Source organism: Haliotis cracherodii, unplaced genomic scaffold, assembly GCF_022045235.1.
Source record: "Haliotis cracherodii isolate W230 unplaced genomic scaffold, xgHalCrac1.p SCAF_18, whole genome shotgun sequence".
NCBI lineage: Eukaryota > Metazoa > Mollusca > Gastropoda > Lepetellida > Haliotidae > Haliotis > Haliotis cracherodii.
In genome coordinates this window covers 15,129,074-15,250,969 of record NW_027266273.1, presented here as the reverse complement: position 1 = coordinate 15,250,969, position 121,896 = coordinate 15,129,074, and the positions used below count along the sequence as shown (strand labels likewise).

The 121,896-nt window shown below is 41.2% G+C and overlaps 4 protein-coding genes and 1 pseudogene across 7 annotated transcripts; 2 read left to right on the top strand and 3 right to left on the bottom strand.

Moving 5' to 3' along the window:
• Positions 1-659: 659 nt before the first annotated feature.
• Positions 660-24,646, bottom strand: LOC139465304 (leishmanolysin-like peptidase). Its single transcript, XM_071246989.1, has 17 exons — positions 24,126-24,646; positions 19,954-20,085; positions 18,847-18,926; positions 16,774-16,885; positions 15,444-15,619; positions 15,092-15,197; positions 12,203-12,303; positions 11,571-11,688; positions 9,942-10,049; positions 9,388-9,464; positions 8,642-8,752; positions 6,992-7,124; positions 4,244-4,333; positions 3,627-3,696; positions 2,818-2,948; positions 1,697-1,852; positions 660-871 (listed from the first exon to the last, which is right to left on the bottom strand). Exons 1-17 carry the CDS (start codon positions 24,261-24,263, stop codon positions 713-715), a joined length of 1,998 nt encoding a protein of 665 aa, XP_071103090.1. The 5' UTR covers positions 24,264-24,646; the 3' UTR covers positions 660-712.
• On the bottom strand, positions 16,955-18,713 carry LOC139465978 (uncharacterized; annotated as a pseudogene).
• Positions 24,647-29,097: 4,451 nt separating the features above from the next.
• Positions 29,098-60,439, top strand: LOC139465810 (sialin-like). 3 transcript variants are annotated; one of them, XM_071247744.1, is made up of 11 exons: positions 29,098-29,214; positions 45,709-46,091; positions 46,529-46,782; positions 47,653-47,886; positions 48,624-48,711; positions 49,320-49,415; positions 51,031-51,164; positions 51,905-52,048; positions 53,264-53,396; positions 54,162-54,403; positions 55,910-60,439. In XM_071247744.1, exons 2-11 carry the CDS (start codon positions 45,710-45,712, stop codon positions 56,156-56,158), a joined length of 1,956 nt encoding a protein of 651 aa, XP_071103845.1. In that variant the 5' UTR covers positions 29,098-29,214; position 45,709; the 3' UTR covers positions 56,159-60,439. The 3 variants fall into 3 exon arrangements, with proteins under 3 accessions (XP_071103845.1, XP_071103843.1, XP_071103844.1); XM_071247742.1 differs by lacking the exon at positions 29,098-29,214 and adding an exon at positions 31,872-32,121; XM_071247743.1 differs by lacking the exon at positions 29,098-29,214 and adding an exon at positions 32,953-33,202.
• Positions 60,440-64,022: 3,583 nt separating this feature from the next.
• LOC139465808 (uncharacterized transporter slc-17.2-like) lies at positions 64,023-86,646 on the bottom strand. The gene is made up of 11 exons (XM_071247739.1): positions 86,495-86,646; positions 76,399-76,524; positions 74,927-75,153; positions 73,575-73,808; positions 72,528-72,615; positions 71,262-71,357; positions 70,432-70,565; positions 68,606-68,755; positions 66,832-66,964; positions 66,044-66,285; positions 64,023-64,472 (listed from the first exon to the last, which is right to left on the bottom strand). The coding sequence occupies exons 2-11, from the start codon at positions 76,442-76,444 to the stop codon at positions 64,035-64,037; spliced, it is 1,788 nt and encodes a 595-aa protein (XP_071103840.1). The 5' UTR covers positions 76,445-76,524; positions 86,495-86,646; the 3' UTR covers positions 64,023-64,034.
• Positions 80,871-108,362, top strand: LOC139465809 (phospholipid phosphatase 1-like). 2 transcript variants are annotated; one of them, XM_071247741.1, is made up of 6 exons: positions 80,871-81,079; positions 97,656-97,810; positions 98,546-98,832; positions 99,774-99,831; positions 100,323-100,499; positions 101,637-108,362. In XM_071247741.1, exons 1-6 carry the CDS (start codon positions 81,019-81,021, stop codon positions 101,778-101,780), a joined length of 882 nt encoding a protein of 293 aa, XP_071103842.1. In that variant the 5' UTR covers positions 80,871-81,018; the 3' UTR covers positions 101,781-108,362. The 2 variants fall into 2 exon arrangements, with proteins under 2 accessions (XP_071103842.1, XP_071103841.1); XM_071247740.1 differs by lacking the exon at positions 80,871-81,079 and adding an exon at positions 85,972-87,181.
• Positions 108,363-121,896: the final 13,534 nt, after the last annotated feature.

Genomic DNA, 121,896 nt, shown 5'->3' with positions numbered 1-121,896 from the left:
TGGAAAGTTATTATCAAATAAAAACCATCCACATCCGATATGTGACCTTGAAAAAAAAAATTCATTTGTCAATCCATCAAGATATTCCCCCTATTGCACAACAGCGTTAGCTGTCCTGACCAACTGGCCTTATAAACACAAACACAGCCACGAGACAGCTTGTTTTCCTGACACACATAGACACAGTGAACACTTGTCTACGATGTGAGACACACAGAGACACAGTGAACACTTGTCTACGATGTGAGTCACACAGAGACACAGTGAACACTTGTCTATGATGCGAGACACACAAAGACACAGTGAACACTTGTCTACGATGTGAGACACACACAGACACAGTGAACACTTGTCTACGATGCGAGACACACAGAGACACAGTGAACACTTGTCTATGATGCGAGAAACACACAGAGACACAGTGAACACTTGTCTACGTTGTGAGACACACATAGACACAGTGAACAGTTGTCTACGATGTGAGACACACATAGACACAGTGAACACTTGTCTACGATGTGAGTCACACAGAGACACAGTGAACACTTGTCTACGATGTGAGACACACATAGACACAGTGAACACTTGTCTACGATGTGAGTCACACAGAGACACAGTGAACACTTGTCTATGATGTGAGACACACAGAGTCACTCAGGAGACAGAGCATCGACTCGTCTTTACTGTCACACACCCAGAGTCAAGGCTTGCCTCAGCTATGAGCCACAAGGAGACAAACAATGCTTGTGAGGAGTGAGGCAAGGAGCCATGTTGTGTCCAGTTTGTCAGCAGCACACGGCGCCTGGAGCGCATCCACTTGAACAGGAATTTGTGGCAGCTCTTCATCCGGTGGGCAAGTGATGCCACTCTCCTGGTAAAGACGGAAAATGAGTTTGAGATATGATTACTGAGAAACCACAGGAATATACCTAATGACCTTATATCTATTATTTACTGTAATGATATTGTAGATTTAATAATCTTTTGTCATGATTCTTTTCATACATTAGACAAGACCATTTTTGGGGGGGTCTATGGAGTGTTGGTTCAGAAATTCAAGTCAATAGATTAAAAAAATATAAAAATATAAAAACAATATTTAAATTTCAAATATTTCAAAATAAATTAAAAAATTGAATTGAGGGGAGGAGCAGTGTTTTGAATAAAAAATAATATGCCAGGTTGCTTTCAGGACCCACAGACTTTAGAAGCTGCACGCCTGACTAAACTCTTCACACTCATTTAAAAAAACAAGACAACAAGACAAATAATTTCACATTTAATTTACGGCAGGCCATAAAGACCCATACAAAAATAAAACTACGGGCATGACACAAGATCTATCTGCCACGGACACTTATTTCGAACACTGGGCAGGAGTATCTCAAATAGATTTTCAACAGGTTTTATTTATAGTTCTTTAAATAATTTACTCACATTGATAACGACAGTAAACCAATTTTTTTTTAACTTATTTTCTGTCGGCAGAATATGAAACCCCATGCTTTCCTTTTAATTTTTCAGTTTCATTTGTTTGGAGTCAGCAGATTTGCAAACCAAATTTGAAAATAATCTGGCCTTCCAAGAAGGAGTTAACTACTAAAACATCAGCCTTACTTGATTTCCAACTTCTGCTGATCCAGTACTATAGTGAGCATGATACAAAGTCAAAAAGAAGGATAAAAACGTCACTCACATCACAGACATGTTGGCAGGTAGGGCACACAATGCTGCCCTTGTGCAGGTAGTTATCGGAGACAAACTCCACATTCAGGACCTGCCCTTGGCGATAGCAGCGATATGACTTCTTGGCAACCTGTACTATCAGTCCCTTGTCACTGCTGCAGTGGAACTGAAACATCAACACAGTATTAGTCTCATGTCACCGCTGCGGTGGAACTGAAACATCAACACAGTATTAGTCTCATGTCACCGCTGCAGTGGAACTGAAACATCAACACAGTATTAGTCTCATGTCACCGCTGCGGTGGAACTGAAACATCAACACAGTATTAGTCTCATGTCACCGCTGCGGTGGAACTGAAACATCAACACAGTATTAGTCTCATGTCACCGCTGCGGTGGAACTGAAACATCAACACAGTATTAGTCTCATGTCACCGCTGCGGTGGAACTGAAACATCAACACAGTATTAGTCTCATGTCACCGCTGCGGTGGAACTGAAACATCAACACAGTATTAGTCTCATGTCACCGCTGCGGTGGAACTGAAACATCAACACAGTATTAGTCTCATGTCACCGCTGCGGTGGAACTGAAACATCAACACAGTATTAGTCTCATGTCACTGCTGCGGTGGAACTGAAACATCAACACAGTATTAGTCTCTTGTCACCGCTGCGGTGGAACTGAAACATCAACACAGTATTAGTCTCATGTCACCGCTGCGGTGGAACTGAAACATCAACACAGTATTAGTCTCATGTCACCGCTGCGGTGGAACTGAAACATCAACACAGTATTAATCTCATGTCACCGCTGCGGTGGAACTGAAACATCAACACAGTATTAGTCTCTTGTCACTGCTGCGGTGGAACTGAAACATCAACACAGTATTAGTCTCATGTCACCGCTGCGGTGGAACTGAAACATCAACACAGTATTAGTCTCATGTCACCGCTGCAGTGGAACTGAAACATCAACACAGTATTAGTCTCATGTCACTGCTGCGGTGGAACTGAAACATCAACATAGTATTAGTTTAACAACAAACAAAAAACTGTATACTTGTTATTCTAACATTTGACTGACAACAGAACTGTCCATATTCATGAGGTTTCACTGTACGCAGCCTACCTGGTAGCATCCGCTGCCGCTGTGCTGGGGGCTGTCCATGGAGTAGCACCGCTGCAGGTACCATCGGTCCGCATGGTTAAAACATTTAGAATCATTGCCATACTTTTCCCCGAAGAAGTTGGATTCAGGCCCTGAGGAGAAACAGTGGATCATGATCAAGTAGATTCATAACTCTCACTCCACATGTGATTTTCATAAGGTAAATCTTATATGTATTGAGATTGTCTAGTGAGTTTAACCCACATCCTAACAGTTTAACAATTTCAGTTGTATCAAATGACAGTTTCATGTTGGAGTAAAACCTGAAGTGACGCAGGTCCTAGACTACACTGCATCATGACGGACTCACTGACATTGGTATGGGCAGCTCTACAGCTGCATCGTGACGGACTCACTGACATTGGTATGGGCAGCTCTACAGCTGCATCGTGACGGACTCACTGACATTGTTCTGGGCAGCTCTACAGCTGCATCGTGACGTACTCACTGACATTGTTCTGGGAAGCTCTACAGCTGCATCGTGACGGACTCACTGACATTGGTCTGGGCAGCTCTACAGCTGCATCGTGACGGACTCACTGACATTGTTCTGGGCAACTCTACAGCTGCATCGTGACGTACTCACTGACATTGTTCTGGGAAGCTCTACAGCTGCATCGTGACGGACTCACTGACATTGGTCTGGGCAGCTCTACAGCTGCATCGTGACGTACTCACCGACATTGGTATGGGCAGCTCTACAGCTTCATCAAGAGGAACTCACCAACATTGTCATGTGTAGCTCTACAGCTGTATCGTGAAGTACTCACCGACATTGTTCTGGGAAGCTCTACAGCTGGACCCCCGTAGTGATCTATCGCTGCTGGTCCAGGAGAACTCCTGAAACGCATGACTGAGATATAATAAATCATAAACAAAACATCAGGGCCACAAAGCATTTCACAGATACAATATGGTATCAAGGATTTGGATAAAAAAAGCCATCGAACAAACATCTAATGTTTCTTGTTTGTCAAGGGTTGGATCTTGGTTGATGATTTTCAAACCCTTAGATTAACATGCAACTAAAACTGTCTACCTCGTCTAGTGGATAGAACATACAAAACAATGTGAAACATGGTACATGTTGTTACCCTGTCAGGGGGGAAAGCAAGGATGGATCTGCATGGAGTCAGTGTACTGTGTGTGGTATCCCTAGCACTATGAAACCAGCTTTAGTCCGGACACACACACACACATGTACATCGCTATATAAGTGCAATATTCATGAAAGCGATGTCACACCCCATTTCCGTTCAGCCTCTGCGTACCTATCTTAACCTGGAATACCAACAGGGTACATGCACAAGAAAGATTCTCAATACTGAGGTTATCACCAGTGGAGGCCACACATGCTTCTTTCTCATACTGTGAACCACACACTCACCTGCAGATACGGACAATAATCAGCAAGTTTAACTGAGCCTCCAAATCTTTTTACTTCCTGTGTTGCTACACCTTTGAGGTATGAGAAGTACTAAAAACAGAAACAATACAGAATCAATCACTTTTGAAATACCGACAGACCTGTTTCAATCAATTATATTCAACAAGGTATCACAGAGCCACCCAGTGTCTGTTGTCTGTCACATCATTATTTACCTGGTATCGAGGTTCTAGAGTAGCTTTATACTCCACAAGGTAACACAGAGCCACTGAGTGTCTGTCGTCTGTCACATCATTATTTACCTGGTATCGAGGTTCTAGAGTAGCTTTATACTCCACGAGGTAACACAGACCCACCGAGTGTGTAGTCTGTCATATCATTATTTACCTGGTATCAAGGTTCTAGAGCAGCTTTATACTCCACGAGGTAACACAGAGCCACTGAGTGTCTGTAGTCTGTCACATCATTATTAACCTGGTATCGAGGTTCTAGAGCAGCTTTATACTCCACGAGGTAACACAGAGCCACCAAGTGTCTGTCGTCTGTCACATCATTATTTACCTGGTATCGAGGTTCTAGAGCAGCTTTATACTCCATGAGGTTACACAGAGCCACCGAGTGTCTGTAGTCTGTCACATCAATATTAACCTGATATCGAGGTTCTAGAACAGCTTTATACTCCACAAGGTAACACAGAGCCACTGAGTGTCTGTAGTCTGTCACATCATTATTTACCTGGTATCGAGGTTCTAGAGCAGCTTTATACTCCACAAGGTATCACAGAGCCACTGAGTGTCTGTAGTCTGTCACATCATTATTTACCTGGTATCGAGGTTCTAGAGCAGCTTTATACTCCACAAGGTTACACAGAGCCACTGAGTGTCTGTAGTCTGTCACATCAATATTAACCTGGTATCGAGGTTCTAGAACAGCTTTATACTCCACGAGGTAACACAGAGCCACTGAGTGTCTGTAGTCTGTCACATCATTATTTACCTGGTATCGAGGTTCTAGAGCAGCTTTATACTCCACAAGGTAACACAGAGCCACCGAGTGTCTGTAGTCTGTCACATCATTATTTACCTGGTATCGAGGTTTTAGAGCAGCTTTATACTCCACAAGGTTACAAAGATCCATCGAGTGTCTGTAGTCTGTCACATCATTATTTACCTGGTATCGATATATATCGAGGTTCTAGAGCAGCTTTATACTCCACAAGGTAACACAGAGCCACCCAGTGTCTGTCGTCTGTCACATCATTATTTACCTGGTATCGAGGTTCTAGAGCAGCTTTATACTCCACAAGGTTACACAGAGCCACCAAGTGTCTGTAGTCTGTCAGATCATTATTTACCTGGTATCGAGGTTCTAGAGCAGCTTTATACTCCACAAGGTTACACAGAGCCACTGAGTGTCTGTCGTCTGTCACATCATTATTTACCTGGTATCGAGGTTCTAGAGAGCAGCTTTATACTCCACAAGGTTACACAGAGCCACTGAGTGTCTGTCGTCTGTCACATCATTATTTACCTGGTATCAAGGTTCTAGAGCAGCTTTATACTCCACAAGGTAACACAGAGACACCGAGTGTCTGCAGTCTGTCACATCATTATTTACCTGGTATCGAGGTTCTAGAGCAGCTTTATACTCCACAAGGTATCACCGGGCCACCGAGTGTCTGTCGTCTGTCACATCATTATTTACCTGGTATCGAGGTTCTAGAGCAGCTTTATACTCCACAAGGTATCACAGGGCCACCGAGTGTCTGTAGTCTGTCACATCATTATTTACCTGGTATCGAGGTTCTAGAGCAGCTTTATACTCCACAAGGTATCACCGGGCCACCGAGTGTCTGTCGTCTGTCACATCATTATTTACCTGGTATCGAGGTTCTAGAGCAGCTTTATACTCCACAAGGTATCACAGATCCATCGAGTGTCTGTAGTCTGTCACATCATTATTTACATGGTATCGAGGTTCTAGAGCTGCTTTATATTCCACAAGGTAACACAGAGCCACCCAGTGTCTGTCGTCTGTCACATCATTATTTACCTGGTATCGAGGTTCTAGAGCAGCTTTATACTCCACAAGGTAACACAGAGCCACCCAGTGTCTGTAGTCTGTCACATCATTATTTACCTGGTATCGAGGTTCTAGAGCAGCTTTATACTCCACGAGGTTACACAGAGCCACTGAGTGTCTGTCGTCTGTCACATCATTATTTACCTGGTATCGAGGTTCTAGAGCAGCTTTATACTCCACGAGGTAACACAGAGACACTGAGTGTCTGTCGTCTGTCACATCATTATTCACCTGGTATCGAGGTTCTAGAGCAGCTTTATACTCCACAAGGTAACACAGAGCCACCAAGTGTCTGTCGTCTGTCACATCATTATTTACCTGGTATCGAGGTTCTAGAGCAGCTTTATACTCCACGAGGTAACACAGAGCCACTGAGTGTCTGTAGTCTGTCACATCATTATTTACCTGGTATTGAGGTTTTAGAGCAGCTTTATACTCCACAAGGTATCACAGAGCCACCGAGTGTCTGTCGTCTGTCACATCATTATTTACCTGGTATCGAGGTTCTAAAACAGCTTTATACTCCACGAGGTTACAAAGAGCCACCCAGTGTCTGTAGTCTGACACATCATTATTTACCTGGTATCGAGGTTCTAGAGCAGCTTTATACTCCACGAGGTTACAAAGAGCCACCCAGTGTCTGTCGTCTGTCACATCATTATTTACCTGGTATCGAGGTTCTAGAGCAGCTTTATACTCCACAAGGTTACACAGAGCCACTGAGTGTCGGTTGTTGGAGCAGTCTGTCCACAGCTCCCCGCGGCGCACCTGCTCACAGTATGGGTAGATGCTTTCATGCCTAGAAACACAAGTCATGAGAGGAACCTATAGAACAGTTGTCACTGGAATCAATAAAATCAAAAACAAGTTTGTTTGTTTGTTTGTTTCATGTTGTTTAATACCACACTCAGCAATATTCCAGCTATATGATGGCGGTCTCTAAAATATTGAGTCTGGACCAGATTATCTACTTATTGACAAAATGAGCATCAATCCACGCAATTGGGATACAATGACATGCATCAACCAAGTCAGCGAGCCTGACCACTCGATCCCTTTAGTCGCCTCTTTCGACAAGCATAGTCGCCTTTTACGGCAAGCATGGGTTGCTGAAGATCTCTTCTACCCGGACCTTTGCGGGTCTCAAAACAAGTAATCAGTTCTATTTCTGAGCACTGATTAAACTCGGCGAGTTTCTTTCTTAATGTTACGTCAGCTACATGCATAAAATCAACCTAATATACATGTACAGTGGAATCCGTCACAACCAGACTCTGACTCTACTGAACTTCTGTCAATACTCGTCCACACTAATGGACCTGTGTATACCATGTATAGTCTGTTAAATAATAATATGCTTTGAGCCTTGTCATATTTCCAACTCTTCATCTCCTGATATAACCTCATTTATTTCATCTTCCCGGGTCAAGGGAGATAACTGACAATAAAAGACCAGTTTCCACCCTTGCCGAAAAAAGCTGGAGTTATGGAGTTTTATTTTGGCTGGACTAACAAGTCTATGCATAGTACAATCAAAATAGACATCCAGTTCGTAAACTGCTGTGTAGATTACAGTCAATTGCAAGATTTCCAAAGCATGTGTTCCGTCAATTTAGTACCAACACATATATATATATTCCAAATTGTTTAATGTTTTTAATCAAGGTGCTCAATGGATTTGACGAACTTCGCAAAAGTAAGACCCATTTTATTACAATAAAGATCTTGATTATCAATCAGATTTTCTTCACTGGACTCCACCATTTTGTTTAAAGCAAATGCATGTGATATGAGAGATGGAATCTGATTGATTGGTCAATAGGAAGGACATAGAAGGGACATAACTCTTAACTGCCACTGGCGGTGCTACCATTGAGCCCTGAAATTCCAGCCTAGTTCAGCAAGGATGGAAACTAGACTTTTACAGTCAGTTAATTCCCTTGCCTCAGGAAGATGCACCTATTCAGGCCTTTGTCTAAACTGGAATTAATTTAACTTTCAGTCCCACAGAAGTCTGTTTTAGATAGATTCCATTGTGTATTGTTTTCATGAAATTGCTACAAAGAAATTAAGAAATGCTGAATTCGACTGAAAATATGCTATATGATAGTCTTTATCTTGATTCATGAACCCGTCAATTAATCTGAATGATTTATGCTACTTTAAAAAGGTTAAGGGCCAACTAAGGATACCCAACTATCACAGATTAACTATATGAAAGAATGAGGTGGTCCTAAACTTTTTTTGAGTAGCATAACTTGGAACGGTACAGGTCTGGATAACGTGGGTTTCACTGGACTACCATCAAGTCTTTACCTTTGTTGTTTAATCTCTATCCACTCGTAACAACTTTTCTGTACAAAGTCACAGCCCAAGTTTTTCCCCCATTCGAAATTTCCAGCATTCTCATACTTGACTTGGTACCATCTGGAACAGAAGATTGGTTGGTTGGTTTGTTGTTTAACGCCGCACTCAGCAATATTCCAGCTATATGACAGCGGTCTGTAAATAATCGGGTCTGGACCAGACAATCCAGTGAATGACATTATGAGCATCGATCCACGCAATTGGGATCGATGACATATATCAACCAAGTCAGCGAGCCTGACCACCCGATCCCGTTAGTCCCTTTTTACGACAAGCATAGTCGCCTTTTACGGCAAGCATGGGTTGCTGAAGACCTATTCTATCCCGGATCTTCACGGATTGGAACAGAAGAAAATCAATGTGTTAAAACCATCACTGTCCTATTCACACTACTCTTGTCGGGTCTTACAGGGAGAATCTCACCGAGTGACGTTTAATATCAAGAATATAAACACGTATTGATAAACATTTAAAAATACAAGGCTTGGGGAGGTGCTATAAGCTTTTATCGACGAAAGTTGATATACATATGATATCAAAGGATACAAGGGTGAGTTTCTATTTATCTTCCAAAATAATTTTTCCAGAGTGCACAAACCATGCCTTGAATGAAGTTGATATGACATGTGTTTCTAAAATCAAAATAAAATATTTAAATGGTTGCACATGCACGTGAACCACGACAGCAGCCTCACCCAGTATCCTCCATCATCGCTAGGGTGATGCGGGAAATCACTGAGTTTTGTGTATATGCTCCGGTCATTGCCTCATTCTGAAACAAATCATCGTCAGGACCAATTCAAATTTTACGACTGTACTTGTTGTGTTATTTGATTTAAACATGTTAAAGGCATTTTCACAGATAAATCTTCAGGTCAACATCTCAAAAGGATCGGTAGAACTCATATTCATTTCAAACTTCTCATCCTGAAACCAACTAGACCAGTTTTTGGTCAATGTCATGCGACCTTTGACATTGTTTGAATTGGCTGATGGCTGGTTATTAAACTTGCCCTGTCTTGTATGAGAGACTATCTAAAATATGACTACAATCCACCAACTCTTGCTTTAAGTTATCACCCATTTTAATCATTTTTATTTGACTGTTATACTTGACTGGTTATCGAACACGACCTTACTTTCATTAGAGATTATCCATATACCAAGTTTGGTGAAAATCCACTGACAAAAGTTGAATATTATAGAAAGAAAACCTAGGCTGTGTAACGAGGCAGAATCGATCACTCACCTCAAACACTCTCTTTTCCCAATGTGTTAGCGCCGTCCCATCAATTCCCTGGTCTTCAAGTTCAGCTCCCTCTAGTGTGGAGCAGTTGAAATGGCGCCTTACCTCTTTCTAAATGACACAGGACATGTCACTGTTAGTATTCTACATGATCCAGTGAGGATACACAAGCCAAGATAACTGAGTGGAAAACTATTTTTTTGTTGCTGAATGCCGCACACAACAATATTCCTGCTTCATGTTGGCAGCCTGTAAATCATAGAGTCTGGACCAGTCAATCCAGTGACTGACATCATGAGCATCTATCTACTCGATTGGGATACGGCGTGCATTAGTCACCTCTTGCAATAAGCTAATTTTGCTGAAGACCAGTTCTACACAGATCTTCATGGGGAGACACGCATAGGTTGCTGAAGACCTGTTCTAACCCAGATCTTCACAGGGAGACAAGCATAGGTTGTCAAAGACCAGTCTTGACCCAGATCTTCATCGGGAGACAATCCAGTGATTGATATTATGACATACTCACATGCCTTGGGTTATGATGACAAGTAATGAACCAAGTAACTGAGCCTTACCACCCAAGCCATCCTAATGCAGGTCCCAGGGTTAATACTGCACTCTGTTATTTGTTTCACACTCATAAAGATCCAGGTTAGAACTGGTTTTCAGCAACCTATGCTTGTCTCCCTGTGAAGATCTGAGTTAGAACTGGTTTTCAGCAACCTATGCTTGTCTCCCTGTAAAGATCTGGGTTAGAACTGGTTTTCAGCAACCTATGCTTGTCTCCCTGTGAAGATCTGGGTTAGAACTGGTTTTCAGCAACCTATGCTTGTCTCCCTATGAAGATCTGGGTTAGAACTGGTTTTCAGCAACCTATGCTTGTCTCCCTGTGAAGATCTGGGTTAGAACTGGTTTTCAGCAACCCATGCTTGTCTCCCTGTAAAGATCTGGGTTAGAACTGGTTTTCAGCAACCTATGCTTGTCTCCCCATGAAGATCTTGTTTTCATTACTGGTTTTCAGCAACCTATGCTTGTCTCCCTGTGAAGATCTGGGTTAGAACTGGTTTTCAGCAACCTATGCTTGTCTCCCTGTGAAGATCTGGGTTAGAACTGGTTTTCAGCAACCTATGCTTGTCTCCCTGTGAAGATCTGGGTTAGAACTGGTTTTCAGCAACCTATGCTTGTCTCCCTGTGAAGATCTGGGTTAGAACTGGTTTTCAGCAACCCATGCTTGTCTCCCTGTAAAGATCTGGGTTAGAACTGGTTTTCAGCAACCTATGCTTGTCTCCCCGTGAAGATCTTGTTTTCATTACTGGTTGTCAGCAACCCATGCTTGTCGTAAGAGGTGACTAACGTGATCAGGTGGTCAGGCTCGCTGACTAAGTTGATATACGTCATATGCCAATCAAGTAGATTGATGCGCATGATGTCAGTCACAGGGATTGACCAGACTTAATTATTTACCGACCTCCGTGAAATAGCTGGAATATTGCTGAGAGAGGCATAAACAGCAAACAAACTAAATTGACATACTGTATCAAGATTTCTGCATCATCTCATTGTGGTGTGATATTGACATGTTGACATCGCAACAATGGTTTACCTTGTCACAGCTCCTACAACACTTACTGTCACTTTGGGCGTAACTATGAATATAGCATCTTTCTCAAAAGTCCCGGTTTTCAACTTCCAGTTTTTCCGTTTCACTTTTTTCACAACATTTGTGCTCCATACATACATGCCCAGCCTGTTGAACAAAATAAAACAATTAAATACTTCAAGGAAATTGGTATCCTGGAAGTTGGTGAGTAGGTAAGAAAACGTACAACTTTACGGATAACTTTTGGTTTATTGCATGTAGCGATATTTCGATGTAGATTCTTACACCGTTATCAGGGGGGAGTTTTGTTTAAAGCCGCTTTTAACAGTATTCCAGTTATATCACGGTGTGTCAGCCTAATGTGGGGGAAAGCCTGAAGTGATGCCGGTCTCAGATGTTTAACTACTTCGATGAAACCCATGAGCACGGGTATGGTGCTGACAAACCTTGAAACATAATCAGGGCAAACCGGGATTCGAATCATAGGTTTCTGGCGTGCCCAAGGGACACAGCGAAGTTGTGAAAGTTATCCATGCCATTTCTTACTTCAAGGATTCACAAAGTTAAGTTGCTTGGTGGTCATATTTAAACAAAACATTCACTATCTAAACAAGGTGAGCTGAAACTACAAAGATGAAGAAAACTGAAAATGGCTGCTTACTTTCTGTTGAAGCCAAAAGGTTTGAGTGACAAGGGGTTGCGGTCAGTGAGTGGGTCTCCGTTCTGGTCTCGGTAGAAGGCGTACAGGCCGGCTGTAAAACCCTGGCACAACAGAGTGAAAAACAAGTCATGTGTCTGCAAATGCAACATGCCAAGTAACATCAGATCTTCAAAAACTGTATTCAGTAAAACTCATCCCAATATTTCATAAGAGAGAAAGATGTCGAGATCATCAAGTCATGGGGATGGAGTAATATTCCTTTGTGCGTATATTTTCAATAAAGACCATCCAAAATGCAGGTGAAGCAAGGCATCACACATATCATAGATCTGCCTTCCAACACGAAGTGTCAATGTCTTGATGGTAACAGGCTTAATGTTGTCATGTTAATGTCACAACAGATTATTTTGACAAAAATTGCCATCATAACATTGTCAGTGTTGACGCATGTAGAATGTCATGTATGTGGAGCCTACTAGCCAGTGCATGCAGAATGTTGTGTGTGTGGAGCCTACTAACCAGTGCATGCAGAATGTCATGTATGTGGAGCCTACTAACCAGTGCATGCAGAATGTCATGTGTGTGGAGCCTACTAACCAGTGCATGCAGAATGTCATGTGTGTGGAGCCTACTAACCAGTGCATGCAGAATGTCATGTGTGTGGAGCCTACTAACCAGTGCATGCAGAATTTCATGTATGTGGAGCCTACTAACCAGTGCATGCAGAATGTCATGTATGTGGAGCCTACTAACCAGTGCATGTAGAATGTCATGTATGTGGAGCCTACTAACCAGTGCATGTAGAATGTCATGTGTGTGGAGCCTACTAACCAGTGCATGTAGAATGTCATGTATGTGGAGCCTACTAACCAGTGCATGCAGAATGTCATGTGTGTGGAGCCTACTAACCAGTGCATGCAGAATGTCATGTGTGTGGAGCCTACAAACCAGTGCATGCAGAATGTCATGTATGTGGAGCCTACTAACCAGTGCATGCAGAATGTCATTTATGTGGAGCCTACTAACCAGTCATGCAGAATGTCATGTATGTGGAGCCTACTAACCAGTGCATGTAGAATGTCATGTATGTGGAGCCTACTAACCAGTGCATGCAGAATGTCATTTATGTGGAGCCTACTAACCAGTCATGCAGAATGTCATGTATGTGGAGCCTACTAACCAGTGTATGCAGAATGTCATGTATGTGGAGCCTACTAACCAGTGCATGTAGAATGTTATGTATGTGGAGCCTACTAACCAGTGCATGTAGAATGTCATTATGTGGAGCCTACTAGCCAGTGCATGCAGAATGTCATGTGTGTGGAGCCTACTAACCAGTGCATGCAGAATGTCATGTATGTGGAGCCTACTAACCAGTGCATGCAGAATGTTATGTATGTGGAGCCTACTAACCAGTGCATGCAGAATGTTATGTATGTGGAGCCTACTAACCAGTGCATGCAGAATGTCATGTGTGTGCAGCCTACAAACCAGTGCATGCAGAATGTCATGTATGTGGAGCCTACTAACCAGAGCATGTAGAATGTCATGTATGTGGAGCCTACTAACCAGTGCATGCAGAATGTCATGTGTGTTGAGCGTACTAACCAGTGCATGCAGAATGTCATGTATGTGGAGCCTACTAACCAGTGCATGCAGAAAGTCATTTACGTGGAGCCTACTAACCAGTGCATGCAGAATGTCATTATGTGGAGCCTACTAACCAGTGCATGCAGAACGTTATGTATGTGGAGCCTACTAACCAGTGCATGCAGAATGTTATGTATGTGGAGCCTACTAACCAGTGCATGCAGAATGTCATTATGTGGAGCCTACTAGCCAGTGCATGCAGAATGTCATGTATGTGGAGCCTACTAACCAGTGCATGCAGAATGTTATGTATGTGGAGCCTACTAACCAGTGCATGCAGAATGTTATGTATGTGGAGCCTACTAACCAGTGCATGCAGAATGTCATGTGTGTGGAGCCTACAAACCAGTGCATGCAGAATGTTATGTATGTGGAGCCTACTAACCAGTGCATGCAGAATGTCATGTGTGTGGAGCCTACTAACCAGCGCATGCAGAATGTCATGTATGTGGAGCCTACTAACCAGTGCATGCAGAATGTCATGTGTGTGGAGCCTACTAACCAGTGCATGCAGAATGTTGTGTGTTGAGTGTACTAACCAGTGCATGCAGAATGTTATGTATGTGCAGCCTACTAACCAGTGCATGTAGAATGTCATGTATGTGGAGCCTACTAACCAGTGCATGTAGAATGTCATGTATGTGGAGCCTACTAACCAGTGCACGCAGAATGTTATGTATGTGGAGCCTACTAACCAGTGCATGCAGAATGTCATGTGTGTGGAGCCTACTAACCAGTGCATGCAGAATTTCATGTATGTGGAGCCTACTAACCAGTGCATGCAGAATGTCATGTGTGTTGAGCGTACTAACCAGTGCATGCAGAATGTCATGTGTGTTGAGCGTACTAACCAGTGAATGCAGAATATCATGTATGTGGAGCCTACTAACCAGTGCATGCAGAATGTTATGTGTGTGGAGCCTACTAACCAGTGCATGCAGAATGTCATGTATGTGGAGCCTACTAACCAGTGCATGCAGAATGTTGTGTGTTGAGTGTACTAACCAGTGCATGCAGAATGTCATGTACGTGGAGCCTACTAACCAGTGCATGCAGAATGTCATGTGTGTTGAGCGTACTAACCAGTGGATGCAGAATGTCATGTGTGTTGAGCGTACTAACCAGTGAATGCAGAATATCATGTATGTGGAGCCTACTAACCAGTGCATGCAGAATGTCATGTGTGTGGAGCCTACTAACCAATGCATGCAGAATATCATGTATGTGGAGCCTACTAACCAATGCATGCAGAATCTCATGCTTCATGGTAGACAGCAGCTGCATTTTCTCCTGAATCTCCAGAGACAGGGACTTGGGGCAGATGCTGAAGTAGCCAGCTACTGGTCTGAAAAACACAAAGTGGGATCACAGACCATGTGGAACGAAAACGTACAGCTCTTACTTTAGTTGGACACAAACAGTTAAGTATGAGAATCTGTACTTTACAAAGAAGGTGTTATCCTAAATACAACATTTGTCATACATAAATTTACAAAAATACACCCTATCTCAGGTTCATTGTACGTGTTCTCAATACCACAAACATTAGGGACACTTTCTGCAGCTTCCTGTTGGTGAGGCTGTAACCCACCTATCAAGGACTCGCTCCTGCTGGCAGTGCGCTGCGTATGCAATGGTGTTGCCCTGCTTGCACCGCTGGGAGTGCACCGCCGCCACGTACAGGATGAAGTCGGTGTTGTTGACGCCGGCGCCAGACACAGTCTGATGGTCATACAGGTAGGTGGACTGGTCCCAGGAATGGCAACCCTGGAAACAGACATCATGCCTTTGAAGAAAGCTAGTTGGCAAAAGTCTTTTGTATGTCTTCCTTCATGAACTGATATCAGTTGTGTTCAACATGATTATGTCCCTGGCTTCTCCAATTTACCATAATGGGTGACATGCGGACCAAACATGGAGTCACGGGGCCCCCCAAAAAGACATTTCTAATCCCATTTTGAGAATGGAACCAAGGACTTTCACATAGACACAACCATGATAACCAACCCATGCTTGTCGTAAAAGGCAACTATGCTTGTCGTAAAAGGCAACTAATGGGATCGTGTGGTCAGACTCGCTGACTTGGTTGATGCATGTCATCGTATCCCAATAGCGTAGATTGATGCTCACGATATCAATCACTGGATTTCCTGGCCCAGACTCGATTATTTACAGACCGCCGTCATATAGCTGGTATATTGCTGAGTGCGGTGTTAAACAACCAACCAACCAAGAAGAACCTTGTGAAGATTGGTCTTCAGCAAACCCATGCATGTCGTAAAAGGCAACTAACTGGATCGACTCGCTGACTTGGTTGATGCATGTCATCGTATACCAATTAGTGGTGGGAGGATACCCTGATGCATTGGAGGATCGCGATTTTGTACTTCTCGATACAAGCATCACTAAGTTAAAAATATCGATTCTGACCTTAAATGTTTGCTTTAATAACTGTTCCACTAAACACTGATCAGTAGGGCAAGTTAATAGTGAAAACATAAATATTTTCATTTGTTGTGCCATATTTGACACTGCCAACTGTAAATCATCAGTGTGCCAGGTATTTGGCCATCCTGGCTATGAAAAAGATGGTTTACGCACCACAGATAAGAGCACATGCAAGTATCGTGAGTAAGGTATTGTGATATGTATCGGATCTCACAGTTGGTGTATCATCCTAGCCCTAATACCAATTATGGAGATTGATGCTCACTTAAAAAACCCAAACTTTCAAAAGGCTCCAGTTCACCATTAGACCTATCTATGTGCAAAGTTTGATGTAGAAATATTTTACGGTTTACAAGATGTGCTCCAGAATGACATCTTGCATGGACGTACAGACGGTGTCCATTTAAATACCCCCCGCAAACTGCATTGCGGGGAATAATAAGCTAGACTGGATATTTGACAATGCAACCCACCTCAAGGTGTTCCTCTGGGATGATGATGTCCCCACACACCGTCTGACTGGCACAGCCCCCCACACAGTACACCCTCGTGTCATTGTACCGCACTCGCTGGCTGTGGCACTGCCTGGCAATAAATACAACACAATAATATCAATGACACTGCGATCTAACAGCCACTACAATGTAACAGCCACTACAATGTAACAGCAACTGCGATGTAACAGCCACTACAATGTAACAGCCACTACAATGTAACAGCCACTGCAATGTAACAGCCACTACAATGTAACAGCCACTGCAATGTAACAGCCACTGCCATGTAACAGCCACTGCCATGTAACAGCCACTGCGATGTAACAGCAACTGCGATGTAACAGCCACTACAATGTAACAGCCACTGCAATGTAACAGCCACTACAATGTAACAGCCACTGCAATGTAACAGCCACTGCAATGTAACAGCCACTGCGATGTAACAGCAACTGCCATGTAACAGCCACTACAATGTAACAGCCACTACAATGTAACAGCCACTACAATGTAACAGCCACTGCCATGTAACAGTCACTTCAATGTAACAGTCACTGCCATGTAACAGTCACTACAATGTAACAGCCACTGCCATGTAACAGCCACTACAATGTAACAGCCACTACAATGTAACAGCCACTACAATGTAACAGCCACTGCCATGTAACAGCCACTACAATGTAACAGTCACTACAATGTAACAGCCACTGCAATGTAACAGTCACTGCCATGTAACAGTCACTACAATGTAACAGCCACTGCCATGTAACAGTCACTACAATGTAACAGCCACTACAATGTAACAGCCACTACAATGTAACAGCCACTACAGTGTAACAGCCACTGCAATGTAACAGCCACTGCCATGTAACAGCCACTGCGATGTAACAGCCACTGCCATGTAACAGCCACTGCCATGTAACAGTCACTACAATGTAACAGCCACTGCAATGTAACAGCCACTACAATGTAACAGCAACTGCGATGTAACAGCCACTGCAATGTAACAGCCACTGCGATGTAACAGCCACTGCGATGTAACAGCCACTACGATGTAACAGCCACTACAATGTAACAGCCACTGCAATGTGACAGCCACTGTGATGTAACAGCCATTGCGATGTTGAAACTGAAAGTCCATGTGAATTAAGTCTAATATATCATGTATATCCATTGTACAGGTTGTGTGTATTGTACATATGATGTGCTATTGCCCTGGTGGCCACATATACAGCACAACCGACAACATATTGCTAATACTTCCACCATAGTCAGAGAGTAAGGCCAGATCATTCCATTTTTGTTTTATGGATGCATCAAGCCAGCAATGCTTAATATTCCCTATACCTTAGGCTCAAGTTTCAACAAATTACCAATATTACTGTACGTCATTCACGAAAGCAAAGCTTAAGTTTCAACAAATTACCATGCTTACTGTACGTCATTCACGAAAGCAAAGCTTAAGTTTCAACAAATTACAAGTCTTACTGTACGTCATTCACGAAAGCAAAGCTCAAGTTTCAACAAATTACCAATATTACTGTACGTCATTCACGAAAGCAAAGCTCAAGTTTCAACAAATTACCATGCTTACTGTACGTCATTCACGAAAGCAAAGCTCAAGTTTCAACAAATTACCAATCTTACTGTACGTCATTCACGAAAGCAAAGCTTAAGTTTCAACAAATTACAAGTCTTACTGTACGTCATTCACGAAAGCAAAGCTCAAGTTTCAACAAATTACCAATCTTACTGTACGTCATTCACGAAAGCAAAGCTTAAGTTTCAACAAATTACAAGTCTTACTGTACGTCATTCACGAAAGCAAAGCTCAAGTTTCAACAAATTACCAATCTTACTGTACGTCATTCACGAAAGCCAAGCTCAAGTTTCAACAAATTACCAATCTTACTGTACGTCATTCACGAAAGCAAAGCTTAAGTTTCAACAAATTACAAGTCTTACTGTACGTCATTCACGAAAGCAAAGCTCAAGTTTCAACAAATTACCAATCTTACTGTACGTCATTCATGGCATATACAAGAACCAGCTTACTTCCTCAAGCGTATCGGAGCACCAGTTCCCCTCACTTTCAGGGTGTCCTGCCAGAACTGAACTGCCTCAATGACGGTCTCCTGCAACAGAAGACGATCATTATCCATGTATACTAGATCACAGAAATCTGAAGTTGTGAATTAAATACAATTTGATGTCTTTTTGACTATCAAATACCCCCCTCTATACTTCTATTCAGAAATAAGGGTTTGTTTGATGTTAAATAAAGTAAATGAGACAATAATGTTTGTAATTTTAACATATTTATTCAGAAATTCAGATTCCTATGAATAGACATAGAGGTCTCGTATAGACGAATGTCTAAACTAAAGTAATCCATCCAATGAAATTGTTGAGATTAACGAATTTCCTTATTACAGACTCAAAGATACGGAGTTATGTCCCCTTGCATAAATGGAGTAAAGTTCCTTTTCTGCGCATGACACCTTCGTCACACTCTCGGTAACATCGCTGCTGTCAGTGAGGAAGCGGCCATTACAAGAATCTTGAAATTTGCCCTCTAATCAGTTGTTTATGTTTTTGTTCATATCTTTGGGAATGCCATCATATTGAATTTTGAAAAGGTTTACGCATTTGCAACCCAGATGAATTTACCTTTTTGTTTGCAAAATTTGCGAGAAAATCGCCAAACTTCTACCTTACATTCACACTATGCCATTACATATTCGTTGAAACGAAATAAAAATTAAAACTGACTAACAAAATTTAGCTAGGGTAAGAGTATTTGGTGTGATGGCAGTCATCACTTGATTGTACACATAACGGTCAGTCGGTTACGAGTTTAACTCCAAGCATGGTAGTAGTCACCTATCGCAGTAGGGAGCTAGGACTGGTGGCAGCAACAGTATAGAGCTCCACAAAAGGGCTATCACTGTTACTTGTTCAGTGTTGCTAGGAGCTTAAAAATTTGCAGTGTATAGTTTTAATAAGCACCCCTTTTGTCAATTATCTGAGCGCCCACAGTGCTTATCACGATCAATACTGTACTAATACATTTGATCTAGTTATCACGGAAGGTAAATTACGAAATATGATGCTTCACAGACATAGCCTTGGGTTGATGTGTAAAAAACACAATTTGCTTACCTGCACTAGTTTCCTGAGCTTGTCTGGCAGTTCCCGTAGGCTGTCATCGTAATGAAGGTGGATCCTAAGAGGCTGGTCCACGCTGCGCTTTCTCAACACATGGCCTGGTTCGATGTTCACGTCATAAAACACCTGGCAATGGAACACAATTCATGTATTGAGATGGAGAGCTTTCTAATCAGACAATTAGCAAGGCAGCTTCTAAATTCCTTGCCCAAGTGAGCAAAACATTTGGAGCAGCATATACAATTTCTGTTTTTAGAAAATGAACCTGAACTGACAGTTCCAAATATAAATAATAAAGGCACATTTCTAAAGCTGTGGATATTTTATACACCCTGTTGTTTTTGTTTGTTGTTGTTTAACGCCGCACTCAGCAATATTCCAGCTATATGACGGCGATCTGTTAATAATCAAGTCTGGACCAGACAATCCAGTGATTGACATCATGAGCATCGATCCACAAAATTGGGATACGATGACATGCATCCACCAAGTCAGTGAGCCTAACTACCCGATCCCGTAAGTCGCCTCTTACAACAAGCACAGTCACCTTTTACAGCAAGCATGGGTTGCTTGTTTTTGAGTGCCATGTCATCTACACCTAAAAGGAAGTACAATCAAAGGAATATCTGAGTTCTGTGTGGGTTTTCATTTGTTGAACATGTTAAAAGTAAAATGAAGTGGTGAAGAAATGAAGACAAATTGTTTTAGAAAATTGACATCCAATTGGCAGAAGAACCTGCTAATCCTTAACGTAGATTTGCTCAGGAATATGTTACATCCTTCTACACAGGGGTTATCAGACCTTCATGCAGAGTAAGTGAGTGAGTTGGGTTTTAACAGTATTCCAGTTATATCATGGCGTGTCAGCTTGATGTGGGAGGAAAGCCAGAAGTGATGCAGGTCTCAGACGTTTACCACTTCGGTGAAACCCATGAGCACGGGTATGGTGCTGACAAACCTAGAAACATCATGGGGGCGAACTGGGATTCGAACCCATAATCATAGGTTTCTGGCGTGCCCAAGGGACGCAACTCTGCGCAGCAAATCGTGGCTCCTTAGACGACTGGGCACCCGTGCCCCCCATGCAGAGAAAGTATATCAGAGTAAAAGATATGGTTTTCATGAGATTCGTAGTACTGTGAATCTCATCTCTTGAATCTGTACATGCACGTCGCTTTAGACATTCATGCCATTGAAAAATATATTTAATTGAATTCATTGAGTCCGTCAACATGGTCAAGAAGTTCACATTCCTTGAAGTTAATTGTATTTTCATGACAAGTTCACAAACTATGTGTAAACTGATGTAATGACATGTGTGAACATGGTCAATGTAGTGTGTTTATATAGTTTCATCCTCTGTTTATTGAATACTACCGTAATCGACATAATAAGCGCACAGGGCGCTCTCAAAATTAGAAATAGGGGGCTCTTATTAGAATATTATTTTGGTGAAAAAAACAGAGTTGAAAGATACATTTCGTGGTTTATGCTGACAGCCTGAAATGTTTATGTACGACAGATATATTTTTCTAGAATTTAATTGCCCATAATTAAGGGTGTATAAAACACACGAGTGCGTATTGTACGCGAATTAATAAGTCTTGTGAACATTGATCAATCGGAAGGGGTGCTCACTGGGATTGTTCACTAGCCAATAAATTAGCAAATACCGCCGTGGGCGCTTATTAGAGCGGGGCGCTTATTACGTCGAATACGGTATATTGTTTCCATTACATGTATCAATAAGCACTTTTATATGGCAGTGGAGATTGTTGTAAGTGTATATGTGGTAGGGCTGGGACGGGGAACTAGGACGGGTAACTAGGATGGGTAACTAGGACGGGTACCTAGGACGGGTAACTAAGATGGGTAACTAGGACAGGTAACAGTTATGTAAGGTCTTTAGTGATCTGGTCCAGCCACAGCTTGGCCAGTGATTGCCTATCCGCTTGTTTCTGTAGCATGTGTTTAGCTTTAAACACTTCAATATTTCTCTTCTCTGGTCACTGCTGCATTACAACTCCGCATGATTCACAGCACTGCACTGATTGGGGTAAGTTAATTTAGACTTCTTTAGTATTCATATTTATCACAAGGAGGTTAGGATTTGATAATTTAGTCTTGTTTAGTATGCTTTTATCATTTTAATTGCACATTTGTTATATCATGTAATTTGCAGTATGATCCACATGATACACAACGTTGTAAATATATTACTTATTCTTCATGATACATTAGTGTGTATTGTGATATTAAGTCATTGCTAGAGTAACCAATCAGAATATATTGTAATTAGTGTTAAGCTACCATATTGTTATAAGGCAGATAAGATGCTTTCAGTAATTTATACAGTTGGAGGCTTGTACATGATGTAGCTGTATCTGTTGATTGGTTTCCTGACTGAAAAGTCTGAATTCCTGCCTCTTTCCAACATTATTCCAGATTCAAGAACCGAGACAGACATTTCAAGACATTCGACAGTGATTATTTAAAAGCAATTAACAAAGCCACTGCTCGGGAAACAAGAGGAATACCAGTCAGTGCTCAGATCATAAAGTGGTCATCATTGGTAAGAACTGCACCAAGTTCATGCAAAGTACATTGGTTCATAACATGCTAAATGCTTGTATTTGTATGTTTGTTTATTGCTTAACACTGCACTCAGCAATATTCCAGCTATATGACAGCAGTCTGTAAATAATCGAATCTGGACCAGACAATCCAGTGATTAACATCATGAGCATCGATCCACGCAATTGGGATCGATTTAAATGCTTGTAATGTTTGTGTGCAAGTATAACATGAATAAACCCCCAAATACTTGCATTAGTTTTTTCTATTCTGATTTCTGAAAAAGCATGTTTGTTAACAAACAAGAGAAAAGTCCAGTCACATGATATGCAAATTAGACTGTGGCAGTGGTGTTTATGCTAAGTCACCACTGCGCAGGAGTGTAACCAAGTTCATGAAAAGTACATTGGTTCATAACATGCCAAATGCTTGTAATGTTTGTGTACAAGTATAACATGAATAACTTACTAATTCACCAGCAAATTCAATTTAAAACATGTTAACATTACCAAAGTAAATCATCAGTCAGGTTTCAGTCTATTTGAATGTTTGATTGAAAGTTTTCATGTGTCAGAGTAAGAAGAGTGAACATGTCAAAGTAAGTTTGAATGTTGTATTACTATTAGCCGAAACTGTTTTGGTATGTTTCATGCTTTTGTAATGATGACAGATATATTGATTTACTGATATAGCAATGTTTAGGTTCATTTTGTTTACACAGATTTTAGATGTGCTTGTCATATCTGGCTTTGCAGCTCTGATGACCTCTGCATCCCATAAACACGGTATGAATACTTTGTATATGTGGTCATGTCATACTGTGCAGCACCTGCATTGAATTGGACATGCATGTTGCATAAAGACGTTCTTGCCTGTGTACTTGATGTACTATATCTATTTGATTTGTATATACTTGGTCAATCAGGAGTTATTGCCCCTTGTAATTAACTGTATCATGGTGATTATAAGCTATCTAATTTGTGTACATCTAACTGTAATGACATGTTTTAAATCGCCATGTATATTGTATGGCCGTGTATCTAATGAATACTATTGTTTCATTTTCGCATTAAACATTTGCACCATATAACCAGTGTCCTGTACCAAGTTTATATCCACGTACCAACCCAGTTACATTACAGTAAGCAAGAAAATTAAAGATAATGATTGTTCCTGTCTCTGGATTCGTGTGGACATGATTATGTGAGGTGGGATGTTTGGTAGCAAGACAGGTGGGGAAGAGTATCTTACAATTAATTATTAATGCCTTGTCTTATGATATATAAAGAGCATATTTTTAACATGTGGGTCAGATATCAGCTGAATCAAAGACGTATATACAATCTATCTATATCTTGTATATACGTCTTTGCCTGAATATTGCATAGTGTTGTATCAATATATACATCTGTTTAAATCTGTATTTGTAACTGAACTTCCTGGTGTAGATTTTGTCTTATCTGCAGTAATGTGATGATTAACCTTATGTCATATGAAGTTATGACCATGTGTCCACTATTATTATACATATTTGTCATGATTGAGTGTGAATGTAGGAGTATACTGAAATCGAGACTGAATCTTGAACCAACCTCGTGCTGGTGATTAGATGAGGCTGAATGGCCACATGTCTGATGGTTCAAGGGTACGACATGACAGCAGTACCGAGCTGTCAAACACCACAACACTGTCAGTGTCAAATGCCACGATCTCTTCTGTAATTCATCCATTATAAATGACAGTTGTCCGACGTACACTATAGCTTCTCATGTCCATCAAAACCCAACGCCATACTAAATCACCAGGATTCAAGTACACGCTGTAAAACACTAACCATTCTCATACCACTAACAAATTCGATAAGATTTGGATACCAAATACAAACAGTATCAGGTTCCAATCCATCAACCAGTTAAAAGTTTCGTCTGTACTCTCGTATTCAGTGTGAATACGCGCTTCTTAACATGACGTTCAAAGTTAACACCTATGCATATGTTCAAACGCCTATTGTTGTCGCCTCTGTGGTTGGTTTTGCGGTGTTTCAATGGAATCATAACACATTATGAGCGACGATGATTCACTAGCTCAGATCCATCAACATTCCTGACAAAGGAAGTTCAGCCCCGGAAGTGCTCTTTAGTCAGCTGAGAGCACATTTATCACAAACCTGGAGTTACTTCCCCTTGACAACATCTTTGACAGAGTCAGCAATATTCTTAGAGAAGTAATACAAATTACGATACATATATTGCTTTTTCTATATAAATAATTTGTACATCATGAGAGTTTATTCAGCTGTTTTGAATAGAAGCGCCGTATAAAGGCTATAATTGCAGGGATGTAGGAGAAATGTGGTAAAATGTCCGGAAAACCAAAATACTTCCTTTTATTTATTCTTACAAAAGGTGAGATCTAGGGAAATGTTCTGCTTTGGGGAAAATGTCCATGTGGGGAAAATGTCCATGTGGGGAAAATGTCCATGTGGGGAATTGTCCATGTGGGGAATTGTCCGGACTCAAATACTGGAGGTGGAACCTGAAAGCGATCGTAAACATAGTCACATTGTGTTTGACGAGTGTATAACATATAATACGAATACAGTACATGTATACTATATTCCTTAATATGTGGACATTTTTATTTTTCAAGAAAGTGCGAATACATTCTTTTTCACATCTTACGGTTCCATTTAACCGCTTTTCATATTCTTGCTGTTTGGAAGCTGACATATTGGTAATAAAATTCCGAAAACTCACTGCTTGAAAAATTTTTTTCTTCTGTTTTTCTTTCTTCTTTTTCTCTATATACAGTATAAGCACGAAAACACGTACGCACGCAGGGACACACACACACGCGCACACCGATTCATTTTATGTAATTGCGTTGTGCACATTGAAATAGGTATTTTAAAGTAACAGGCTCTGTTCGACGTTTATCAATAATTCTACTTCATATTATTTACAAACCGGATGTAGACAGTTGAAGAATGTGCGAAGATAACCTAGCAAACTATGTGGCTTTTCCATAATCCCTTTCATTTTATCATGACAAGGTGTGTACTGGACACACAGCACATATTGTTTAAAGAGGGTTGTCATGTAACCTGCCTCTGCAGGGATTACATGTGCTAGAGCCTGGGGTGTACTTGCCAACCACCAAGACCACAGACAAGGTGGTGCAAGTATGCACAGCCCGAATTGGAGCCATGGTAAAAAAAAGTTAATTCTTGAGAAAAGGCGCTTCACAAAAGTATCGCACAAGATCACACAAGATTGCCTTTGAAAGTTGCAAAGCATAAGGGACTGATAACACATCGATATAAAGGACTCCTGTCGCCCTGTGTGATACAATTCTATCACCAGCTACCACACGAGGGGCGGGGGAACATATAGGGCAGCTAAAAAACAGATGAAGTTGTTTGCAATGACTATTTGGATTAAGCTGCCATGGAAAAGAAAATCCAATGAAGAGTAAGCGAGAAGTGACACATTATGCTATACAAAGCTGCAATAAGAGAGGAAAGAGCCACTTCGCGACGCTTTTCGACTAGGTTAAGTTGACACTGCATAGCTGACAGATGAGGTCTTTAAGGGTGTAGGAAATGTTTGACACGTGGATGCGTCTGATGACATATATTTACAATAGCTGTTACCCATATGAAAAATGGGCTGTTCACACTCATACCCTAGTTGTCAGATACTGTACTATACAAAAAAGACGACAGCGATGAATTTATACTGCATTTTAATGATTTTAACACACACAGAAAAAAGCACGGGTATAAATAAAACAAAGCACCCATCGACAGTCATAAAAACATAAGAATATAACTTCAATAGACTCACAAAGTTAGTGTCTAAAGTCAGCTGAGACTCACAAGCTAGCACTGTAAATCGGAATCAGTCCGGGATAGTACAAGCAGATCACACGTACACACGTACACACACACACACACACACACACTCACACTTACATGCACGTCGCTGCATAAGTGCAATAATCTTGGGCGCGACGTTAAACCCAATTTCACCTCATCTCACCACGAACGTCCTCCTTGCAGAGGGCAATCCTTCCATTATTGTGACAGTTTTAAAATTTGTGAAAATATGTTAAAACAGACACATTGGGATGAGACCTTAGTGTCATTATTTAAATCTCACAGGTATTCACGTCTCCACGTGGTAAGTTTATTCGTATCTGAGTAGATAAAGGTCCTTAGTTATTTGGTCTTTCCAACTCGGGGGAATGTCTAATAGGACTGATCCATTACCACAACAGGTAAGCCTCACATGTTCTTATAAGCCATCCCTAATAAGACTTTAGTTGTTAAAATATTTTTTGGGTGTACACATTACTTCCAGTGTTGTTCTTCCAAAACAATATTAATCTTTCCAAGCAATGTCAAATATGAAAAGAAACAATATATAGAATGAATAACATTGTTAATGTAAACCGGTCTGTAGTTAGCACATATTTCTTGTTTCTTGTTGACGGGAGTCATTCTTTTTTGTGAAATGCTGAAATTAAAGTGATCAATATTTACTTTTAACAAGCTAGTCAAAATTGGGGAATATGTAGTGAGTGAGTTGGGTTTAATGACACTTTTAACTGTATTCCAGGTATATAAGGGTGTGACAGCTCAATGTGGAAGAAAGCCCGAAGTGATGCGGGTATCAGACATTTACCAAAGTCTTTGTGAAACCAACGAGCACGGGAAACACCTACAAACATAATTGGAGCGAATCGGAATTCCAACGCACAAGCACAATCGTGAATTTCAGGCCTGCAAAAGGGACGCAACTCTGCACAGCGAATTGCAGCGCCTGAGACGAGGAGGCCACCCGTGCCCTCTAACATGTAGTGAAAACCAGGATGAAACAGATGATGGGAATAAAATCAAGGTCGTGTCCTGAGTTAGCCCTGTTGTTATAGGATGACACTTTCATTCATCCATTTATATTGTTCTCGGTTAAAAATAAAACTTTAACACAACCCGTGTGTTTTCCCTTCATTATGGAAGTGAGATATAAAAGTTGCAACGAAAATAAAATTGCATGGAAAATAACGAAATGGGAGAAAATTTCATTTCTGGCAAAACTACCCGCGTGCTGTTAGCCATGTTGTTATTCTAACCCTTTCTGTTGTAGATGACATCTTATGAATAAGTGTAAAATATGTGACTTAGTGTAAATATTCTTACAACCCACGGTGTACTGTGAAGGGGTATTGAGTGAGAGGTTAGAAGCAAATAAATCTTTTATATACCCCGTAAATAGAAATTATATCATTACCATCTCAGTCAATTAAAATTAGATTTAACCTAATAATTTGTTTAATGAAAATACCAGATTATAATGTTCTAAACCAATTATAGCAAAAACTGTTATATCCAATGAACAAAATACACACATTCTCGGAATTAAAGTGTAAAAATACTGACATGAACATTGTTAAAGGGAAATGTCATAAATTATGACCGAGTGTTTTTGCCAACAAAGTAAGTTCACTTCCTGATCAACAACTGAAAACTTGAAAGAACGTTTTTGATCCCTGACACAAATTAAGCAAAATACAGGGAACTTGAAAGTGAGAGTGCACACAAAACCGGCGAATTTAAAATAAAGCCTCGCATTTAGTATGGGTCCTACCACATTCACACAATGGAAGTCAGCTCGACTGACATAATTATTTCACTGCCGCAGGGACTGGATGCACCTGATGACGTCATAGCTAACATCATCATCAGCACCTCACTGCCTGTTAAATGTCGCAGGAAGATCCTGCTCAATTGAACCGCATCTGGTAAACATTATAAAATATAAGCGACAAAAACATTTCCAAAATCATAAAAAAAATATCTCCAAAAGCAGAATACATTGTGCGATTCCGACATCATCATAAGCCTGTGTTTATGAATCAAATAGAGGTGGTACCATGCAGGTGTTCGCGAAAAGTCCCCCCCCCCCCCCCGAGTGGCAGCCGTCACAAACACACACAAAGCCAAGTCAATATACGTTATATTGGATGCTTAGAAAGGATGTACTTGATACATTATGTCCAATTATGAAAAATAGCAATAAATTTAATATGAATTTAAATATCTTTATTATAGGCATATTTTCTACATCATTTAAAATAAACTTGTCCATGATTACCATATTACCCAATTCTCGTTTACAGTTATATCCGCATGTATCACTATGTATTTGACCCCTGAATAAAGGTAAAGGATAGGTCTTCAGTAACCCATGCTTGCCCTAAAAGGCGACTATGCTTGTCGCAAGAGGCGACTGACGGGATCAGTACATATTTATCGTATCCCAATGACGTGGATCGATTCACATGACGTCAATCAATGGATTGTCTGGTTGAGACTTGAATATTTACATACCGCCGTCATATAGCTAGAATACTACTGAGTGCGGCGTTAAACAACAAAGAAACAAACAAAACATTCTATGTTAAACACAACGAAGGACGGTTGTTGCCTAGCAATGATTAAAGAGCATGTGTACTTGTATAGAGGGTCGTCATTTGACCTGCTCTTCAGCAAGTGCGGCGTCTCCCCATTTGTCATCCACAGCCTTTTTGAAACATCTGACAACCACGTCGGTGATGGTGGATAACCATTGCAGTACCGGACCCTCATTAATAACACAACTGGTGACACCATACATAAAGGTAAATATTTCTTCAGATTAGATTATTTACAACTATTTAGCATAGATTACATATATCACATTGCAGATCTCCGACTGAAGTTTGTTTGTTTGTTGTTTAACGCAGCACTCAGCAATATTCTGTAAATAATCGAGTCCGGACCAGACAATCTAGTGATTGACATCATGGGCATCGATCCACGCAATTGGGATCGATGACATGCATCAACCAAGACAGCGAGCCTGACCACCAGATCTCGTTAGTCGCCTCTTACGACAAGCATAGTCGCTTTTTATGGCAACCATGGGTTGCTGAAGACCTATTCTACCCCGACTGAAGACACCCAAGGTATCGGATAACGTCCCAATGGTATACATTGTCAGTAGACGTGTACTGGAAGAGTCTGTTGTGGGTGAGGGGAGTACTCTGCTGTAGTTGACGAACACAACTTGCTGCACGACTATCAAGTGTGTCATATCTCCATTCTATTAGGACATATATCCCGGACCCATCGATCAACGAGTTTTCCCGTTCTGCACTGTTTCATCCATTGCACATGACTAAGCGCACTGCACACAGTATATACACATGAGAGGACGATGCGGTATACAAGTGGGAGCGAGCGAGTACGCCGCTTTTAGCAATATTCCAGCAATAGCAATAGCAATAGCAATAGCACGGCGGGGGACACCAGAAATGGTCTTCAAAAATTGTACCAATGTGGAGAATTGAACCCGGGCCTTCGGCGTGACGAGCGAACACTTTAACCACTAGGCTCCACCACCCCCTCTGAATACGAGTGAAATTAGGAGAAGTAGTATGAACCAATTCACGATGTTTTCTTCAGTTCAGCCACGGGATTGATGTGACCTTTGAGACAAAGGCCATCAGTATATAATGAACTCAACAACAACAACAGTAACATCTGAAGTCAGTCAAAAACTTTAAAAAAATGTTCTTATTATCTTAATTGACTCGGTGAAGATCAAAATACATTGTTATAATCAGTTTTTCTTAGGATCTCAGTCTACTCGGTTCCATATAAAAGTCAACCCCTTGACCTTGTGGTTGCAATCAGATTCTCCACAACCTGTTTGATCATCTGCCCGCTGTAGGCTCAGCCAGTCTATTCAATCCCCAGCGAATACCTCAGATATGAGCCTGCCAACCACAGGCCACAAGTATGGCGGGCTGTGCAAACCACAATTAGACAAAAATGTATGGTGAGATACAAGTGGCATAAATCATTGTAATTAGTAGCATATATAACTAGCGGCAATCCTACAAGAAAAGGTGTTTTTTCCTCACAATCTTGATTGAAGTTTTTTCCTACTAATTTGGATACTTTAGAAATCTTGAGTCCTAATGAAGAGGGCGGTCGGGTAGCCTAGTGGTTAAAGCGTTCGCTCGTCACGCCGAAGACCCGGGTTCCATTCCCGACATGATATTGCTAAATGCGGCGTAAAACCATACTCACTCACTCCTAAAGAAGACGATTCGTCTCTGTAAAGTTTATTTTTTTCTGGTGGAGTATTTCGACATAGATGGAGAATATCAGAAGAGCCACATCTTTTACGATAGTCATATTCTTTGATAATGCTTGGAAAAGATCCAGCAGTCGTGATGAAAGAATGCAGAGCATCAATGTGATCTGAAGAACAGCCTCGATTACCCAGTGTGATCTGTTTTCATTTATTGGTATATGAATGGGTCCTGGACCCATATATATACCCTGGACCCATTCACCATCATCCCTTCGTTTCGGAAGTGACGTCACTGCATCTACATCAACTCTCTTTCAAGAGCGTTATGTGATTGGAAGACTATTTTTAGCTTCATTTAGGTCGGGATGAACCCACACTGGATAATCGAGGGTGTCTAAAGTACAGAATCGTTATACGAATGTTGATAAATTAACAGATCATTCTGTCATATAGAACACGGCCATATAGAAGCATACCACGATGACGCATGTCACGTAGAGGGGATGATATGTTAAGTATATATTTGGGAGGATATATGCCACTATCCAAAAATGAATAATACACGGCCGGGGAAAAGAAGTATACATACTGCACACCTATGTTTAATGGTGGCTAAAAATGAAACAAACAAGAAATAGTCGATGGTGAGGTATTTGATACAGGTATCATAGTTGTGTTCTGGCGCTTACATTTGCAGTGTGTCGTAGACTGTTTTCAACCAAGTAAAGTTTTAATAATAGTTGTAATGTTTAGTGTGATCAGATTTTCAAGTGTATACTTTCTTTTGCCCGTCACTTTATACCACGCAGGTGTCTTTTCATTTTAATATTTTGGGCCCCGATGTCTGACAAAAACGAAAGCCTTTTGAATTAACTATAATTGTCCTTATTGTGCAATATTTTTTGGTAATATATAGATTTGCTTGGAATTTATTATAATCATATCTATATACGATTAATTAATCCCAACTCCTATCCATCGTTTTAAACGATCTGTCGGAGGTTATTTTATAAGGAGTGGATTTATACCGCGACACCGTGTTACATGTTTTAAGCAAACAATCAATATTAACGATCTGAAAAGCACCATCCCGGAAAGAGCAATGACGTCAAGAAGGGGAATTCCACCGTACGTGCTGAACGGGGGCTTCTAGCCTTGAGACGACCTTGGATACACCTTGGCGCTCCCGCGTGGCTATATATACCCTGCGCAATGACAGCACTCGGAGAGGAAACACCGACAGCGGCATGGATCAGTATTTATAGCAGCGCCCGGTGGAAAATCAGTGTCTCTTTTTTATGTATGGATAGGTGTGATGTACTGTGTGGTATAAGTGCTTGGTTTAAGTGATGGGGAATTCCCTCTCAAACATCAAACGGCGCTACATGGCGATACATTATAAACCAGGATACTATTAAAATCGGATGAATACAAGTCTGGCCAGGTAAGGTATTTTGTATTTATTGTATCTTATATATTACTATAACAATTCTCTGTTTGTGACTTAAATATGTTATGAAAAGAGTAGTCAAATGACATCGGTTTTGCTTGCCATGAATCGATGAAATTGGTAATTACTATTTTGTATTTCGTCATTCGAGTGTCACATTGAAAATCTTGCCAATGACAATATATCTGCTTAAGAGGAATAGAGTTGTGTGGTGGTTATTGTTCTAAGATGGGTACTCGTGTATGTATTAAATGATATAATACCGCGGTATGCAGTACAGATGTTAATACCGCAGGTTATATACCATTACTTTTTATATTCAGACTTCAATTGACCATTTGTTAATAACAAGGATAATAGATGAAAAATACAACACACGCTTTCACCTTGTTATACAACCATTGGTTACATGTAGAAAAATGAGACATTGGTCTTACTGGTCTTCAACAATGGTTGAAATATATTCTTTCTAGGTATTGCTTTGTAGGCGTTACAGACGCGCACCATCTATAGCAATATTGTACTGATTTGTGTGACTCGAACCTCGAATACGTCAGCTCAGGAATGATCGTCAAAGGTCGCGTATTGATTTTGTTTCCGTGGTGACATATTGGCATTACGTATGGTCTATGTGTATGTGGTACTCATTGTCTGGTCTCGCCATTTAATTCGCGACATGTCAGAAACAGTCCGATCCCTAGCAGCGATTGACATCAGTTCCGATGTCATGGCCCCAGAGTATGTATCCCGACTGCTTACCATGAAGGTGAAGGACGTTTAGAAGACCGGTGTTTGCGTTATTGAAACTCCAGCAAGGTCAAGCTTCAGTAAATTTCAGTATGTGACAATAACACTCGTGGATATCGTAGCTGAATGTCTCTTGTATTTCCTGCTTCTCAAGCGTGACTCAATACCAGTTCGTTCTGTCATCATACAGACGCGTGCTCCCATATAAAAGCAACGGAGAAGTGTCTTTGCAGGACTTGTGGATATTTAAAGTGATGAATATCAGCATTTCCAAAGTATCAAGTTGATCTATTATTAGCGGACGGCGACGTTCATTTTGAGAGACAAGGTAAACATATTGAACTAATTCATTACACTGCTGCATGAAATGGCGAAGTGTTACCTTTTGCTACATTTTTATTATTTAAAACTATGTCATATTCATGCCATCAATTTGAGTTTCTTCTTTCTTGTACATTTATAAATTAATGGTTTAGTATGTTTTATATATTAATCATTTTCTGAAGGTTATTGGTCCATCAACCGAATACTGACACAAGGGTTCCAGTATCAATATTTTCAGTGTGTATAGTGGGTGATATGTAAATGTATAGAGGGCTTGCGCGGTCGCCTTCAGCAGGTAGCACTCAGATCATGAGTGGGTCATATGGACGACCATACACATACAGTCAAATTACACTAAAACCAGTGTTAGAAATTAAGTCACCCGAGAAGACCCGGGTTAGAATTTATCCCAGGTGTAGATCGATGCTCTTGGTGCCAATCACTGGATTGTCTGGTCCTGACTCGATTATTTACAGACCGCCGTCATATAGCTGGAGTATTGTGGGTGCTGCGTTAAATTACAAACAACAACTAGAAATTGAGACTCAGTCTCCATAAACGCATGAGGAAGTAGTGAGAAACGTACTATACCGGTTCGTAGCGTTATAACCGTGGGGTCCAGGGTCAGAAGAGGACTCCACAATCCCTTGCTTTGAGAGGAGACCGCCTCCGTGGTGTAATGGACAGAGGGTCTTCCCGGGGAGCGGAAGGTTGTAGGTTCGATCCCCGGCCGCGTCAAGACGTAAAAAGTTGGTACCCGTTGTTAGCCTCCCCAGCACTCGCCAAGGGGATAAAACAAGGACTGGTCGGTTCGGAGTCAGTGTACAGTGTCTGAGTGGGGTATCAATGATAAACTGCGGCATGGTATCTCAGTGGGCTAGCACTATAAATCGGCATTAGTCCGGGATAGTACAAGCAGACACACACACACACCCAACACACCCCGACACACGTACGTAGCTATATAAGTTAAAAGTGCAATAATCTTGAACGCGACGTTACACCTCAGTTCACCTCACCTTTAAGGGGGATGTAGAATAACGATAAATTACCAGGATGTTTGCCATCGTACCCCGATCTTTCCTTATGCTATTCGACCTCTAATATGAACGTGGTCGCGACTGAAAGAAGTCTGCCGTCACGTGTCTGTGATAATCGCTAACATCGCTGACTGCGGGTTGACCAACATGCATACACTATATTAAGCCTTATCCCCAAGCTAAGCGATCAGCATCACCCAGTCTAGAATCGATAAGGAAGGAAACCTGACGCAAAATCCGTTCAATATTTCATCACGGACGTTCAACTCATATCCTAATGGTCATTTTGACCTGCGCATGACATCAGGTTGAATTGTGGGTAACGGAAATATAAAACGTTACTGTCAGAGGTTTATCAGTCTCAATGACGTAAAAGGCAAAACAGTCGGTGATAATTACTTGAACGGATCACTGACAATCAGTGATGATTCCAGGTGTTCGAAAAGGGTAAACATGTCTGCCCACCACAACACCCGCCATTCACACCATTCACGCCATTTGTATAAAGAGCAGGAGCGTATTTGTTGCCTAATGCAGCACAGCAGTACTCCTGCTATACGAAGGCGGCCTGTAAACAATCGATAGCGTGTAGCCAGAGACCATAACATAGATCTATTTTATGGTCTCTGGTTTAGCCTACTGATTTTGTTGAAAGAAATGTGTTTTGTGTTTGTGTCTTGTGTTGTGGAAGCGAGTGCAATGAGCGGTTTGATTTCATGGCCGAGGAAATACTTATACGAGGAAATGAGTTCTCTTGATACCCGGGTTCTTCCATCCCATGAGCCCACCATGCCAGGCCACATTGCACACGACCCGTGAAGATCCGGGGTAGAATAGGTCTTCAGCAACCCACGCTTGCCATAAATTGGCGACTATTCTTGTCGTAAGAGGCGACTAATGGGATCGGGTGGTCAGGCTCGCTGACTTGTTTGAAGTATGTCATCGATCCCAATTGCGTGGATCGATGCTCGTGATATCAATCGCTAGATTGTCTGGTCCAGATTCGATTATTTACAGACTGCCGTCATATAGCTGGAATATTGCTGAGTGCGGCGTAAAACAACAAACCAACCAACCACATTGCACTAACAGTAACACTAGCACTACAGCATTAACACTGTACAGTAAACTACGGTTATAACGAACTGATAGGGACCAATAAGTTTAATTTGTAATAACCGTTCGTTATAAGCATATAAACAGTAAATGGCAGGGACAACAAAACCCCCAGTTCGTTATATCCGTCAGTTCGTTATGAACGTGATCGTTATAAACGTAGTTTACTATAATGAAAATGTGTACTAATATTTCGCTGGGCTCCTGCATGGTCAAAGCGCTAAAAATATTACCCCGGTCCATGGATCAGTGTGTACTCGATTTTCATTCTTAGTACCCTGGGGAGTATACAAGCCAGGCTGCCTGTATGTGAGGTGCTAGAAGGTAAACAGTCACATTGCCATCTCATCCAACCGGGTACCCGTTCACTACTGGGTGAACAGAGGCACATTTCGAACAAAGTCATTTGCCCAAGGAGATATCACGTGCGCTGCATGTGTCTCAGTGCGTTGCAGGACAGAAGCCACAGACACTCCCAGGAGTGAAACTACCGAACGCGGTCACCCATACGAAAATTCTCAGCGGCCGACGTTGCTTAACTTTACCTGATTTGTGACCTGTGCATTGTGGTCACAGGGCGTGTTATTAACACTAGCACTAACACTGGTATTAATACTAGCACTAACATTAACACTAGCTCTTACACTGACATTAACACTAGTATTAACACCTGCACTAACATTGCCACCAGCACTAACATTAGCATTAACACTAGCTCCAACACTAGCACAAACACTAGCATGAACACGTGCACTCACACTAGCACTAACATGAACACAAGTATTAACCCTAGCACTAACATTAACACTAGTTCCAACACTAGCACTAACATTAACTAACATTAACGCTAGCTCCAGCACTAGCATTAACACTAACACAAGCATTAACATTAAGACTAGCACCAACGCTAGCATTCTCACTACCTCTCAAAACGGAGCCGTGTGGTATCTCAATGCTGGAAGCTGTAAGATGAGGTGAAATGGGGTTGAACGTCGCGTTCAAGATCATTGCACTTATGTAGCGACGTACGTGTGTGTTTGGCTGCTTGTACTTGTCCGGAATCCATTTTTAGTGTTAGCCCACTGAGATATCATGCCGCAGTTTAACATCGCTACCCCACTCAGACACAGTACACTGACCCGGAGCCGACTAGTCCTTGATTTAGCCCCTTAATGTCGAGCGCAAGACATGGTAACAACAAGTACCATCTTTTAATGTCTTTTGGTATGACGCTGGAAGCAGCTACCGCATTGTCAAACTCGCATTACAACAAGACGAGTTAAATGGCGTTAGCGTCGCATTCAAGATGGTTTCACGTGTGTGTGGCTGCTTGTACGAGTCCAAACTAATGCCGGTTTTATAGCGCTGGCCCACTGATATGCCATGTAGCATAGATACCCCACTAAGACTAAGCCACTAAGACACATCATGCTGGCTCCGAGTCAGACAGCCCTTGTCTTATCCCTTACTACCGAACTCCAGGCATGGCAACAACAAGTGCCATCTTTTAATGTTCTTCAGCGTGAAGCGTCCAGGGAATAGAACCACCTACCTTCCGCTCTTTAGGCAGAGATTTCAGTTTTCAGACCTTCCGAGGATGTTCATAAGGGTTACTATAGTAGCATCTTTTAACGCGGCCTGGCATCGAGCCACCGAACTTTCACCGTCCGTACAGACGCTCAGTCCACTAGACACGGAGGCGGTTGCCTACAAGGCAGTTACAAAGCGTCATAATACAAATAAATAAATAAAATGTGTTTTAGTTTGATAGTTGTGTGTGTGTGTGTTGTGTGTGTGTGTGTGTGGGGGGGATCTTCTGGAAATACCAGCTCATCTTCCATCATCTGAAACACAATTAGGATCGAACGAGACACGTACATCTACACTTTCGCGCTGCGCAAGCTCATAATATCAACGACTGGTTTGTAATGGCCAGATTCGATTATTTTCAGGCCGCTGTGAAATAGCTGAGACAGTGTTGTTGCGGCGTACAATAACTGACAAGGAAATAATGAAATACTATGGAAACCGGTTTTCAATGCTGGTCATGAATTACGAGGCTTTACGGTCACCTTGACATGACTAAAGGACGTTGCGGTCTCGAGTATTTAGAATATGCATGGTAACCATCACGCGCTACACCAGTTCAACAGGGTTGGGGGTGTATAATAGTGTAGCCTGTTCCTAGGTGAGGTGATGTACACCCTTGGCACATATAGCAGTCATCTCACGCAACATGTGTTATGTGTCGGCATATTAATGTAGATGAAACCTATTAGTGAGTTCATTGATGTTGTTCAGCGTCCCGACCGCCTCAGTGGTTTGTGATAGACCGCCTCAGTGGTTTGTGATAGACCGCCTCAGTGGTTTGTGATAGATTGTTAAAAGAGGACACTTGTTATCACGCCTCGGTAAAAGGGGCTGAAAGAAGGACTGGTCGACTCGGAATCAGTATACTGGTTCTGAGTGGGGTATTTTTGTTAAACTGCGGCATGGTATCTCGGTGGGCTAGGACTATAAATCGGCATCAGTCCGGAGTTGTTGAAGCAGCCACACACACAACGTGAATGGGAGTGGGGTGGGGTGGGGGTCCAAATTGTTATAGGCAGTAAACCTGAGAGAACATTTCGATATTTATTTTGGACCCCTCTCTTTAAGAAATGTTGGATCCGCCCTTGGCTACACAGTGGTTTGACATGTGTCGGTTACATTACTTGTGCATATTTACATGTATAGCCCTTGCTGGTTCTACAAAAATATACTCGACCACTGTGTAGGATTAGCATTGCTATTAATCACCAGGATAGAACACGAAATAGCTGTCGTGGTTACATGAATGTTTGCTTGTTATTGAATTATCCAGATGATGTAATGTAAATACGTGTATAGTGAGGGACTGGCTATCGAAGAGCTTAAGATCACGCACGTTCAAGTAATCACGTAGCTGTAGTAAACACGAATTGTTAAGCCATGTAAACAACTAAACAGGAAGCTGGGAGTACCGGTGCACGTGTCTTGGGTGAACCTCGGTGAAAGTGCCCGGCCATCTGCTAATGATGCAACATATAACAGTGGTTTTATATAGTGGCGCCAGTTGTTAAGGCTCGCTTGATATACGCTCGCGTAGCACATACAACAATTGTATTACTTCAGAAAGCACCACACCAGAGACGTATCCAGATTTGTTTAAAGTCGGGGGGAGTCACTGCGTATGCGTGCGTGTTGTGTGTTGGTTGCTTGTTAATAAATGGGAAATAGTCAATAATACGTACATTGTGGTATTTGTTTGGTCGCTGTGGTTCATAATTATATCAATAAAGCGATTCCGTGACTTTTTGTTGGCCAACCAAGCAATGTTTTGAATTTATGAATTTATGAATTTATGAACCGAACACAATAGGTCACGTCCCCTGTTTCCTGGCGTCCTGGGGCGGTCGGGTAGCCTAGTGGTTAAAGCGTTGGATCGTCACGCCGAAGACCCGGGTTCGATTCCCGACATGGGTACAATGTGTGAAGCCCATTTCTGGTGTCCCCCGCCGTGATATTGCTGGAATATTGCTAAAAGCGGCGTAAAACCATACTCACTCACTCACTCCGGGCGTCCTGTTCAAGAAACTGTCTTAGCGCTAAACATGTTTTAGCTAAGTCTAAATCCGAAGCTGTCAAAGTTATAAAAACTATAAAATTATCTATGAAATTAAGACATTGTTGGACCTGTCTTCGGAGGTCGCGACAGGGACAATGGCGGCCAAAAGACAGAATTTTGAAGAAAACGATTCGACAGTACAGGGGTCTACTGAATCACGTCCGACCACAAAACCGAGTGTTTACCACTTGCACTTTCAAAACACGAACAACAACAGACAAAAGCAAACAGCGCTGAAACATCGTATTTACCCGCTGTCACATGCAAAAAGCGAATCGATGACAGAGGATAGCTTAACAATCAACCTTTTCGTGCATTTCGTACATCAGTAGTTGCGTATCTGCAGGGGGCTTATTTATTTATTTATTTATTTATTTAGTGTGTAGATGTATGCATGTTTAGGACTTCCTTCTCCCATCCAGACAAAGGATGTTTGTTCAATGAGTTTACTACAACCTATCTGTTTTTGACATGTGCCCAACACAGATAACATGCATTTTCCTGATAACATTCTTTTCCTGATAGATATGTTTCCGTTCTTTTAGATGTAAAATCCTACATAGTTTGAACATAGTTAAATATTGTCTTTTTCTAAGGCTAAGCAGTTTACTCCTATTATCCTAACTTTGTTTACCAAATATTTCGCACATATAAGTTCTCCACTGCTGATGCACGTGCGACAAACTCCGTCGCAAGTTGATCGGTACATTACATGGTACAAGGTCACGGTGTCCGAAAAGAGTATTTGATCAATAGCTCGTTTTGAGAATAGGGAGACGGGGATTGTATGACAAATTCAAAATATATGAATATATTAAGATTGTGACATGTAGTGTTTCGTATCAGCCATTGTTTGTGTACAGTGTAACAAATCTGATTTCCAACATCACTTGTATTGAAGGACCTGGCCCACGTGCTATCAGGCGCGCTGTGCGTGTTGCTGGGTAATGCTTCGTGTTCCTTGACATTTGCTGCGGCTCTGGCTTCAGGGCGTCAGTACTCCGAGAAGAGATCGTTAATGCAGCCACGAGCATTCAGCATTGCTTGATTGGTCAATAAATAGTTGCGTCTCGCCTCAAAATAGACAGCCACAGACGGACATCGTGGGGAATATGCCGTTGTGGACATTCTCGGAGGACAACATGACATATCAACAACTGATGTTCGCTATCAAATTCGGTTCTAAAGTTATGCCTTTGATTACCTGGACGAGATGGATAATCATTTGCAGAGCCCAGATGCCCTAAGCCTCATTTGTAAACATGCACACATTTACTTACATAAGTATTTTTGCTTACATAAGTAAATTTACTTAAGGTGGGTAAATAGGTCATGCAAACAGTTTTGCGCACGTGAGTAGGCTATTTATACCCCTGAAGCAAATTGTACCACCAAAAGAGGTCGTGTAAAAGTATATTTACTCCCTATTAAGTATTTTACTCCATAAGCATACTTATGTCATTTAAACAAATTTATGGTATATTCAAATAAGCAAACAGATTGCATCATGCCAGGAAAAAGGCCATTCTTGCATTATCGCAAAAACCGCCAGACAGTCATATGACGCTTCTGACTATTCACGGGTTCCTCTGGCGTCATTTGCAGGTGACCTGAATATGGCTGGGAAACAGGTGTAAGCGTGGTGCGTAGTGATTTGGTGAGGCGACAGAATGTCTACTCCAGATTGGAATGAGAGAAACCTTGAAATGAAACTTGAATATCAAAAGAACACAGGGGATGTGTACCAATATGTCTACAGACATGATCAGTGATGTTCAAGAAAACTCAAGCCAAGTGTGCAATATTAGAATGCATACACTGAGAAAGTCGTTCAGGGAATGAAAAAAGAAACTGAAAACAAGCGGTAAAGGCAGACAACTGTGTGAATTTAAGTGAGTTGCGTTTAACGCCGCTTTTAACATTATTCCAAATTGAATTATATCACGGCGTGTCAGCTTAATGTGGGAGGAAAGCCCGAAGTGATGCATGTCTCAGACGTTTACTACTTCGGTGAAACCAACGAGCACGGGTATGGTGCTGACAAACCTAGAAACATATTCGGGGCGAACCGGGAGTCGAACCCACAATCATAGGTCATGACGCAACTCTGCACAGCGAATCGCGGCGCCTTAGTCGACTGGGCCCCCGTTCCCCCCGTGTAAATTTGACACAAAGCTTAACGAAATTGTGGGTGGCCATCCAGTCATTGTGCAACTGATCCCGTTTTTTAGGGGTTGTCATACATTAATGAATAAGTTTGTTATACATCATTGTTCTGCAATAAAACACATTCAGTAATTGAGATGTTGTACTTTTATTCAGAAGTTTAATAATACAAACTGCAACCTGTAAATCATTATCAGGTTTTTTTTATGGCACAGAGAAAGGTTTCCCGTGAGGATTGTTGATGGTATTTTACCACAGACAAATTTGAGAACCCTAAACATTTAATGCATTGGTGAAATACGCAGGCTGCTTGTACTTGGCAGGGGTTCATCATCGGCATGATGGTGGTCAAGGTCACCTTGGCTTGCCTCCAACTCCATGCCCATGTGTCTCATTTCAAACAGGTTCTCGTGCGGTGGGGAAGCCTAGTAGTTAAAGCGTTCGCTCGTCATGTCGAAGGCCAGGGTTCGATTCCCCATATGGATACAATGTGTGAAGCTCATTTCTGGTGTCCTCAGCCGTTATGTTGCTGGAATATTGCTAAAGGCGGCGTAAAACCATGCGCACTCACAAAGGTTCTGGAGAATCAGTCAGTCACATATGTGCTGGTAAACCCTACGTCAATAGCCCTTATGCATACGTCGCCATCTTCCCTTTAAACGTCAAAAGGTGTTCTCGGTGGCCACCCGAACCCTGCTTTGTTTGTCCTTGAACAACCTCTGTGCTGCTGCTACCTCTGAGCAACCCCTGTGCTGCTGCTACCTCTGAGCAACCTCTGTGCTGCTGCTACACTTTGTATACATGTATTGTATTTGACGTTATAAGTGCCCCGCTCTAATAAGCGCCCATGGCGATATTTGCTAATATATTTGCTAGCGAACAATCCCAATTAGCATCCCTTCCGATTGATCAATGTACACAAGACTTATTGATTCGTGTATAATACTCACACGTGTGTTATATGCACCCTTAATTGTGGGCAATTACACTCTGGAAAATATATGTCGTGTATGATACGTACATACGTTTCTTCTGTATCATTTCCGACTGTCAGCGTAAACTACTGTACGAAATTTACAATTTTTCAACTCGCCAGAATTATATTCTAATAAGAGCCTACTATTTCTAAGTGAGTGCGCCCGGGCGCTTAATACGTCGAATACGGTATGTGTTGAACGGCTTCAGTAAGCAGGATTTTAGCGGAAAGTGACATCACCCAGTGCAACTGGTATACTCATTACTTTATCCTGCCAATTGAGTTTCTTTGGTATATTGGGGAAAACATCATTGGTCTTCCCTTTAAAGTAAAGGGGCGGTCGGGTAGCCTAGTGGTTAAAGCGTTCGCTCGTCACGCCGAAGACCCGGGTTCGATTCCCGACATGGGTACAATGTGTGAAGCCCATTTCTGGTGTCCCCCATCGTGATATTGCTGGAATATTGCTAAAGACGGCGTAAATCCATACTCACTCACTCACTTTAAAGTAAATCTCCGAGAATCCAAACACATGGGTATCATGTACCCTGAATGGCCATTCCACGTTGGTGTATGTGGTGATATATTTGTAGTCACATGTGGCCTGGAGAATGGCTGAGCACCATCTCTTTCTGGTAAAGCAATGACTGGTGCAACGATAATGATGTTGGTAAAGTACTCACGGAAATAAAAAAAAAGAAGTTTTTTCGGTCTCAGATTTTAAATAAATGCAGTTCATATACAAAATATATAAATATTCAAACAAATCAATTGGGCCTTGGCACAAATACATCGTGTTAAAGGTTTTTATGTCTTTTTACACGTAAAAGTGTGTAAAAATATGAACAAAACAGACTATTGTGAAACTGAGCATAACCAGGTGAATGTCCATGACCTATGACACCTTGACGACAGGTGAAAACCGGTGCTTGAAACCCACGTGCATGTGATTTGTCAGTGGTTAGTGATTTGTCAGTGGCATTGTGGGATAGTGAATCATCGTCAAAATACAGAACGTAAAAGTAACATATTCCCTTCTCAAACAACAACTTACATGTCATTATTATTATGTACATAAACATAGCTGTTATTTTTATTGTTTTGATAACTTTTTTCCAGGCTAATTTGCATAATGCCTATAGCCTGTTTCTGCCATGTCAATTTGGACTTAGTTTTATTTTTGAATGTTGAAAGTGCCTACAAATTACCTCCTGTAAAGTACATTTTGTATTGAGCACTGAGATAAAACTAGCAAATCCAGACTAGTACTTTTCCAGTTGTTTTGTTATTTCGTATTTACATCTATACATGTAATGCTTTGTGTCGATTATTAAATCCAGCAAAACAGGTTTTTTTCATTTCCATGAGTACTTTAGCATCTATAGTCACTCTGCAACTGACATCCCTCCATTGATAAATTTTGGAGTTGAGCGTATGTAGGGAAAGTCACATATCTTGGTAGAAGTGTGTCAGATATAGCAGCACAGACTGTGTGCACTCATGTCAACACAGTTGAGATTTCAACCCCAAACAGATCACCGATAGTGCAGTATTCTGCATAGGAGGTTAGCAATATATATTTAGCAATGGCAACTCTGTGATGAAGATCAATAGCTCTATCATGGGTGTTCCACTGGCAGGGAACATTGTGGAAGCTCCTCACAAAGGAAATTAAATTGCACGAATAGCGACGTGCACGACCGTGTTTGTGTTTGTGTCAACCCTAATGGAGTTTATTGCGTCTGTTTATTGTGTTTAATATGTATTTAAAGATGATATGTGAACGAATAGCGCTCTTGATCAGCGACCGAAAACAAAATATGTCTTCGATGACTTTTAGACCGCTGTGGTATAACTGTAGTATTGTTGACTGGATCGTTCATCGACATTCAGATATACCACAACACAAGGTACCTTAGAATCCAATCTTTGCCATGTCTTTGTTAGATAGGTTATGATATACAAAGGCAAATCCTACATGACGTATTATGTCGGATTCGCGTCCAATTGTTGAAATGTTTAGATCAGTTTCTTGTGTAGTTAAGTCATTATGTCACGTCACTGTGTTGAAAATAACCTATTCTCTGATGTATTCTGCGAAAGCATGACCCCAAACCCACCTATAATATGGGGTAAGAATTGCCTGCCCGAGCACTTTGTATTGACTTGCCAGTCGAGCAAAGACTACACGAAACAATCACGTATGTATGTCACAGCGTTGAAGACATGTGCTGGGGCTGCCTCCAGAGATCAGGTACTCGTGTACGCTTTGATTTAAAGGAAGGAATAGTGACATTTTAGTATCACAATGGTTAAATAGTTGCTTGCCAAGCCGATGTCTCATTTCATAAAGCAGCTCTAGCGCTACGACTGTAGTATCAGTTTATTTGTTTGTTTGTTAAACCCTGCATTCATCAATATTCCAGCTATATGACGGCGGACTATACATAATCGAGTCTAGACCTGACCATACATTCATTGATCTTACGTGTATGCTGTCAGGGTACGATGGCACGCGATCAAGCGGTCAATGAGTATGTTCACCCTATCTGTAAGCTGCCTCTTGCGACCGGTATATAGGTTGCTGGAGACCTTTTCAAACCCGGACTCCCCGCGGCTGGATTTAAGTGATACAAAGGACGTATATACTAGTAGATATATAAACGGTGTGATATGATCTTGATTGTTATGACGATGCAGTCATCAATATTCAAGTTGTATAGTAAGTTTCGTTCAGGCTGACTAAACACCAACAATCCACTCGTGGATGTCATGCATTCGGGTCAGGATCTGATCTGCCCCGGAAACCGAACGGATGCAAAGTATTTCTAAGGACCTTTGGAGTAAGTCGGAAAAGATTGGCTAAAAATGTTTGTTTCATGTTTAAAAATGTTTGTGTGTGTGTGTGCGTGTGCGTGTGCGTGTGCGTGTGCGTGTGTTACTGTGAACGTTGTCATCAAATGACCATTTTTATGGAAAAGGGTAATTTGCTAAATTGCCATTTTGCGTTCTGGTGACCTTGACCTTTCCAAAAAGATATCATGTGTGGCATGCTTGGTTATTTCCTTTGGTACAATTAGTGGGATCAAAGCCTGTTTATATCAGTATTTCATTAATAGCGACCCCCTCCGCGTTCAAGTGGATAGAGCGTCTGCCCGGAGAGCGGAATGTCGGTGGTTCGATCCACGGCCACGTTAAAAGATGTTTCTTGTTGTTGCCCTTATGAACATCCGCGGAAGATCTGAAAAGCAAAATATCCATAACTGCAGAAAAATTGGCCCGAAGGTTGCATCCTTCACTAACATTAGTAGTGTCGGCGGCCATCTTGTTTTTGTAAATGAAATCATGTAAACATTGCTGTAACCAGAGGCAAGTAGAACAATATTGGAATATGATTCTAATATGTTCAAGAGTTTTGACGAAGAAAACATGTTAACGGATGGATATACGCACGGAGTTACACAAAGCTCGTTTTGACAATGTCAGGGTGATTAAAGAGTGACGAGAAGCAATTTAATTATTTATGAGGCCTTATCTATATCCTGTATGATTAATTTCTTTGTTTGCAGAATGTCAGGAAACCAAGTGACATCAGAGGCAAATGGGTATTCACCGGATCCCTCCGCCATGCAGAACCAGACCGGGAACACTCACCCGGGGTCCGATCAGACAGATTCTAACCAGGACAACGCACCAGCGTCTCCAACGGAACAGAACTCGACGGCGGTGGAACGTCGTGCGTTGTTCCAGAAGGAGCCATCATCTAAACGAAATTCCTTCCCAGCTAGCGACAAACGACCTGCCGAAAACCGACGGTGGTCTGACATCGATGAGGAAGGGGCAAAGCCAGGAGTTGTTTTTAAACGGCAGTCCAGCTTTGACTTTGTCCACTCCGATTCTTTCAGTAGGAAACCTCATTCTGAAAAGCTGAAGGAGATCGATCCCGAAAAAGGTTAGACTCTTCCACATCAGTACACAGCATGACCCCCGTTCAGCAGCAGATGCTTGTCGTTAAAGTCTATTAAAGGGATTATCTGGCCAAGACTCGATTATTTTGGTGAAATCCAGTTTTGAAGTGTATACCTTTTTTAAGGTCAGACCAATGTTACTTCTTGCTTGTCTTGGTCATTAAGCCAAGAATCAGGAAGCGAAATTATTTTTTAGATAAATATTTCCGGGAACGATTCGATGCTATTTCGTTAAAAAAATAAGAAAACCTGAAATTAAAATATATAATTTGAAACAAAACAGAGATACATACTAGCAATATATGGGGTAGAAAAGTCGATAGAACCCCAAAAATAATTGGCCAAACGGTCTTGCCTATTTAGCGATATAATGTGTGTTGATATAAATCTAAATCTAACAAAAACATGTTTTCCCCCGTAGTGCCATGGTGGACTTCGCAGCGTTTTGGGTTGTCCATTTTGTGGTTCTTCGGCTTCCTGTGTCTGTACTCACAGAGGGTGAACCTCAGTATAGCCATTGTCTCCATGGTCGACCACGAAGCCCTGAAACACTCGCAGCAGGTGACCTATACTGTCGCCAACATGACCAATGAGACACAATACAATGCAACATCGCCGGCAACGAACATATCTGAAGAAGAACAGTGCCCGGTTTCCTCCTCCAAGAGCACCACGGTACGGAACGCATATTTACACATTTAAATATACCTATCGAACCCTAACAAATGGCTGGAAGATAAAAAGTAACACGTGACTAAAAACGTCACCTTGTAAATCCCTGTCATACATGACACCACCTTGCGGAGAAAAATAAGACCCACGTATCTCATGCTTGTGGCAAAACCCTTTTCATATTCATATGAAAGCTCCATTGTACAATTCCGACTTTATCATAAGCATGTGTTCATGAATCATAATGAAATAATGATTATACCAGGTGCTTGCAAAAATATGAGCGTACCCTGTACAACCTGTAACATCCGTCACGAACACATGCAAATCAATTGTTCACCTAAAACAACAAAACACACCGGAATATGGTGATTTTATGTCGCTTGACAACATCCACTCCGAATCCCCGTTGAATATGTAGCGAAAGAGGACATTAATTTTACAGTTTAGTTTTCAGAAAGAACAACATGTAGCACTTGGATCAAGCTACTGGTGGGGCAGTGTCTTTTTAGTAATATTTGTAAAATCCTTAGAAACGAGTGTAGGCCCAGTCGTCTGACGCCGCAATTCGCTGTGCAGAGTTGCGTCCCTTTGGCGCGCCAGAAACTGTTATCGTGGCTTCGATTTCCAGTTCGCCCCGATTATGTTTCTAGGTGCTCGTGCTCGTGGGTTTAACCGAAGTGGTAAACGTCTGAGACCTGCATGACTTCGGGCTATCCTCCCACATTAAACTGACACGCCGTGATATAGCTGGAATACTGCTCAAGCAGCGTTAAACCCAACCCACTCACTAACTCTCTAGAAACAAGCCAGTCTGTTTCCGGAAGTCATTGGTCAACTTGAGACATGTATCAATTGTCTTTATTTCCCCAGGGTGGAGAGTTCGTGTGGAGCAAGCAGCTCCAGGGTCTCATCCTTGGTTCTTTCTTCTGGGGGTACCTCGTGCTGCAGGTGCCCGGGGGGTGGCTCAGCGAGAGGTTCGGCGCCAAGAAAGTGGTGGCCTTTGCAATGTTCCCTGTGGCCATCTTCAATCTGTTGACGCCAGTTGCTGCGCGGACTGACCCCTATCTCTTCCTCGCAGTCAGGGTCATCGTTGGATTAGGGGAGGTATGAAATACAGCGGAATATATCTTATATATATTCGTAGCCTCCCAAGACAAAAAACTCGCCTTCGTCATAAATTTGGCGACAGTGTTGTCGATGTTTCATAACAAAACGCGTCCCGGAACCTCTTACTTGGCATGAACGCCGACTGAAATAAGGATCGGGTGTTCACAATAGGGATCGGGTGTTCACTATGTGTGTCGCAAACAGTCGGCGTAGGTCGTTTTCGTGGTAACGACAATTGTTTTTCCTGGGCCAAACTCGTTTATTATCGTCTTCTTGGATAAAACTGTAATATTGTTGACAGCGTAGTAAACTAGCATCAACAACTGACCAACTCAACTATTGGTGAATTCTCCTCCTTCGAGACAAAAACGTGTAACTTGATATTAAAAACATCCCTAGTTGACAGCAACAAGACACTGCCAAAATATAACTCCATAATTCCAACCTAGTTCGGCAAAAGTAGAAACTGGACTTATATAGTCAGTGAACTCCCTTGCCTCAGGGGAGAGGATACACCACCAAGGGAGATCACTCTAATTTACTAAATGCCGGGTTCCTATCCCCACAGACCATCAGAACACTCGACATTGTATGAGTGTTTCATTCAGTTTGCCGCGACTAACAATTCACTACTACATTTACCACATTCTATATGTGCACAAGTTATCCTTGCTATTGTGTTTTATAGAACATATTGAAGTTACAGTTATTACATGATTTACCTTCTGTCACAGGGCGTCTTGTACCCAGCGGCGCAGGCCTTCTGGGCGAGATGGTCTCCACCCCATGAAAGAAGTCGACTTATAGGATTCTCGTATGCGGGTAGGTTATCCCTGGGCTGGTACCCGCATTGCTGTACTTACCCACTTGTTAATCAGGCGACATATAGTGAGAAATATCTCAGGTTATACTTATATTAAAATAATATTTTTTTACAGGTATTGATAAATATTGCCAAGAAAATAAGTTAAGACAATCTTAGGTCAGTGTTTCCGTGAAACTACTTCTAGCAATGCTGTGCGTCCAGTCGCAACGTTATGAGTGTGTGAGTATGGTTTGACGCCGCTTTTAGCAATATTCCAGCAATATCACGGCAGGGGACACCAGACATTGTACCCATGTCGGGAATCGAACCCGGGTCTTCGGCGTGACGAGCGAACGCTTTAACCACTAGGCTACCCGACCGCCCCCGCAACGTTATGAACAACAAAGAGAAAGGGACGCCTACATCCACATCTTCTGAAGCAAAATTTGCCGACATAACACATTAGAGATCATGAAAAGTTTTGGGGATATTTTTTGTCGTGAAGACTGAACACACAATTTCATAACATATCCCCAAAAATATTCATGATTCCTAATAACTTTTTGTTCAGTATATTGGTTCAAACTTGTTGATTTTAAGTCGAAGTCATTTTTTCATCTTTCAGGTGGTCAGTTTGGCAACGCCATGATTTTCCCCGTCGGCGGCTACCTGTGTGCATACGGCTTCGACGGCGGTTGGCCCTCTGTGTTTTATGTTATAGGTAAGACGGCCAGATGTAGTGGGTGGTTAGGTGGGTTTTTCAAACAGCTTTGTACAGTTTTAATGTTATACCACGGCATGTCAGCTTAATGTTGAAGGCAAGTCCAGAATGACGGTAATCGTTGGTCACTTTGCTGAATCCCACTGACACGCATAGACATCAACACACATACTGGTATACAATCGACCCTAAGGTTATGTTTGGGATTGTAAAACCCCAGGGAAGAAGGGCGGGGGAAGGTAAGACCGAGGTCATGCTCCCGAGACTCTCTGTGGTTTATAATATCATGAATAACCGAGGAGGAGTGTTTTATCAAGGTTAGATACCGTCAAATTACGAAAGCATAATTGTGCCACTTTGGTTACATATATATTTATATTTAAATCGAAATTCCTCGTTATTTCAATTATTTGTTATTTTCGAGTTTTTTCTCGTTATTTCGATTATTTTTTCGTAATTTCATTTTTTTTTCTCTCGCTACCCCTTTTCTCGTTACTTCGACTTTTATCTTTCGTAATTTCGATTTTATTCGAATTTTTCAAATAAACTTGAAATAACGAGAAGATAATCGAAATTACATGAAAAAAATCAAAGCAACGAGAAAATAATCGAAATAACGAGGAAACAATCAAAATTTCGAGTTTTTGAGATGAACTTGCAATAAAATATTTGGAAGTAAGGAGAACAAACTCGTTATTTCGAGGAAATAACTGAAATAACGAAAAAATAATTCATGTAACGAAAAAGAACTCGAAATTCCGAGAAAATAATTAAAATAACGAGAAATGTCGATTAAAAAAAATTAATGCCACCATTAGGCTTTCCTATCAAATAAGGCACAAATATGTAAAACATATGAAAATATATCAAATATCGATCCATAAAAAATATTGACTGGTTTGTCTCCCTCATACAGAAATGGACCGACCCAACCGGTGCCTGGTTAATTTCGCACGTGCAACACCTAACTCGACAAAAACAATCGGACGGCTAATGACTATCATAAATTACGAAGTTATAATCATTTAAAATTTGTAAACAATTTACAAACATAATTTATTATAATTATGTTCCAAATAATATTTTCTAAAATTTCCGATGTATGACGTCAAAAACCTATCCTTTATACGTATAGCCTCAGTGACCGAATAGGCAGTGAGCTCAGAAAAGAATGACATATGCCGGTTCAGTCATTGAAGCCGGCAATGAAGATCAAAACCTGTTGTGAACAAGAGTGTGGTATTCTGTATTTCGACAAGTACTTTTCCGTTAATGCGTGAAATTGATTTTTTGTACTCGCGAAGATCCGGGTTAGAATATATCTTCCACAACCTATGCATGTGGTATAAGGCGATTATGCTTGTCGAAAGAGGCGATTAATTGTATCGGCTGGTCAGGCTCGCTGACTTGGTTGATGCATGTCATCGTATCACATTTGCGTAGATCGATGCTCATGATGTCAATCACTGGATTGTCTGGTCCGGACTCGATTTTTTTACGGACCGCCGTCACATAGCTGGAATATTGCTGAGTGCGGCGTTAAGCAACGAACAAACAAACATAATTGCTAGTTGTTCTTGTAACTAGGCATTTAATCAGGACATGACTTTTTCAGGAAGCGTGGGGTTCATCTGGTGTGTATTCTGGTGTATTTTCGCCAGCAACTCCCCCGCCGACTCCCCGAGGATCTCGGAGATAGAGAGGAAGTACATTGAGTACTCTGTTGGACCACTGAACAAAGGCAAGCGGGTAGGTGGTCCACGCACCCCCTGCAGGGTTGTGTGTTTGTTGTTTAACGCTGCACTAAGAGATGTTCAAGACATATGACGGCGGCCTGCAACTAATCGTGTCCTGGCCAGACAATCCAGTGATTGATATGAGCAACGATCCATCTTCCCGAGGCAAATGAGTTATCTGACTGTAAAAGTCCAGTTTCCACCCTTGCTGAACCAGGCTGCAATTTTGTGGCTCGGTCGTAGTTGCCACCAGTGTCCCATCTTTGGGGTGTCATGGACGCTTGCATTTTATGCAACGTTTACGTTGTCGATAGTGACGGTCTTCTTCTCCTGAGGAAGGGATACGCACGGAACTTTCTGATTTCACGTTGAACTACTTACATTAGACGTATTTCGCAATGAGTTTGAGTAAATAATATGAAGGGGTTGCTTCTGATTTTGGCTGAGTGAGTTGGGTTTAACGCCGCTTTTAACAGTATTCCAGTTATATCACGGCGTGTCAGCTTAATGTGGGAGGAAAACCCGAAGTGATGCAGGTCTCAGACGTTTACCACTTCGGTGAAACCCACGACCATGGGTATGGTGCTGACAAACATAGAAACATAATCGGGGCGAACCGGGATTCGAACCCACAATCATTTATACATATATATACATGGTTGATATTTTGGTTGTTGATAACTTATGTGTTTTATACCTGGGTTATCAGATATTGATGCCAACGATTTCATGGTTTTAATACTCCTTTCACAGACCACTCCCTGGAAGTCTATCTTCACGTCCCGGGCCGTGTGGGCCATCATCGTCGCCCACGTGTGCGGCAACTACGGGATTTACATGTTGCTGACGCAACTCCCAACATACATGAAAGATGTGCTCAAGTTCGATATTAAGGCAGTAAGTTTCACCTCCTTGACAAGTTGTTTCTTGTTATAAACCAGATCAAAGCCTACAGCGACGAAATGAAATTGTTGTGTCCGTCAACACTGCCTCTGTTTGCCCGTCGCCAGTCCTTCTGTTCGGGTCACGGGTCACTTAGTGATCCTATGCGCACAATTCACTCGACGGAGTTGCGTCCCTTTGCTGTACCAAGATGTGCTGTATGTGGTTTCGATCGGCTGGTTAGTTAGCACGATATTAGTGCTTATGTGTTCCAGAAAATATTGACAATATATTTTGCCTACATTTCTATACATTTCTGATGAACTGAGAAAGCAGACCTTGTTACGGTAAATGCGTTGTGAAAAGATGTTCGTTCATCTTATAAATATTATTGTCTTGAAGCAGTGCCCGAAGAAGTATTCACTTAACGCTCTCCTCCTATTTCAGTTGACACGCCATGACAGGAATCCTGTTCAAAGCAGTGTTTACCCTGTCTTGTGTTTCAGAATTACCTGTTTTCCATGCTGCCTTACCTGTGTTTCAGAACGGCCTGTTTTCCATGCTGCCCTACCCGTGTTTCAGAACAGCCTGTTTTCCATGCTGCACTACCTGTGTTTCAGAACAGCCTGTTTTCCATGCTGCCCTACCCGTGTTTCAGAACAGCCTGTTTTCCATGCTGCACTACCTGTGTTTCAGAACGGCCTGTTTTCCATGCTGCCCTACCCGTGTTTCAGAACAGCCTGTTTTCCATGCTGCACTACCTGTGTTTCAGAACGGCCTGTTTTCCATGCTGCCCTACCCGTGTTTCAGAACAGCCTGTTTTCCATGCTGCACTACCTGTGTTTCAGAACGGCCTGTTTGCCATGCTGCCCTTCCCGTGTTTCAGAACAGCCTGTTTTCCATGCTTCCCTACCTGTGTTTCAGAACGGCCTGTTTTCAATGCTCCCCGTCTTTCTGTTTCAGAACGGCCTGTTTTCCATGCTTCCCTACCCGTGTTTCAGAACGGCCTGTTTTCTATGCTTCCCTACCCGTGTTTCAGAACGGCCTGTTTTCCATGCTGCACTACCCGTGTTTCAGAACGGCCTGTTTTCCATGCTGCACTACCCGTGTTTCAGAACGGCCTGTTTTCTATGCTCCCCTACCCGTGTTTCAGAACGGCCTGTTTTCTATGCTGCCCTACCTGTGTTTCATAACGGCCTGTTTTCAATGCTCTCCGTCTTTCTGTTTCAGAACGGCCTGTTTTCAATGCTGCCCTACCTGTGTTTCTGGTTCTTGATCACCGTCTCCGGGGCACTGGCCGACCTGCTCATATCTCGGAACATCCTCAGCGTGGCCTGGACCCGCAAACTGATGACCTGCATCGGTATGCATCTGCACGTACAGTTCATTACGCCATAATAAATTATTATGTGATTTTCATCCCATGCACTCTGGGCCACCTTCCCAACTAACATCATTGTATTCACCCTCTGTACCTACACATCCGAGACAGTTATTGTACACAGATGTCTTGAAAAATGAAATATGATATATATGATACATGTAGTATCATGTAGAAGTTCTAATTGATAACGTATTGTGGCCTTTTTGGAACACCTTCCACTATGTAATCTTTCTCACAATACACACATGAATATCGTTAGTGTTTATTAAAGATATCATCTTCACTTCTTCAAAAGAATATATGTATATGCTAGAAATAATTTTGTTGCTAACTATGAAACGTATTTCGTGGCATTTCATAATCAATCCTTTTCAAAATAATTGATTTTTGTTACACCAAATATGATGTTATTTACTGTATTCTCGAACGAGAATAGTTATGGGACAGACTATAGTTGAAAGATTGAAACTGTTTATACATCTAGTATTTTTGACCTGGGGATCCCGTGTTAGAATAGGCCCTAGAGGCGATGGATCGGTTATCATGTTATCAATCACTGGTTTGTCTGGTCCTGACTCGATTAAGACAGCCGTTATATGAATGGCATGTTGCTGAGTGCGGCTTTAAACAAATAACAATCAAGGATGTCCAGTCGAGTATTATGAAATGAAAATGGTACATCGATCAGTGTTTTCAGATAATGATGTTCATCCGTGTCTTCATCCATCACCTACATCCACACAGGTACAATAGCTCCTGCAATGTTCCTGATTGGGACAGGATATATGGACTGCACCCAGCAGGCCGGAGCTGTCGTCATGGTGACGCTGGCGGTGGGACTCTGCGGCTTCCACTTCAGCGGCCACTTCATCAACCACGGGGATGTCGCGCCACAGTATGCTGGGACTATTTTCGGGATCAGCAACACCGCAGCTACAGTCCCAGGTATCCTTGCGCCCTACGTCGTCGGAGCGATGACCAAAGATGTAAGTGCAATAACTATTACAAAATTAGTTTGTACTTTAAGTCCACGTATCACTGCGCAATGTAAATTTCGTGTGAGGTGATTAGACTACGTAATATGTAGATACATGTTTGTAATTCTATAATGTGTGGAAAAAGCTGATTTTATCTGTTTCGGGAATAATATATTTCTAATATTTGAATATGACCAATTCTTTGACCCTAGCTGATTTTGTTAGGACATCTAGAAAATTACAGTACAAACTCACGGTAAAAGATCCATCTCGGAAAATGGCTTTGAGTGTTATGAATTTTTTTCTCGTTGATTAAAAAATCGTCCTTAATTTTCACTCATTTTAGCCACTTTTGTGTAGGTGTATGACGTAAGAATTTCAAAACTTGCAAGTATAGGGAAGATGAAGACCAATTGTTCGCTACTGAACATGTCTGATAAGTCTCACAACAGCATATAAAGGGACTTCCAAATTCCAGTAGGACCCCAAGCTCGCTGACTTGGTCAATGCACGCCATCGATCCCAATTGCGTGGGATCAAGTCAGCCAGTCTGACCGTACAGTGTTGTGAAGACGTGGAATCATGATGTAATAAAATGCTATAAAAAATATGAAAAGAAATTATGAAGAGATCAATTAACTTGGTTAATTAAAACTTGGTTAATTACATGCACAATAAATTGACAAACTCAAAAAGTAAAAACTTGCTTTTATTTATCTTGTACATTTAACAAAAACGTTCTATTGTAGTCCAGATCTTGTTTTAACTGATTAGAGGAAACAGCAAGAAACTCTGATAAGTCACAATAACAACATTCTGACACTGTAAAATTAGGTTTTCACTGCTACATAAAACGAGGAAAATAATCCGAGGATTTCATGAAAGGATATTGATTGACACATATCAACCCGTTATAGGGGATTAACGGGATCGGCCTGATGCATGCCATCGTATCCCAATTACGTAGATCGATTGTCATGTCAATCACTGGATTGTCTGGTCAAGACTCCATGATTTACAAACCGCTGTCATATAGCTGGGATATTGCTGAGTGCGGCGTTAAACTACAAACAAACAAAACAAACATACAAAACAGTAGGGCCTAAGGGACCTTATCGTTCTTTAAGTGTCATTCTTCCTGTTACTCCTGCCGTGACAGTCACAGCTGTCTGTTACACTTCGAACAGGTAACCGGAAGGTGTTCATTCTCATCTGTGTTTCCGGGCACGGGTGACCCAGTCGTCTAAGGTGCCGCATTTCGCTGTGCAGAGTTACGTCCCTTGGACAAGCCAGGAACCTATGATCGTGGTTTCGAATCTCGGTTCGAACCGATTATGTTTCTAGGTTTGTCAGCACCATACCCGTGCTCGTGGGTTTCACCGAACGTCTGATACCTGCATCACTTCGGGTTTTCCTCCAACATTAAGCTGAAAACGCCGTGATATAACTGGAATACTGTTTAAAGCGGCGTCAAACCCAACTCACTCACTCACTCCCTCACTGTTCTCTTCACAGGGAACGAGAGAACAATGGCTGTCAACCTTCTACGTAGCCGCGGCTATATACTGCTTCGGGGCTATCTTCTACCTGTTTATGGCGATGGGCAACGTGCAGCCATGGGCCGAGGCCAGCGACATGAACAACGCCGGTGAACAAGACAACATGGTGACGTTAAAACTGAACGACATCACAGAGGAGGGCCAGAATGGAGATCAGGACCACCCGGGACGGATGCTCATGACGAATGACAGGAAGGATGTTTGAGGATGCAGATGGTGTTTGAGGATACAGGTGACTAGCATATCTGAGGATTGCGTTGGGAACTTAGGTCCGTCCCTGTGCCCACCGTCCAGTCGAAAGTAGATATAAATCAAAGGGACCAACGTTGATCTCCAAAATAATACATGTAGAAGCTTCATATGAAACAAAAGTATAATATATTTACAAGAGCCAAGCTCCATGCAAAAGTATTTTTTGCCATATATCTCCTTGTCCACCCTTATAGCAGGTCTTTTTAGTCGAAGCCAACCCTTTGCAGGCTCACTGAAGTACAGACAGACAATTGTACTGTCCACTGTGACCTAGCCAATGCGCATGCGTTGGTCGTAACGGAAGCGTGACGTAAAGGCACACATATGCCTGGTTAGGTTTTTCAGACTATTTGGTTTACGATAAGTCGATCCAACTATTTATTCCCGTCGCGTCTGTTATCATATTTGTAAACAATATGTTTATAAACAGATCGACCAAAGTGGATCTGTATATAAGGGAAGCAACTCTTGACTCGATGTAGCCACTGCTCAAACATCAATAAGTAAGAGATCGCTTGTGAAACAATTGTATACAACCACCGTTGGTTTAACGCCGCACTCAGCAATGTTCCAGCTCAATGACGGCGGTCTGTAGAGAACCGAGTCTGGACCAGACAATCCTGTGATTGAAAATATCGATTCACGCAATTGGGATACGATGACATGCATCAACAAAGTCAGCGTGCCTGACCACCCGATCCCGTTAGCGCCTTTTACGACAAGCATAGTCGCCTTTTACGGCAAGCATGGGTTGCTGAAGACCTATTCTACACAACCACCGACCCGTATTTGTAAACACATGCATTTATAAACAAGGAAATACATGTCCTTACCTGAAACCTGGGCAGGCCCATGGGCGAGATGGTGTAAATATTGAGTTTTTAAACTTCTTTTTTTTCATTTTTTCTTCCTTAGTATGTTCCCATGAAAACAGCATGCTTATTTTTGTAAATACCTTTGACCGAGACTGGGAAAAGACCGTAGGGTTTCTGGACTTTTGGGTTTCCAGAATTAAAATGGGACGTGTTAATTAGTAAATATAGACATACCCCATTTGTCAGATACTTAAGTTGGCATTTGTGATTTTAAGGTATCTGACAAATGGGTTACCTGAGAAATGGGGTGTGGCCCTTTGAGCGGAGAATCTAAACTTGAAAAAGAAGTGCATGGTATGTGTATTGGAAGCGCCTGTCGTAAGAGATTACCTGTTGTCATGCAAGGAGGAGAGAATCTATTATCATTGTTATATATATTTTGATATATATTTCTTGTTGCCATTTTGCCGTGTACGTGTTTATTAGTTTATTTTGTATAGGCTTGTTACTGTTTTGGGATATAAATGTACATACATATATATTTACGTTTAAGACGTTTTCCGGTGATCGTCATAATCCCATTGACGATATTGCCCAAATGTGATAAATTAAGTTCAACTTGAAGAATCTCACAACATTGCATGTGTATGTCACACAGGAAGACCACCATTTCCTCCTGTAGAATCTTTCCTCATTAGTCGTCATAGAATCAAGCCATCTCATTGGTCATATCCATACAACTCGACTGGTCGGCCTTAACGGTCAAAAAGGTTGGCTCAGTGCCAACAACTTACCTTAATCTTTAAGGTGAGGCAATTTTGGGACAGTCCGTCGTTAGCCCGTTGATGTTGGAACAGTTTTATGAATTACAAATGCGGATCCAGCATTTCTTAAAAGGAGGGATCCAAAATATCAAAATACTCTCTCAGATAGTTTTACTGCCTTCATCAAGTGTTTCTTAGTTTGTTTTCTACGACACCCTAGAAAGGTCTAGGAGGGGAAGCAACGTATTTTGTCCGGCAGCGGGACATGGGAATATGTGAATATGGGATTATGTGTTGTTACGTTACAAGATGTTATTTAGTTAGTTTAAACATATTTTATTCAGATTGAAATGAATTTGAAACAAGTTATCCAACTTAGGACTCCCTCTCCATGGTATTTACAAAGCTTGTACAGTAAATCATATACAGGGAAGACAGAAAAGAAGAGGAGTGTTTAGATATAAAAGAAATGTGCAAAAGAGAGACTAGTATATTTACATTAAAGTGTTACCCAAATCTCTTTGTATGACTCATAAACATTTGCACTGCCTTAAAGATATGTTGATTTTCGATAATGGACAAACATTCATTTCCGTTTAACATCTTAAATCTAATCTAAATCAAATTTAACATTTTTGTTCACGCGTTCTGTAAAATGTCTCGAACATTTTTTTAACATAGGTTTTCTTTGGCGGACTAACAATGGACACTTTAACAAATAATGAAATGCGTTTTCACATGGATTACCACATTGACATATTGGATCACATTTTATCTCTATTCTGTATAAATAATACTTTAACTGGTTTTTCGTGTATCTTAATTGAGTATGATAAATATTCAACTTTCTAACACCATAGGACAAATGTGGAGGTGCAATAACTTGCACTTTTTGTATGTACGTCTTGAATTGGGTGGAAATGTACAGTTTCTACTTGCTGCAGGAATAGTGTTCAATAACCTTACAGTTGATGGATGTTATTTCGTCCAATAGGAATTCATTTATTATTAGAGTGATCATTAAATCGTAACAGCCATTAGCCGTGGCACATGGAACGCATAACATTGTCTGTGTACGCTGTGTAACCATCCTTCCAAGTTGTATGCGATTGTTGATGGCAATTTGCAACCCTCCAATTGAGGAATAGAGACTTGTATTTTCGTACGTATACCGTATTCCACGTAATAAGCGCCCAGGGCGCTCTCACAATTAGAAATAGGGGTCTCTTATTAGAATATTTTTCTGGCGGGAAAAAACAGAGTTGAACGATAAATTTCGTGGTTTATGCTGACGGCCTGAACTGTTTATATACGACAGATATATTTTTCCAGAATTTAATTGCCCATAATTAATGGAGCATATAACACACGAGTGCGTATTATACACGAATAAATAAGTCTTGTGTACATTGATCAATCGGAAGGGATGCCAATTGGGATTGTTCACTCGCCAATATATTGGCAAATATCGCCGTGGGCGCTTATTAGAGCGGGGCGCTTATTACGTCGAATACGGTAATACACACACATATACACACTGGGGTGGCCTTCAGCCATTCCCAACTTGTAAAGATGCTAAAGCTCGTCCATAGACTTGGGTAGGTGCTGAAGTTGCCGTCAACGTCATGCGTGGCGGTCTCGGTGTGTAATCAGGGTAATTATCAATTACTAAGGCATTGCTACCATATGCTTTCAACAACATATGTGACCAACCATGAGATAAGGGGCCATATGGGTGAAACGTTACATTTTGACTTCTCATTATATTTTAAAACTATAGACCCGTGATGATCCGGGGTAGAATAGGTTTTCCACAACCCATGCTTGCCGTGAAAGGCGACTATGCTTGTCGTAAGCGACGACTAACGGGATCGGGTGGTCAGGCTCGTTGACTAGTTGAAGCATGTCGTCGATCCCACTTGCGTGGATCGATGCTCATGATGTCAATCACTGGATTGTCTGGTCCGGACTCGATTATTTACAGACCGCTGTCATATAGCTGGAATATTGCTGAGTGCGGCGTTAAACAACAAACAAACAAATGAAACTACAATATCTTAGGAACACAAACATTCAATTCACAAGCTTCAATTCATATTTGTTACAGAGATACTTGAGATCAAACATTTGGACTCATTTTCCGACCTATAACTGTTTATGTAATAATTGCAGTTTTTAAATATGATTTATTGAAAGTGGATATGTATGCTGAAATATTTTGAAATAATGTTTTTATTACAATACGAACTAACGAGAGAGGAATAATATAGTTTTTTATTACTTGCCCGTGAAGAGATCACCCGTTTAATAAACATGCAGCTGTATTACACATTGTGTAATACCAAAACGCGTGCTTATGTACTCTCGGAACACGTTTCACGAACAAATATTGAAAGCTCTCAACATCGCTTGGCTTATTCAAAGACATTGCGTGTGGAGTTGATAGATCACTGAGAGGAGCTTATGCACACTCGATGACCCCAGCAACCTTGTTGCTAGGGTGACGTCACATGGCATTGTTTCGCCGATGGGTCTTGCAACAAAATTCCACAAATTACGTCATCGGGTATTGTGACGTTATTGTAAAGTTTGAGGTACAAGGCCCGTTCCACAAGGCGATCGTATTGTAGAGCAACGACAGTCGTTAGTCTAAGTTAAAGTATGTGAGTTGCGAGATAGTCTTAGCCGTACGATAATTTTGTGAATTCTAAAGGTGGACTGTTGTATGGTATTAAATTCATACCTTTCAACTTTTGACGTGTTTGAAGTATTATTCTGTTAAACTCAATTGGACTATGCCGTGGATCGTGTAGGTGTCAGCTAGCCTATTCATACTCAACAGTATAATTCTAAAAACGTTGTAAATGGCAAGTAATAAATAAAATACTAAACTCGCTCCCGTGTAAAACCAATTTTATGAAACTCGTGAATAGTTGTGGCATCTGACTCGCTTTCGCTCGTCAGATACCAGAACTATTCACTCGTTTCATAAAATTGGTATTACACGGGAGCGAGTTTAGTATTCTATATATACAGTCCGCACACTGAAGTAAGTTGACGTCAAACGACATTATGACGTCACAACACTATTGTATCCCAGCAACCATGAGGTCCCTTTTCTTCTGGTTGGTCACATATGTTATCCAGTTTGCATACGTTGAACATTAGTCCGGTGAACTCATTGGAACGAAATTATTCATATATGTTCTAAAGGTGTGAATTTGTGTTATTTGTTGTAGCTAATGCGTTTCATACAGATAGGTTTTGTGTGCTAATCAGACACATGGATTGTATCCGCATTTATGTTGGAATAATTATGTCACGGTACAAACGCGATCTGTTGTCTCAACGGTTCATTAATGTAATCGACCACCACGTGTTAAGGGTCAAATACAGTCAAACTTCGTTAATACGGACATTACTGTTGTTTGGGAATCGTCCAGATTTACAAGTATACTGATGTTTGTGTTTGTTGTTAAACGCCGCACTCAGCAATATTCCAGCTATATGACGGCGGTCTGTAAATCATGGCGTCTGGACCAGACAATCCAGTGATTGACATGACAATCGATCTACGTAAAAGGGATACGATGACATGCATCAAGCCGATCCCGTTATCGCCTATCACGGGTTGTTATGTGTCAATCAATATCTATTCATAAAATCCTCGGATTATTTTCTTCGTTTTATGTAGCAGTGAAAACCTTATTTTACAGTTTCAGAATGTTGTTATTGTGACTTATCAGAGTTTCTTGCTGTTTCCTCTAATCAGTTAAAACAAGATCTGGACTACAATGGAACGTTTTTGTTAAATGTACAAGATAAATAAAATCAAGCTTTTACTTTTTGAGTTTGTCAATTTATTGTGCATGTAATTAACCAAGTTAATTGATCTCTTCATAATTTCTTTTCACTTTTTTTATAGCATTGTATTACATCATGATTCCACGTCTTCACAACACTGTACGGTCAGACTAGCTGACTTGGTTGATGCATGTCATCGATCCCAATTGCGTAGATTGATGCTCATGATGTCAGTCACTGGATTGTTTGGTTCAGATTCGATTATTTACAGACCGCCGTCATATAGCTTGAATATTGCTGGGTGCAGCGTTAAACAACAAACAACAACAACAACAACACGAGGACAGGCATATCAGGGAATACTGTTTTCATGTTTAAAGTAAACAAAATAATGCTATTAATTTAACACCAAGCATTCCTTTCCAGTTACTTTACATCTGTATGTAGGAAATTTTGCTGACAACAACAAGTAATTCATAACTTCAGAATCATCGTTCTCTTCACTATACAAAACAACATTCCTGTAATCATCTTTCTTCGTTATGGTTATAAACTATAGAAAACTACGAAATCCAACAAAAATGGCAAAACATTTTTTGCAATAAAAAAAGGGTATGGTATTATGGTATCTAACTTCGATAATATTAATAATTTCTGTAATAATGTTTTCGGATGACCTTCTTTACAAACCACAATGTGATTACAATAAATTGTATCTTCACAAGTTTGAGTGAATGTGTTTGGTTAAACGCCTTTTTGCACAGTATGCTAATTATATCACGGGTTGTCAGCTTAATGTGGGAGGAAAACCCAAAGTGATGCAGGTCTTAGACGTTTATCACTTCGTTTAAACCCACGAGCATGAGTATCGTTCTGACAAACCTAGAAACATAATCAGGTCAAACTCGTATTGGAACCCACGACCACAGGAATTCCCGTAGGAATGTCTTTGGGGTGACAGAGGAAGACAAACAAGGTACAGCTTGAGCAAAATGAAGCCGCAAAGCTCATCACATGACGTCGAATGCCCGACCACATACCGGCTGCCAACGAGACAGGGGGTCATGGTCAAGCTGCTGGTATTGGTCTACAAATCACTCCATGGTCTGGCTCATGTGAACCTACAAGAACTTACAAGGTGTCAATAAACTGAACGGGCGCAATAAGATATCCTGCAGGATAAATAATGGTGGTGCCACCAACAACGTATTCAACCGTTTGCAGAGATGGCACTGCTCTATGGAATGGCTTCCACTGGATGTCTGGAGAACCAAGGATGTCCGCAGCTTCAGGTCATCATCAAGACCATCCTCTTTAAAAGAGAATACGACCCTTGAGGTAGTATCTGGATAAGATGAGCTAATTAAATCTTAAATTTATTAATTCGTTCTTAACGAGCAACAGTTTCTTGTGACTTTGAACATATGACGCATGTACCAAAATCATTATGTACATGAAAAGGAATGTTTGTGTTTTGTTTGTTGTTTTACGCCGATCTCACGGATATTCCAGTTATGCGATGGCAGTCTGTAAAAGAATCCAGCCTGGACCTGACAAACCAATGATTGATATAATGAGCAACGTACCACGCCCTTTGGGATGATGACAAGCCATCCACCATATCACGGAGCATGACCGGAAGATCCATTGTGTCGGAGATTGTTAGAGACCTATTCTAATCTGGAATGCCCACAGGGTAACAGGAATGAGCGTTCCAATGTCATATTTGTTGTGTTAGGTTTGCTTACAGTATATGAGATCAACTGTGTTCGCGCTATTATGCGATGACGTCACGTTCCCCCGCATCGGAAGTGACGTCATCACCAAGTTCATCGTTCAAAGCAGTTGCTGTTGTTTGATGTCCTTTCCAGTTCAGGTGCGGCTCGTACAAGTACACAAGCATGAGGTACAGCCCTACAATACACTACAATGTTCCCTTTGGGTCAGTCAAACGGGAACAGATAGCGACCCCACTATGAATATGTTCCACACGTAAACACCTGTTTTACTGGTTTACATGCCGGTTCATTATCTATTGTTGTCCGATGCAGTACTGGACACACCAGCACATTGTCCGAGTCCTCGCCGTTAGTTGACCTTCAAGTATATTGTCCGCTGTTGCTCTAACCAGTGCCGACCCGTGAAGATCCGGGTAAAATAGGTCTCCAGCAACCCATGCTTACCGTAAAAGGCGACTATGCATGTCGTAAAAGGCGACTAACGGGATCGGGTGGTCAGGCTCGCTGACTTGGTTGATGCATGTCATCGATCCCAATTGCGTGGATCGATGTTCATGGTGTAAATCACTGGATTGTCTGGTCCAGACTCGATTATCTACAGACCGCCGTCATAATATTGGTGGAATATTGGAATATTGCTGAGTGCGGCGTAAAACACCAAACAAAACCAAACCAAAATCTAATCAGTACCGGACATTCACGAAGATTCATTTTGAACCTCTTCTACACGACACATTCTTCTTTTTAGGCAGATTGAGCAGGGTGTCGGTCACCGCGTCTTCTTCAACCAAGCCTCGACCATGACCTTGACCCCTTACGACCTTCTGCCCCGTGTCTCCAGAAACCATGTTCTGTCCCCTCTCCAACACCCCACACCCTTCGCTTAGCAGACGTGCTGACGTCTCCAAAGGTCCATCCCTGACGTCAACAACATCGTCAGCCGCTGCCACGTCACATTCATACATATCCAGTTCTTCATCCCGGAGACAATCGCCATCATGTCGTCTCTTGACTGCTTGTGTGGAGAGGTCATGAACGTCCCACGGCTGGGGTTTCCCGTCAGAGAACAGAGCGAATATAAGGCCCCCTGCAAAGCTCACGCCAGCTGCCACGTAGAAAGCTTTCTGCCATTCCTCTCTCGTACGCTGAAATAGCAATCAATACAAAATGCCACATTTACACCCCGAAGTTGTCACATGTGCAAATATTAACGTATATGTATATTAACACCCCCTACTGTCTCCAAGAACTGAATTAGGAAATTACTCCATTCTGATTGGTTAATCAGAGGTTTCAAATTACCCACGTAAAATAGCCGTATATTCGACGGCAGCATCACTTATGGATACCATATGTTTCTACATTACAACGTCAAGGTTGATTTCTGCTCATGAATGACTATCTGTTGTCATGGACTGAATTGTGTATGCATTGTCAGACTGTACATGGTGTATATGATGTAATGAATACTCATCACGGTTTGAACAAATATTGTGTACCGTGTGATGTAAAAATATGACCAAAAAACAACAAACCAAAAACTGTTGTCACGGGCTGGAGAAATGTGTGGGGTGTAGTTTTTGTTCATATAAGTACAAGAGCAAATGCCCTCGGTCTTTTCAACTGCCCTCCTTCGTCGGGCAGTTAATGGAAAACCTCGGGCTTCTACAAATGATAATGCCCTGAAAAATCGCGTTACCCTTACACCATCTTTTACGTGTACCCGACTTTCCGCTCTCCAGGCGGACGCTCTACCACTAGACCACGGAGGCGGTCAACTGCTTAATTGATTCATAATAAACGTTTGCAGACAGAGAAGGTGTAGGTTTGACCGAATGTAAATCGTTTAAGCAGTAAATCCTTTCAACAAAACGTATTGAAATGCCATTTTTACCTCTTAAAGAGTAACTATCAAGCAAGCATTTGTTTAAGAAGTAGGTAGACACATGTTACTCTACTTACAGTGTGAGACGAGGAAAAAATAAAACTTGTTTTTGTGTGTGTACTTTCTGTGTGTGACGAGGGAAAAACTAACACTGGAATGCCCGAGTGTGCGCGCGCACGCATTTGTCAATTGTGCGCCCTGAATGACATTGAAGAAGAAATATCACTTCCTTTTATATCCCCATTTTATGCACATTAAGGGCTAAGTATATACCTGAATATTACTATGTCAATCCCAATTTCTTTAAATTCACATCTCTTTTAAATAACTCGAAGTACTTACTTTTATAAATTTTATCTATGTACATTTATCATGCAATGAGACACAGGAAAAATATGATGTTATAGACTCTACTGCTCTGAATATTCTAATTATAAATGTACAGTAAACTACGGTTATAACGAACTCAAAGGGACCACTAATTGTAGTTCGTGATAACCGTAGTTCGCTATAATCATAAATACAGAATAATACAGCAGTTAGTCGGGACAAAAAAAGTAAGTTCGTTATATCCGTCAGTTCGTTATAAGCGTGTTCGTTATAAACGTAGTTTACTGTACTATATGCCTGTGGCCTCCCCAGTACGCAAATAAAGAAAACGAACTTGGGCCCGTCACTTACGGTGGGAGACGTAGGAAAACTAACGCTGGTAGTATCTGACTAGTCCTGCACCATGATCGTGGAATATCTTTATTTTATGAAAACATAAAATCTAGAAATGCATACAAAAGCAAGTCTAGCCAGCTCAAGCTAGTCTAGTGCCTGACCTACATTTGGTGTTAAGGTAGAGACCACGTAAGGCGCGGCGATGCCGGACAGGGTGGCTATTGTGTCGGAGACCCCTGCCAATGTCCCGGAGTGAGCCAGGGTGATGTCGGCGAAGTTGGATATGTGGCCACAAAAACAGAAGCCGAATGCCCCCATGGTGAGACAGAGTGTTGACACCGACATCCCCTCCCAGCCACAATGCGCCTGCGCAAGAATGATCACCATAGCTCCTGATCCAAACATACCTACAAGTAAACAGAGCGTTCCCTTCATATGTCCCGATTAAAATACAGTAAACTACGGTTATAACGAACTTAAATGGACCACTGATTTTAGTACGTTATAACCGTATTTCGTTATGAGCATTATATACAGTAAACGGTTAGGACAAAAAAATACTTCGTTATATCCGTCAGTTCGATATAAACGTATTTTATTGCAGCATGTTCAGTGCAGTATACCAGAATTTAAATTTAAATTTTCTTTAGTTATATTGCAGATAGGGTAAAGATCCCCACAGACTGCCAAAAGCGAAGATATTGACCCAAAACAAAAATCTATATTGATACATAGACGCAACAAATATACAACCTGAAACCACATTAAATAAAGTGAGTGAGTATGTTGGGATTAACGCCGCTTTGAACAAAATATCTGTTAATTTACAGCGTGTCAGCTTGACGTGGGAGGAACGCTTGAAGTGCAAGCCTCCAACACCTATCACGTTGGTGAAACCCATGAGCAGAGGTATGGCACTGACGACCAAGAAACATAATCAGGGCGAATCTTACCTAAAGAGTTCATTAGCCTGCGCGTTGTTCGCACCGTGAACTTGACCTTGTGAATGAGCCAGTCAGACACGTGACTAGCGACGTTGATGACGATGATCATACAAACGTAAGGCAGCATGGAATACACACCGTTCTGTAATGTGAGAAACACATGACCTCGATTGAAGAAATATGTAACAAGCTTCTTAGATTGTTTGTTTGTTTGTTTATTTGTTTGTTTGTTGAACGCCACCTCATATTGTCTATGGAAGGGTCAATGGACAGTACTAGCGCATACTTAGTACCGGCGCTATTAGTTGAGCCGTTTGCGCGCCATGCTGGTCCACGTTTTGTCTTTCAAGAGATTAACGCCCGTGCCTACCGTGCACGAATGACCGCCTCCGTGGTCTAGTAGAGTATCCGCCCGGAGAGCGGAAGGTCCGGGGTTCGATCCCCGGCCGCGTCATACCAAAAGACGTTAAACGATGGTACTTGTTGTTACCCTGTCTGGCGCTCGGCATTAAGGGGCTAAAACAAGGACTGGTCGGCTCGGAGTCAGTATACTGTGTCTGAGTGGGGTATTCATATTAAACTGCGGCATGGTATCTCAGTGAGCTAGCACTATAAATCGGCATCAGTCCGGACTAGTACAAGCAGCAACACAAACACACACAGGTACATGTACGTCGCTATATAAGTGCAATAATCTTGGACGCGACGTTAAACCCCATTTCACCTCACCTCACCATCTTTCAAGACATTAACGCTCGTGCCCACCGTGCACGTATCGCAATCTCATTAAAGTCAGATCTTAGTTCTCGCTATGCTAAACAAAGATCTGAGGACATACCATTAAGGGTCACGTCAGAACGACCTTTCATCCAACCAATCAGAGCGTCGCTTACCAGATCATGAAAGTGACAGTCGGAATGTGTTTTCTAATCATGCAACCACGAAATATTTAACACGGGGTATTCCAAACGACAGTTACGGGATTTATATCCATACAATCTAGGCCATCTTTAAGCCATTCCAGAATGTTCTTCTTGTCAGTTTTAATTTTTTTAAGCGAGAATTTGTCAAAATATGTTTCGAAGCGTAGTCGCCAGTTTGAAACTAGTTTCGTAAAGTTCGAGAAAGCTGCCTTCTTCATTTCATTGGTCGGTCAAAATTTGCGAAAGGTCGTTCTGACGTGACCCGTAATAGGATGTCCTCAGATCTTTGTTCATCGGTAGCGAAAACTAAGATCTGATTTTAACGAGATTGGGACGTATCGTAACTGACTACCTCCAACAGCAAAAACAACATATCACCAGAATGCAATGACCAGCCATAACTCCTGACTTTTACCCCATACAGCTGGGTCATGGTCGGGAGACGCTGACGTCAAAGTTCGCTCGCTACGCTAGCCGAACTTGATTAGGCGCTGCGAGAGCAGTGGATAAGACATTGATTCGGACCATGTCGAGCCGTATAAACGAATATTTGGCCGATTGGGGGAGGGAATATTTTTGGAGAGTATATTACGGGGCTATTAATGACTCGCTATATGATTCCGATCTGTAAATAACCGAGTCGAGACATGACAATCTAGTGATAGATATCATGGGCGATATCTACACGATTGGGATACGTTGACATGCATCAACCAAGTCAGCGAGCCTGACCGCCCGATCCCGTTAGTCGCCTCTTACGGCAAGCATGTTTTGCTGAAAACCTATTCTACCCCGGTTCTTCAGGGGGAAATGACTCGGAAGACGTTGTTCCACTAATATTACAAACGTGAAGGGCTTACCGATGTGAAGTTGACCCCCGTGACCTCGTTCAAATAGGAGGGTAACTGGGTGAAGAGGAGATAGAGGAAGAAGTTGGCTGTGGTGTGGGTGAGGACCAACGCCCATACTGGCCGCGACCTCAAGAGGGACAGCCAAGGGGTGCTCTGTTTCTGTAACAGAGGTAACGCACGGTGTGTGTTTCCTGGTATGATTGGTTGGTTGGTTTGTTGTTTAACGCCGCACTCAGCAATGTTCCAGCAATATGACGGCGGTCTGTAAATAATCGAGTCTGGACCAGGCAATCCAGTGATTAATATCATGAGCATCGATCCACGCAATTGGGATCGATGACATGCATTGACCAAGTCAGCGTGCCTCACCACCCGATCCCGTTAGTCGCCTTTATCGACAAGCATAGTCACCTTTTACGGCAAGCATGGGTTGCTGAAGATCCTTGTATGCCGATGTATGACTAGCTACTGACACAGGTAACGAGAGAGTTAGGTTTAACGCTGCTTCCAGTATTCCAGTAATATCACGTAATCAGTAATTTTTCAACATGTTCAAAACAGTCGCTCAAAGGTCGCCAAGGAGATTGGTTGTTCAAAGGTGGCCCAAAGGAGGCAGAAGGGAGGCACAAGCACTGCCGTTGTTGCAGAATGAAGGCACAGTGGTCGCCCAATTGTCGCCAGGTAATTTTTCCCATCAATCTGGTTGATGCTTCTGACTCCCTTGTGCCTCCTTTGGGCGACCAACAGCGTGCATTGAACGATGACTGTAGCGACAGCCGTGCCTCAATTCGGCGAGCACGGTAACCCTTGAGAGACCATGGCAATGCTTTTGCCTCCTTTGAGCTACCTGTAGTGCCTCCTCAGCCTGCCTATAAATAGAGGGCTTGTACCTGCAGTGTTTCATTGTGGTTGCAGACGCTGAACAACTCGAGCAGTTACTGCTGAACAACTCCTGGAGCAGTTACATGGAAACATAATTTTCTGGATTAAGGCGACCATTGAACGTCCTGGCCAGTTTTTGATCGCTCTAAGGTGGCACAAAGGTCGCAGCCCTGTGTAAAAGGGGCTTAAGGGACGCCACTCAGACGACTGAGCGACTGCCCCCAACACAAGAATGAGTTTATCAATCGAACAAAGAATTGATTTCAGTGAAATACAGTATTTGAGTGTGAAACCACAGGCAGTTGACGTCACATAAAAGATTATGACGTCATGATATACTTACCGGACCTCTTGCACCGAGCAACTTTAGTTACACTCCAAATTTAGTGCAATATTATTTAAATGAAAACTAATATTTTCTCAGAACATGTTAATCTGTTTGTGTACAAAAGCAACACTGAAATGGTAACACATGATCGGCTGGTGGTTGTCATCAGGTCATACATCTATTGGAGTGATTTCCCCATGATCCTACATATATCCTACATGTATAGTTTTGTTCGTATAATGACGTCGTCGGTTCCAAATGTTAAAGCACACACAGCAATATTCCAGCTATATGACAGCGTTCTGGAAATAAAAGAGTCAAGACCAGTCAATCATACAACCATGCAACTGGGATACAATGACATGCATCAACCAAGTCAGCGAGCCTGACCACCCGATCCTGTGAGCCGCCTCTTCCGAAAAACATGGGTTGCTGAAGACGAATTCTGAGCAGGATCGTCACGAGGGCGGTCTCAAATGACTGTCCAGGCATCTAATACTCAACAAAACTCTCAAATCTGAAAACACAAAACGTTGCTCACCTAATATTAAATGTTATAAATTAAATGTTATTTTCTACCTGCCAATGAGAAGACTTTATGTTGTCAGTTGAATTTCTGTCTTACCCGTTTCGACTTGAGCCTGCCTCGGACCTTCCATTCAATGTACCTCCGCTCAGTGTCCGATATCCATCTGCACTGCCTGGGAGAATCACTGACGATGACTGGCCACACGATGCACCATAGCAGACACACCCCACCTAAACAGTGAGTGAGTGAGTTTATCTCCGCTTTTAGCAGTACAGCACAACGCGAGGAAATATGGGAGGAAAGCCCGAGGTGATGCAGAAAACAACATCTTAGAGTGAGTGAGTATGGTTTTAAGCCACTTTTAGCAATATTCCAGCAATGTCACAGCGGAGGACACCAGAAATGGGCTTCACACATTGAATCAATGTCGGAATCGAACCCGGGTCTTCGGCCTGACGAGCGAGTATGGTTTTACGCCGCTCTTAGCAATATTCCAGCAATATCACGGCGGGGGACACCAGAAATGGGCTTCACACATTGTACCCATGTCGGGAATCGAACCCGGGTCTTCGGCGTGACGAGCGAACGCTTTAACCACTAGGCTACCCGACCGCCCCACCATCGTAGAGAATCCCATGGCCAGGGGTATGATGCTGACACATACAATAATCGTAACAGGGTTTCGAACCAATGATCATAGGTATTTGTCATGACTATGGGACGCAACTCTGCAGAGAATTGCGAAGCCTTTGTCGACATTATCATAATCATCATCATGACAAAATACCGTGCATGTAATTTATATGCAATTCCATACAATGTATACACGTCGTAATGTTACCTTATTTGTATTTTATATATTCTTTAAACAAAAGACATTTTGAATTTAGTATTCAATACTGCCTGAATATAACTCCAATACCAACCTGTGACATAGAAGATGGAAGGCCAACCTCCAACAAAGCCATATCGACAGAGGAAACCATTCAGGAGATGGCCATACGCGTTGCCAGTCTCTCCCCCTGAAAACAGACCACAGAGGATAATGGGCGCCTGTGCATCCACAATCTCATTAAAATCAGACCTTAGTTCTCGCTACCGCTAAACAAAGTAGCGGTAGCGAGAACTAAGATCTGATTTTAATGAGATTGGTGCATCCACGGTGTTCCAGGGTACAATATCTCCATTCTGTTATCACAACTACCTTGGACCGATTCTCTACTACAGAGTCGTTTTGAGTCCGTTTCGAAGACACGTCGCTAAATATGGCCCTCCAATCAAAGAGCACACATGTGCGAGAAAATTACTGTAGGAAGTTACCATAATTCCTCAATTTGACGCTCGGAAGTATATTTCTTTCAGTCACGCTTTACCCCCAGCGTTTAATCGCAAAGATAATAATGGCGTGAAAAATTACTCGTCGTTTAATCGTGGCCCGGCTTTTAATCGAGACCCGGGGTGTATTCGAGGAAATACGGTATTTATTATAATAGAACGGTAATATACTGCATAAAATACCATCTCTTCCAGGGAATTATATTTATGTAAAACTAATAATCCTTTCGGTCCTTTAGTGTTGATTTGAGGCGGGTTGCAATGGGCGGTGTCTAAATTTTCACAGCGTTTCTACATGTTTGTAATTAGAGCACATGACGTCACGCATTGCATGTGACGTCACTACTGACAATATATCATATTAACACCTAGCAGACTGTAAATAAAAAAGTATTTTAATTGACAAAAAACCCACCAAGAGCCCCAATCTAAACATTGTACTTAACCCATAGATGATTGAACTACACAAAATGTTATAGAACTGTCTTTTATCACAACGTTACCACAGCTTTACCACAAAAAAGTCATACCAAATTTATTAGTTCATTGCGTCATCGTAGTATTATAACTATATTAGCAAAGAGATATTACAGGGCTACCATGACAACATCGTCACATCGTTATCACATCGTTATCACGACGAAATCACAGATGGGAGTTTAGTCAGAGACATAACAGTGTTTCTACCACTTCTTCAAGACATAAAGTGGCCGGCCAAATTATTTGTTTCCATTACTTCTGGAACATTTTTTTTTTAGAAATAATTCCAACCACTAACATTGATGATAATGATGGTAGACATTCAAACTTGAATCAACAGTTGTTTGCGATCACAGTGCAGTGAACCATGGTCTTACCAGACAAGGAGAATCCCAGCAGCTTCATCCACTCATCAGGGGGCGCCCATCTCGCCCAGAACACCGGGATAGACGGGAACACTACCGACTGAACACAAGGGAAGTAACTCTTCTTTAGTTCTGTTTATATCCCTTTGTGCAAGAGACTGTGTTATGAGCAGGGGACCGTGGGGGTTATAAAAAGGCAATTATTCAATTAAATACAAAACTTCAGTAACTGATAAGTAAGACATTAGTACTGTGGCCATTTATTTACATACTTGTGTCTAAATATTATTATATTTCACAGACGTTTCTGTATTGCAGTCAATCAGCACTACTTCGGTATTTCAACTATTTGTGGCAATAGCGCCCTCAACTTAGAACAAGTGTTAGAACATGTGACTATAAACTAGAATAAACTCGACGAAGCTAAAGGGTGATTTGGCGTCCTCAATCCTCGAACCCCACAAATATTAAATATTCACCTCATCTATTTCTAAAAATTAACAATAACAGGAACATTATTAGGGACTGGGTCAGTGTGGTTTAGAGCCATAGCAACGTCACAGAAAGGATAGTCTTCACACAAGGTAAACATGTGACGAATCGAACCCGGGCCGAGGCATGACAAGTCACCGCTTAAACCACTCGGCTATCCTATCACACAGGAGCGATACGAAGCTCACATAGGAGTGATTGAGTAAGTATGGTTTTACGCCGCTTTTAGCAATATTCCCGGAATGTTTTGGCGGTCAATACCATAGCTTCACACATTGTACCCATGTGAGGAATCGAACCCGGGTCTTCGGTGTGATGAGCGAACGCAGTAACCGCTTGGCTGCTACACTGCATCCGCGGAAGAAGAAGACCATAGTAATGAAACAGACTCATGGAATTATGCATATATATATACTATTCAAAGAGGTTAAAGAATACCCGATTTTTATCACATGACTATAGTTTATATCTAATGTCATGACAGATAAACTATAGTCATACGAAAAAAGTCGGGTGATCTTTAAATTTTCTTGAGTAGTATATTTTAGAAAGAGAGTGAAAACTCACGGAGAAGAACCCAACGGTGATCCTTAGAAACAGCAGGAAGTAGGGGCTGATCCTTGCCGCTGCCGGGGACAGGATGGTTGCTATGGCAGTAGGGATCATACCAAGGGCGATAACTTTGGTGGCACCGAAACGTTCGCTCAGCCAGCCACCGGAAATGAGCATACCCAGGCAGCCCCAGAAAGAGCCACCGAGAAGAACTCCTTGCAGCTCCTTCGACCACGTGAATTCCCCTTGCTGCATACCAAACATAGACTGGTGTGTATATAAACCTTTCCAAATATAGAAGCAAGTACGACTGCATATGGGTACGTATGTTTTGATTGATGTTGTTGTTGTTGGTTTGTTGTTTAACGTCGCACTCAGCAATATCCCAGCTACATGACGGCGGTCTGTAAATAATCGAATCCGGACCAGACAATCCAGTGATTGACATCTTGAGCATCGATCTACGCAATTGGGATACGATGACATGCATCAACATAGTCAGCGAGTCTGACCATCCGATCCCGTTAGTCGCCTTTTACGGCAAGCATGGGTTGCTGAAAACCTATTCTACCCCGGGTTCATTTGCAAACAATGAAGAAATAATAATTATAACAACAACAACAACAACAACAACAACAAAAATACCCTAAACATGCTTAAAGCGTTGTATTCCGGTCAATTGATGAATATGCACTCGAACTTAAATCTCAGCTCCCTACATAGTGAGAACCTTGTCGATAGGGTTGTTATCATAAAGGTGTGGAACATCGCAATGCCCGAACACAAACATGTTGTTTATTCGTGCGTCTCTCCAGACAATCATCATGAATTTCATATCAATTAACTTAGCAAACTGTAGAATAGTGCATGGTTTTTGGCATGATACGCCAATTAGACATGTATCCTTTGCCATATTGGAGAACTTTAATATACCAAGACATCTTATAAAGACATTCTGGCCGTTTCTGGGGCAGACAGATATGGGTCTTCTGCTATAAAGTATTTTTTTTCATTTTCGATACTTTTTGGATAGTTCATGGATGTTTATATGTACTTGCAAACCAAACTCAAATGGCTTGGAATCTCTGGAGCTGATCTTACCAAAATTTAATTTTCACAGCTATTTTGCTTTTTACGCGCAATGGAATCGGCGGATAATTAAGACTGGTTGTATAGTGATTGTTTGTTGTTTGACGCCGCATTCAGCAATATTCTAGCATTATGATGGATGGCTGTAACTAATCGAGCCTGGACCAGACAATCCAGTGATTGGCATCATGCGCATCGATACACGCAGTTGGGGCTGGGAGCGATAACATATGTTGAGTATTTGTTTCCGTTGTTGAGGATAAATATAACAAACTCACCAACTCGTCTTCGGTCTCATTTACGCCTTGGTTCCTCCATGACCTGCACTGCTCTCCGGGAACCCAATACGACGACCCATTGACGTCAGTCAGTGACGTATTTGTGACGTCATGCCTCACCATACACACGATGGCGATGCTAAGATTCGACCTGAGTGTGTTCTGCAGTGAGAATCCCAAGAACAGGATGACTGCTATAAGGTAGCGACGAGATTTATACCACCGAACTGTGAAAGAGAGAGTGTGTGAGTGAGTGTGCGGTTGGGTGGGTAGGTGAATGAGTGAGTGTGCGGGTGGGTGGGTAGATGAGTGAGTGAGTGTGCGGGTGGGTGTTTCGAGATTTGCACTGGCTTGAACAAGATTGGCAAGCGTGTCGGTTTAATTTCAGAGAAAAACTGGCATGTACTCATGGTTGCACGCCCAAGCGTGTCGGTCGATCATGACACGCCACAGAGCAGTGGATGGGTTCCTAATGCCACTGGGCGACCAAGTCCCCCGCCCCCCAGCACGACATGGACGACTTGGCACCAGCTGGCTCCTCCGGTGCAGGCAGTGGGTGTTAGTGCTTTGTCTTACAATGCATGGACTCTTGTGATTCACAATGCATGTTCCATAAGTGTTGTGGTTGGCAAAATCAATACATGATGTGTCCCAATACACGAAAGTGATGTTTCACAAATTGGTGTCGTGTTTCACAGTGTATGGTTGGATATTGGTATAAAATATTGACGATGCGACGCTTGTTCTTAACTAATTCATTCACTGATGTTTTTTTCACTTTTTTATAGCGTTTATGCACAATGATGGTGATTCACAATGCATGGTGTTGTGTTTTACAATGCATGGTGTTGTTTCACAATGCATTGTGTCGTTTTTCACAATGCATGGTGTTGTTTAACAATGCATGGTGTCGTGTTTCACAATGCTTGGTGTCGTGTTTCACAATGCTTGGTGTCGTGTTTTACAATGCGTGGTGTTGTTTCATAATGCATTGGGTCGTGTTTTACAATGCATGGTGTTGTTTAACAATGCATGGTGTCGTGTTTCACAATGCTTGGTGGCGTGTTTCACAATGCTTGGTGGCGTGTTTCACAATGCATGGTTTCGTGTTTCACAATGTATGGTTTCGTGTTTCACAATGCATGGTTTCATGTTTCACAATGCTTGGTGTCGTGTTTCACAATGCATGGTGGCGTGTTTCACAATGCTTGGTGGCGTGTTTCACAATGCTTGGTGGCGTGTTTCACAATGCATGGTTTCGTGTTTCACAATGCATGGTTTCGTGTTTCACAGTGCATGGTGGCGTGTTTCACAATGCATGGGCACTTGTTTAACAATGCATGATGTCGTGTTTCACAAAGCTTGGTGACGCGTTTTACAATTCATGATGGACATATTTTACAATACATGGTGACGTGTTTCATAAGGCACGGCCTCGTGTTCCACAGTGCTAGATGATGTTTTGTACTGACCGTCAGGCAGATCCCGGGCACTGACCGAACACTCTCCTGCATCCATGTCACGTGGTCACCCAAATTACGTCCTCTTCACAGACACCACGTGACTAGACCTTGCCTGCCCAGCGAATGATCCCCCACCTGTGTAGGATGTGGAACGGGATACAATCCTCAAACTGTTGTACAACATGTCTATGCAATGTTAACACTTTGAATTCTATGACAACCTATCCATGCGTCTTTGTTCATTTATGTATGTTTGTTTGTTTGTTTGATTGTTGTTCAACGCAGCACAGCAATATTCCAGCTATATGGCGGCGGTCTGTAGATAATCAAGTCTGGACCAGACAATCCAGCGATTGACAACATGAGCATCGATCCACGCAATGGGAATACGATGACATGCATCAACTAAGTCAGCGAGTCTGACCACCCGATCCCGTTAGGAGACGCCTACAAGCATAGTAGCCTTTTACGGAAAGCATGTGTTGCTGAAGACCTATTCTATCCCGGATCTTCACGGGTAGTTAACCACTTGTAAAAGGACGATTAGCCTCACGTAATGCACAATTGAAAGCTCGTATTTTCAACTTAGTTCTTCTTTGTGTCTTCGTCATCGGCTAACGCGAGGGCTAGTAGCCATTATTCAGATGCGGGAACATTTGTGTTCTTAATTTTCAAAGACACGTTTGAGCAACATAGTCTAGATAATCGAAAGGAATACTTCGCTTTTCCTGGACATGCATATCGGCATTCTGGACTGGACATCAGACTCACTGATGAACGGATTTAGCGTTTGGACATAAATATGATAAAGGCTCATCTGTTCCTAATAAATATAATGAGTGAAATTATTTTCCCTTTAAATATAAAAGACCTAAGCGCCCTCTATAAAGGTAAGTCACTGTCGCGTAATGTAATGCAATTGGTAAAATAATTTTGGTAATGACACGAACAGTTATGCATAGCTAAGATGTGACCATTTGCAAGCCGTTCTAACGCACAAAGAAGGTGCACATGTAAGCCATGCGCGATTGCTTAGAAACGTCAGTCGACGATAAATCCAAGCACTACTGTAGTTTTAATTCTTTACCAGTACGCCTCGGGGAGTAGATTATCTGACGTCGAAAGGTGGCGAACAATATGCATGATTTATTCGGGAATGTGGGACAAGCAGTTGGCCGTCAACTCGCTTAATACCTTTCGGCTATTATCAGACTGGCACAGAAACATCGCCAAGTAATGAGCTTAAGGGCCGATCAAGGACTTGACAGCCTGGTGTGACAACAGCAAGAGGAGGTCGCCACCTGCACCGCTTGGTCAGGCCTCATTGCCACAAACGTCTGTCTGAAAGAGAACTGGTTGCCCCATAGACAATATTTGTCATCACGGACATTGCAAAATCGGCTAAAAATCAGCAGGACTGGGGTCAAGGAGGGTGACCAATAGTCCTATGTTGTCAGGCAAGTCATCCCGAGGCAAGGCAGTTAACCGACTTTAAAAGTCCAGTTTCCTCTCTTGCCTAAAAAGGCTGCATGTATGGAGATATATTTTGGCTGGACCAACGAGTCTATGCATAGTCCAATCAAAATCGCGAAACGAAATCGACATCCGGATTTAAACAACATGGATTTCATGTGCAGATTTCAGTCGACTGCAGGATTTGCAAAAGATGTGTACCGTCATCTGGGCGTCGACAGCTATTTTCCAAATCTTTTCATGCTGTTAATCAAAGTGCTCACGTGATTTGCTGTACTTCGCGAGGTAAGACCGTATAACTCGTAATAGCCACTGGTGGCGCTGCGGTGGAGCCCAGAAATTCCAGCCTAGTTCGGCAAGGGTGGAAACTGGACTTTTAGAATTGGTGTACAGCTTTGCCTCGGGAAGATGTCAGATGCTGATCTGGAAGAGGTTTTTGTGTGTCACAGACGGACGTATTCGGTTCTGGCGGCAACGAAACACGGCATACACGCCCAGAAACATTCGTCCCAAAACACATGTGGTGGAGGATCAGGCATGATTACAAGCTGGATACCGCAGTATTCAGAGAAGTCTGACGCGTGACATGTACAGATCCTGGGTCCATTCATTGTGCAATATTTTGATAACCTGGCTTCCAGACCCACTTACGTGGACGACAACGCGAGGCCACACTGTCCTCGACAGGTAGCAGAGACATCACGACCATCCCAATCTTTCCGAGGCAAGGGTTTTAACGGACTGTAAGTCCAGTTTCCACCCTTGCCGAATTAGGCCGGAATTTCTGGGTCCCATCGCAGCTCCACCAGTGGCTATAGCTACTACGAGTTATGTCAGTCCAGCCAAAAAATAACCATAACTCCAGCCTAGTTCTGCAAGGGTGGAAACTGGACTTTTATAGTCAGTAAACTTCCTTGCCTCGGGAAGATGGACCATTCCTTGGTCCACCGTGAGTCCAGATACGAGCCCTGCAGGAACACATCTGGGACGTCCTGTTGTGCAGTCTTTCTACAGGAACATGCACAAGAATTGCACGGTGAATGACAAAACCTAACCCAGGAACGCATCATGGGGAGGGAGGGTGAGGCGGTCATCGGGGCATGTAGCGGCTTTTCACTCTATTAACATTCGTCATTTGTAGCAACCACTTACCAGACACAACTGTCGAGGGCAACCTGGTTGAAAGTCTTGAAATATGGTCAGCGGAGACACGTGACAACTATGTTCATGATGTCCATGGTTCTTTGAAAAATCCACAGAGTTGTATGAGTAGTCAATCAACGTATTTTCGGCTAACCTTTGATCGATGTTTTTTTGCAACTCTACTGGTCATTTCTCTCTTGCTGCGACCCGTGAAGATCCGAGGTAGAATAGGTCTTCAGCAACCCATGCTTGCCGTAAATGACGACTATGCTTGTCGTAAAAGGCGACTAACGGGATCGGGTGGTCAGGCTCTCTGACTTGGTTGATGCATTTGCGTGGATCGATGCTCATGAAGTCAATCACTGGATTGTCTTGTCCAGACTCGATTATTTACAGACCGCCGTCATATAGCTGGAATGCGGCGTTAAACAACAAACCAACCCTACCAAATCTCTTGCTGCGCTGCCAGGTGCATATTACATAACATGTAGTACATTCACCACATCAGACCTGGATGTGGAGACACAATGCGAACCACTCTGCAGAGCGAATTACGGCGCCTTAAGGGGCATTCACACGGTACAACTAGTTGTACCGTGTGAATGCCCCTTAAGGCGACTGGGCCACTCGTGCCCCCTTATCCTTTGGAAACAGGCAAAGATAAACTGACCTGATTTATTCAATATCTGAAGTATCCCCGCAGTGTCGCAAACCGAAGCCTCCATTTGAACTGATAGATAATTTCGTAGATTCGTTGATTGGGGAAATAGTAGTAAATAATATACTTTATAACTTTAACATGAAACACAAAACTTCATTTCAGTACCTAATCACATTGTCTGAAATACAGAAAACCCGGCTTAAGTGCCCGTCATCTTGTCTGAACGAAAGAAACCCCAAATTCAGCGCCACTTCGCCTTGTCTGAACTTTAGAAATCTCTATTTCAGTGCCCGTCACCTTGTCTGAACTATAGGAAACCAGATTTTAGAGCCCGTCAGCTTGTCTGAACTATAGAAACTCCGATTTCAGTGCCTCTTCGCATTGTCTGAACTATAGAAAACTCGATTGTAGGGTCTCGTCACTTTGTCTGATTTTTTTAAACCTATTGTTTTGTCAGTGAGGGAAAGGTATTACGGTCACCGTTTGAAGACACACACACTGACACCAAGACCTGCTTCACACCCCATATCAAGCTGACACACCATGATACTACAGACATACTGTCTCAAAGCGACGTTAAACCAAACCCACTCACTCACGACATGAAAGTGTTTATAGCTGAAACGAGGAATGAAACAAATCAAATTTCACAACACAAAGGCCCACAGCAAAAAGATTATTGGGTCGGGACTTAAGGCAAACGTATTTATTCCCAATGAAAATGACTGTTGTGGCCTGGTCGTCACTTATGACGATCGTACCACGGAAAATGAGTCAGACAACGGGAGCACCTGCAGTGTCCTTGTCCGCCTGTGGCTGAGATTGCCACATACACGCATGACATCAACCATCCACGCGTGGCCTAACAAAACCCACTCACCTGACCTATAACAAAAGCCGGCATATAATACATTTCCGTCATTTAAACTAGGAGCGTATGTCACGTTGTCCTTACTGCAAATAAATGGACTGCGAGTTGCAATAGTAGTGAGAAACAAGATCCGCTCAATGAATAAAACCTGACCTCACCTGAAGAAATTGTGACGCTAAAGAGTTATTTCCCTTGCGTGCGTAAATTCTTTCCATGCAGGTACAAGTTATTCAAGCAAAACGAATCAATGCGTAGTCCCTTATAGCAGTTACCTCCCTTCTCTATGAATAATCCAGGTGTTAATATACTAACTTCTCCAGGTTATGCCCCGAGGTAAATATTCTCGGCATGATTTAGGGACGTGCTTGAAGGGGGAATTTATGTGAAGTGCGAAGCACAACGAACATCAACAGGAGTGGACTAGGCGGCATACAGAGCTCAGTTTGTGACAATATCCTGTCCTCACAAACATCCAGGGACTATGAATCCTAAACATCTCCACATTGTAAAGATCGTCGTTGATGTGATCGTTCTTTTAACAGGTGAGTGAAGGGGAGGGGAGGACGGTTTAACTGAGGAGAGAGAGTACTCGGCACGTGTCGGTATAACGGTTTAACCCACGATTCAGCTCCGTTCACATTGTATATATTTAGAAAATAGAACGACTGTACACATCTAGTCAAACATCACTCTGAAAACTGCAAAGACGGATCCAGCATTGTTAAAAGGGAGGGGTCCAAAATATCAAAATCCACACTCAGATAATTTCACTGCCTACAACATACTGCATTCGGTTTTCAAAAGACGGGGGGGAGAGGGGGCCGGACTCCCCCCACCCCCACCCCACCCCCAACCCCCACCCCAACAAACACACCCCCCCCCCCCCCCCCCCCCCCGATCTACATACGATATATCTGTTGCTTACGATGCCTATATGTATACACGGAAGCGTAGCCCAGATATAACAATGTTAAAAAGGAGTGTATGCCACCTGTGTATTATTCGTTATTATTCTGTACTATCTTGATAGAATAGTTCATATATGAACCTGTTGTACGCTTGTATAGTTACAATATCATAATATGTATATGTAACATACATGTCGTTGTGTTAAAACAGACTTTGGGAGATATATCGTACAAGCAAAAGCCATGTGATTACATAACCAGTATCATCGTCAGGGAAATAACATACACGTAATATGGTACAGCTATTTATTTACAAAGCCACTATTATCATTAAGGAAATATCACATACTTAATATGGCGGAACTATTGATTTACAAAGCCAGTATTATCATCAGGGAAATATCACATACGTAATACGGCACAACTATTTATTTACAAAGCAAGTATTATCATCAGGGAAATATCACATACGTAATATGGCACAACTATTTATTTACAAAGCAAGTATCATCAGGCAAATATCACATACGTAATTTGGCACAACTATTTATTTACAAAGCAAGTATCATCAGGCAAATATCACATACGTAATGTGGCACAACTATTTATTTACAAAGCCAGTATCATCAGGCAAATATCACATACGTAATATGGCACAACTATTTATTTACAAGGCCAGTATTATCATCAGGGAAATATCACATACGTATTATGGCACAACTATTTATTTACAAGGCCAGTATTATCATCAGGCAAATATCACATACGTAATATGGCACAACTATTTATTTACAAGGCCAGTATTATCATCAGGGAAATATCACATACGTAATATGACACAACTATTTATTTACAAAGCCAGTATCATCATCAGGGAAATATCACATACGTAATATGGCACAACTATTTATTTACAAAGCCAGTATCATCAGGGAAATATCACATACGTAATATGGCACAACTATTTATTTACAAGGCCAGTATTATCATCAGGGAAATATCACATACGTAATATGACACAACTATTTATTTACAAAGCCAGTATCATCATCAGGGAAATATCACATACGTAATATGGCACAACTATTTATTTACAAAGCCAGTATCATCATTAAAGAAATATCACATACGTATATATACATTTTGTATTGATATCACTTAAAATAAGGACATTTTCAATTTGAAATTTCTTCTCAAAATGACGTTTTAAAACATTTTATGAACCTTTACCTGAATAGTCTGAGACAAATTCTGCGTGTTTCAGTCGGATAACAGCCCACATTGTTTGTATACTGCATACAGCTGGTTGCTATGGTGATCAATGACAGAGGAAAATACTGAAATTCCTTGTTCATTTTGAAATGCGGTTTTAATCCAACCCCCGAGCAATGACGGTAAATTTCAGTATCTGTCACTACCAGCTGGTTTTACTGGTAAAGAGCGTTTATAAACAGTATGTCGTGAAAATGACACATTGTTGACATCATGAAGGATACATAGTAAACTTGCCGCTGCGATGTCATATTTGTATCGCTTCCAGTTCAAAATCACGGCATTGAAAACAAACGAGCTGGTATTGTGTGTTATTGGCAAGTCTCAAGAATGAATACGCTTTTATTCTACATGGATGTACTCCCCCCCTCCCCCCCCCCCCCTGCAATGGCTTGAGGGGAATAAGATCAGGGCCTTCCACGAGACGGGTGACCGCATTAACCGCTAGGCAACCCAAACCAGATGAGTGAGTATGGTTTTGCGCCGCGCTTTTAGCAATATTCCAGCAATATCACAGCTTGGGACACCAGAAGTGGCCTTCACACATTGTACCCATGTGGGGGAATCGAACCCGGGCCTTCCGCGTGACGAGCGAAGGCGTTGACCCTACCCTACTGCCCTATATAAGTTCACTGGGTCGTAAATAAGCGTACTGCGTGGCTATATGGATCTATTATCTTTCCAATATTTTACAACAGCTGTATCACCTGTATCTGTGGCGAATAACTGGGATAAAAAATTCATTGATGTGTATGAATGTGATATCACCGAGCTTCCTGAAAAAATGCTCCACTTGGAAGGATTTTACAAGGAGGTCGCCTTATAGGCGGGATCGCTTTATATACGGTACATTAATTCCGGCCGATGCGATAAAAAGTGCAGACTGGACGAATTCCCGTTTCCAATATGAATTTTACAATGATATATGCTACTCAAAAAGTTACAGAAGACTCGATTCTTTCAAATTAACTCGTCATATGACAAAATCCGGTGTCCTTAACCTTCTTTTGATAAGTATATAAAAAAATATTAAGTATTTTTCCAAATGCACAAATATATTTTATAACATTATATGAATGTTTCAAAGTTTTTTATGTTGTTGGCTTTTGTTTGTTTACGGTTACTTGATACATTATTTACATGTCATCATAGTACAGTAGGTATTGCTGAACTTTTGTTGTTTGTTATTCAACACCGCACTCGGTTCCTGAACCATAGCCTTTTCCCGTCCCCAAGCCCTTACTAATGCTATAGAGCTAAATGTAGCAAGTCTAGATTTTCAACAGGTTCACTCCTATCCCACTACGCGGATTATTACAAAAGTTTGCACATCGGTTTTTCGATTCATACCTCAATGAACCGAAAAAAATACACAGTCAATCCTTAAAATGAATGCAATAACACGTGACCAATTCAGCTAATCAGAATGCAGGAATTTCCATGAACACAACGAAAATGTAATCATACCTCAATGAACCGAAAAAAATACACAGTCAATCCTGAAATTAACTTGTAACACACTATGTATTGCCCATATTATCGTGTGTATATGTTACAGTCAATGTGTAAAATTACTGAATTATAAAACGCCTTAATATTCACTTATTTCACCAATTGACTAGAGAAATCTTCAATTATTGTATGCTAATCCTAGCATAATTAGTCTATTGTGGTATGTTTAAGCCTTTTTGAAGTTTTTAATAATTTTTATTCAGTCAATTTATAAAATGACTGAAATGTTTAGACATTATTTATAAATTGCCTAAGTGAATGACATTTTACACAGTGACTGTAACATATACACACCTACAAACCAAAAGGCTTGTGAAAACAACCACGAAGAACTTCACAGCGAAAAAGTAGAAGAACAAGCATGATTATGTTCAATGCAACAGCAAATGAACGAAAACAAACTACACGTATCCTAATTACAACCTACCAAAGTTATACGTAGAATATCAGGCAATGTATCCCTTCAAGCAATGTATCCGTCAATATCAACAAAAAGGAACAATACCCCATACACCTGCAGCTGTTCAAGAAAACCTGTGACAAACGAATAATTTAATATAAATAATAGTGTCTCTGGGTGTTATAACTCGTGTTCGTTTCTGTGTTTCGGGGTTTCACTTAGGTGTCAAATCTCATTGGTCAGCTGGGATAGCACAACGTTTGTTTATTTGTTGTTTAACGCCGCACTCTGCAATATTCCAGCTATATGACGGCGGTCTGTAAATAATCGAGTCTGGACCAGATAATTCAGTGATTGACATCATGAGCATCGATCCACGCAATTGGGATACGATGACATGCATCAACCAAGTCAAGCGAGCCTGACCACCCGATCCCGTTTGTCGCCATTACGACAAGCATTGTCGCCTTTTAGGGCAAGCATGGGTTGCTGAAGACCTTTTATACCCCGGATCTTATCGAGTAGAGATAGCACAATGACAACTATTTTCATGATGTCCACGGTTCTTAAAAAAAATCAACTGAGTTACAACAATGAGCAATCAATCAACGTATTATCAGTTAATCCTTTGAACTATGCTGTCTTCAGATCGGCCCAGATATGGGAGTATTCCGTCTGCTTTAGTAATCATACACACGTAAACACTGACTTTTGGCAAATACACTGTTAACAGTGATTAATGAATCAACGTATTTTCGGTTAATCTTTTGGTGGATGTTTCTTGTAACTCAACTGATCATTCCTCTCTTGCTGAGCTGCCACGTGCATATTTCACATCATAGATTTCACCCCAATTCAGACCTGGATTTATAATTGAATAATTACCCCAGACACAGGAAATGGCAAATGGTGACTTTTTTCGGGTAATCTGGGCGGTGCTACCACTGTTTGTACCTGTTACATTCATTAACTGAGAATCAAGTGAATAACGACAAATACACACGTGTAGGGTTATACCATGATACATGGATGACAACCAGGGACTTGTAATCGTATTATCCACCACAATCCGAAATCAGAAAATGCTTTCACTGTATGGATACTTTTTTTCTTTTTTTTTTCTTAAACAGTAACCATTAGGGGATTTCCAAATAACGACATCCGATACCGCTAACAAAACGCTTAATAATATCGAAATATTGATTCCGATAACGATCGTTCTCGCAAACGATAGGCATAATGTCTGAATCGACAGTCGGGTATATGTAAGCATGGTCTTTAAATAGTGCAGCACATGTTCCGTGACGATCACGCCAGGCTGGCTTTGTATCAGGTCGTATTGACGGCAGGCGAAGCAACTCGCCCTCGGGCGCGGCAACTCCATCGTACCTGCGGCCTTTGTTTCTTCCTAATTTGACAGAAATCGCACCGAAAACAACTACAGCTCTGCCTTGTGGACACTCTACAGCATGCATGCGATAATGACGTGTAGGATTTGACCAACACCTCGGGCCTGTAATTCCCCAACACAACTGGTATTGGACATTAACTTATCACGTGGTGCGGCGTTTCCTTCATTTTGTACAGTATATGAATGTGAGCATTGAACTCCCGAGGTCACACAACAGCGGTATTCAGCAGGGGATTATTTCCGGACTGAAGTGGAGCGTGATTTGTTCCGGTACATAGGTCGGGGTACATGTGACGACCGTTTGAATCGATCGAGTGCGTAATTCGTTACATCAACAATCGGATCATACATCCTCCTCGCAGTTGTGGCTCGGGCTGGAGCGCTGCCCCGACCTTTTCCGAGGGCGTGGTCGTAGACTGGGTCACGCTTGAGAAGATAACTCTGCACTTCTTACCTGACATGAGCGGTGTTGTTATCCATGCCATGGCCGTGATAAAGATAAGTCGCACACAGACCTGCAACACGTGACATCGAGCGATCGACCCGTTTGTACAGCCGAATCATTGAACCAAGTCGACACAAACAAGGAGTATCAAGTGTGCACCAGATGAGATCAAGTCGTTAAAACTGTTAGGCCTAAAAGACATTTTGTTTTGGTATCCGCACACCGCACTACTGTGCATGCCGTGTACGGAGTTCGAATGTTTGCGGCAATATTTGATTGCCTCATCGAACAAGGTTCACCGGAAATAACACCGCTACTTATGAACCTATGAGATTACGCATGTGTGTTGACAGACAATTAAAGAATAGCTCGATATCCGTTATCGGAGTCAAAGGAATCCACGTGTTTCCCAATACATACTTAGCAGTGTTCAGCGTGGGTTGCAGATAAGTGACACAGTTAGTAGGTGACACACATTGCTTGGCCCGCTTCCTCTTCATCAGTGGAAGGCCGCAGCGCTGTGAAGAGATTGGACTTTGCTATCAGATACTGCTTGTGCTGTGTGGATGCCCCGTGTGTGATGGCAAGGTGATGGCCCTGGGCTATACTGAAAAACAATGGATATATTCATTTCGCTGTATAACCATTTTCGACAAAGCTATGGCCTTCCCACGGACCTCGTCACCATTGGAGCAAGTAAGATTTGTTTAAGTCAATCATTTAAAGGGGCACTAATCTGGCCTGGGACAAGTCAAAATTTACTACCCGTTCACCCGACCACTCATATATCTGATCCAGAGACCGTATACCGATATATTGGTATATGGTCTCTGTCCGACCCTACCCTACCTGCTGCAGGTATCTCTCTAGACCTGTGAAGATCCACGGTAGAATAGTTGTTCAGCAACCCATGCTTGCCGTAAAAGGCGACTGTGCTTGTCGTAGAAGGTGACTAACGGGATCGGGTGATCAGGCTCGCTGACTTGGTTGATGCATGTCATCGATCCCAATTGCCTGGATCGATGCTCATGATATTAATCATTGGATTTCCTGGCCCAGACTCGATTATTTACAGACCGCCGTCATATAGCTGTAATATTGCTGAGTGCGGCGTTAAACAACAAACCAACCAACCAAATCTATAGTTCAGCTTTATCTTTACACAATCATATAAATGTCAGAAGGAATGGGTGCATAGTCAGAAAGAAATGTTTACATTAGTGACTTGTAGTGTAACCATGGAGTTATAGATAATGTTTGTCGTTAAACAATATATCACGTGACTAACCATGGGTCAAGTTGTCCTGTGGGTACCCGGGTCCAACTGATTACCCAACCGACCCGAGTACCCGAGTTACCTGTCCCAGCTTTAGCACTAATCTCTGGCATCTACCCGGTTAGGGCTCACAAGCTGCCGTGAGTCCATTTGCCTCGCTCACAGAACTGAGCATGACAAGAGACAGGGCTATTATCTGTAAGGACACTGAGGCACTATCTATATGCATTTCTGAACATTGATTGCCATGGTTACCAGTGAATATCTGACAAAGGTTCCTGTTTGGCATTATTATCCCCCGCCACGAAGTGGAAGGGGGATATAGGAATGGGTGCCGTCCGTCCGTCTTTCCGTCCTTCCATCCGTCCGTCCGTCCGTCCGTCACATTTCGTTTCCTCCGGAGATCTTGAAAACCGTACCATATTTCTACACCAAACTTGGCACAAAGATAGAATCATTCTTGTTCTCTACGTTATCGTTGGGAAGTTCTACGAGATGAGACAGACAACACTAACTTGTTGTTTTCACAACCCTTTTTGTTTGTAGGCGTGTATATGTTACAGTCAATGTGTAAAATGTGACATATAGGAAATGTATTCATGTCTAAATATTTCAGTCATTTTAGCAATTGACTGAAAAATCTGTTCATTTATTGATCTGATTGACTAATAATTATTAAGGAGTTCAAAGGGATTAAAATCATCACAATAGCAGCGTTAGAAACTGGCACTAGTCCTGTAGTCCTTACCAAACTGCCCAATAGTAAAGGTATCCTAAGGACTAGTAGAAATTGGCCCATTTTAAGGGTTTTGCTATATGTTATCATTATAAGGACTAGTGGTCAAAAACTGTTAGTTTCTAACCCTGAATAGACCAATAATGCTAGGATTGGAAGCTCAAAAATATAGAAATGCACTTTCATTTTCTTTTATTCCTATCATTTTCAGCCACTGGGTGATTTAGTTAGACCATGTAGACATCAGGATGTGTGGAATTCGTTATCAGAATAAAATAAAACAGATTTTTTAGTAAATTTGAAAATAATGGAATATTTAGATGTTTAATTAATTGCCTATGTAAAACTTAAAATCATTTTATACATTGACTGTAGCATACACAGGATATAAAATGCAATGCTCAGGGTGAAATATTTAGTTTGTGTTGTAAATCAAAATAGTGTAAACGAAAATCGCGCAATACCAAGCAATTGGCTTTTCAAAACTTTGTCACCTTTATAGATGCTACCCTCAAACATACCTACATTTCCTTATTATTTCCAAGACAAAACTGTATTTAATTTTGTTGATCAGTCTGAATATGCCCTTATATTATCAAAAATAGCGACGAATACTTTACGGTTGGCACAGCACAGGTGGAGAACTAGGACCATGCAATGCAGTGATTAACATCATGAGCATCGATGTACGCAATTGGGTTATGATGACATGCATCAACCAAATCCTGTTTGTCGCCTCTTATGACAAGCATACTTGCCTCTTATGGCAAGTATGGGTTCCTGAAGACCTGGATCTTAACAAACTTAGAAACACACAGATTCATTGTAGGTAACTTTGTTTTATTGTTTATCTTAACACGTCGCTGGGGTGACTGTTGACTGTTTGGAGTTCAAAGGTCGCATAGGTCAGATGCCCTCAAGTAGGTCCTTCTACTTTGGGACTGATATTCCGCACTAGATAATACATATCAACAAATTCTCTGATACTGGTAACTGGATGGGTTTAGTATGTTATAGGTTATCTACGGTAAATCTAGTTTAAGATGTCCAGGGTGTTAAGTTTAATGGTGACGTAAGTCAACCACGTGGTGTGATACCCGCAGAGAACCGGGTTAGAATTGATCTTCAGCAACCCATCCTTGGCGACTAACAGGATCGGGTGGTCAGGCTCGGTGACTTGGCTGATGCATGTCATCATATCACAACTGCATAGATTGATGCTCATGTCAATCACAGGATTGTCTTGTCCACAGTCAATGATTAAACATGGCATTAAACAACAAACAAAACTAACATGGTGTTCCGAGCAAGAATATAGCCACCCAAAATAACCGAAGAATCCTTTTGAGTCAGAATAACCCCACCAGTGGTTAGAAAAGGACGCAGTCAGGAGTGGATCGGTCAGGATTGGGTCAGTCAGGCTCGGGGACGTTGTTGATAGCTTTCATGCTCCACCAACTCACAATATCAAGCACTGGATTATCTGGTTCAGAATGGATTATTTACAGGCCTCACTCATATATCAGAAATATTGCTAAGTGCAGCGTAAAACAATGAACCACTTCCATTACTGAATTATGTCCTGTCTATATTGAGAGGCGGTTCGGTAGCCTAGTATTTAAAGCATAGGCATGTCTGAGTTCGATTGCCGACAAGGGTACACTGTGTGGAACTAATTTCTAGGGATGAAATGATACATTGGTGCACTGTGAGTTTTCATATGATGATAAAATACATGATATGTTTTTTTCTGTATCGATACAAGATGATACACTTGCTGAAATAAATAACTTACTACGTTTAATGGTTTCTGGTGATTTTGTCAGTCTTGTATCGCAAATTGTGTTGTAATTAGCGTTTCTGGTTCACTACTAAAAATAGCCCTTATGAACATGTTTACAGCCAGCTTCCTTTTGAACCTGCTCCGAAATATTTATTGTCAAGAAGTTTCCATGTGATTTAATGTAAATATGCGTATCGCGATATATATCATATCGTGACATATATTGTGATACGTATCGTATCATGACCTTGCTATATCATTTGACCCCTACTAATGTCTGGTGTCCTTCTTTGTAAGATTGATGGAATATCTCTAAAAGTGGCGTTAAACCTTATTCACTCACTCGTGTCTGTTATGGCAGTGTGTGGGTATATTAACTGTTGAGTGTGGCATCTCTAGGTCGGAATAGAACCGATTGTGATTATATGGTCAAGAGGTGTGACCTGGCTCATTGTGTGTCATCCAACCAAGACAGCGTGAGGTGTTGATCTTACAAACAACCATGGGTTTGAATCGTTTATGGAAACCTCTGTGGTTAAGACTTGAGTATTGACAGCAGCGTAAGACAATATTCAGTCAACAGCTAGAACCTTGTTCATCACGCCTACCATGTCTACCATGTCTACACAAGGGCTTTAAGTCTATGGTAATTTAATACAAACATCAGATCACTATAGCCCCCCCTCCCCCGTGAAGATCCAGGTTAGAATAGGCGTTCAGCAACTCATGCTTGGCACAAGAGGTTGACAGGATTAGGTTCAAAGGACAAACACCAGGGGAGATAGATTCATCCACTATATCAGTACATTACCTTCATTTTATTTGTATATAGACCGCATTAATACCCATTTGCTATCAAGCTTTGATTCTGGAAGTGACCTGACCAGCTCCATCTTCAATCACTAACATTGGCACAGGATGTCTGTCCCTCATGTGCGTATCGCATTGGATGGCTTTTTTTAGTTGTTCTTAATGAAGCTATGATAGCATATAGGACCAGATAATTTATCCTAAGGTAATGGAGAGGTGATACATTGGATAATCTATGATGGACATTAGGATCAATGAATTTAATTTGGGAAATAATTTGTTTTGTACATGGTTGAAATACCCCTATTCTCTCTTGAAAAGAGAATGTAACATGTCTCTCAGACATTTGTCAGAGTTCTTTTTTAAGGATATCACTGTATAAATGGACCTTGGCAAGAAGGCTGTGTCTTGTTCAACGAGTTGACATGTTTATATGCGTAGTATTGCGCACTCAGTGAAGCTGGCTAATGTGTATAGTTTTCAAAGTTGTTTTCCACCTGATTCAAACCCAGAAGCTTTCACTGTTACTGCACGTGTTTTGTGAACAGCTACAGGTAAAAGTAGGCTTGTGACATAAGCTATGAGTTGTTCAAATTATGCTGAAAAAGACCCCAGGAACATATTGTACAAGTCAAAGTAGGGAATTGCATGGGACATTTGATGTGTCAAATTGGAAATATCCTCCACATGTCTATCATAAAACCTTTTGGGGGCATGGGTGGCCCAGGCGTCTAAGGCGCAGTGATTCGCTGTGCAGAGTTGCGTCCCTTGGTCACGCCAGAAACCTATGATTGTGGGTTCGAATCCCGGTTCGCCCCGATTTTGTTTCTAGGTTTGTCAGCACCATACTCGTGCTCGTGGGTTTCACCGAAGTGGTAAACGTCTTAGACCTGCATCACCTCGGGCTTTCCTCCCACATTAAGCTGACACGCCGTGATATAACTGGATTACTGTTAAAAGCAGCGTTAAACCCAACTCACTCACTCACTCACTCACTCACTCGCTCATAAAACCTTTTAAAGTTTTACTAAGGCCCTAAGGTCTCCCCCCCCCCCCCCCCCTTGAGAGAGGATTTATGATATTATGGATCCCCCCCCCCCCCTTCAAGAATGCTGGATCCACCCTTGATGAATGATGTAACCCCGCTCAAACAATAGGTATTGTCATGTAATTCATTGCAATAATCATGATAATCAAGCGACCGTTGCCTTTGCAACAGTGCTGGTCAATCTGCATAGTATTAGTAGTGTTATCAGTGGGACATTATCAGTGTTCAGTGGTGACGAAATATGTATCACAACAGTGTTAACTTAATCACCATGCTCTGCATTAGCATGATTCAGTATTTTTTCTGCTTGTAATGGTAAGAGAGAAGGGTCAAGCTGTTCACCTTGCATCACACCATCCACAGAGTCCATGGCCACAGTGCTTTCCTCATCATGCTGGTAGACTTTGTTGTCTTACTACCTCCTGAGCTTCCTGCTTAAGTTGTAAAACACAACCTCATCCCCTTCTTGAAACGAAGGATGTTGCCATTTGTGCCGAGTACTGAATGAAGGACTTAAGTACTTTTTTTAACCAATACTGCTTGTGGTCTATGTGCATTGGTGTAGCTGTCACGTCACAAGGAGATTGATACACAAGTTACATAATATACTAGTAAAACTGTTGTCAGCATTCACGATCTCTGAAGAGGAGCATTTTCAAAGGAATTCCCATCCTAGGGTTTGCCACATCCTAAAGATGGAAGTGTCACCACTTATGCTTGGGACGACCAGAGGAGAGATTCGATCTCCAACCTCAAACTGTGGATTCTATGTTCAGTGGACTGTGAACGCACTTGTAGTGTTAATAGGTAAGGGGACTGAGAATGTTCATGGGAGTAAATGAACATCATATCTCGTTACACGTTTCCTGTCATTTCCTCTTATACTCACTATGGTTGTATGGATTTCACTCCTTGGGTGCCGTCTGGGGTCTGATTTACGGTATAGGTACTTGGGTCTGCACTGAAGTTCAGGTAGACAGATTTAACAACAAATTTGTACAATGTCAGCAGGCTTACTCCTTTTAAAAGTTACTGGCCCTTCTCCAAACTAACTGGCCTACAACTGAATGCTGGAGGTGAGAGGTGCCTGAACGTGATGTCGGGTAGCCACCTAGCAGTGCTCTTAAAATTTAGAACTACTCACCCCTAAAACGTTTTTTCCTGCTCTCTGAGATTAAATTTTGGCTTCCATTTGCTTCATTTCATGTCGATTTATGAGCAGCTAAAGTAGTTGTTGTACACAACATTGCAGAATGGTGGCCGGTTGTCACTAGTTTCAATGTTTGACTAGCCAGCATGCTCATTGTAATTGTTACTAGCCATGGGAAAACTGGCCATCAGTTATATCAACCTCTGCAGTGTTGAAGTACAGGCAATGTGCTGTGTAGGATCTGGTTTAAAGTAAACATATTGCGCTGTGTTGATTAAAGTACAGACACTGTGCTGCTGTCTTGGGTCTATGTTAAAGTATAGACACTGAGCTTCTGTCTTGGGTCTATGTTAAAGTATAGACACTGTGCTGCTGTCTTGGGTCTACGTTAAAGTACAGGCACTGTGCTGCTGTCTGGAAAGGTGCAGGCAGTGTGAGGTAATAAGTGTGTGAGAAGGTGTCAACAATTCAATATTGTAGGTCTATGAGGTGTACGTGCTTTGCTGTAGTAAGTCTGTGAAAAGGTATAAATGCTTAATATTGTAGATCTAGGAGAAGGTGAAGGCACTGTGCCGTAGTCGATCTTTGAGCATGTTGAGAATTTGTTGGCAGAGCACCGTGGTTGATCACTATGAGGTATAGACTATGATATAATAGGCATGAGTTACGTATGGATAGTGTGTGGGATGTTGGAATTTTGTTTCGATTTCATAATACTGACTTTAAATTACAGCTAATTAGTGCTTTGACACATCTTGTATTACAACGCTTGCATTGGACAAGAATTTTAGTAGAGGGTTGTGTCCCTTAGTTTTGCAAGGATCCAGTTCTGTTTCAATCTAATGATAATCTTTGCTACGTCAGTTGCATATATTTGCTTGTGGGATTTGACCGAAGGTGAAGAGAGTATATCCTATTTTCACAGTAAGCTGTTTCACAGTCGTATAGCTGAAATATAGCCAGTACGATGTACCTTCATGTTTCTTTAGAGTACACAGATGCTGATGTCACCAATGATGGCTTATCTCGAAATGATAAAAGAATTATTGATAACGTAGATATATCTTATATACCTATATATATCTGTTATAGCTGACCTGATTAAAAGTCAGGGTAACTTGGTAGCAAGACTTGGAGATATGTTCCAATTTTTGCAATGTATTAAATTTTCACCTTTTTATAACTTTTATGTTTTGACCATGCTCTTGTAATCGCTCAAAATGCATTTATGGCTCAAAAATCGCTCAAAATGCATCACTTCCCCTGAAATTGCCATTCTGAAGAAGCTGAACAATGGCATTGTGTTTCCTGTTATACTGACATCTTATTTTATTTAAATCATAGAATTTTAGTGTTAATTTTTTGTCCTCAGGGTTAATGCAGAAGATAATTGAATATGAATGCTTACAGCAATTTCCAACGTTCCAGGTGAGCTGCACTTCCATGGCACTATTCTTGATATTCATGTACTCGTGTGTTCAGACTGATCAAGTATTTTGCGTAGGCTGCTTACTATTCCCTCATAACGGTCGGTCAAACGATAACTGTATAATGATAATATGGATAATCAGGCATTTCCTGTCGGCCTGACATGATAGACAGGTGCACCGGTGCATCGCCAGTTTTCATGCCACAATATGATAGATTTTTTTCTGTATCAATACGAGATGATGCACCTGCAAAATTAGATTATTTGCTTTTTTTCTTGAAGGCAACATTTTTTTATTTCTTGGTTTACAGGTGACTTTAAACTCATTTCAAAAGTGAGGTAAGCTAATTAGAAAACAAAACAAAAAACATTTCGGATTTATTTTGCATGACTTTTGTTTGGTATAAAGAAAAATATTCTGGAGTAACGAAAGCAAAACAACTCTATTTTTCCAGAACATGTATTATATCCCTGGCACACAGCATGTGCACAAATGGCAACATAACAATATTCATGTCATGGTGAAATGCATGAAAGACGCTGCCATTTTGGCAGCATGGGCGACGATTAAACTGGTCACCACTGCGCTTTGCATTGACAAGCTTTGATGGTATTAGAGAAAGATCCCAGCTAAAAATATCAGAGTGACATCCCTTTGCTTTCTACTCGACGAGGAACCGAAATCTTTTTTTGTTTGAACTTTTTATGCATTTTTTAAAGTGAAGATCGGCAGTAATGATAAAAGGAGCAACTTGTATTTATATTTTTTTAACAATTTTGACTGTAAACTTAAGAAATACAAAAAAGTATCGCCTAACCTACATCGAAACATTGCTTAATGCAATATACCAGAAGCTGTTACCCATAAAGTTGAATGTTTTCTTATGTACCGGCATTCAGAAGCTTCAAACAGTTCCATGCATGATGATTCATAGCCCTACCCTGAAACATGTAGTTTCTACGCAATTTGATGTAAATAAGTGTTTTGTGATACGTATTGTATCAGGAGCTCTGTATCGTGATACGCACCATATCTACCTCCGTGGTAGTAAGCTGTGATATCACCAAGGTACTGTTACTGTTAGTAAAATGTGACTAGGGTTTTACTTGGACTTACAAAACTGGGTTCTTACAGGAAATATGAGTGTCAAGTAAAATGTGCTGACTGTACTCAAATATTAAATACCCATATTTGACGTAATAAGCACCCAGGGCGCTTTCAAAATTAGAAATAGGGGGCTCTTTTTAGAAAAAAAACAGACTTGAAAGATCGTAAATATCGTGGTTTATACTGAAAGACTGAAAAGATACAAAAGAAAAGTCTGTACGTATTATAACGACAGATATATTTTTCCAGAATTTAATTGCCTATAATTAAGGGTGCATATTACACACGAGTGCGTATTATACACGAATATATAAGTCTTGAGAACATTGATCAATCGGAAGGGGTGCTAATTGGGACTGTTCACAAGCCAATATAGAAGCAAATATCTCCGTGGGTGCTTATGAGAGTGGGGTGCTTATTACGTCTAATACGGTAATTACTTTTTTTACAGGAACTCCCTATTTCTTGTGAAGAATTTGGTACAATGGATGCAAGATATATTATTTGCTGCTGTCCATTCTATACGTTTATGTGTACTTTGGTCACACAGTTATGCATCACGTATAACCCTGCGCGATAAAAACTATATTTCCTCTTCCCATGAAGATTCGCTATGCATAGTCGCGACCCTTGGGCACGCCAGAAACCTATGATTGTGGGTTCGAATCCCGGTTTGCCCTGATTATGTCAGCTTTGTCAGCACCATAACCGTGCTCGTGGGTTTCACCGAAGTGGTAAACGTCTGAGACCTGCATCACTTCGGGCTTTCCTCCCACATTAAGCTGACACGTCGTGATGTAACTGGAATACTGTTAAAAGCGGCGTTAAACCAAACTCACTCACTCACTTCCCATGAAGGAGCCTAGTGGTTAAAGCGTTAACTTGTCACACTGGAGGTCTGGGTTCCATTACCCACCTGGGTACAATGTGTGAAGCCCATGTCTAGTGTCCCTACCGTGACATTGCAGGAATATTGCATAAAGCAATAAAGCCATACCTGCTTATCCGATAAAGCTTTTGGTTTGGTTGGTTGGTTTGTTGTTCAACGCCGCACTCAGCAATATTCCCGCTATATGACGGCGGTCTGTAAATAATCGAGTCTGGACCAGACAATCCAGTGATTGATATCATGAGCATCGATCCACGAAATTGGGATCGATGACATGTATCAACCAAGTCAAGCGAGTCTGACCACCTGATCCCGTTAGTCGCCTTTTACAACAAGCATGGTCACCTGATCATATGACCTTGATGTATGTTTCACATGCGATGTCGACTGTAGCACACAGGGCCGGGTGTGTTATGTGAAATATTGGTGACTGACGAATAAATAGAGAATCTCACCCAAGTGTCTTTTGAAATCAAATATATCAACACAAGTTGATAAAAGTGGAAAAATTCCGAGGCTTGCCGAGGAATTTTGCCACTTTTATCAACGAGTGTTGATATATTTGATATCAAAAGACACTTGGGTGAGATTTTATTTATCATCCAACATCATTCTTTCAACTTTTTCAATTTGTAGACAGTAATTAGCAGTGTCTTCAGTGTAAAAAGTACTGCAAACAGCTTCCGTAGCAGAGCCATTAGTGATGTCATTTGATTGTGACGTCATGGTAACCAGTGACGTCACAATGGTCTGCAAAGCATTGTGATGTAATTTCATTGCAGCGATATCTACAATGTAGATATTGCTTGATCTTATCCAAGGATATCTCCCGTGGGAGCCAGTTTTGGATGATAAAACAACTACTCACAATTACTGTGATACAGAGGCCACAAGCCGACCATGAGTACATGCACCCACTAACTGGCATCTTTATGTTTCAGTGTTTGTGGCTGCTATTGCCATCTTCAAGGTTGACGTGACACCGTTTGGGCGGGGCTTCTTCTGCGATGACCAGTCTCTCATGTACCCCTACCATGACGACACGGTCTCCATGGTGGATGCTGCCCTCATCGGTGTCCTTCCCATGGTGTTACTGGTACGTAATGTTTTTTTGTTTTTTTTCAAACCGCCTCCGTGGTCTAGTGGTAGAGTGTCCGCCCGGAGAGCGGAAGGTCCTGGGTTCGATTCCCGGCCGTGTCATACCAAAAGACGTTAAAAGATGGTATTTGTTGTTACCCTGTTTGGTGCTTGGCTTTAAGGGGCTAAAACAAGGACTGGTCAGCTTGGAGTCAGTATACTGTGTCTGAGTAGGGTATTCATGTTAAACTGCGGCATGGTATCTCAGTGAGCTAGTACTATAAATCGGCATCAGTCCGGACTAGTACAAGCAGCCACACAAACACACTCACACACGTCGCTATATAAGTGCAATAATCTTGGATGCTACGTTAAACCCCATTTCACCTCACCTCACCTTTTTTATTTCAAGTGAATAACTGCTAAATCGCTGAGGCATCGTTGAGCGGTATTCACCCGCTTATAGGAGCAAGGATGACCAAGTCGTGTAAGGCACCGCGGTTTGCTGTACTGAGTTGCGTCCCTTAGGTGTACCAGATCCTGGGTATGAAACCAGAAACCTATGGTTCGAATCACGGTTCACCCCGATTGTTTCTAGGTTTGTCAGCACCATACCCATTCTTGAGGGTTTTACCAATGTGGTAAATGTCTAAGACCTCCCACATTAATCTGACACGCTGTGATATTACTTGATTACTGTTGAAAGCGGTGTAAACCCAACTCACTCACTCACTTACTGACTTGTATGTTTCAGATTTTTGCAATCGAGGCCTTAGATGCCTACTTGTTGACTGGCCTCAGCTGTGTGCGGACCTTCTTCAATATGTACGGGAAGCTGCTCTTCGCCCAGATAGGCGTTGCATCTTTCGGAGGAGGGGTCTGCTATCTGACAACGGAAGTGGTCAAATTGGTGGTGGGTCGGCTGCGACCACACTTCTTTGATGTCTGCAAACCTGACTTCTCTAAGATCAACTGCAGCGCCGGATACATCGTCGACTACGTGTGCCAAGGCACGAATGACGCGCTCATCATCGATGCCAAGTAAGATTAGGCCCCTTCAGTTCACCAGTTAATGATATACCGTATTTGACGTAATAAGCGGCCAGGGCGCTCTCAAAATTTGAAATGGGGGCTCTTATTAGAATATCATTTGGGTGAAAAAAGAGTTAAAAAATACATTTTGTAGTTTATGCTGTCAGCCTGAAATGTTTGTATACAAAAGATATATTTTTCCAGAATTTAATTGCCCATAATTAAGGGTGCATATAACACACAAGTGCGTATTATACACGAATAAATAAGTCTTGTGTACATTGATCAATCGGAAGGGGTGCTATTTGGGATTGTTCACTAGCCAATATCTTAGCAAATATTGCAGTTGGCGCTTATTATCTAGAGCGAGGCGCTTATTACATGGAATACGGTGTAAGTATTATAGCATTACCTTCTGTTTTAACTGACATCTGAAGTTTGACATCTGGTTATTCCTTTTGTTCCTGTCCATGAGGACCGCCTCCGTGGTCTAGTGGTTGAGCGTCCTCCTGGAGAGTGGAAGGTCGCGTCATACCAAAAGACGTTAAAAGATGGTATTTGTTGTTACCCTGTCTGGCGCTCGGAATTAAGGGGCTAAAACAAGGACTGGTTGGCTCAGAGTCAGTATACTGTGTCTGAGTGGGGTATTCATGATAAACTGTGGCATGGTATCTCAGTGAGCCCTGTGAAGATGCGGGTTATAATTGCTTTTTAGCAAATTTGTCGTAAAGAGGCAAGTAATAGGGTAGGATGGTCAGACTCGTTGACTTGGTTGATGCATGTCATTGTATCCCAATTGTGTAGATTGATGGTCATGATGTCAGTCACTGGATTGTGTGGTCCAGACCTGATTATTTACGGAGTGCCATCATGTAGCTGAGTGCTGCGTTAAGCAACAAATGAAAACAAACATCATAAAAATGCTGTATAATTTGACTATTTACTTCCAGGAAATCTTTTCCGTCCGGTCATTCGTCATTCATTGCCTTTGCAATGACGTATATTATTGTGAGTATTCATCAGCTGATATAAATTTCTGACTTCAATAATGTTATCATCTCTTGTAACTCATTTTCTGTAAACATGGTAAAGAAAAGGTTTTGTGTACATTCAACTGATGTGAGCTTGTTAGTAAATAATGCTTGATGCAGCAATGAGAGTGAGTGAGTGAGTGAGTGAGTGAGTTTACGCTGCCTTGAGAAATTTTCCATTAAGGTTTTGCCTCACTCAGAGGCGGAATCATGAATTAGAAAATGTATTTGTGTGTCTGTGCCTGTGTGTGTTAGTTCTGCACATACATGTGGCTGAAATACTGGGAAATGCAGTTTGTAATCAGCTTCATCCAATCACTCAAACAATGGTTTCCTTTGGAACATAAAGCCCAGGTATTCCATGTAATGGGCGAACACTTTTAGCTGTAGGCCACCCCACCCCCTTGAAAGACCGGTAGCATTTAACATTGGATTAATTTGATGTACTTTTTAACGTCTGCTCTTCAGATGTATACTCAAATTCGTCTGCCAAGGAAGAATTGTCGTCTGCTGCGAGCTCTACTCCAGTTTGGGGCAGCTCTAGGCGGTGTATATGTCTGTGTGTCCAGGATATCCGACTATAAGCACCACTGGAGCGACGTTCTAGGTGGCGCTGTTCTAGGAATAGTCACAAGTGCTCTAACGGTAAGGGGAATATAAACACAAAGGCAACACAGTGATTTCTGAATAACATTGAGCACACTTTTAAGAGATTTGACCACAAAATCATGGTCTAATTTGAAATTGGAGAGTGCAACAATTTGTGAGAATTTACCAGTGAGGGCAAATTTGAAATCACATTATTGGAGGTTAATGGATAGATTTGATCCCTTTCAACCGATGCTTGTATGGAGCGACTAAAGAGGCTGCTTGAGATAGCATGTCAACCTACCTGATCGGGTGGATCAATGCCCACGATATCGGTCACTGGGCTGCCTGGTCTAGACTTGATTATGTAGAGGCTGCCATTATACAGCTGGAATAGTGCAGCATTAAACAACAAACAAACAAATTACAAATGACGTGACCACACTATACAGTCTCCCAAATGTACAAATCATTTCGTCTAAATTCAATATCAAAGTATTAACATGCCCTTAGGCTTAAAAAAATAAAAGAATTGGTTCTCAGGCAATGTTTTTGGAAAATATGGGCCGGTGGTTTCTTTTTTGTTGTTGTTGTTCAAACAAGTATCTAACAAATAAATATAATAATCAATATACAATCAACCTGGGAAAGGGCCTTCCTTCATAAATGTATTCCTTGATGTGTAAAATACTGGAATACAGTATTTGACCACCGTTGGACTTGGAATATTTGAGGATTTTTTAATTATTTAAAAATAAAAATGGAAATAAGAAAGAATGATGCGGGCAGTACCTGAGTACCAAGACTATTTTATTTTTTAGCCTTAGTGTATGAGCTATTGATGTTTTCAAGGAGTTCAAAGCTTTCAATCTTCGAAAACAATATGATTTTGATTATTCTGTCATTCAAGAAATTCTCTGTAAGTCCGCTTTGGGAATATACTTTAAGTAAGGATAAGAATTCATGGATGAATAACTTCTCTATTACAATTAAGAGCGACGTTTCGGTGTAGGTTCTAACACCATTATCAAGCAAGATGTTCGACCCAACACCGAAACGTAATAAAGAAGTTGTTCATCCATAAATTCTTATCCGTACTACTCTGACTTCTAAATGCCCATCAAAGAAGAATAAACTTTAGTTGGGTCAAAACCAAATGTGTTGCTCAAATGTTTTGTGCTTTTATCCTTACAGGTTCTCTATGTCAATGATGTGAAAAGGATTAACTATGAGGAAGGAATGTCTGACGAGAAAAGCCCAGTTCCTCTGACAAAATACGAAAAGAAAGAGCCAGCAAAATACGAGGATGTTCAAAGTTCACGACGAACAGTGGTGTAAGGGAGGTAACCCACACTGTAACAAAGGGAGACAATTTCACTATGTAAACAGTTACCTTGCAAAGGGTTGAACTAAGAACTGTGAGACTACAAACACTGATGTAGGACAACAACAATATATCATCCTTAATTCGAAAAGTCTTTTGTAGGCTTGAAGTGTGTGTCAGGCATATGACATACAGACTTTGAATTCCTGGGTGGGCGTCTTCCTTTCTTATATCTGTTGACCATGTTTGCTCACTCAATGAACAATCCTACTCAAGAGAACATTCTGTCTTTTTTGTATGCATACTTGATTTTCTGCATTGTTTGTTTTGTTTGTATTACTTTCATCATTTTCATACCAATAGTAAGATCAACCCATGTCAGATAACGTGCACTTTTACTGCAAGCAATTTAATGCACGGCCACACTTCATTTATATTTTTGACACTTGAACAAAAGTATCAAATTTTAGAAACCGATTTAGAACTGTAATTTGTAAAAGAAAATCGCGTCGTACAAACACCTACATTTTGATTGATTATATCTGTCATCATTAGTCAAATACTTTCCAGATATGTTTTTGAAAGTACACAGCTGTGCACGTCTCAGGAAAAAGTGGTAAAATGATGACTTGTACCATGTCATCGAACCCTTTCTTGCTGAGTGTGCTGTTTTTTCTTTTTATTCCTTACTCAGACACGGAGAATTCGTGGCCAGTTTGCTAGAAACTGATCTGCCCTAGTGAAAGGTTCATACTCTAATTTTGTACCAGTAAGTGTTTACACGATTGTTCCTGTTTCATATTTTTTTAGTAAGTAACTATGATGTGTTTGTTAGTGAGAAGTCCTTGTGCTTGTGCCCTACCGTATATGACCGCGGATAAGCCGACCCCGTAGATAAGCCGAGGTGTTAACTTGACCATTGAAATACGAAAGAAAATGATATGACCCGCAGATAAGCCGAACCAGGAATTGAAAGGCAAAAAACACTGCGAAGTCGGACTGCAAGACATGTGCCGATACTCGCAGATATTAGAAAATGTAAGATGAAAAACGTTGAAATTCTATTGAAAAAGTCATTATTATTTCTAATAAAGATTTAACAAACCAGTCATCCACTTTCATAATGTGGGAAGCTGTTTCACATGGTTTTTTTTAATCTCATAATGATCGTTATATGTTGCCATCAACAATGAAGCGCCATTTTGTGAATCGGTGTATATAGAATTATGAACCCGTGAGAAAGTATATCAGCTAGAGCGAAGACTTGCAGTTTGAATTCAGCATCGTAAGCATGGCGTTTTCATTTCAAACTCATGATGAGAATGTCAGTCAGTAAGAATATACCAACTTTTATAACCCTTTTTACACCATTCTTACACAGAGACATGATGACCTAGACATCAGCCCGACCTGAAGTAGATTTGTCATATTGTGTCATTGTTTCATTAATGGAGACTGATTATGTGTGGTCTTAATGAAATTGTTCTGTACCTGTTTATTACAGTGGAATGTAGTTGATATTGAAATACTGTCACCAGGTTTCTGATAAAATGAGCATAGAGGGATTTGCCTTCATGAGGATGGAGTTATGTCCCTTTGTATGTACATAGACAGGCTACTTTTCAACATATGACTCCCAGTAACCATCTTCTCGAGGCAAGGGAGATAACTCACAATAAAAGTCCAGTTTCCACCCTTGCCAGACTAGGCTGGAGTTATATTTTGGCTGGACTGATGAGTCTATGCTTAGTCCAATCAAAATTGTGTTACAAAATCGACTGCTTAGTAAACTGTCATGCAGATTTCGGTTGATTGCAGGTTTTGCAAAGCATGTGTAAATTAGTGTCAACAGATGTTTTCAAAATCTTTTCATGTTTTTATCAAGGTGCTCATGTGTTTTGATACGCTTCTGAAGTAAGACCCGTTTTATTACAATATAGATCTTGATTATCGATCAGATTGTCTTTATCTGGTGCCACCATTTCATTTGAAGAAATTACAAGAGATATGAGAGGTAAAATCTGATTGGTCAATGGGAGGGACATAGAAGGTACGTAACTGGTAATAGCCACCCTAGGCACTACGAATGACACCAGAAATTCCAGCTTAGTTCAGCAAGGGTGGAAACTGGACTTTTACCGTCAGTTAACTCCCTTGCCCTTGGACGATGCCAGTGACATGGTCACGAGTTCCATAGAGCTTCTTGAACTGGCTATGGTGTATAGACCAAGCTCCATCTCAGTGTATGACACCTTTGCTACCATTACCGTATGTTGAGATCCAGGAAGTGGCTGTCACTGTGAGGAGCTTGGTGTACAGCTGTTTCCTAACAGTAAATGACAGGACCGCTGTTTTGCATTAAAGGTTTTCGCTGTATGTAAAGTTTGGTAATATTTTGTTTCAGGAAGCCCTTGTTGTTGGTCTGTGTTTGTTCACTGTCCTAATTTATTGCTTCATAAGTAACAATCTCATATACAATACTGGTACCCTGGTATTCCCTTATGCAGTTCAGTTACTGTTATTACCCCGACAAGGAAATACTGTTGCCTTAGGCCACATCAAATAAAAGTGTTTCTCATCACTGCTGGATCCTACAATAAGAATACAATAATCATCGTGTATTTGTATTTTTTGTATTTAATATTCAAACCCCTCAAATGCATACCTCATTTCGTTGTGGTGTGAGGGAACACTTTTTTTAAAAGCCAGTACTTCAGCAAACACAGGTATAAGGGTGCGTATAACTAATATTAAATGACGGTTACCTAAATAATAATGTAATCAATATCTTGCAGCCCGGCAGCGAGATGAGGTTTCAGCAGATGCCTCACTAATTGTATCTCTAAATTTGTTCAAATCTTGTCTATGTTAACTATAGTTGCCATGGTAACGGTACTGATAAATAAACTAATTTTGGCCAATGTGGCGACAATTACATGACAGAAACGTACATGTAGCTATATTGTTTCAAGCGTTTCCAAGCAAATATAACTTTCTCCTTAATACTAGTATTCAATTTAAGGTAAACGACAGTGGTGGGAAACAGAATTTATTCCATGTGGCGTAAGATTAGTGCAGGGCTCGATTTTAGGAACTTGATTTTGAACTTGTGCCAGGTGCATGTTGACATGAAAACCCAGTTGCACCTGACCAAACCTGGGCCCACTTGCACAAAGCGATCTTAGCGCTAAGACTATTGTAAGACTATGCTAAAGTATGGGAGTTACGATCATCTTAGCGCTAAGATCGCTTTGTGCAAGTAGGCCCAGGTAGCACCCTGGTCCCATAAAATTATGAAACCGACGTGATGGATGAATAAACTAGTCTTAATAAATAAAATCTTTGATCTCTGATGACTGTGTCACGATCTTACATACATTTTTGACGTATTGTTGTAAGACATCATTTGAACATGTGCACATATTCTTGGTAGTGCCCACAGTTTGATGACATCAAGCCCAAGAAAGCATGACAAAGTACACATAATACGGGGAATAGTGGTGTAGTGTGGTGCTAAAACCTGAGAGTGATTGAATGTGTTCATTGATCGACATTGTGTGGGAAAGTAAGGGTCAGACACAAATCTGAAATTTTTGCACTTGGTGCCTGTAGAATAAATAGTCAGTTGCACTTTTCAATAATTGGTTGCACTGGTGCATGTTTTGTGTAGTTAAATCGAGCCCTGTAGTGTGTGATTGGTCTCTGTATGTATTCACTTCAAGAACATAAATGAGATTATCTTATGTATTCCGCCGAGTCGGGTAATATATTTGTACCTGAACCCTTTTCTGTGATATGTGAAGAGATGTAAATAATATTGTTTTTGTCCCTAATATTACATGTTCACCTACTTATGAAGGGGTGTATACAAGTCTGACCCCCATATTTCGTTTCAAACCAGTTTATTGTCACAGCACTCCAAATATTTCTCGTTTTTTCTTGTCCAGCCTCGCAAACTAAGTCATTGTTGACAACAATATGTTTATCCCACAAATGTATTCTAATATGATGTATTTTGTGTAAAACCTGTCATCCAAACTGGAAATAATTATGAAACCATCCTGAAATAATTATGAAACCATCCTGGAAATAATTATGAAACCATGCTGGAAATAATTATGAAACCATCCTGGAAATAATTATGAAACCATCCTGGAAATAATTATGAAACCCTCCTGAATTATTATGAAACCATCCTGGAATAATTATGAAACCATCCTGGAAATAATTATGAAAATATACCCATTGTTACTTACCTTGCCAAAGACGTAACAGATTCATATATGCAGACACGCTATACTTGATTGGGATTTGTCTGCACAGAGTCTCATCAAGCTGTAACACAGTGACTTTTTTGTCTGAAATGCTGAAGTTCTCTGCATGGCCATAGTTCCGTTCCTTATCCCAACTCGAATGTGTTTGTTGTGAGCTCAGATAAAGGCTTCAACTGATTATCTCCTTGGTCTGTCAGCACCATACACATGGTGACCTGTGAAGATCCGGGTTAGAATAGGTCTTCAGCAATCCATGCTTGGCGTAAAAGGTGACTGATGGGTTCGTGTGGTCAGGTTTGCTGACTTGGTTGATACATGTCATCGTATCCCAATTGCGTAGGTCGATGCTCATGACATCAATCACTGGACTGTCTGGTCCGGACTCGATTATTTACAGACCGCCATCATATAGCTGGAATATTGCTGAGCGCAGCGTTAAAACATCAGACAAACCATACCCATGGTCGTGGGTTTCAACAAAGTGGTAAACGTGTGACACTGTGGTCCTATGATGTTTCCAAACACAATAAGCTGACACGGCATCTTACATAACTGAAATAGTGTTCAAAGTGGCGATGATATGTCCACTCAACCACTGGCATGGTTACACCCAGATGTTTAGCCAGTGCAAGCACCTAGGGAATGGCCACATGAAGGTAAGATGTCATTAACAGCCGACGGTGGTTATGCTTGTATCTGTAACACATCATCGTCAGTTGATTTAAAATATGGTGAACAGCTGTAAAATTCAAGAACGGAATAGAACACAGTTGCTCAAATGTATCTGAAGCCGACTAAACGTGAAGAAAGGTCATACTGTCAACAGTTGTTTTGCCTGGTTAAGATTCGATTATTTACAGGCTGTTGTGATCGTGTCAATTTGTTTTAGATCCTGTATGAACTGTGGAATTAATCACCAACACAATTTCTCTTAATTGTTAATAAAAAGCTTATTCCTTCCATGAAGGACCCAAGATAAACCCCATACCTCGAAATTTTATTCCATATTTGTGAAAAATTGTTTCACCTAAACTGACTTCTCAAAAACTTCTGAAGCAACTCCAATACCCTCTGTCGCAATAAAAGGCGACTGTGCTTGTTGTAAGAGGTGACTAACAGGATCAGGTGTTCAGACTCGCGGACTTGGTTGATGCATGTCATCTGATCCCAATTACGTGGATCGATGCTCATGATGTGAATCACTGGATTGTCTGGTCCAGACTCGATTATTTACAGACCTGCGTCATATATCTGGAATATTAGTGAGTGCTGCATTAAACAAACAAACAAACAAACAAACAAACAAACAAATACCGTCTGCTTTGTTTTTATCAGTACTAGATGATGAAAAGTATTTTTAGATATTCAAATAATATTTCACCATGTTAACTTGCATTTCTTTTACTTGTATTATTCAAGATGTAAGCAAGTAGTTAGTTCCAATAATTGTATGGATATGACACAAAAGATGATTAGAAACACCCGATGTTTTCCTAGGACTGCAGTTAATCTGTCATGGCTGTTGGGTATTACACCATACAGCCATGTTCCTTGACTTGTGGGGAGGTCGGGTAGCCTAGTGGTTAAAGTGTTCGCTCGTCATGCCGAAAACCAGGGTTTGATTCCCGACATGGGTACAATGTGAGAAGGCCATTTCTGGTGTCCCTTGCCGTGATATTGCTGGAATATTGCTAAAAGCAGCCTAAAACCAAACTCACTCACTCACTCATTGACTTGTTTTGAGTAGTATATATTTTCTGGTCTGAAAATGTTTAAATGTCTACTATTTGTTAAAACTCCAAAAGAAATGAAAACACATTTACAAAAAGGAAATGAGACACCCATATAATATAATCTTAATACAGAAAATTTAGATGTCCTTACATGGGTACAATGTAGACACACGTACATTAAATTCTCATAAAAATAAGCTGCCAGATTGTTGAATAGCTGCCAGATTGTTGAAAAGCTGCCAGATTGTTGATGTGGCGTGGAGCTATATTTGCTCACTCGTGCATTGAATGAAGATACCGGTACTCTAACACACCTTTTTTTCTTTTCTGTGAAAAAGAGTGTATCTTGTGTACTTCCATCTTATTCTGTAATAAAATCCATTTTGATAATACCATTTATTATTTTAACCCGTTTTTGTTATGGAGAATGAGTGAATATTAAATGAATTGTTTCCAAGGTGACCAAATGGATCGACCCCATCGTGATGCTGAAATAGAGGGCATCCAGTGCAATGGTTGCCAGGGTTACTTCAGTGATGGAAATGTACATTTTTGACTGTACCACACCTGATTATTTTCGGTTTGGAAATAAAACACTGTTTTTTGTATTACAAATGGTTTCTGTTTTGGTGTTTCAGCATAAACTCAGCACAAACATGCAACACTTTAGTGTTCAGACAGTTCACAATACATGGTATCGAGATCATCAATTTGGATTTGTTTTAGATATTTTGTGCGTGTGCGTCCAGACTCAATTATGTACATGCTGCCTACGTACGAGGCCAGCAATATTCCAACCATCTGACGCCATCTTGAAATTAATACAATCTGGACCAGACAAATTAGATTATAGATTTCTGTCTCGAGAAGTGTTATGTTAGTTCACAATAACATTTCCCAACATTTGCACTTCTCATATCAACATGTGCAGATCTAATACGTACATGTGCAGATCTAATCCCTACATGTGCAGATCTAATCCCTACATGTGCAGATCTAATCCTTACATGTGCAGATCTACCGGGTAATACCAACATGTGCAGATCTAATACCAACATGTGAAGATCTAATACCAACATGTGCAGATCTAATCCCTATATGTGCAGATCTAATCCCTACATGTGCAGATCTTATACCAGATCTAATACCAACATGTGCAGATTTAATACCTACATATGCAGATATAATACCTACATGTGCAGATCTAATACAAACGTGCAGATCTAATACCTACATGTGCAGATCTAATCCCTACATGTGCGGATGTAATACCAACATGTGCAGATCTAATCCCTACATGTGCAGATCTAATACCTATATGTGCAGATGTAATACCAACATGTGCAGATCTAATCCCTACATGTGGAGATCTAATCCCTATATGTGCAGATTTAATACCAACATGTACAGATCTAAAACCTACATGTGCAGATCTAATACCAACTTGTGCAGATCTAATACCTTCATGTGCAGATTTAATACCAACATGTGCAGATCTTATCCCTACATGTGCTGATCTAATACCTACATGTGCAGATGTAATACCAACATGTGCAGATGTAATCCCTACATGTGCAGATTTAATACCAACATGTGCAGATCTAATCCTTACATGTGCAGATCTACCGGGTAATACCAACATGTGCAGATCTAATACCAACATGTGCAGATCTAATCCCTACATGTGCAGATCTAATCCCTATATGTGCAGATCTAATCCCTACATGTGCAGATCTTATACCAGATCTAATACCAACATGTGCAGATTTAATACCTACATATGCAGATATAATACCTACATGTGCAGATCTAATACAAACGTGCAGATCTAATACCTACATGTGCAGATCTAATCCCTACATGTGCGGATGTAATACCAACATGTGCAGATCTAATCCCTACATGTGCAGATCTAATACCTATATGTGCAGATGTAATACCAACATGTGCAGATCTAATCCCTACATGTGGAGATCTAATCCCTATATGTGCAGATTTAATACCAACATGTACAGATCTAAAACCTACATGTGCAGATCTAATACCAACTTGTGCAGATCTAATACCTTCATGTGCAGATTTAATACCAACATGTGCAGATCTTATCCCTACATGTGCTGATCTAATACCTACATGTGCAGATGTAATACCAACATGTGCAGATTTAATACCAACATGTGCAAATTTAAAACCTACATGTGCAGATCTAATACCAACATGTGCAGATCTAATCCCTACATGTGCAGATCTAATACCTACATGTGCAGATTTAATACCAACATGTGCAGATCTTATCCCTACATGTGCATATTTAATACCTACATGTACAGATCTAAAACCTACATGTGCATATTTAATACCTACATGTACAGATCTAAAACCTACATGTGCAGATGTAATACCAACATGTGCAGATCTAATACCTTCATGTGCAGATCTAATACCTACATGTGCAGATTTAATACCAACATGTGCAGATCTTATCCCTACATGTGCATATTTAATACCTACATGTACAGATCTAAAACCTACATGTGCAGATTTAATACCAACATGTGCAGATCTAATACCTTCATGTGCAGATCTAATCCCTACATGTGCAGATCTAATCCCTACATGTGCAGATCTAATCCCTACATGTACAGATGTAATACCAACATGTGCAGATGTAATACCAACACGTGCAGATCTAATCCCTACACGTGCAGATCTAATCCCTACATGTGGAGATGTAATACCAACATGTGCAGATCTAATCCCTACATGTGCAGATCTAATCCCTACATGTGCAGATCTAATCCCTACACGTGCAGATCTAATACCTACATGTGCAGATCTAAACCTACATGTGCAGATCTAATCCCTACATGTGCAGATCTAATACCAACATATGCAGATCTAGGACCAACATGTGCAGATCTAATACCTACATTGCAGATCTAATACCTACATGTGCAGATCTAATACCAACATGTGTAGATCTAATACAACATTTGTAGATATAATACCTACATGTGCAGATCTAATACCAACATCCGCAGATCTAATCCCTACATGTGCAGATTTAATACCTACATGTGAAGATCTAATACCAACATGTGCAGATCTAATCCCTATATGTGCAGATCTAATCCCTACATGTGCAGATCTTATACCAGATCTAATACCAACATGTGCAGATTTAATACCTACATGTGCAGATATAATACCTACATGTGCAGATCTAATACAAACGTGCAGATCTAATACCTACATGTGCAGATCTAATCCCTACATGTGCGGATGTAATACCAACATGTGCAGATCTAATCCCTACATGTGCAGATCTAATACCTATATGTGCAGATGTTATACCAACATGTGCAGATCTAATCCCTACATGTGGAGATCTAATCCCTATATGTGCAGATTTAATACCAACATGTACAGATCTAAAACCTACATGTGCAGATCTAATACCAACATGTGCAGATCTAATACCTTCATGTGCAGATCTAATACCTTCATGTGCAGATTTAATACCTACATGTGCTGATCTAATACCTACATGTGCAGATGTAATACCAACATGTGCAGATCTTATCCCTACATGTGCATATTTAATACCTACATGTATAGATCTAAAACATACATGTGCAGATTTAATACCAACATGTGCAGATTTAATCCCTACATGTGCAGATCTAATACCTATATGTGCAGATGTAATACCAACATGTGCAGATCTAATCCCTACATGTGGAGATCTAATCCCTATATGTGCAGATTTAATACCAACATGTACAGATCTAAAACCTACATGTGCAGATCTAATACCAACATGTGCAGATCTAATACCTTCATGTGCAGATCTAATACCTTCATGTGCAGATTTAATACCTACATGTGCTGATCTAATACCTACATGTGCAGATGTAATACCAACATGTGCAGATCTTATCCCTACATGTGCATATTTAATACCTACATGTATAGATCTAAAACCTACATGTGCAGATTTAATACCAACATGTGCAGATCTAATACCTTCATGTGCAGATTTAAACCCTACATGTGCTGATCTAATACCTACATGTGCAGATGTAATACCAACATGTGCAGATCTAATCCCTACATGTGCAGATCTAATCCCTACATGTGCAGATGTAATACCAACATGTGCAGATGTAATACCAACATGTGCAGATCTAATCCCTACACGTGCAGATCTAATCCCTACATGTGGAGATGTAATACCAACATGTGCAGATCTAATCCCTACATGTGCAGATCTAATCCCTACATGTGCAGATCTAATCCCTATATGTGCAGATCTAATCCATACACGTGCAGATCTAATACCTACATGTGCAGATCTAATACCTTCATGTGCAGATTTAATCCCTACATGTGCTGATCTAATACCTACATGTGCAGATGTAATACCAACATGTTCAGATCTAATCCCTACATGTGCAGATCTAATCCCTACATGTGCAGATGTAATACCAACATGTGCAGATGTAATACCAACACGTGCAGATCTAATCCCTACACGTGCAGATCTAATCCCTACATGTGGAGATGTAATACCAACATGTGCAGATCTAATACCACCATGTGCAGATCTAATCCCTACATGTGCAGATCTAATCCCTACATGTGCAGATCTAATCCCTACATGTGCAGATCTAATCCATACACGTGCAGATCTAATACCTACATGTGCAGATCTAAACCTACATGTGCAGATCTAATCCCTACATGTGCAGATCTAATACCAACATATGCAGATCTAGGACCAACATGTGCAGATCTAATCCCTACATGTGCAGATCTAATACAAACGTGCAAATCTAATACCTACAACGCAGATCTAATACCTACATCTGCAGATCTTAAACCTACATGTGCAGGTCTAATACCGCTATGTGCAGATCTAATACCTTCATGTGTAGATCTAATACAACATTTGTAGATATAATACCTACATGTGCAGATCTAATACCAACATCCGCAGATCTAATCCCTACATGTGCAGATTTAATACCTACATGTGCAGATCTAATACCAACATGTGCAGATCTAATCCCTACATGTGCAGATCTAATACCAACATGTGCAGATCTTATACCAACATGTGCAGATCTAATACCTACATTGCAGATCTAATACCTACATGTGTAGATCTAATACCTACATGTGCTCCCACTATTTGCTGATCGAATACCTACATCTGCAGATCTGAGCCGTGAAGATCCGGGGTAGAATAGGTCTTCAACAACCCAGGCTTGCCGTAAAAGGTGACTATGCTTGTCGCGAGCTCGCTGACTTGGTTGATGCATGTCATCGTATCCCAATTGCGTGGATCGATGCTCGTCGTGTCAACCACTGGATTGTCTGGTTCAGACTCGATTATTTACAGACCGCCATCATATGGCTGAATATTGCTGAGTGCGGCGTTAAACAACAAACAAACTAAGCACTGAGTGATGAGATACTTGTGATGGGCAAACGAAGCGTCCGTAAAATGATCGATTCAGGCAGCCACAGACCTACGTTTGCATACTTTATTTTATTTATCAATTTACGCCACTGTCCGCTATATAGCACCAAAAACACCTGTAATAAGTCGAGGCGCGGCTTAACAAAACCAGTGATTGATATCATGAGAGCCTCCAGTTAGTCAGTCGCCTGTTATGACAATCTGGTCTTGATCGTCTTCCCCGGGGTGCGTTGATGCTTTGAAATTGTCATAAGTATAGGTTGTGTTAACAACCGACGGCTAATGTCTTTAGGTGCTTTGTAAATGCAAACCCCAAACCCAACATCTACCCCTCCATCAGAAACTCTGTGATGTCACAATTACGTCAACTATTAGTTAAACAACCGGACTTTTCTTTGAACGTTAACTTTGAACTTTGAATGCAATTTATTCGATATCCATGTATTGTTGCCCCAATATTCGGCGCGGATATCGGGAAAGTTATTTTCAATAGGTTTCCCGTCTTCGTAATGGAGTACCGATTATTTCTCGAGGGGTAATGATACTTTAATCAACGAGTGTAGTACAATCCATAATTCGGAGTCGGTAATCTCTTTAATCCAATAATCTACCTCTGCAAAACCTCGTAACAATACTCGAGACTTCCCTACCACGGAGTTCCAACCATGACGTCAGATGATTGACGTCACAATTACGTCAATTTGTTGGAACCATCCAACCAATCAGCAAATAGTAGTTGCTGAAACAGCCAATCAAATGCGAGATTAAGTTATACCACTGATACTTTCAGTTCCAGCAATCCTCCCCATGTCCCGCCCACGTGCCTTATAAAGTCAGTGAAGCCATGAGCACGACGCCGTAAGGGGTCGTCGTTATGGTGTGGATGAAGCCAAGGTTCCAATTAGGTTCCGAGTATTCTGAAATCCTTTTGTTTGTGTATAAATATTAATAAAGGAAGAGAGCGTTGCAGACTAAACATAATTAATATATGAGCCGTTCACCAAAACAAATTAAATCATGGTACGGTCTTGTCAAACGCCGTTAGATGACGTGGAAAATATATGCATTCTCATAACTGCATCCACTCTGACAATACTCGCTGTATACATTCGCCTCGTTTTAGTGATTGAAGAAGAGTCTGAGTAAGCTTATATTTAAAGCCACATTGTAAATATTAATAAAACTGTGTGGCACACACAAGCATACGGAATTTGTTTTTTTATGTAATTGAAAACTGAAAGAAATGTTGTTAAATTTGATTATGTCGATTGATCATCACTCATTCCCAAAACAGTTCATAAAAAGTAATATGTGGCTAGGTAGTTTTGTGTAAAAACAAATTGGTTCAGTGAAGACTGGGGTTAAAATGTATTTGCAACCACATGATCCCTTCAATGTTCCAAATGTTGAAAAATTGTGCCGTAAAAAGCATTTTCAATGATGAGATGTCTAAAATACCCATCAGCAGTTGTATATTGTGCTATTTCTTCCTAATTTTTATAGTTTTAAATCAAATCATATTTAAAACAAAACAAAAAACAGGTAAAAGTATTCTTTGAGTGCTGACTAAGGGCCAATACAGTTCATGTTCTGGAAATTACAACGCAAACTAAAGATATTTCCGATTACAAATGAAACATATAAACTCAACTGTGAGGTAGTTTCTTTGCACTTCAGTTTATAATAAACAGCCATAAAAATCGTAAATATATGAGTGCACATTTTGCCAATTTGACCCACTGGAAATGCCAAATTTTAATGTGACGGAAAGTGACGGAAACTACTTTGAAATCTAGGTATAACATGTTTCCTACACCTGCTAGTCTTGTACTGCTTACATGACTAAGTACAATAGAATGGCTTACATGAGAGGAAACGGCCACTTTCCAATTTTTAAATCTAACTATGAGCATGTCTGTAACCCAAGACGATTCTTTACCCTGTACAGTAAACTACGTTTATATCGAACATGCTTATAACGAACTGACCGATATAACGAACTTATTTTTAAGTCCCGGCCATTTGTTGTATATATGCTGTATATATGCTTATAACGAACTACGGTTATATCGAACGGCAATTAGTGGACCATTTGAGTTCGTTATAACCGTAGTTTACTGTATTTGTACTTTTGCAACCAACTTGGGTTAAAAAGACTTGCTCGTGTTCAAATATCAGAAAAAAACCACCATAAAACCTAAAAAATGAAACAAAAGTCCAAAACATGGAAGTGTTGAAATGTACACAAATGTAATTTTTAAACACACTTGTGATAACTTTCACACTGTAATGGCTGTGCTTATATATTAAATTATGCATATCTCATGGGTTCCTTCTGTAAAGGTGTTCACAGTTTCCTATGTTATAATACTATGATGTTATGAGGTGTGTGTGTGTGTGTGTATGTGTGTGTGTGTGTGTGTGTGTGTGTGTGTGTGTGTGTGTGTGTGTGTGTGTGAGTGTGTGTGTGTGTGTCTGCTTGTACTACTCCGGACTCATGTCGATTGATAGTGCTAGCCCACTGAGATACCATGCCGCAGTTTAACATGAATACCCCACTCAGACACAGTATACTGACTCCGAGCCGACCAGTTCTTGTTTTAGCCCCTTAATGCCGAGCGCCAGACAGGGTAACAACAAGTACCATCTTTTAACGTCTTTTGGTATGACGGGGCCGGGGAATATGATGGTATGAGAGAGTATTTGTTACAACACATAGTGACCACAGATAGTAATATATCTCCCTTCAGAGGTTCAGGGCAATGTTGACAAAAGTGGTATCCAATGCCATCTGAGGTTTACCGAGAAAACAATACGTGAAATGCGGATTAAGAAATTTAGGCAAGCAGTAAGTATCACCATGGAAACTAACTGTGTATCAAGGTAATTTGGACAGAAGTTTAACTTAAGCTACAGGTATATGGATAATCTGATGTCGTTCATAACCATCAGATAGCCAATTCCCTTTCACTGATTTACCATGGTGAACTAGACATATAGGAGATCAGTGAGACGGCCTGGTCTGTTTCATAATTAAACCCGATAAAACAATTCAGCTATTAGATGCGATATTTCCATGAAGTGCATTCTCAATCCGTGTTATTTATTTGTAAAACGATTCTTCAGAAATGTAAATCTATATAAAAATAAAACAATAAAAGACAATGGATTTTTAATAGATATTAACCCGTGTTTGCTATGCTGAAAAAGTGAGTACTTAGTGAATGCCATCCCCGGTGTCTGAATGGATCGACCCTGTGGTGATGGAGTGAGTGAGTATGGTTTTACGCCGTTTTAAGCAATATTCCAGCAATAGCACGGCGGGGGACACCAGAAATGGGCTTCACTCATTGTACCCATGTCGGGAATCGAACCCAGGTCTTCGGCGTGACGAGCGAACGCTTTAACCACTAGGCTACCCGACCGTTCTTGTGGTGATGTAGAGAGAGATTTGTGTTGAAAGAGATGAGATGGAACGCCACGTATTTAAGACATATTGTGATTGGAACATTCCAAATTTTATATTATCTTAAAACAGTGTCAACAAAGAACGGTAAAATATCCAATACTATCATATTACAGATATTGATTTAAAGCTAAGTGGTTAATAGTTAAACGTTTGTACTATAAAACAACACAAGGCACACTTCAAGCTATAGTTCGATATCCAACTTGGGCACATAGGAACTTACAGTTCCTGTGCTACCTGCACCGGACGTATACCCCAGTCGGATGTGCACCACTCCCTAAGTTGCAGGCGCATGTTGGTAGGTGAGCTTGAACCTGTTCCGCAAAGTGATCTTAGTGCTAAGATGATTATAACTCTCATACTTAAACATAGTATTGCAGTGCTTTGAATGATAACAATCCCAAGTGTATAATTCACGAAGCTAGTTTAATAAAACCAAATATAGAATTTATGTCAACTATTAACTCTATTTTCTAAATTACTAAACGTAGAAAACGAAATGTAGATTCCCAACCGTCGCTGATTAAACACATACAACATTAGGCTAGTTAATAGTAAATATTCGCTACCATCCCCATGAAAAACTATTATCCAAACTGAATATCCTTGAAAACCGAGGTATAGGCCCATCTAAATATCCTTATACGTCCACGAGGTGCACCAGAGTCTTCTGTTCACGGGTTCGAACTCCAGATTAGGCCTGACTACTATTTTTGGTTTGTCAGCACCACACCCGTGGTTGTCGGCTTATCTAATATGGGGGGGGGGGGGGGGGGTCCTGCATCATTACTGCTGACTCATCAGGGGTGTGATCCACGGGGCATTGTACACGTGACGTGAACATTGGATTTTCATACAGAATAGTGTACATGTGACGACTATATGTGATTTACATGCAGGGTAGTGTACAAGTGACGACTATATGTGATCTACACGCAGAGTAGCGTACACGTGACGAGTAGATGTGATCCACATGCAGAGTAATGTACAAGTGACGAAAAGATGTGATCTACATGAAGAGTAGTGTACAAGTGACGACTAGATGTGATCTACTTGCAGAGTAGTGTACAGGTGATGAATAGATGTGATCTACATGCAGAGTAGTGTACAGGTGACGAATATATGTGATTTACATGCAGAGTAGTGTACACGTGACGAATAGATGTGATTTACATGCAGAGTAGTGTACAAGTGACGAAAGGATGTGATCTACGTGCAGAGTAGTGTACAAGTGACGACTAGATGTGATCTACATGCAGAGTAGTGTACTGGTGACGAATAGATATGATCTACATGCAGAGTGTACAAGTGACGAATAGATGTCATCTACATGCAGAGTAGTGTACAGGTGACGAATAGATGTGATCTACATGCAGAGTAGTGTACAGGTGACGAATAGATGTGATCTACACGCAGAGTAGTGTACAAGTGACGAATAGATGTGATCTACAAGCATAGTGTACAAGTGGCGAATAGATGTGATCTACATGCATAATGTACAAGTGACGAATAGATGTGATCTATATGCAGAGTAGTGAACAGGTGACGACTATATGTGATCTATATGCAGAGTAATGTACAGATGATATAGATGTGATTTATATGCAGAGTAGTTTAGAACTGATCACAATGTGTGATGTACTTGAAGAGAATTGTATATGTAGCGTTGACGTAATGCTTGAACGTCTCATCACTTGGCCTGGTACAGGGTACAGACTTACTCCTAAAGCTGCATGTTACACCCACCTATCAACTATGGTGATAAAAACAATTCAGTTTTTATCCAGATATTCTTTGGATATTCTTAAAAATTATATGTTAAACTCTATATTAATACATGATTGCTAACAATAAAAAGGTTCGACAATTGGAATACAACGTACCTTATCTATAGGGCACAGTTATCTAATAAGATATTGCCGCCCTCTTGCATGATTTACATGCAGGGTAGTGTACAAGTGACGAATATATGTGATCTACACGCAGAGTAGCGTACACGTGACGAGTAGATGTGATCCACATGCAGAGTAATGTACAAGTGACGAAAAGATGTGATCTACATGCAGAGTAGTGTACAAGTGACGACTAGATGTGATCTACTTGCAGAGTAGTGTACAGGTGATGTTAAACTCTATATTAATACATGATTGCTAACAATAAAAAGGTTCGACAATTGGAATACAACGTACCTTATCTATAGGGCACAGTTATCTAATAAGATATTGCCGCCCTCTTGAAACATGTACGAATGGTAATTTCCTGAAAAAAAACCCCAAACATTCTGACCCCTACTAGCATACTTTTCCCCAACAGAAAAAGACGCCTTCCAACAATTTAAGAAGCAATTGAAACACACTAGTTTTTCAACATTGTCTTTCGTCGTTTGTCTGAGCCGTCTGAAACTATTTTAATTCAATTCAATTCAGCGAAACATGAGATTAAGAATTTCACATGTGGGAAATGGAACCCTGGTCTTTGGTGTGACGATTCAACATTCTGATCACTCACTCACTCACTCACTCACTCACGGTCGGGTAGCCTAGTGGTTAAAGCGTTCGCTCGTCACGCCGAAGACCTGGGTTCGATTCCCGACATGGGTACAATGTGTGAAGCCCATTTCAGGTGTGATATTGCTGGAATATTGCTAAAAGCGGCGTTAAACCAAACTCACTCACTCACTCACATGTCAACGAACATTTTTTAAAAAGTACAGAAAGCTTGGCCTTTGAAGAACAATCCTTCTTTTGAACCTGACCTGTAGTATCTGACACCAAAACAGACAAAGCCGGTTCTGGCTGTGTCCAGCGAACAGGTTGTTGCGCCTTCACGAGCTGGGCAGACACATCAATGTGTTAACACGATTAGTAACTTACCAGGATTTGTCACGTGATGCACATGAGCGCTGTCCCGATAACACTAAAACACACACTTGGCTCTGAAGAGCAGATCAATAGGTTGGCTGGAGATACACAGTATTGTAGTTTTCATGAATACAGTCTTTGTAAATTTCAAACTTACATACAATTGCATGATTTGCCCACGCTCGTTTTCGATTTGTTTTTGTAGCATTGTCATGTACACAGTATTGTATTATAAACGCGCTATCATGGAAGAACGGGATTAGTCAATATAATCTTATTGATCATCAGAGATTAGGATCAGTTATGTGTTTGCTGCTTTTATTCGTCACGGTGATCAGAAGAGATTACTTGACGATAATACATATGTTATCTTAGGATAATGCAAATTGATTTTTTCTTCTTGGGAATCCAAGCTTCTTTGATTTACATATATTGTAAGGTGATTTTATATGGAGGCTTAAACGTTTATATATAACTAATCATTTTAATGCGAATGGCTATAATATTGTTGGTGCGGCGTAAAGCAATACTCGCTCTCTGGAAAAGAGGTTCCAAAATTCACAAAAATACCAACTGAATTGTTAATGTGTGGTCATTGATGAGGTATTGTTCAATACAGTGTGGATATAAAGGTTGTGTTATAACAGTATGGATAAAACAGTTTAATGTGCACACACGAACCTGAATTATACAATGGGTAAAACAGTTTAAAATGAACAGTGAGTGAGTGAGTTGGGTTTAACGCCGCTTTTAACAGCATTCCAGTTATATCACGGCTTGTCAGCTTAATGTGGGAGGAAAGCCCGTAATATGAACAGGATAGTTTTCTTTTCACAATACATTATTTAATAACATCCAGCATGTTCATTTTATATCTTTTTAAAAAACCAAAAGTAAAATTTCCCATTATCTTTTGTTACACATAATTAATTAAAGGAAAACACACACAAGCACCGCCACTCCAATCCCAATCGGCCACACACTGCACACATAGATGGTTACAGGGAACTCACTGTCTACAGTTCTGTTCAGGAAGACACGCAGCAGGGGCAAGGAGCTAATTACAATTCCCTTTTAACCACACTACTGAAATTCACAACAAGGACGCCCAACTGAGCCATATTGAGTTGTGAGACACGTGTGAGTCCGCGTGTAGTCGGGAGGGACACATGACGTGAGACGCAGCGTCAGACCCACGTGGGTCCGTGATTCCGGGCTGGAAGAGGTCTCAAATGTCTTCCCATGGGGATGCAATCGCAGGTTAGGTCTAGTGCCTCACGCATGTCCGCATTGAAATGTTGGTGCAGCATTGGTCAGAGCTGATCGGCTCCGGTAGATGATATATTTCTGATTTTGTGCCATCGCAGATCCTTGTTCTTGATCCCTTGAATGTTGCAGATCGCGGCGAAAAACAACATGTTCTCGCTCAGCCACATGACCGCACACACACACCACACAGCCAAGCGCATATACAACACCCCTATACACTCACACCACACGCCCATGTACTCACTCACTCACTCACTCCCTGTGACTGGTAGGCCTGGTGTCCCCTGTGGGACCGTCGTCTTTAGCGGGCCACGCCTCACTACCGACGCTGTGCATCCAAGTGCAATAGATCTCATCTGTATTCCCATGGACTGGCCATCCCTGTCTTTCACGGTCGTTCTTCCGTGCCGCAAGCCATTGATAAATGCGACAGATTCAAGTTCATCAGACAAGCTACTTTTTCATATGAATTAGAGGAGAAAATACACATGAATTAGACTTCTCTGGGCCATTGAACCAGTCGTGTGATTGATGCTGGTGAAGTGTTTTTATTTCAACATATGCAATCAGCTCCCACCTTGTCTTTTGCTGCGTTTAATAGTAAGAATGCCCATGTCATGCTGAAATGAATAGTCATCTGTCTGTTACAATTGGAAAATGCAAAAAGGCGAGGAATCGACAAAACAAAAGAACCTAAAGGTTACAATGATGGCACGAGGTGGTCGCAGTGGCGTCACATGGCGCGAGTTTACGTCATAGCAACAAAACGTTGACATCGGAAAACTAAATGTCTTTTAAAATATGGTAAGCACACATCCAAGTTGCCACAATATGCACGACTCATATTATCTGTATTCACGTGCTCTCCTATAACCACAACTCCGAGCTTCACGATATATTTGACTGACAGGGAAGCTTTGCAATATGTCTTTCGATTACCTCAGTGACACTGTACCTACTTCTTGATCATGTCGATGATACGACACTACCCTCCATCTTCTCGAGGCAAGGCCGTTAACTTACTATAAAAGTACAGTTT

Excerpts from the sequence above, each read along its gene's own strand:
- LOC139465809 (XM_071247740.1), top strand. The coding sequence starts at position 87,103 with ATGGATATATTCATTTCGCTGTATAACCATTTTCGACAAAGCTATGGC. Across the intron at positions 97,811-98,545 it reads TCCTTCCCATGGTGTTACTG|ATTTTTGCAATCGAGGCCTT; the intron begins GTACGTAATGTT and ends TGTATGTTTCAG. Across the intron at positions 98,833-99,773 it reads GCGCTCATCATCGATGCCAA|GAAATCTTTTCCGTCCGGTC; the intron begins GTAAGATTAGGC and ends ATTTACTTCCAG.
- LOC139465810 (XM_071247742.1), top strand. The coding sequence starts at position 32,102 with ATGAATACAAGTCTGGCCAG. Across the intron at positions 46,092-46,528 it reads GGAGATCGATCCCGAAAAAG|TGCCATGGTGGACTTCGCAG; the intron begins GTTAGACTCTTC and ends TTTCCCCCGTAG. Across the intron at positions 47,887-48,623 it reads TCATCGTTGGATTAGGGGAG|GGCGTCTTGTACCCAGCGGC; the intron begins GTATGAAATACA and ends CTTCTGTCACAG.
- LOC139465808 (XM_071247739.1), bottom strand. The coding sequence starts at position 76,444 with ATGGATGCAGGAGAGTGTTCGGTCAGTGCCCGGGATCTGCCTGACG. Across the intron at positions 66,965-68,605 it reads CGGGGGTCAACTTCACATCG|AACGGTGTGTATTCCATGCT; the intron begins GTAAGCCCTTCA and ends CTCACATTACAG. Across the intron at positions 66,286-66,831 it reads CAGGCTAATGAACTCTTTAG|GTATGTTTGGATCAGGAGCT; the intron begins GTAAGATTCGCC and ends GTTTACTTGTAG.
- LOC139465304 (XM_071246989.1), bottom strand. The coding sequence starts at position 24,263 with ATGGATGAATTACAGAAGAGATCGTGGCATTTGACACTGACAGTGTTG. Across the intron at positions 9,465-9,941 it reads GGGAAAAGAGAGTGTTTGAG|AATGAGGCAATGACCGGAGC; the intron begins GTGAGTGATCGA and ends GATTTGTTTCAG. Across the intron at positions 4,334-6,991 it reads CTCTAGAACCTCGATACCAG|TACTTCTCATACCTCAAAGG; the intron begins GTAAATAATGAT and ends TTCTGTTTTTAG.